Genomic DNA, 144179 nt, shown 5'->3' on the forward strand with positions numbered 1-144179 from the left:
AGCTTGCTCGAATGTCTAAGTTTGCTCAAGAACAACCTTGCTTGAAGAAGTGTAGCTTGCTAGAACTAACACTTAGAAGACTTCAAAAAGATAACCTTGCTCGTAAAGCAAGATACCTTGCTTGAGTAAGTTTAAGCTTGCTCGAATGTCTAAGTTTGCTCGGTTTCCATACTTAGCCATTTTCCAAGGAGGTTGAGAAGATTCTAATCTTCCTTAGTCATTTTCTTGTCCCAACAATCTCCCCCTAGATTGGAACAAACTCAGCTGGATCAAAACATTTGTTGGTTACATACACTTTTCAAAATTACACATCAAATTTCTAAAAGCAAAATTACATTACTTAAAGAAAAAATTACATAAGTGAATTCTGTCTCATAGAAATTACATATCAAATTTAAACAGAAAAGAAAAAGGTCTGGCCATTTCTTCCAACTGTTGTCCAACAAATCTTTGTCTGTCTTGATAATCATAAAGATTTAGTTTGGCCTTTTCTTCCAGCTGTTCCTTCTTTTACTCTTGAAAGTCATCCTTGAAAATAATATTCTTCAATGCACCATTGGACATAATTACTTTTATGGTTTTTGTCCTTGAATCAAAATATAATTTCTTTGGTAGGTCCACATATGAGGGTGGCCTTTGTTATCATTGAAGAGTTGATCTTGTTGTTGGTATTGGTACATGTTGGGTTTTAGCAAGATTATCAAAGTCCAAAATAACCATTTATTAAGGAAAACGCAGCGGAAATAAAGTTTTAAATCTTGTTAACCATTACACATAAACCCGTTTATGCTAAACCCAATCCCGGATCCATACACGAATATGCATGATATCAAAACCAACCATAGAGTGTTAACATATATATACCTCCAAGTCTACGGATTTGAAGGAGATGAATGAGTGAATGACGAGCTTCCAATGGAGGAAACCTCAAGCTTGTATACCCGAACAAGCTCCAACAAACACCTTGGTTGCTAGGGTCCTAACACTTGATGCAAGAACAAAACCCTTTTGTCCTTCTTCTTCCTCGTGTTCACGGCTCCAAGGAGAGAAAAGAGAGAAGAGATGTGTGTGAGAGAAGGTGTAAATTATTATTCATCCAATAATAATGATCCTCCAATGTCTTCTCTTGCATGTCTTGAAAGGAATAAAAGGAGGAGAGAGAAGAGGGAAAAGGTTTTCCCACCCAAAATTCAAATCCCCTTTTAATTACTTACAATTTATTTACTAATAATGTTTATGTTATAAACATAACATAAGTAACATGCAATATGTCATTAACTAATTTAAATAACATCTCACAAAATATAAATTATCCATATAATTTACTTAACACACAAATGCAAATATTTAGAAAACCATTTTCCAAATATTATAAGTGTTGATATTTATTAACTAGATCATATCTAATAATAAATATCGTGGCGTTTGTCTAGCTTGTTATTGGGTATGACCCTACTTGGATCAATACGTACTAGCCACATCAACTCTAATATGTGTCTTGGGCAGATCGATTCCAACAGTACACTTATAGTGGAGACCGTTGGAGTGTAATATCTTTTGGCTTCGGGTCTTCTCACATGCCCGGTTTGTTCAAAGAGATTCACAATATGAGCCTTTGTCATCATAACCAGCTTTAGATAATCTCACCCTTCTTTAGCTAAAGTTGTAATCATTTTCATTGTTTCTTTATCAAATTGCTCAGTTGGGGTTGATTTATATGTCTGAATTGGTTCCCCTCTAGGTCCACATTGGAAGGATGGTAATTTTCTTTGTTCTTCTTCCAGCCTCTCCTAATGTACATTTTCAGTATAAACTAACTCTTTCACTTTTGCCTTGCCAAGGTTTTTAAATACATTTTCAGCCATTCCCTTGCTCATCATCTTTCCTTTCAAAGTTTTGATTCTGTTCTCATCTTCCCATGGTATTAAGTTCACTTTTGCACTTGTTTCAGCCAGTTATTCTTTCACAGCTACCAGAGGAGGAGCCATAGTTGGTTTTGATTTGACTATTAACTCCTCAATGTATTTCTCTAATTCAGACTCATACAAGTTAATCTTTTCAACTAGAATATAAATTTTTAACTTTCTCCCCTTCTCCCATTCTCCTATAGCAATCATCAATCTCTACAACAAGATTTCTCTCTCGTCTGCCCATTTCTTCTTCTCTTTCTCAGCCAAACTTATTAGTTTGATTTCCTCTAACAGAACCAGAACCAGTTTGTATTTTCTTGGAAATTTTCTTGAAATTATCTTCCACTTCCTTTTTGCTCATTGCATCAACAATCTCATAGTTAAATCCATGATCACTCAGAAACCCGCACTTCCCTCCAAATCTTTTATATAATTCATTGGTTCGATGCTGATCATCAGCAAACTTTCTTTTCAACCTCTCCTTCTCCCTTTCTGTAGCCTATTCTTTTGTATACTTATACATGTTTTCCAAATCTTAAAAGTTCATGTGACTCAGTTGATTGTCAAAGAAGTTGTTCATCCTGAGATATTTGAGATTCGCCTGTTTCTTTTCTCTTTTGTTTTCTTATTTCTTCTCTTTTCTTTTCAAACACAGACTCTAGCTCTTCATCAGTAAACAAAGCCAATTTGTCAAACTTAAAACCATGTCCCATCAAATGAATGATCCTGGGACCTGTCCTTTTTATTTCATCAAATATAGCTTGGATATTTTCTCTATGAGTTTCAGTCATATGCACATGAGGAGAGTTATGCTCTTCTTCTTCTTCTTCTTCTTCTTCTTCTTCTTCTTCTTCTTCTTCTTCTTCTTTATTTTTATCATCCATTTCATCATCATCATCATCATCATCATCATCATCATCATCATCATCATCATCCTCATCATCAGTTAGATCATTAAGTGCATCAATTTGTGGTTCATTCACAAGTCATTTGGCTTCACTGCTTGTAGAGGTACATCATGAATAGGCTTTTTATTCTTTTTCGGCATAGCCTCTTTTGGAATATTATCAACACCAAATCTTTTCCTTCTCCTGGTGTATCTCAACAAGTGAGCAGGCCAGCTTTTCTCATCTTTATTGATTTCCTCAACCATTTTATCAAATGTTTTTATTCTGGATTTCTTTAATATTTCATCTTGTGTTTTCTTCCCATCAATACCAACAACAAGTTGCCTATCAACATTTTCCTTTTCATGCTTATTAGTGGTAGTGGGAATGATCAATTTTTGGTCAGGGGATTTAGGTTTTGCTTCAAGGGTTTTAGGTTGCTAGAATTTAAAGATAACAATGGCTAGAGAGTTGTCAGCATGCTCAGCCCGCTGCAACCTCAACAACCCTTCAATCACATCTTGGTTAAGTTCCCCTTTTTCTTCATCAAGTTTCTTCCTCAACTCAAACTCCTCCAACATAATCCTCTGCTCCTCTACTTCTTTATTAGATAAAAATCTGTTAATCATTTCCCTCTGCATCCACTCTCCAACAATATGATCGTGTCTTTTAATGGCTTCATCATTTGACTCATCAATGAATAGGACCTCATCACTTGACTGAATCTTTTTAAGTCTTAAGGGTTGCAGCTGGCCTTCATGTTCAGCCACCGCCTTCCCCTTAATCCTCCTTTTTTCATCATCAACAGATTCAGGTCTAAATGGGCCTACTTCCCTCACCACTGTGGGTGGGAAGTCTTCAGGGAATTTATCTATTTCATCAAACAAATCATTCAATTCATTGTCCACTCCCTTTTCCTTAGATGTCACCTCATTGTTTTCATCAATTAGTTCTTCAGTTTTATCAGTTAGGGCAGTGTCACCTGAGATCACCATCTCCTTAGTGACATTGTCAGCCTCAACTGTTTTATCTGTTTGCACCTCAGTCAAGACATCATCCATCTCTTTCTCACCCTCATCTCCAACCATGTTCTCATCCGCATTCATAACTTCTTCCTCATCATCTACATCATTTATATTAACAACAGTCTCATTGTCATTATCCTCCCTCTCAGCCTCATTTACCATGATATTTTCAACCACTATGTCATCATTATCATTTAAATTATAGTCCTGAACAATCTCCTCAGACACATCTGCCTCATGCCCTCCATCATCATCTCTTCTCTCTTCCTCCTCATCACTGCCATATAATTCTCCTAATGATTTTTACTATATCATCATTTTCAGCACTGCCAACAGGTGAATTCTCCCCTGTTTGGTGCAGCTGAGGTCTACTCAACCTCACTGACAAGGGTTTGAATTCTTAGCAGGGCCTGTTCCAACTGGGATTCCAAATCTGAATTTTTCTTCTTCAACTTCTCATTCTCCCTCCTCAAGTCACAATTTTCAATAAGCGCATTCATGTGCCTATCCAATAATCTTTTTCTGGCATCAAGGGAAGGTGAGTTTATGGGTGAGATAGGAAATGGATCAGGGATTTGAGATGGTTAAGTGTCATGGGTTGGGCTTTCTATGATATTTTCACGGGTGCTTGGTAATGGTTTCTGGTTTGTATTGTAGGTGTATGTGTATGTATGATATTGAAAGTTGGTATATGTGGTTGTTCAGAGGTTTGTGAATGTGTTGGTGATTGGAAAGGTGTGTTAGGTTGGTTTATAAGGTGGGCTAGAATGTATTCTGGTATGTATGCTTCATGTTCAGGTTGGTATTGGGTTTGGTTTTGGTTTTGGTTTTGGTTTGGGTTTGTGGTGAAGTTGGTGGGGATGGAATATATGGGTCTTGGGTATGTTATTGGGGTGGTGAGTGTTGTTGTGGTGAGGCGGGTGGTGTAGGAATAAGGTTTTCACATGTGATATCTCCCCCTGAACTTGAGCTACTACACCAGTCACAACATTTTTAACATTCACCATCTCCTCCTCCTGTTCAACATCTTGGTTAACCACAAGATCATCACCTCCACCATCATTATCATCATCAGACATCTCATCATCATCCTCACTATCACAATCATCTTCATCACTAGTCACCTTTGGTTACTCTGGCACATCCATAATATCCATTTTTTTTTGTCAATCAGCCACGAGAGAATATCATACTCCACTCCTGGATTAAAATTGCTTGTGGCACCCAACCTTGAAACTCTTCTTTAAACGTTTGGGTCTTGCTGGACATGAGTGACACCCAAAGTTGGAAGATCTGGGTAGAGAATTTTGAAAACTATCTGCAAGAATCTGGGATACATCAAAAATCTGTCTTCTTCCTTCTTGCGTAAATTTATCACCAGGCCTTCAAAAATAAGTCTTGAAAAATTGAATGGCCAATTGTATACAATAGCAACAGTAGCAGTAGAGATTTCTCTGCTCATGAGGGTCCAAGTACCCCTCCTTGGTATAAAACCTTATACGATGTGGTGTACAAGAAATAGGTATAAAATAGGGAACATGCCCTTATTTTACATTCCCTTGGTACCCCATTGTTTCTTGGAAAATCCTCAACAGTCGCTGGGTAGAAAGGATAATCGAACATCCAAATTACCATACAATTGGAGACTCGACCATATCAAATTTTCAGTAATTTCGATCTCATGTCTAGCCACATTGGCCTTGATTCTTCTTCCATTGAAATCCTCCTCCAACTGAGCAGTATTCCAGAAATCCAAGTGGTGATTTTTGTATATTATAGGGCTTTCCGTAAGAACAAATCAGAGATTCAAACTAAGAATCCACTGAATAATTAACTCCACTGGCCTGTTCTTCTCTGTGACTTGAAGAAAGGCGCACATGTTTTTCTTTATCTCGAAAGAGTACGTCATATCTGCTCAATTACAGACAAAGATACATTCAAATAAAAAGTTAGTTATTAAAGTTTATTACTTTATCATGTGTCAAATTATATTTGAAGAAGAGATAAAAGGATAATCTTTATGAACCTGTTCTTCGACAAATTTATAAGCTACATAGAAAACAAAGATGTCAGTAAACATGAAATTGAAACCCTAAACTCATATAATGAATGTTGGAAATCATTTAATTGAAGCTTACCAAGTCAGAATTAGATGGATGACCAATTTAGGTTAGGAATTTTTAGCGAACGATTGAGATTCTGGGTGACAAGCAAGTTGAAAATAATGCAAGAGAGAAAGAGGGAAAAGGCTAAATGAAAAATTTTCTAAGTCCCCCTTTTATAGTGCATGCTAGGTACATTTTCTAAGTTCCCCCTTTTTTGGAATTGAAACTGATTCCTTTGTTGGTTGTTGTTTTGGAATTGTCTTGGCTGGTTGAACTCTCTTGCAAAGTGTCCTGGTTGTTGACAGTTATAGCAAATTACTTTTGACTTGTCAAAACCCATTCTGTCGTCTGGACCACAAACCAAAGACCTTCCAGTTCTGCTGAACAGTCTTTTACTCCTCAAAGCTAACATTGCAGCTTGCCACTTAAAATCCATGTCTTCCAAATCATCAGTATCAATCTGTTCAAGAGCTTCTTGCACTACACTTGTGTGAATTAGATTCTTTGCCATAAATGCATTATAAAACTCAGTGAAGATAGAGAAGAAATCTTGATAATCATTTCCATGGTTCATATTTCCAGCAACATATGGAGCATGTCTACTAGCCATTGATGATGTATCACTATCATCCATCAATTGAACATTGACTCTTGACTGCCCACCATGATTTCTTGACTGACCAGCAACAAACACCCTTGGTGTTTCAACACCATACTCAGTTGGTTCTTCAATTATGGGGACTTCTTGTTGCTTCTTGGTTGATAGATTCCCCATATGTGAAATTAGAGCATTAGCCACTTGAAAGCTTGGCTTGTCTTTCTTAATAATATTATTCTCAATCATTTCATGCTCAGCGGCTTTCAAAAAGCAAATAACATCATGAAGCTTGAAAGTTGGGAAATTAGCCTTTTCTTTGATGAACTTGCTTGCAGTGTACCATTCTCCAGACAAAGATGATAAAACCTTCTTGTTTAGATCAAAATATGTTATTGCAAGGTCAGTGGTTTTGATTTAATTGAAAATTGCAAAAAACCTCTGCAAAACAGATTTCAACCTTTCTCCTTCCTTGAACTCAATCTATCTAGCTGTTGCTTCAGTCTGTCCTTCTTGATGTCTTTAATTTCAGTGTTTACCTAAAAAATTTCACAATGGAATCAAACATTGCCTTTGTTGTAGTGTGATGAGCCACACTAGTCAAAATTTTCAGAGATAGACCAAGTTTCAGCATAGACAGTGCTCTATCATCTTTCTATTTCATCTGTCTTACAACAGTTCGATTGTTGTTTGTGCCATCAGAGACATATGGTTCATTTTTGATTGAGTTTCACATTTCCACGTCATTATAGCATATATCATCCTCACACACAACCTTCCACTTAATATAGTTTTCGTGTCCTAACAATCTTGGAAAATTGTTAGTTGACACCTCTTGTTCCTCCACAATATTGTAACCAACACAAACGTGTCGATAAGGCGGTTACGAATTCTCCTATTTGTTGGGGTTTAACAAGATTATCAAAGTGATAAAATCCTTATTTTACCAAAAACGCAGTGGATATAATTTTTAAATCTTGTTAGTTTTAGTGTATAGAACCAATTCAATACATGCAAAACCCAAACCCGGATCCAAATACGAATTACACACTATCAAACACATGCATGTCACTATAAGTTCATTCATGTTAAACTACCTTTCAAGTAACCAAAGAAGTGTGAAAAGGATGATGATTGAAAGGCAAGAACTTGAATATGGAAGCTCCTCTAGCTAGTATACCCAAGCTCCAACAAGACACCACTTCTAGCTAGGATTTGAACACTTGATAACCCTTTCTTCCTTGCCTTTCTTCCTTGGCCGAAAATCCAAGAGGAAAAGAGAAGAGAGAAACCTTTGTTACTTGTGTATAATTAATTATGTGTTGTGAAAGAAGGAAAGAGAAAGACTTGGTTTTATTCAAAAGCATCTTTCTCTCCACCAATGATATCCATTGCATGTCTCCACTACCTCAACTTTAATAATAAAATAATATCAAGTGTAAGAGATTCCTTTACATTATTAATATTATTAATTTTGTTTTATAACATAAATATATATCCATATATATATTTATAAGATATAACAAAACTTGTTACATGTTGGGTGACATGCTTAGTAACCATTATTCACATATTGTTATTTAACCAACTTAATTAACAACATGTAATGTTCTCTCATAAAACATAAATCATTCATATGATTTGTTTATTACACAAGTACATTTTTATTTTGAAACCCTTTTTCCAAATAACTCAAGTGTCAATATTCATTTACTTATGATCATATCATACATAAACAAATATTCTCGGTGTTTGTCTAGCTTGTTATTGGATATGACCCGACTTGGATCAATACGTACTAGCCACATCAACTCTAATATGTGTCTTGGGCAGATCAATTCCAACACTATTTGTGAAGAACCAATGAATATTAAAGGCATAATCAATAATATTCAAATTATTGCTTAACGGACAGAACTGTATCAAACACACAAAGTAACTCAAAAGATTTCCATTAATATTGTGAAGGATACAATGAAAATCTATTAGGGTTTTTAGGTGAAATGTATGTATTTGTGGTAGCATTTCCGTACAAAGATATTCTTTTCAGGAAAGAGACAGCTGTCAAATCACAATATTCGCTCTGTGTTCTGTCATAGACGTACCCTAAAGTCTCCTTAAACAGGTCTGCCCTGACACTTTCTAGAAATCCTAATGATTAATTCTAAACATATTCAAACATATTACAAGTGTAAACAGGTCTTCAAGTAAGATTGTAAGCTTTTGTACTTGTTGAGAAAACCTGGTAACTACAAGTTTGCTTGGAACAGTTCTCCAAGTAAGCTTTACTTTGGATATTTTCCATAGAAAATATCTTTCAAGCATACTTCAATCTTCATGATAATATAAAACTTTTCTCGATATGTATCCTACAAGCAAACTTTATCTTCTTGGATCCCTTCAACCTTTTGTCTTTAACTTATTTGAACAAGTTCAAGTGTGCTGGTGATACTGTAGCTTGCTCGAGGCTGAACCTTGCTTGATAAAAGTCCTTAGGATAATTTCTTCTATAACTTTCTTCAAGTGTTCTTGGACCACTGTTTATTAGTAATAAACCTTGCTCGATCCACCAAAATACTTGGTTTTAGCTTGGTTAAGTCAGGAGTTTGCTCTGAAACAAACCTTGCTTGACTTGAAGAACAACCTTGCTTAAAGAAGTGTAGCTTGCTCGAACTAACACTTGCTCGTAAAGCATAATACCTTGCTTGACTAAGTTTAAGCTTGTTTGAATGTCTAAGTTTTCTTGGTTTCCATACTTAGCCATTTTCCAAGGAGGTTGAGAAGATTCCAATCTTCCTTAGTCATTTTCTTGTCCCAACATGAATGTTGGTGAGAATACATAAGTATTAGTTTTATATATATAGATAGGTAAATCACAATTCATATGTAATGGTGAGCATTACAAATATTATGAATATGTAAAAAACTGAATAGATGTAGACCCGTTCCTGCTGATACAAAGTCAATGTGATACAAAATCAATGTGTCAAGATCCAAGAACTGTTCAATACCTGCAACTATCTGGATGAACTTCTCTGGTACATCATTTAGCAATTTCTGAACCATTTTCTTCTCTTCAAACGGCTCATCCGAATCACTAGCCTTCGATGAAATCGCCGTCATTTTAGAAGAGAAATCATCAATACTAACACCATCATTCATTCTTAAGGACTCAAATTCATTCTTTAGGGTTGCTAAACGGGCTTTCATTACCCTATCTGCACCAATGAATCTGACCTTAATTGTTGCACAGATTTCTCTTGCTGTTGTGAAATTAGCCACTTGCAGAACCATCTCCTCAGGTAGTGATTGGAACATATAGCAATCCCTGCGTTGTTCTTTTTCACATCAGGGTTCACCGTAGCCGAATCTGTGGGCTCGATCACATCCCACAATCCAAGAAGGTTGAATATGGCTTTCATTCTTACTGCCCAAATTGTGTAATTCGTGGTAGTAAGAACATGACATTGAAGCAGGATCAACATGTAGTTATCTATTGAAGGTGGTTGAGGGGTTCCCATTGAAGATCTTCGTGCGTACTTCTATTGAAATCGGTTCTTCAGGTACCGCTCTGATACCAATTGAACTAGGTACCGCTCCAAATTGTGTATAGAACCGCTCTGATACCAATTGAACCAGGTACCAAGAAATTAACAAAGAAATTGAATGGAATAGATGAACAAGAAAGATGAACAGGGAATTAGGGTTTCTATTGTTAACAAACTAACTAACAACTCGACTGATTAGTCTGTTCTTATACAAGTCAAAAACAGAAAAATTGCAAGTTCAGTCCCTGTACTATTCTATACTAACAAAAACATCTTAACTTTCCTGGAATTACAAGTTGATCCCTCAGCAAAACTAACTTTCATAAAGACAAATCCACCAAAAGACTAAAAGTAACATCCGAAAAAACAAAAAAAAAACATTCCAAACCATAAGTTCATCTAAACAAAGTTTAATATTTTGATTTTACATATATTAAAACTTGCAGATAAACTTCAAACAATCAAGAAAAGTTTTACAATCAAACCCCATTTTTGGATTAACATCAAACTAATCTTAGCCAAAATTTCACATTCTGAAACATAATTAATAAAAAATTTCAAAACACATTTTGAAACATATTTGATAAATTTGATGACTTGATTTACAAAACGGATATCTACACACTCCTTAAAAAATAAGTAATTATAAATCCTAACTTCGCATTTCAACAAACACCTTATGTGCATCACATCAGCAACTAAGAAACCTAATTCTAGTTTGTAATTTGATCAGATCATCCAAAAGTTACACTAAATTCAAAATGAAAAACAAATTAACCTAACGATTGATACACAATAGAAATAGGACTACCTTGTTGTTAGCAGGATTAACCTACGATTCAACAAAACCACTTGCCTTCTAGACACCGTTTACATAAATAACGAGATTCCGAGGCTCAATTCCAATTTCTGTCAAATACTCGTACTATTTAGCGATACTCATATATGTATAAAACCGAATCAATCACAGAAACATGAAATCAGTAGCAAAAAGAAAAAAGTTAAAGACATAAATCATTAAACTCTAATTGTTGATATGAGTATAAAATCGTATTACTCTAATTTGGAGAATATAAGCCCTAATTGTGAAGAAGAGGGGCTGAATAATACGAAGGTTTGTCAATATTATTAACCCGTTGATAATAAAAACCCTAAATAATAGATGGGGGGAAATAAATATATGGGTGATTACTAAAGTGACATCTGTCCCATATTTGATTAAGGCGCACTAATGGGTAATACCCATGCGCTGGTCAACCATGTACTGCCACCTCATTTCTACCTTTAATTACCCACAAACCACAAAGTTACTAGCAACACCTACCCACAAGTACCCTAGAACTTTATTAATTCATTTTAATTCTTAAATGGTAAAAATTGAATCAATTTTGTGTGGCAAACCTTTGCCATGAAATGAAGCCATACACCTTATGTTAAATGAGCAACACTTGTGAGCTAAAGGGTGGTTCAGTTTGATCTCAAAGGAGTGGTTTGGAGGAGATCATAACTTAAGGGACTTAAAAGAAAACTAAGTCATACTTGGTGGCTAAGTTTCCTTAATGGATAAGTCTTTTTAGTATCCATAATGGATAAGCCTTTTTAGTAGGGATAAGTGTTGCTAATATCCATAATGGATAGGTCTTTTTAGTATCCATAATGGATAAGTCTTTTTATAGATAAGTCTAGATAGTAGATAAGTTTACTTATTTCAATAGGATAAGGATTGGTGTAAGTTTCAAAGTCTTACTAGATAAGTTTCCTTACTCCTTATGTATTTGTTTGCCTATATAAGACTTGTAAGGTTTAGTTGTAAATATATATCAAGCGTGTCTTGTATTGAGTATAAGTTTGTCTTATATCTCTTTTCTTGTTTTCAAATAATAAGAAAACGCTCGAGTGATTGAGCAAATATTGTTCGATCGTGTATTGGGTCTTGGATTTGTTTACTATTCCACTTGTTTAAAACGTAACAAGTGGTATCAAAGCCAACCCATTAAACATGGCCGATTTTCAAGTTGTTGGAGGCATGAAGAAATTGAATAATCAAAATTATAACACGTGGTCTACATGTATGGGTTCGTATCTACAAGGTCAGGATCTGTGGGAAGTTGTTCAAGGGTCAGACACCACCCAACCGAGAATCGACACCAATGGGGCGATCAACAAGTGGAAAGTAAAGGTCGGAAAAGCTATGTTCGTGTTGAAATCAACGATCGAGGAAGAGCTTTTGGATCACATCCAAGACCTAGAAACACCAAAAGAAGCATGGGATGCTTTGGCGGCACTTTTCTCCAAGAAAAATGACGGGAAGCTTCAGCTTCTTGAAAACGAGCTTATGTCAATCTCTCAAAAAGATCTCACGATTCCGCAATATTTTCACAAGGTTAAGACCTTGTGTCGTGAGATTGGGGAGCTTGATCCGGAAGCAAGAGTTTAGAGATGCTAGAATGAAACGAATCTTAATACACGGTTTATGAACCGAGTATCGAAGTTTCGTAGTTGTGGTTCAAGGATGGCCGAAACAACCATCTTTGGTCGAATTCGAGAATCTTCTCGCGAGCCAAGAAGACTTGACTAAACAGATCGGTGACATCTCGATTTCAAGCCCGAAGACCGAGACCGAAGCCTTGTATGCCAATCGGGGGAAGGGAAAATTTCTACCAAGCGGGAATCAAGGACGAAAGTGGAACGACCGATACAAGAAGTCGGATAACTACAAATTCGGGCAAAGCTCAAATCAGCGGGAAACGATGAACGACAAGAAGTCGGGAAAATCCGGTAAGCGGTTTCCATATAAGTGTTATAATTGTGGAAAACGTGGACGCATGTCCAAAGATTTCCTGGGGAAGTCGGCTAATGAGGGGAATGCCGCCACAGTTCGAGAAGAAGTGGCTTGGGATGCCGAAGCCAATTTTACAGTCGAAGAACATGTAATGGCCTTAACCGCGAACAACGAAACCGAAGACAATCCTTTGGATGATTGGATTGTTGATTCCTGGTGTTCAAACCACATGACCGGAGAAAAGATGAAGCTAAGAAACCATGTCAAATATGAAGGTATTGGATGATTGTAATAACCGAAAAATCGAAACACAAAATCGCACACGTTGGTGACATACGATTCAAACCAAATAAACAAGGTGAGTTTGTATTAAATGATGTATACCATGTCCCGAGTGTGAAAAAGAATCTACTATCGGTCCCTCAGATTACGTCTACGGGTCGGTACGTCCTATTTGGTCCAAATGATGTCAAGGTGTTCGATAAGTTCGAAACCTCGTCCAAAGCCATAATGCAAGGAAGGAAAAATAAGACAGTGTACGTTCATTCCGCAGGAACGGCTTATGTGGAGAAAACTAAGACGGTCTAAAGTATTAATCTTTGGCACCAACGTCTCGGTCACGTTGGGTACGAGGCTTATCTTAATGATCGAACAGTCTCTTGTAGCCGGAATACCGAAGATGGATGTCCGGACAGGTGTGGTGTGCGCCGGTTGTCAATTCGGTAAGGCTCACGCACAACCGTTTGAAAGCTCAAGTTATCGAGCCACGAAACCCATGGAGCTAATTCATACCGATGTGTTTGGTCCGATGAAACAAGCTTCAATAACGGGTATGAAGTATATGATTACGTTCATTGATGATTTTTCTAGATACCTTTGGGTATATTTTATGAAAGAAAAATCAGAAGCTTTTATGAAATTTAAAGAATATAAAAGCGTGGCGGAAAGGGAGACCAAGATCAATATCGAGTGCCTCCGATCTGACAACGGTGGTGAGCATACATCGAAGGAGTTCGATGAATATCTCAAAGAGTGCAAGATTAAACGCCAATTAACTTTCTCAAATACTCCGCAACAAAATGGAGTTTCGAAAGAAAGTATCGAACCTTAACCGAGCTCTCAGGTAGCATGATTCACGAAAAAAATGTACTGGGTCGGTTTTGGGCTAAGGCCATGCGAACCGCAGCCTATATATCTAATCGCTTACCACAACAAAACATGAAGAATAAATCACCGTTTGAAAAGTTGTTCAAACTTAAACCGGAGGTTAGCCATATGGAGGTGTGTGTGTGCTACGTATTCATACCGAGACATCTTAGACACAAGATGGAAAGGAAAGCAACAAGGTGCATCTTTGTTGGGTATGATCCGGAACGAAAAGGCTGGCGTTGTTGCAACCCAGATACGTGGAGAGTATATGTTTCTCGACACATTGTTTTTGACGAGATGTCGTCATGGTGGTCCCGAAATCGAGAAGTGTTACCAGATTCTGAAAAATTGAAAGAGAATCTTGAAACCGAAGTAACTTTCAATCTTGGAGAAGTGGAATATTGATGTGTTGTAAAACACGCCTATTTTCCGCACCTTTTTATCATCTCCTAAGTGCTTAATTATATAATAATTGATGATTTTAACTCGTTTTAAATCGACCTTACAAAGCTTAATACTTGGTGTAGGTTATGAGTTTTACAAGAGAAAAAGTATGGGTTTTGGAAGAGAAAAGAGGCCTCTTTGATCAATTTTGAAGACTAAAACTCAAGGCCCGACCCAAGCCCACAAGATCAAAGCCTTACATGATATTATATAAGATTATTAACAAAAAAAACCCTAACCAGCTGTAAGTCCCGAATCTGGATCACTACAATTATGAAATCAATAAACCAAGTATTGGTGCGGAAATCCAATACTCGGTGATTCAAGAACACAATGAACACAAACACGTAACACACAAATTGCTTCAAAACACACGTATTATTATATACGTTGGATGCTTAAGCACAAATACAACCTCTTCTATGAAGTACTAGACGGCCAAACAAAACAACTAAACGAACAACCTTAAACCCTATACAATATAAGCTATTTATAGGGAACCAACTACACAAGCCCAATACTAACCAAAAGCCCACCAAGATCCATGATCTCGGTTTACATTCTTAGCCCAAGCCCATATTACATGCTTAATCCAAACACAAATAGACTTAGTACAAACCACTCTAATCTAGGCCCAACAATCTCCCCCTTGGTTTGTAGCTTGGTCTTCAATCATGCTCAATGTAGTCAACATCAGCATCTTTCAACGCGCCAGCCCAAAACTTGCACCTGATAATAGAGGCCGCCATGCTTGTATATTCTTTTGCAGCCGCTTCAAAGATTGGGTCAGCTATTATCTGGAACGAGCTGAGAGTCTTGATATCCCTTTCTCCAAACTTTAACAAATCCCTTGGATCAACAAATCTATATTGCCCTTTACCCTTCTCTAATTTGACAACAACTATGGCAGTTACACTATCATACATCCAGAACCTGATGTTGTCCAAAGTGCCATCTGGAATCGCTTCAGGTACAAGAATATGAGTGGCCTTGTCTGTAGCAGGCCACATAACGTTGACCACTGTTTTTCCTGTCTTTGGATCCTTGACTCGCTTTGTTATTCAGAAAGAAATTGTCATATTTAGAAAGCCTCTATCAACTGACTTCTCAGAAAATTCCAAAAATCTATACCACGTTTATCATTAGTTGGGTTGGTGAAGGGATAATTTATCAGGTCACTAAGATCTACTTTAATCAACGATCCAAAATCTTTCATCTTCTTATAGTACTCAGTGGTCCCGGACTTCCTCTTAATCCGCCACATGTTCTTTTCAGTATCAAAACCCCATGACACAACTCTCGAACGATCACCATATTTATCTGAGAAGACTTTAGGAAAGGTGACAATGAATCTGTCTGGATGATCTGATAATTCGTCATTTTGATTTGAGTTATTCTTCACCAGCAACTTTCTCTGAACTCTATCAAATTTTTCTTCGAAGATAGGTGGTGCATCCATATACTATTTCAATGTCATAGACTCATCTATGTTCTCTACTGGGCGAATAGTAGAGCTACCACCTTGATTAACGTTGGACACCTTAACAGTACTGCTTCTGAACTCATCTCCAAACTTTTGAACAAGTTTGTGGAGATCTAGATAGTTAGTAGTTAGTTCTCCCATGCTAGATTGAAGCTCTTTAATGTTGGAATCTTAATCAGTGTTGCTAGCTTCCAACTCTTGAATATGTACATCTTTAACAACAGAATCTTGTTCGAGCTCAAAAACTCGGCGTTGGAGAGCTTGTACGTGAACCGGAGCATCTTCTAGTACAATTCCCTTGCCTTTGTTCTGGATAAATTTTTCTTGCATGGCAAGAATATGGGCAACCTTTTCAGGAACATTAGAACTTGACTGACCTTGATATTCTGGGCCTGATGAGCTAGATGGAGCAACATTGAATGGTATATCAGCCTCATCCGTGTGTGGAATATCTGACTCACATTCAAAATCACGAGCAAATTCATCAAACACCTGATCTTGAATCAGTGGCTTTGCAGTGGATGTACTTGGTTCAACTTGAGTCTCTGGAGCATGTGACTCAGGTTGGTGAGCTTGTTGTTGTAGGCTATTGGTTGCAGTTGTTGTTGTTGGCGTTGTGGTTGTTTCATGTTCACTGACCAGCACGCCAAGCCTTGGATCTTTCTTCCTTCATTTGCGTGGAATGAGGTCGACGGTTGGCTCTTCAATCAAATCTTCTTCAATGTTTTCAGCAACTGTCTGAGGAGGCTTCAGAGTAGTTGACTTAAGTCGTTCTTTGAACCTTTCAAAATCTTCTAAATCCTGGGCACTCGGAGCGGTCTCCAAGTTACGATGTTCTGTCTCTTCATCTTCATCATCAGAAATTTCAAAAGCTGCAGCACGCGGTTGAGCTGGTGCCACATGCTCATCCGCAACTTGAGCTGTAACTTGAAAAGCTTCAGTTTCAGCAAATCTGCCAAATTTTTCCGAGGCATGAAGGCCCTAATAGAAAATCTTGGAGCTTTTCTGGATTGTTTCATAAACCCGAAGGATTTGGGTCCGATAGACTTCATATCTAACGTATCAACCGATCTGACAAGATCAGTGTAGTGTGAGTCAAAAATCATTTGCAGAAATCTTGGATACATTAGGAACATCTCTTTCTTCTTCCCTTTCAAATTGCTCATCATCTCATTGAAGACAAACATAGAATAGTTGTAATTCCAATACATGATCAGAGTAGTAACAGCTGACATCTGAGTATGGCTTATCTCGTCAAACCCCCCCCCCCCCTTTCAAACCGACACACATGTGAAAAACGTGTTTGTCAAAAACCTCCAGTAAGGGTGAAATAATTTCTTGATGTCGGAGGATAAGTACCCTCGTAACCCATCCTGGTGAGGATCTCAGTAACAGTTGCAGTAGAATATCCTGTCGGGTAATCTGGTTGATCACCAAACAACAACACCTCTCTGATGATATTCTCTGTGATACTGACTGGCTTCTTCTGAACTTTGGAGTCTATCGACACAACTCCATCTTGCCCTTGTTCGTTGATTGAGGCATTATTCCAAAACTCCGTCACCATCTTCTTGCATATCACCGGATTTTCTCGTAGTGAGTGAGAAATCCTGCAAGTGTTGAGGCCGACGATCATAGATTTGAATTCCTTATGAGCCAGTGGTGGATCAAATAAGTGTCCAGCTATATTATGTGTATACATAAATTTTAACGGAGTATGATCAGCCATTACTGCACCAAACGAGTCAAGTTAGTAAATATAAATTCATTAGAATTGAGCCCAGCAACTCATCAGCTAGCCCATAAGAATACAGTAATAATATTGATTAAGCCCAACATTTAGTTTTAAGTCCACAAGGGGGATCTCGGTCAAAGGACGAGTTCTCTGTCAATATTTAACAGAGAACAAGGGTTCTCGGTTAAGTCCAGTGTTTTCGGTCAACAAGAGTCAACCAACAACAGGAGTTTCGGTCAACATCTAACCGAGAGCGGGAGTTCTTGGTCAAGGCAAGGGGTTCTCGGTCAACGAAAGTCAACCGAGAAATCCTTGACAATTGTTTGACAGAGAACCCCTTGGGCTTCTTCTTGGAATGTGTATCATCTTCTCCAAATCAATGAAGTCTCCATTAAACCTGCAACAGTTCCACTTTGATTTACGGATTAACAACCGAAAAAATCTATTAAACCCTAAAATATCAACCGAGATCCCTAAATCCTTATAACCCATGAATTAACTTAGTCCATAATATTCGGCTGTTCATGTGTCTATTTCTTTAAGAACATATGTTTCAGAGAGATTAGATTTGAGCCTATGCTCATTTACCTGTGAAACAACAAACACAAATCAATATCGCAACTCAATATGTTTAGATTAAGCAAGAAGGGGTTCTCGGCAGAGAAGTTGATTTGAGAAATAGAAAGGATTTTTGAATGAATGAAAGCCAATAATGGAGGATGAGAGGTATTTATACCTCAGCACTCATGGGTGGAGAACCCTAAATGGGCTCAGACCAGTCAAACAACCCAAAGATAACAAGCTGCCCAAATCATATTAGGCTCAAATTGGAAATAACCCAGTTAAAAACAAATGTTTCGAGGAGAGTAGTTTCGAGATACAACAAGTAAAGTAAAATAAAATGAACTGAATAAAAAATACAAAAATTAACATACAAAAGAACTCCCTTGAACTTTGTAAAATCGGGATATTTCATTTTCTGTAAAAAATGCCGTCCTTTTATGAAAAGATCCGAAGATAGAGTCATATCGTTTAAGAGGCTGTCACTAGGATTCATGTTCAATGATATTATGACATAAAGAGACAGGTTGATAGCAGGTATATCATACTTAGCACGATTTTCATTGTATCAGTGATATGATTAAGGTTCAGTTTGGCATAAAGCTTAGATGGACATCACTCATAGACCTGTGATGCCTCCTATCTCTTCTCAAAGCGTATTTGGCTTTCCCCAGATCACCTCAATTTTACTCCAACCCCCTAGTGTTTGATCAAAAGATATATAAGAGTTTAAGCTTTAAGGTTGAACGTTGGACTTACAAGCCAGTGAACTGACAAGCCTTTCATTCAAGACATGACAGGACTTACTTGTATTCCACCATCTCTGTAGTTCTAGTTTGACCCTATAAGATTTTAAAACATAGACTTTAATAAGATAACGAAAACTCTTTTTTTTTAAACAATAGCTTAATAACACAATATTTTTGGTGATCAAGACACTAGCGGGCTCGTGTATGACTGGGTAATTGCTTTTCTGCCTATCATTCGGAGAGATGTATATGAAGACATGCACATTTCTTCAAAATGACTCTCCACAGTAAGTTTAGCAAATTTAGTTTATATCGCTTCAACTTTTACGCATCATGGAAAGCTACGTTACAAATCAATGACTGTTCTAGAGCCTTTTAAGCTTAATAACTTCACCTGTTAGGCACACAAAAACAATTTATCTATCATTTTCCAAAGGTTGGATCAATTTTCATTTGAAAATATTTTGAAGCTTCTAAAAGGCTGTTAACTGAATAATAATATCACTTCCCAGGGAGTTACATAAAACACACGTGTTAAGAATTCAGTCACCTCGGTCACTTTTAAGCATTTAGATAAATGGCTATCATGTATGACCATAAGTTGTTAACCGGACCAAACATGTATGAAGATACATGTCCTTCCAGCTCAGAGTTACCGACATAGTTTTAAGTGAAAGAATATAAAACACAAAACACATCATAATCGCCCCGGGTGCTTCCCGTCGTTGGGTAAATGGCTATCCTGTGAAACTACAAGTAGAACACCGGACCAACCATATACAACTATATGTCCTTCAAACTTGAGCAACCGACATAATTTTAAGCGAGAATGAATCTTGAAAAAACAAGTTTTTTTAATAAAAAAAAACGCACACACACGATTTTTGACTTGTTGAATTTTCTCCCCCTAAATTTGTGCAAATTAAACGAATATGTAAAAATTTATTCCCAAAAAGACTCAATCCACAAAACAAAGAATTTTAAGAAAACTCACAAGCACATTAAATTTGGCTATTCCAACCGGTTTTGTAAATAAGTCCGCCACATTGTTTTTAGTGTGAACTTGTTCAAGGTGAATCAATTTTCGATCGAAACAGTCACGAATAAAATAAATTTTAATATCGATGTGCTTGGTTTAGAGTGCTGAACAAGATTTTTCACAATTGCAATTGCATCATCATTATCACAAAAAATAGGAGTATCAAGAAATTCCAAACGTAATCCAGCAGTTGGTTTTGCATCCAGATAACCTTAGAACAGCAAGATGATGCGGCAACATACTCTGCTTCGGCGGTCAAGGTAGACACCGTCTGTTGTTTCTTATAGTGCCATGAAATGAGACGATCTCCTAAGAATTGGCATCCAGCTGATGTGGATTTCCTGTCAACGTCATCTCCACCATCATTGCTATCAGCAAAAGCATACAGATCAACTGATTGTTTGGGATACCAAAGACCTAACTTCGGTTATCCCTTCAGATATTTGAAAATACATTTAACAGCAATTAAATGAAAGAGCTTAGGATTAGCCTGGAAACGAGCACATTGACAGACTACAAACATGATGTCAGGATGACTGGCTGTGAGGTACATCAGAGACCCAATCATTGATCGATAGTACGTTTGATCTACGGTACTCCCTTCAGGATCAGATGACAGTAGAGGCCTTTCTGCCGTGAGAGTGTTGGCACTCTTGGAATCTAGAAGTTCAAACTTTGCCATCATGTCCTCAACAAACTTCCCTTGATGCAGTAAAATTCCTGCCGAGCTTTGGCGAACCTGTAACCCAGAAAATTTATCATTTCACCCAACGAACTCATTCAAATCTTTTCTTCATTACACCTTCAAATTCTGTGCACAACTCAGCGCTGGTGGATCCAAAAATAATGTCATCTACATAGATCTGGACCAGAATCAAATATTTTCCAACAGTTTTCCGGAACAAGGTTTGATCAATGGTTCCTCGCTTGTAGCCATGATCTATAAGTAGTATACCACGCCCGAGAGGCCTGATGTAACCCGTATAACGCCCTGTCTAGTCTGTAAACATGACTCGGTTTCTTGGAATTGACAAAACCCGGTGGTTGATCCCCGTAGATCTCTTCTTTGACTTCCCTATACAGAAAAGCGGTCTTGACATCCATCTGATACACTGTGAACCCCATGAATGATGCGTAGGCTAGAAAAATCCTAATAGCCTCAAGTCTGGCCACTGGGGCATAGACTTCGGTGTAGTCTAGTCCCTCAACCTGACAAAAACCACGAACTACCAACCGTGCCTTATTTCGAACAGTAACCCCGGTGTCGTCTTGTTTTTTCCGGAAAACCCATCTTGTATCAAGAGCTTTCTTTCCTTCCGGCAGCTCAACCAATCTCCAAACCTTCAACTTATCAAACGGTTTCAACTCTTTGTGCATAGCATCAACCCAACCGGGTTCATGTAGTGCCATTTCTATCGTCTTTGGCTCAATTTGAGAAATGAAACAAGAGAACAGATAGCTATTTATGTGTCCAGTATGACTTCTGGTGGACACACCCATTTCAAGAGGACCTATGAATTTTTCAATTGGATGATTTATCTGAATTCTTGATGGAATTAACTGATCAGAAACATCACCGGTAGATTGTAAGTTAGATAAGTTCTCATTAACATCAACAAGAGGATTCTTCCATCCAGATGTCGCCGTACTGTGAGAGTACGAAGTGCTGGCGACATATTCATTTGGAATGGCATCGGGAAACAGTGTGCTCCCGAAGATCTGACGGATGGAACTCTCCCCCTCAACTGTAGCATCATCTTCAGACGAATTCGGCGAGCTTTAGGTTTATGTAGTTTCTTTTGCTTGAGCTTGGTTGCAGGTGAGTCATTACTTAATTCAGTGACATCATCATACAGAAATGGATACACATTAAATGGTTTGAAGAGTTCATTATAATCAAATAACAAGTCCGGACCGACACAAGCATCAGTCTCATTTTCTTCCAGCCAACGAACCTCATAGGACTCTAGAATCTGCTTGGTTGACTTGTTGTAGACCCTGTTAGCTGTATTGCCTGCATAACCAACAAAATAACACTCGTCAGCTGTGGCCGCAAATTTTGGAGTGGACTCGAGATTCAATAGTGTGCAGGGACACCCAGTAGCTCTGAAATATGCAACAGTTGGTTTGTGACCATAAACAAACTCATATGGAGTTTTCATCTTGGATTTGTTAATCATCACTCGATTCTGAACATAACAGGCCGTATTAATAGCTTGTGCCCAGAAGAACAATGGCAGTATAGAATCGCACAACATAGTCCTTGCCGCCTCGATAAGAGTTCTGTTTCTTCGTTCAGCTACACCATTTTGTTGTGGTGTTCTTACGGCACTGTACTGATGTAGCACGCCCCCTTTCTGACATAAATGATTCAATGATGCATTCTTGAACTCTGTTCCATTATCACAACGAATTCCCTTCAGCTTCAATTTAAGTTGGTTTCCCATGAGCACTATAAATTTCATGATTAAATATGCAGGTTTCACTCTTATTTGAAAAGAAAAACACTTAAGTAAAACGTGAGTAGTCATCAATAATAATAAGACAATAAGAGCTACGAGATAGACTCAAAAGATAGACTAGTACAAAAAGGTCCATATGGAGCAATTGAATAACTTATGAAATGGTATTGATCAACTTCGGCTTGTGAGTTTTTTGATGATGTTTACCCAAAGCACACGCCACACACTTTTAAATAGTAACAAAATCTTTGATGGGTAAACCACGTACCAAATTATTTTTAGCAAGATGATTAAGGTTTTTAGAATTTGCATGACCAAGAAGACGATGCCATAGCATGGCGTTATGTTCTGACACTTTTGAAACAAACATGTTATTTCATCAAGAACATTTTTGTTCATGTCGATCACATAAGCAATATCTTTTCGTTGTGATCGAACAAGAATCCAGTCTTCTGGTATAATTATCCCAGGTTTCAAAATCAGACACTCCTTCTTAGTAAAATGAGTCGAAAGTTCTTTGTCACGGATTTGTGACACACTCAAAAGACGGTGCTTCAATTCTGGAACGAAATTAACATTTTCAAAATTTAGAACACCGTTACTTACAGTACCCTTCTGAGTGATCTTTCCTTTCTCTCCTCCCGTAAAGGACACATACCCACCATTAAATGTCTGAATGTCGTGTAGTTGGGTAATGTCCCCTGTCATGTGCCTGGAATAACCACTATCAACATACCAAGGTCTGATGATATTCCTCCATAGCTGTCCTTGCACAAAGCGCGGGATTAGTTAGATTTTGGTACCCAGTCCATAGTTACACTGGGTGACCCTGACTCATCTAAAGTTGTCACTGGTTGCCATGACATATCCTTTTGATCGTCAAACTTAGATTTTGTAGAGTCTTTTGCCGGGGATTTAGGCAACCATTTATGTATGTATGACTTGGCATTATAAGTACGAATGGTTTTCGTAACCTCCGGTGTTTTGGGTTTGGAAGAAGACGAATTTGTCTTTTCCACCTATTTTGGTTTAGACTTAGTGTTTATATTTGAATTTGAAACACCTTTTCTAACCCTTTCGTGAAACATGTTAGGTTTGGTCTGATGAGGACGAAACCTGCCAGATTTGTTTCGATTCCAATTATCGTCAGAGGGACTAGCCTGATTATGCCTGAATCTTTTCCTGTACGAGTTATGAGGCATATGGGGCATATTCCTCTGATAAAATTCATAATAAAGAACATATGGACGATGAGGACAATTTCTGGCAATATGACCAGGTGTGCCACAGTTAAAACAAGTTTGACGTTTTATGTAAAAATTATTTTGGGTGACTCCTCGTATGGACTGGTTGTGGGGACCAATTTACTTAAAACTGCGAGGACCATTTTTAACATCCTTGAGTTTATCACCTTGTTTGTCATTAGAGCATCCCTCCTTGACAAATTTAAGTGCTACGTAATTTTTGGAAATTTTTGAATTTCCACATTATTCGAATTCAAAGTTTCAACAGAATCAACCACACAAAAATCCTTGCTCTTTAAAACAGAGCCCACACAAATAGTCGGAATAACAGATTTTATAACAGGTAGTTTTAAAGAAACATCAGAAACAATGTCATTATTAAATTCAAAACAAGGTTCGTCATCCTCATCAGTCCATTCATTCATAATTACTTTTTCTGCACATGAAGTAGACACATTAGGATCGTTCATATCTGAAGTGGACGGACCAGCATTCACAGAACTGGTTCCATCACCTTTGTCTTGTTTACCATACTTCATGTCCTTTATCTTTTCTTCCTGTTCTTTAGTAACAAGGGTATGAACATAATTGTGGTTGTAAGATGGGGGAACTTAACTGTATCCTATTCCCTCACCTTCATTTCCTTTCCACCACAATTGATTTTCAATCATTGAGTTGACTACTTTACTGCAACCATCAAATTTCTTAAATCTAGCTCAGCCCTTTCAAATTTACTAGTTAGACTCAAAATTTCAAACTTGGAGGCTTCCAGTTTAGCAGTCAATTCAGCGATTTCATGTTTGGCATCAAGGTGATGACAAGACTTAATACTAAAATCAGATTTAAGCTTAGAAATATCCTTTTGTTGTGCCTCTATTTTATCTTGGAAAGCTTTTTCATTTTTCTTAAGTTTAAAATTTTCAGATTTTATTCTTTCCATATATCTAATTAAGTTGTCATTATGAAGCTTATATAGTTCAATTTTTTCAATACAATCTAAAGAGCATGGCTGAAAACTTACCTCAGATGAATTTGGAGAAGTGAACGCCATATATGCAAATTGAAGTTCCATGATCTTCTCCTCAATAGCATTTTCTTCTCCAGTGTCTTCAACATTGGCAAAGTTAGCGGTATGATTCCAATGTTGAGCGTAGCCATCTGTCCCTCCCAAGAGAATTGTTGAGCAATCATTCCTCTTTCACCATTTCTTGAAATACCTCCAGCCTCACCTCTGGCATTCCCAACTGGAACCAACGCCCTTTCCGTGTTTCCATCCTTTGCTGGGTTAGTACATTCACGAGCAAAGTGACCCGGCTCGTGACAGTTGTAGCATCTAAGAGTGTCTTTGTTAAAACCCACTTTCTAATTATTAGGCATGTTCCAATTATTTCTACCCGTCCTCTTAGTGAACTTCTTTGTTCGAAACACTGCCGTGGCAATTTGCTATGAGATGTCCATTTCTTCAACATCATCATGATGGATCTGATCAAGTTCAGCAGCAACCACAGGTTGAACCAAGTCTCCAGCTAAAAATGCATTATAACAATTCATGAATCCCGCCATTAGAGCTATATTCTCCTGAGTCTCTTTTGGGATGGAAGGAATCTGACTGGAATTCTGACTTGAAGTTACCCCTGAGAATGAGGCTTTTCCATTTCCACTTGAGGATTGACCAGACTTATTAAAGACAACTGGGACTTGTTGGGGGTGGAATGGAGGAAGGTTGGCCTTGAGTGGATGTGAACATTTGAAAGTTTCCTTGAGGTGGTTGTTGAGTAGCCTTGAACATTGAGATATTTTCTTGAGAGATGAGGGCACTGTTGGAAGTAACAATATACCCAGCCGCACTGTAGGAGTTGGCATGATTTATTGCACGTTGCTTATTATACATATCACATGCCTTTTTAGTAGCTATCATCTCAGAGATAGAAATTCTGTTGAGATCTTTAATCTTTTTAATAACTGCAACATTCATATCCCAACTCTTTCGCAATGAGTTCTCCTGCTTGTTGTTTATTTCAGAAGTTGCCAGATAAATACTTGCGGATCTCATTTCAGTCACTAGTGATATGAAACTTTGAAGTTGAGTTTCCAACGTTTCTCCCAGGACATGATTAAACATATTGAACTTCTGTCGCAGCAAATCTTGGTGACTTCTTTTTATATCTTCATTTCCCTCATACACCTTGATCAGTGCATCCCACAACTCTTTAGCAGATTGAAGTTCTCTACATTGAAGAGCAATCTTGGGTGAGAGTGCCATGGTTAGAGCAGAAAGAGCCTTTTCATCTTCATCAGCTTTAGCAAAATCATCATCGTCATACTGTGCAACAGGCTTCACAATAACCTCAGTTGAGTTTTCCCTTTGATAAGTGATTCTTTGAGGCCCCCTAACAATGCTTCTTCAAACTTTGGAATCTTTCATCTTAACATATTTCTCAAAACAAAATTTCCATTCACTAAACCCCTCATGAGACAAGAGACGAGGTATACGAGTGGTGGTCCCAATGATAGAGTCAAGTTCTTGATGGAGTGAGGAGTTTGTTGAACCATTACCATTAGTTAATTGATCCATATTAAGAGTTATTTAAAGTCCAAAAGTCTTATGATCCAGGTAACAAGCCCAAATTAAGACTAGACAGGCCCAAACAGTTTACTGGGCCGAGAACAGGATTCACAGCTTATTGGGCCGAGAACAAATGTCCCACTTGTTGACTGAGATCTGTTGTTGACCGAGAACTTATCTTGACTGAAAACAACAAATATTAACCAAGAACTAGTCTTGACCAAGAACTATTCTTGACCGAGAACCCTGAGTTGACCAAGTTTGACCGAGAACTCAGAACTTTGACCGAAAACCCTGAGTTGACAAGATTTGGCCGAAAACACTGATGATGACCGAGAACTACTGATTTCAGCCGAGATCTGACTTCATTATATTGATATTTGTAACCAACTGAATCCCGTAAATCAAGGGATTCAAATTTCGTTTCCAAAATGATCAAATCTTTACCAAAATTTCTCCTATCTTCTTCTCCGAACAGTGACCCGCCAGAAATCAGCAACACCACCAAACCTTGATATCTTGAATCTGTTGATATCACAATAACGAGCCTGAAAAGGTCTAAGGCTTTGATACCAATTGTATGTCCCGAATCTGGATCACAGAATTATGATATCAATAAACCAAGTGTTGGTGCGGAAATCCAATACCCGGTGATTCAAGAACACAATGAACACAAACACGTAACACACAGATTGCTTCAAAACACACGTATTATTATTATACGTTGGGTGCTTAAGCACAAATACAGCCTCATATATGAAGTACTAGACGGCCAAACAAAACAACTAAACGAACAACCTTAAACCCTATACAATATAAGCTATTTATAGGGAACCAACTACACAAGCCCAATACTAACCAAAAGCCCACTGAGATCCCAAGGGATATCGGTTAACATTCGTAGCCCTAGCCCATATTACATGCTTAACCCAAACAAAAATAGACTAAGTACAAACCACTCTAATCTAGGCCCAACACCAGCCCTAAATCCCGAAATCAACACCCCCTTCACCAAGAAAGAAAGAAAAAAGTTGTGTAGAAGCTTTGTGGTGGCTAGAGGAAGAAGAAGAAGGTTAAGGGAGACTTTGGACAGCAGCTAGGGTTGTTATTAATCAATAAACTCAGCCCCAATTGGTAGTAAACAATCTATAAACTTTACTTTCTTGTTCAAGGTTCATACTTGTTGAATTGATCTTTAAACTTGAGTTGTTTTGCAATTAAATTGAAGATTGAGTTGTTATTGATCTTGATAGATTGTTGAATGATTAATATGGTGTTTATAATAAGATATACTTGCTGTCCAAAAATAATGTTAGGCTAAACTTGTTAGTTCTACCTAGGTTTGATGAATATTGTTAGGTTTTAGTAAGTAATATGGATTGTTTGATCATCATGACCTGATTTGTCAATATAAGTTTGGTTTAATATTGAATTAGGTTGTTTTTATTGGCTGTGATTTTGTTAATTATACTCATATACCCCTTTCTTTGATTAATTGAATTAGTTGTGATTGATTGTTGCTTGTTTGACTCTTTACTTTGTGTCTAGAGATTTTTTGCGGTATGATCAACTGTAGGGTTTAGTTGGGTGTGTTAATTGGTTGAATTCAACGGGTAGGCACCTTCTTAGAGACCGAGAGTTGATAGGAAGTAAACTCGTCTCATAGCTTTTACTTGTTAGGATTAGGATCGCGCGAGAGCGGGTTCGGTTCTTGTCGGGTTTTGGTTTGTGAGCGATTAGTTGATCTAGTTTAAGTAAAACCAAATTGTTCCTCTATCCTTGGTTGCGTAGTATTCGTTTCCATTAGGGACGTGTTTCGGTGAGACCGAGAGGAGAGTCGAAATTAGAACACTTTAGCAATTCGTTTCCCGGTTTGTTCATAAAATCAATTAAGTGTAAGTTAGGGTTTGTTAGTAAGATCAAGAGGTGATCTAGATTTCTTTAGCGAACCTTAGTTGTGTCATCCTTAGATACCGATGTCGTGAGGTTATTAAATCCATTAGCTTGTTAGACCTTCAATAGGATTCTTATCAAGGTAGACGTTTTCTCCAATTGCAGTTAAGTCTCAAAGTTTCGCTAAATCTTTTTAAGTTTAGTCTTTTAATTTGGTTAAAGTAAGTTAGGTTAAGTAGTTTAATAATTAAAAATCCTTCAAAATATTAATCTTAGGAAAGTCTTTTCTAGGGTTAGTAATCATAGACGTTTTCACGGGTCCTCGTGTTCGATACTCAAACTTCCTTAGTTCTATAGTACTTACGATCGGTGCACTTTCCGGTTGTGTATAGTTTTATTAGGAAAATACGTTTTATAAATTTAAAACTTAGTTGTGAGTTCCGTAGAAAGAAACATCCTTTAAACACACATCAAGTTTTTGGCGCCGTTGCCGGGGACATGGTTGAAGCGTATTGAGAACGACTCGAGTTAGGGACTTGCCTATTGTTTTTCGTATTTATATTTAGATTAGATTAGTTATTTTAATTAGTTTAGTTTATTTTAGTTTAGTGTAGTTTAAGTTTAGTTTTATTTTTATTATTATGATTTTTTTGTTATTCTTAACTATTTTATCTATTTTTATCTGGTGCCCGTGATCCGTTTCTTTTGAGTGTTCTTTACAGGAAAAATGTTTAGATTACAAGTTCAAGAAACAAGGTGCAAAGTTTGTGGGAGAAATCACTGGGTGCATGATGCTTATGAGAGGATAAATATAGAAGTAGAGGCACGGAAAGCTCCATGGGAATCACTTTTGGCAAAGCCTCCTCCATACCAATTTACATATGATCAAATGGGGAACTTCTTAGGGTATAAAGATTTGCCAGGGAATATATTAGAACACACCCCAGAATCAGTGGCAATAATGGATGATGTATTGTTTGCTATTAGAAATGATTTGGAATATATTCCACCTTTGAATCCACCTTTCTTTGAAACCATGAGTGAGATTGAAGATACCGAAATGGAGTAGCAGAGAGTAGAGGAGTATGTTCCCTCTTGGGAGGAAGAATTTAAGGATGAGTTTGGTGAAGAGTTGATGGACTTTGCCATTACGGATGAAGGCGAGTTTGACCCACTTGGTGATCTAAAGATGCTTGAATATTTAATATATAACGAGCCAAGTGTGAGGATCGAGAAGGAGCTTTGTAGGAAGAGCCATGAAGTAGTTAGTGATTCGGTCCTTTCGACACTTCACCTCGATTGTGAAAAACCAAAACACGAACCGTACTCAATTTCCATTCGGGACGTGTTAAGGTTTAAAAATTTGGCTAAAAGAATTAGAAGGAGGATTTCTGGGCGAAGAAATCATAGTGTGATAAAGATATTGACTTCCCCGTTTCACTTCATTGAACCATTTTTGGGGGAATTCAAGAGTTGGTGGGCCGAGTTTAATTCATATGGTCGGGCCCATGAGAGTTGTGCAATTGGTTTCTTCCCGACCAATTGTAAAAGGAAAGTGTTGAGGAGCATCGATGGGAAGAGGATAAAGGAGAAGCCTTCTGATTGAGATTTCGGGAGCGAGTCCGGCTGAAGGCTATTCAATAAACTTAGCGCTTACCGGGAGGCAACCCGGTAATATCTTTCCTTCTTATTTTATTTTCATTTTTATTTTTATTTCCGAGTTTTTTCCGGGTTATTTCTTCTCTTACTTGCAGGATATTCCTTGGTTGGTTGATGACGGTTGATGAGCTGGAGTTTTAAACAAATGTGGGGATGCAATTTGCTTAAGGATTGTCGCTTTCGTTCGTTAGTGATAGCTTGATAGAGAGCACTGGACTTTTAAGCTTGCGTTCGAATAGGAGGGCGAGGAACATGATTCATCGCACACTAGCATGATCACATATAACAGGGGAGTCTGTTCCACTTTATTTTTCTTTATGCTTAGTTTTGTCTTTTCCTTGTCTCACATTGAGGACAATGTGAAATTTAAGTGTGGGGAAGGGAACTGACGTATTCGTTTTTAAGAAAAATAAATGAATATTGAAAATCTTGGGAGTTAATATTTAAAAAAATAAATAATAATAGATAAACAAAATTATCTTTTTAGAAAAATGTCCCTTGAAAATTGTTTTTCTTCTACGTTAAGCAGGAAATGATATTATTACCGTTGTGTTAACATGCTCTTGGAACTTTTGATAAATGTAACATCCCCAAAATTTCAATCCAAAAATGACATGTTAGTAAAACTAAAGGGGTTTGAAAATAAAAATCCTGATTTATTGAGCAATCGCGTGGCATAGCCAAAGAGACCATCGCGTATGATGACACATCAACACGTGTCACCCGGAGTAGACACATGAAAGATGTCGCGACACGTGGCAGGCCACGTGTCAACACGTGGCATAACTTGTCTTAGAAAATGACACGTGTCCGCCACGTGGCAACACGTGGCAGAGGGTGCTTAAGAAAGTGACACATGTCCGCCACGTGGAGACACGTGGCACTCTCTGAGTAACATATGTCATCGCGATACGCGATGAACAAAAAGAAAGACGCGATGGGACCACTTTTCAGCTATAAATAGGGGGTGAAATCCCCATTCTCACATCACCCAAATTCCCACACTCTCTCTACCTCGGTTTCCGTGCCACCGACCTGACAATCATCACCTCATAATCCGCACCATATACCGACGACACCTCAAAATTCGTACTGACAAATCCCGACGACCGGTGCACCTCATTTTGCGTGCTGATCTCGCAACGCGTGACGACCTGGTAAACCGTGCCGACCCGAGACAACGCGACATTCTGCCTCGAAGTATGTGCACGACCCAGCGACCCCTTAACGTTGCCTCGATTTGCGTGCCGAGGAGTTGTTGATCAAGATTCTCAAAGTACGTGCAAGCATCGAAGTGCTGCCCGAGAATCTAGAAAATAATAAGTTAAGCAAGGTAGGGGTCTGCCCAAATAAAATATTATTATTCCAAAGGCTCAGACCCTAGTCGGGGGTATAGCCTAGACCTTGTTCAAAGAATTATAAATACAATGAATAAATTAAAATAATGTTTCTTTAAGAAAGATAGAATTTTTAAATGAGGATATGGTTATTACATTATTTCTTCATTATTAAGAAACCTAAGAATTTAACAAAGGATAGAGATAATTGACGTTTCTTCTTGAAGAAGAAACATAAAATATACATTTCTTCTTGAAAAAGAATCATAACACATAGTTAGCAAATATAGAGAAAGATTTCATATCAAAAATATTTCATTCAAACAAAAGATCAATCAAGGTTTAAGTTATCAAAACCAGACTAAATGTCTATAGCAGGATTAAGAGACGATCCGGGCATTTACATAAACCTATTTTATTATAGGTCAATTATTCAATCAATCAATCAATCATTCATTCATTCACAAAGGTTTTCAAACTAGATCACCACATCATTCAGAACAGACAGTCACAGGTGAATACGTTAAACCTTTTTCAATCAGTCAAGATAAACAGGTTGTTTATCTTAAACAAAGATAGTCAAATAAAGATTTATGGGATTACGTGATCCCTATTAAAATACAAGATAAAAAATAAAAGTAACTCAGACCGAGTACACATGTGTCTGGATCCAAACATAATCAATATAGTCTATCAGTCAAGGCTACGTGGCCGCAGACTAGAGGTCATAATAAAAGTTCTCCAAAGGGTATCAACTCCCGGAGAACCCTAATTGTGTGTCTATGGCAGTGGCACAATTTCAGAAATAATAGACGTTTCTGCTGAGGTTGTTTCATGAAAACTATCTTGTCAGTCAAAGAAAGATTTATAAAAATGTTATTAGAGTCAACGATTCACCAGCATATCGCTGACGTATCCCCCCCATGATTACAGGAAATAAAAGTTAGTACAGGTAGCAAGGAATTATAGCCATCCAAGACGATAGATGCTCGCAAGGTAGAGATGGCTCAGTTTTTAAATATTAAAATTTGTAAACAATATTTAAACATGATTTGTAAAAACGAGGTGTGTAAATCAAACACTCGGATATTTATTATCCTAGAAGCTTTTCATTTAAATTAATATTTATTATAAATAAAGGTTTCAAAGTATAAATTAATATTTTATTATAAAGACTTCCGCTAAACTCTTATATATTTTCAAAACAGGTACCAACAATTGGTCACACGCCTAGGCCCTAAGTGCGGGTGTGACAATAAATATAATAATAAAAGAAGAGACGGTTTACATATCTGATTTGGGATGTGTCGGTAGGCCCAACTAGCTTTGATAGTCCTCTTTAGAAGATTTTATATATATAGTAATTTGAAAACGGTGAAACCGAATTTTGATGCTTAGGGAGGATTACCATAACCTGAAAACTTTGAGATGGTAAGAATTAAATGCACTCAAACCCGCACACCACCACATGTCCATCTTTTTACGAGCTTAGAAATAGTTTTATACTTTAGGGTGATATAAAAAAAAATAAAGAAGTATGTTATGAAAGTTACGTGTACTCTAAAAAGTTTTTCAAGAAAAGCAAATGCTTGTGAGAAAGTTTTGTATTGTAAAATGCCAAAGAAGCATTCTTTAAAGTTAGTAAAAGAGGCCGAATATGCACATACTAGACGAGACTTAGAGTTTACATGTTACCAAGGGGATGGTGACTCTGAGGATACACTATTGGGGCTCGAATGTTCTTAGTCAATAAATATCAAATTATGAATTTATAGGACAAAGTCCAATAATATTTAGGAATAGCTCGTATGACCTTCACATGACCATTCATCCATCAAATTTTACCGAGTGCATCTAATTAGTACCATCAACGAGTCCTTGGCTAATGGTGATTTGTCTAACCAGTTTGCTTCGGCTCTAGTTCTTCTAGCTTTCTTTGTTTGAGATGGGTTAGGTGTAACCTTGATTTTTGGACTCAAAACGCTTAATGCAAATGGGGGCTTGATTGGCTAGTGGCCGGGTTTAATTGGACAACAATATCGGCAATCACGGTCAATATGTCGAGCTGTTTCTTGTGCTTTAATAATGATAAATAATCTGGGAGTTTGTTATTTTTCACTTGGTTATGATCCTGTGTAGATTTATTTCACTTGGTTTTTGATGAGATGTCGTCATGGTGGTCCGGAAATCGTGAAGTTTTACCAGATTCTGATAAATTGAAATAGAAGCTTGAAACCAAAGTAACTTTCAATCTTGGAGAAGTGGAATATAAAAACGAGAAAGATGGGCCGGACCATGTCGAGAACGTTGGGCCAGTCAAAACTGAAGACTCGACGAACTCTGCACCAAGCCGGAGTTCAAACCAAGGCCCATGGCAAACTGGCCGAAGTCCCTCGGCCCAACAATTCGAACCGTCGAGTTCCGAAGCGAATGGATTAAGGCTACCGAGTCGTTAAAGAAAACCAAATCCTTGGTATGCTAATGTGGAAACTGTGGAGAATGAAGAGACCGAACAAGAATCTTTCAAAGAGGCAAAAGAAAACCAAAAGTGGATAGTGGCGATGGAAGAAGAAATTAAAGACTTAGTGGCGAACCAAACATGGGAACTAGTTCCCCTAGTAGATAACGTAAACACGGTATCGTGCAAATGGGTGCTCAAAATCAAATGAAAAGCGAAAGGATTAGTCGAGCGATACAAGGCACGTCTTGTAGCTCGCTGGTTTTCACAACAACAAGGGCACGATTATGACAAGAAGTTTAGCTCGGTTGCCAAATTAACCACGGTTCAGGTATTACTTGCAATCGCAGCAAGTAAGGAATGGAGCATGTGGCAAATGGATGTGAGTAATGCTTTTCTGTATGGAAACCTTGATCATGTAATTTATATAGATCAACCGAAAGGTTTTGAGAACAAAGAGCGCTCGGGTTATGTTTGAAAATTGAAGAAAGCATTGTATGGCCTAAAACAGTCACCAAGGGCATGGTTTGGGAAAATAGGAGAGTTCTTATAACACAATGGTTTCGTGTCTACCGTAGCCGATAATAGCCTGTTTGTTCGGTCCGAAGAAGACAAGGTGGCGATTGTCCTAGTGTATGTTGATGACTTGATTATTACGGGAAACTTAATTGTCATGATTGATCAGTTAAAAGAAAATTTGTGTACCCTGTTTCACATGAAAGACTTGGGAAGGTTAAGTCATTTTCTCATATTGGAGTTAAAATATGAACCGAATGGGGTTGTGTTACACCAACACAGTATTCAGTTGAACTTTTAAGTAGGTTTGGATGGCGAGTTGCAAACCGGCGATTACTCAATGGAAACCAATTTACAACTTCGAGCAGAGGAAGGAAAGGAGTTAACGGATACAACTATGTATCGAAAATTGGTGGGAAGTCTTATTTACTTAACACTTACTAGACCGGATATAGCATATGCAGTAAGAGTGTTAAGTCGGTTCATGCAGAATCTGAAGAAACCGTATCTTGATGATGTTAGAAGGGTGTTACAGTACATTAAAGGAACACCAAGCTTCGAAGTCATGTTTAAGAGGGAGTCAAGAATCGAATTGGTTGGGTATTGCGATGTTGATTATGCCCGTGACTTGACTACTAGGAGGTCGACAACATGGTATTTGTTTTTGATTGGGTCAGGAGCTGTAACGTGGAGCAGTAAAAGGCAACCAACAGTTTTGTTATCCACAATCGAAGACGAGTATAGAGCAGCAGCAATGGCTGCTCAATAGTGTGTGGTTGGTGTGTCAGCTCGAGTGTGAAAATTTATTATGATAATATATCATCAATAATGCTAGCCGAAAATCCCACATTTCATGCAAGAACGAAACACATAGAAGTTCACTATCACTTCATTAGAGAAAAGGTACTCAAGGGTGAAATCGAGTTGGAGTGTGTTGATACAAACGATCAAGAAGCCGATATGTTCACTAAACTGTTAACTAATGTAAAGATGGTGAAGTTTTGCAATGATCTCGGGATGACGAACGCAAGTGTTGAGAGGGGGTGTTAAACGAGCAACACTTGTGGGCTAAAGGGTGGTTCGGTTTGATCTCAAAGGGGTGGTTTGGAGGAGATCATAACTAAACGGACTTAAAAGAAAACTAAGTCATACTTGGTGGCCAAGTTTCCTTAATGGATACGTCTTTTTAGTATCCATAATGGATAAAACTTTTCAGTATGGATAAGTCTTGCTAATATCCATAATGGATAAGTCTTTTTAGTATCCATAATGGATAAGTCTTTTTATGGATAAGTCTAGCTAGTAGATATGTTTCCTTATTTCAATAGGATAAGGATAATGATTGGTGTAAGTTTCAAAGTCTTACTAGATAAGTTTATCTATTCCTTAAGTATTTGTTTGCCTATATAAGGCTTGTAAGGTTTAGTTGTAAATATATATCAAGTGTGTCATGTATTGAGTATAAGTTTGTCTTATATCTTTTTTCTTGTTTTCAAATAATAAGAAAACGCTCGTGTGTTTGAGCAAATACAGTTCGATCGTGTATTGGTTCTTGGACTTGCTTACTGTTTCACTTGTTTAAAACGTAACACCTTACCCACATGGTGTGGGGTGGTGTTGCCATGTGGTTTGGAACCCATACACGCTACCCATATAGATGCCCCTTCTTCTCTTTAGAGAGGTTAGATTAATCCATGATGCAACCTGTTCGATGAAATGCCTCAGAGAAGACAAATGTAAAAAAAATTATTTATTTTTATTTTTTACTAATTACATGCTTATAAAATCCCCATGTAAGCAACTTGTTGGATCAAATGCCTCTCCGAACAAAAATCTTTTGTTTTTTTATTAATTACATGGTTATTAATCCATTTATGCAACCTGTTAGATGAAATGCCCCTGAGAGAAATTGTTTTGTTTTATTTCTTTTAACTAATTACATGCTTATTGAACCTCAAGTAAGCAACCTGTTTGAATTTCGATGAAATGCCTCTGAGATTTTGGTGTTTCTTTACCCAATTAGATGCTTATTAATCCAAGTAAGTAACATGTTAGATGAAATGCATCTGTGAAGAAAAAAATTTGTTTTTATTTGTATTTTTTTTAGTTTTTTACTAATTATATGTTTATTGTTGGATTTATTTCTATTCCGGGTCACAAGTCGGTGAACCGGACCTAAGAGGTTTTAACATGTCAGTTAAAGTCTAAGGGGTATTATGAAACATTCCATATGCTTGGTGACCAAGTTCACCTTGTTGGCCAAGTTGACCTTGTTGCCCAAGTTCACCTTGGTGGCCAAGTTGAGTGGTGACCACATATTATGCTTGGTGACCAAGTTGGGTTACTAGTATAAAAACATGTACAAAGTTAGTGTTAGACACACAACACAACAACAAACTCAACAATCATCACCATCACTACCAAAGTTATTGTAATTAGTTTTTTGAGTTATATTTTATGGTTATAATATAAGTCGGTTATTTCTAAGTTGTGCGTTAATTATCACTTATCATTCTTGAATTGGTATCAGAGCTCGGTTCAAGAACGCGATAATTAACGGCCAACAAAGAAGGTGTTTCGATCAAACAAGTTGGTTTGATTTCCCAATGAAGTTGTTGACATGGTTGATCGAACAAGTTGGTTTGATCTCCCAAAGAAGTTGTTGTCATTATCGATCACATAGTTAGTGAAGTTGTTACTTTATTCAAACAAGTTGGGTTTGAGTAGCCATGGGTGACACGACTCCACCGCCGCCGCCAAAGGGGAAAGAGAACGGGCCATCCTCCGTTCAATGTCCAATGTTAACTGCAACGAACTATACCGTGTGGGCTATGAGGATGAAAGTAATCCTAAGAATTCACAAAGTTTGGGACACCATCAACTTGGGTGTCTCTGATGAATACAAAAATGACATGGCTATGGCCATGTTGTTTCAATCCATACCCGAAACCTTGATCATGCAAATTGGAGATCAAGAAACTGCTAAAGCCACGTGGGATTCAATTAAAACCCGACACTTAGGTGCCGAACGGGTTAGAGAAGCACGTCTCCAAACCTTGTCAATGGAATTTGACAATATGAAGATGAACGATTCAGATTCCATATATAACTTTGCAGGCAAGTTATCGGGCATTGCCTCGAAATCAGCGGCTCTCGGCGAAGTTATAGATGAAGCAAGGTTGGTAAAGAAGTTTCTCAAAAGTCTCCCAAGATCGAAGTATATTCAAAGGGTTTCTTCGCTTGAGCAAATGTTGGATCTCAAAAAACGGGATTTGAATATGTTGTAGGCCGACTCCGAGCCTATGAGGAGCGAATCCGAGAAGAAGAAATTCAATGGGGTGACCAAGGTAAACTTTTATTCGGAAAATATGATTCATCAAGTCATAGAAGTTTTGAATCTAATGGGGGACGAGGACGAGGAGGTTCGAGGTCGCGGTTGCGGTCGAGTCTGTTTCAATGGCCAATACCGAACCCCTAGCACCGAACAAGGGTCATCAAGTCGGGGAAAAGTAAGGGTGAAGAAAGATTGGTCAAAGATTTTATGTTACCGATGTGACCAGTTTGGTCACTTTGCATCTGGTTGCCCAGACCGAGTTCAAAAGGGTCAAGAAGCAAACAAAACCGAAGCCCGTGAAAATTTTGATGACGCGGCGTATATGCATCAAGTTGTGTTCTTAAATGCACAAAACCTAATACCAAAGAAATACGAGACCGAGCGGGTTGAAGATGATGTATGGTATTTGGATAATGGGGCAAGTAATCATATGACGGGAAACCGGTCGTATTTTTTAGAGTTAAATGAGAACATAACCGGGAGGGTTAAGTTCGGAGATGGGTCATTTGTTCAAATCAAGGGAGAAGGCTCAATTATTTTCCAAGGAAAATCGGGTGACCAAGACTTGCTAACCGAGATTTATTACATCCCGGAGTTAAAAAGTAATATAATAAGTCTCGGTCAAGCAACGGAGTCCGGATGTGACATTCGGATGAAACACGATCTTCTGACCATGTACGATGAGAACGGGAGGTTACTCATGAGGGTCAAGATATCCGAAAACCGACTTTACAAAATACGAATGAGAATTGGAGCTCCCGTGTGTTTGCAATCAAAGATTGAAGATGATGCATGGCGTTGGCACGCAAGAGTTGGGCACATCAATTTCGAGTTAATGAAATCGATGGCTAAGAAGGAACTTGTACAAGGTTTACCACATGTTGAACACGAAAATCAGTTGTGTGAATCGTGTTTGGTGGGTAAACAAACGAGGAGTTCATTTCCGGCTACATCCTCGTTTAGAGCATCCCAACCTTTGGAGTTAGTTCATGGTGATTTGTGCGGTCCAATAACCCCATCCACTATCTCGGGTAATAGGTATGTCTTTGTTATTATAGACGATTACTCACGATATATGTGGAAGTTTTTATTGAAAGAAAAAGGTGAAGTGTTTGAAAGTTTTAAGAGGTTTAAAGCCCTAATCGAGACGGAGGCGGGTTTACCAATGAAAACCCTTCGAACCGATAGGGGAAGAGAATTCACTTCACGTGATTTCAATCGGTTCTGCGATGAAAGTGGAGTTATTTGGCATTTAACCGCCCCGTACACGCCGCAACAAAATGGCGTGGTAGAAAGGCGAAACATAACTTTAATGGGGATGGTGCGGAGTATTCTAAAGGCAATGCAGGTACCAAATTATATGTGGGGAGAAGCGGTCCAACATTCAACCTTTTTAATCAATCGGGTCCCAACCCGGGCCTTGGTTGTTCAAACTCCATATTAACGGTTCAAGAAAAAGAAACCGATTATTGAACACGTTCGAGTATTTGGGTGCATGGCGTATGCTAAAGTTGATAGTGTACATCTAAAGAAACTTGATGATAGGTCAAGACAACTTGTTTATCTCGGGTCGGAGATGGGTTCAAAAGCATACCGTCTCTTCGATCCGAACACCCGGAAAATTGTTGTTAGTCGAGATGTTGTGTTTGACGAAAACAAAGGGTGGAATTGGGTAAAGAAAGTCGAGAAGAATGACTACGAGCCGGGTATGTTTTCTATTGTTTGGGGGGTGCAGTTGACAATGGAACTGGTCAAATCGAACCCACTATTAAAGAAACGTCTAGAAGCAACCCGGGTAGCCCAAGCTCTGAACCTACATCACCAGTTCAACCCGAGTCCAACGACTCAGCCGAACCAAGTCATATCGGGCCTAATTCCTCAACTCTCTCTCAAGTTCAGCTGATGGGTAATGGGTCACAAGTCCATTCGGGTGAAAATGAGGCCCAGACGGGCCTAAGACGTTCAACCCGAGTCTCGGTTTTACTAAGAAGATTACAAGTAGATTATGTGTTACATGTTGGCTCTGACTATGAGCAGTTGCTTCTTGCATCAAGTGGTGAACCGAGTAGCTATTTTGAGGATAAGTCGAACCAAGAATGGGTTCATGCTATGAATACCGAGATCGATTCGATAAATAAGAATGAAACATGGAAGTTAGTCGAACTTCCAAAGGGTGCAAAATGTATCGGGTTGAAGTGGGTGTTCAAAATTAAACGAAATGTGGATGGAACGATAAACAAGTACAAAGCTCGGTTGGTTGCAAAGGGTTACGTGCAACAACCTGGGATTGACTTTGATGATGTTTTCGCTCCGGTAGCCCGAATCGAGACTATTCGGCTACTAATCGCATTGGCAACATCAAACGGGTGGGAAATCCACCATCTTGATGCAAAAACGGCTTTTCTACATGGTGAATTGAAAGAAGTTGTGTTCGTTTCACAATCCGAAGGATACGAGAAAAAGGGCGAGGAGCCAAAAGTTTACAAGTTGTCAAAGGCCTTGTACGGTTAAGGCAAGCTCCCCGAGCTTGGAACACAAAGCTCGATAACATCCTACGAGACATGAAGTTTCAAAAATGTTCCAAGGAACAATCGGTATACCAAAAGACGGATGGGAAACATTTTTTGATCGTAGCCGTGTATGTGGATGCTTTATTTGTGATAGATACAAGGTCGAGTATTATTTCCGATTTAAAAAGGGTATGGCGACCAAGTTTGAGATGTCGGATCTCGGGAAGTTGACCTACTATCTCGGAATCGAAGTATTCCAACAAGAGGACGGGATAGTAATTACACAAGAAGGATACGCCAAAAGGATTCTAAAGGAGACCGGTATGCAAAACTGTAATCCGTCTCAAGTCCCGATGGATCATGGTGTGAAATACTCAAAAGCCGAGAATGAAGTCGAACTCGATGCAACCGAGTATCGAAAGGTAGTGGGTTGCTTAAAGTATTTATTACACACTCGTCCGGATATGGCGTACTCCGTGGGTATTGTTAGTCGATATATGCAAAGCCCACGAGAATCTCATGGTATGGCAATACGACACCTATTGAGATATTTGAAGAAAACGACGAGTTACGGGATCAAGTATGGGAAGAACGGGTCCAAAAGACTTGTAGGTTATAGTGATAGTAGTCACAACATAGATGAGGATGATGGTAGAAGTACCACGAGGCACGTGTTTTATTACTGGCAATCTCCAATTACATGGTGCTCACAAAAGCAAGCGACAGTTGCACTCTCATCGTGTGAAGCCGAGTACATGGCGGCTTCAGCAGCCGCATGAATCAAGTTCACGGAGATGCGCGAGTTACTTGGAGTTTAAGACCTTTCTAATCCGAATCAGAAATTAGGGGGGTGAATGTTGGATTAACTTCTATTCCAGGTCACAAGTCGGTGAACCGGGCCTAAGAGGTTTTAACAAGTCGGTTAAAGTCTAAGGGGTATTATGAAACATTCCATATGCTTGGTGACCAAGTTCACCTTGTTGGCCAAGTTGACCTTGTTGCCCAAGTTCACCGTGGTGGCCAAGTTGAGTGGTGACCACATATTATGCTTGGTGATCAAGTTGGGTTACTAGTATAAATACATGTACAAAGTTAGTGTTAGACACATAACACAACAACAAACACAACAATCACTACCAAAGTTATTGTAATCAGTTTTTTGAGTTATATTTTCTGGTTATAATATAAGTCGGTTATTTCTAAGTTGTGCGTTAATTATCGTTTATCATTCTTGACTTATTATCCAAAGTAAGGAACCTGGTTAATTACATGCTAATTATTATTGGTTTACTATTTGGTGTTGAAGAAACAAGAGCTCCAAAGAAGAGCAATGAAGCTGTGTTAAAGGACTGGTCAAAGAAGTCAAATCTTAAAACTGAAAGGATTAATTACACAGCTGATATTATGGTGGATTCTGAGTTTGGGATCCCAGGAGCAATAACCATCACTAATAAGCACCAAAAAGAGTTCTTTTTGGAAAGTATTACCATTGAAGGATTTGCATGTGGCCCGGCTCATTTCCCTTGTAATTCGTGGGTTCAATCTAGTAAAGATCATTCTAAACCTAGAGTTTTCTTCTCTAATAAGGTAATTTTCCACATATTTTTCGGTCAATTCTTGAAATTTTGTTTGCCTAACAGTCCAAATTAAATAAAGAAAGACAAAATTTGAACTTTAAGTCAAAGATTATAGTTTGAATATTCATGGTCTTGAATCCTGATTCCTAAAGTTGAAGCAGCCATACATGATATGTATTCCAAGTCATTTTCTTGCGTGATATTTTGTAGCAAGATTCGTTTTAACCAACATATACGGTTACTTGCAGCCTACCTACCTAATGAGACTCCAGCAGGGCTGAAATACTTGAGACCAAGAACTTAAAGATTTAAGAGGTGATGGTAAAGGAGTAACAAAATTATCAGATCGAGTGTATGATTATGATGTCTATAATTATTTGGGTAATCCCGATAGAGGAAATGAATTTGCTAGACCTTCACTTGGCGGTGATAAGATACCAAATCCAAAAAGATGTCGAACCGGACGTGTACCTAATGATACTGGTATGTATCTCTATATATGTCAGGGGGTTTCAATCTATGTTCAGTTATGTTTGTTTATTTACGTCCTTGAACGTTCGTTTATATTGTTAACATAGGAACATACAAAACACGAATATGTTCAATTTTTTTAACGAATGAGCACGAATAAGAAAACCTCGTTCGTTTAGTTCGTATTCGATCGCTTATTCAGTTATAGTTAAATGAAAATATAAAGAAATTAAATTTTAGTTATAAAAATTTATGTCGAATCTCTTGTAAAAAATATGTAAATGGTTTTATTCATGACATCTTCTTTGAGTCTAAAAACCGTAACTAACAGTTGGCTAATGGTTTGACCTAACGTTTTTTTTTGTTAATTTTCAACTTAGGTTGTGGGACGCAAACATAAATACATGGAGGCGGATTTCGATGCAGTTGAGAAGATTGGTTGGCGTATACGCCATAGTTTATATTTCGTTAGTGATATGTATTATATTAAATATTAACAGATACTTTTGTTAACTTGTGGATTATATGTAATATTTTGATTCGTAATGGAATGTATAGTTTAGCTGCTATATTTTGAGTCATTAATTTAAATATTATTAATTATGCAAAACAAAAAAAATAAAAAAAATTAAAAGTTACACGATGACATGCATAAATGAATGTCGTTAATTGGTGTCGTAAACACCTGTATTGAAAAGCGCGTCATAAATCATGTGTCACAAATGTGTGTCATCAAATATGACACACGCGAAGCGTGTCATATTCAATTTATGACATGGGCTTCCATGACACACATTTGCGTGTCATAAAGGCCCTTTAATGACAGGTAATGTGTGTCATTGAAGACCTTTTTTCTAGTAGTCCAATTACTATACGAATCATAAAAACCAAGTTTATATAACCGAAACTCATTTTGCTTAGCATTTTGACTTGAACCAAATCTATCATGGTAGTCACGCTTATTGGGGAAGTCTTTTGAAACTTTCATGCACGACCAAAGATTTAATGTTCACCCATAGGCAAAATTGATATTTCCTTTAAATGACCCAAATTCGTTTTGCATATAATTATTATGACGCAAACCAAAACCTATTTTTTTTAAATGAATCGAACTCATTATGCTTATAACATGCTTTAACTAGAATAAAAGTTGACAGTTTATTTTGATGTCCTAAACTCATTTTACTTATTATCTATCTTAATCTGAATAAAACTTTATTTTTTTATAATGACCTAAACCCATTTGGTTTACATCCCATTATAACTCGAACGAATTTAACATATCAAAGTCCTCGATCGTTAACTCGAAAAATACAAATATTAAAAATATGATCGAAACTCATTTTACTAGGCATTTTGACCTGAACCAAATCTACTATGTTAGTCACGGTTATTTGGGAGTCTTTTGAAACCTTTGTAAACGACCAAAGATTTAATGTCCACCCAAAGCCAAAATTGATATTTCTTTACAAAGTCTGGATTCATTTTGCATATAATTGTTTTGATGCAAACCAAAACCATTTTTTTAAGATGACTCGAACTCATTATGCTTATAACATGTTTTAACCAGAACTAACATTGACAATTTTGTTTTCTTAAATGACTCAAAATCTATTTACTTATCGCCTCTTTTGGCCTAAACAAGATTTAATTTTTTTTTATAATGACCTAAACTCATTTGGCTTATATCCAGTTATAACTCGAAGGCGTTTTAACCTGTCAAAGTTATCAATCATTGACCCGAAACAATAAAAGTATTTTAAAGAAAATGATCAAAACTCATTTTGATGGCATTTTGACTTGAAACAAAAATGATATTTTTTTTAAATGACACGAAATCATTTTGGTTATAAGTTTATAACATGGGCACCAATATTTTTACATTGGAACGTCGACAAAAATAAACACGTCGTGATTGTATGTTTAAAATTTATTAGAATGTAGTATATTCAAATATATAAATGAAAATTAAAGAAAAAGAATATAGATGATTATATGGGTAAACTTAAAGGGATGTAAGAGTATTTGTTAATTAAATTTACAAATGTTGAGTATAATTGAAGGATTCAGTTTGTAATTATATTTTAGGTTCATAATTGCATATTTGAGTTGTACTCTTATGCTTAATTGACTTGTACATTATAATCAACACCTCAAAATGAAACAAGATTTACATTGAAACGTCAACAAAAATAAGCATATTGCAATAGTAAATTCGTTTTTGTTTAAAACACAATATAATAAAATATATTGAAGAAATAAAAAAGTTAAATGAATTTTTCAATTAAATGGGTAAAGATAGAGGGTTTATGTGTAATTACTACAAATAAACAAAATTGTATTGAAGTTGAAGGATTATTTTTAAACTATGTTCTAAAGTATACATTCTTAACCGTACATCAATTTCTCAAAATTTAATGCATTAGTAATTTTACATCTTAAAATTTAATAGGTCATTCACTCATGTTATATATATATATATATTTAATAGGTCATTCACTCATGTTATATATATATATATATATATATATATATATATATATATATATATAGATATAGATAAACATTCTAACTTTTCATTTTCATTTGTTCGATACATATATAAGAAATGATATAAACTACCCACTAAGTAGTAACTAATGACTCCACTAACCTATTTAGGGGATGTTTGGTTCATTCAGCTCTGAATAAGCATATGTCCCATTCAGCAACAACAATAAATCTGAATGATTCAGACCTAATTTTAACCATTTAGATGTTTTTATGTTTGGAACCAAAACAGTCTGAAGTCTGAATGAATCTGATGTAAACATCTGAATGGTTCCATTCAAATATAAACAAGCAGTCCCTTAGTTGGAAAGAAGAAAGGTAAAAAAAACATAATAAAAACAACGTGCATGAAAGAAAAAAAATAACCAATAATTTAAAATTTTTACATGGAAACAAATATGGATCCCTTTTCTTTTTAACGGGTCCACGTGTCGAACGTTCCTAAAAGTCTCCCGGTTGCACGGGCGGTCCACTACCCCTCAAAAAATATAATGTTATCTCTGCTATTTAAAGCCCAACCAAATTAAAAGTTCAAAATAAATAAAGATGAACCAAAGTTCAAAGCCTAAACCAACAAACCCATTGACCCATTAACCATTTTTTTGTTCATTGTTTAGTTTAAAGTTTAAAACTTATTTTCTTTTACCGTCTTTCATACAATGTAAGAGTATTCACAGGTCATCCTTCATCTCCATTTCTATAATTATAGCAAAAATCACTACATTTTTCTCTCATTTTCAATTAAGTAGTTTTTTTTTTGTATCTATATCATTGCAGTTTTTCCCTCCTCTACTTACAACCAATTTTAACAAATATGTAAAAATAAATTAGGGCAAACAAACTTTCTCCAAATTTTTAAAAAAAAAAAAACAAAAAAACTAACTTTTCTATCTTCCATACAACAATTCACAACCCTACCCTATAATTTGCAAAACTCTCTCACATATTTTTAGGCGATGGATTGAGAATAAACAAAAAAAAACATGATAATAAATAAATTTAAACACATGAGGTGCATAATTCTCATATTGGGATTTGAAAGCTTGAGATCAAGTTATCACAACCTCTTCTTTTCCCTCATCAAACGTGCCTCTTCCGACCGAGCAAGTTAGAACATTGTTCAAATACTCATATCCAATGCGATTTCACAAACCCGTCTTGATAAGCTTCATTTAAGAAAAAAACCCTTTAACGGTTGCAAGCGTAAAACCGACGCTAGCTACAATATTCGATAAACTATAAGGAAAAATGGCATGCTTTTCGGTGTACCAACATTGAAGATAAAGTTGGTTTTATCGGTGGCAACCGCAATCATTGAAAGGTGTTTTTTTTAAATAAAGCTTGTGAAAACGAATTTGTGTAATCGATGAGAGCTGAGTATTTGAACAATACTTTAATTTGTACGGTCGAAAGAGAAACACTTAATAATGTAATAGAAGATTAAGTAATGTCTCGATTTCAAACCTTCAAAAACCGGAGAGGAGAATTCTGTAACCCATGTGTTTAAATTTATTTATTATTGTGTTTCTATATTTGTTTTGTTTACATAAACACGATAAAAAAAATTTAAAACTTTACCCCTGAGATTTTGTTCTAAATCCGCTGGTGTAACTCCACTAACCTATTTAGTTGGAAAGAAAAAAAGGTCAAAAAAACATAATAAAAACAACTTGCATGAAAGAAAAACTACAACTAATAATTTAAAAATTTTACATGGAAACAAATATGGATCTCTTTTCTTTTTAACGGGTCCACCTGGTCGAACGGTCCTAAACGTCTCCCGGTTGCACAAATCCGTTTTTTGTTCTGCTTATCATTAACGACTTGGATCCATTGACACAGGTAGTGTCTATCATTCTCCTCGTATTCGAGAAAGTTTGTCGTCAAACTTTGTAGGTCCCGTGACCGGATCAAAAAACAAACCAACTAAGTACTAGTCATCTTGGATCAACCTATCAACTAGTTGGCGGAAACAACTAGCTAGGACCGAGATCTTGGATCTTGTGGTGGTGTTAAATGAGCCGAAATATGAAGATGGAGGGAGAGAGAGTTTGTAGGTTAACAAGTATATTATGGCAAAAAGGTTATATTGTGTATGTTATACACACACTTTATATAGTGTGTGTATTATCATACACTTTTTCATTATAATTAGCCCAATGGGCTCTAAGTACAATAAGGCATCGAGCCCAAACATACATAATCAAGTAAACTAACGACATAAACGATACTAATTACAAATACGAAATACTAATACCAAAACGGGTCTTACAATCTACCTCTAGTCTTTGGTATTTGCTTATTTTCTTCCTTTACCACTCGCACTCGGACTCGTAGTCGAAGACACCGTCTGGATCTTCAGCAAATGGTTGCTTTTCAACAAGTAATCTGACAAAGTTGTTGAACTTTCTGCGATAGCTTCCGTGTTGTCACGACGGATGTCTTCAACTGCACAGAGGGGTGACTCAACTAGATTCTTGAGGTCCCTGAGTCCAAAGCCTGCCGGTTCATGCTCATCAAAGAACCGCAGCTCGTGACTGCGAGTGCAGTGAATGATGACCTCGCCGTGCACGTTGTCGAATTCCCATGCTATGAAGTCATGGAGAAAGTCGTCCTAGAATGGCATCCCATGGCAGATCGGCTAGCCATGATCATCAGGAATCCTGTATACTCTTTCCTTGGACGGATTTTTGGAGAAGGGGTTGATCTTCTTTATCTTGAATGATCTACCCGGATTGACTGCGAACGTCGGGTAGTCAGCTCTCCATTCTCTTCTCAAAAACTTGTTCTTGAACCATGATTCGATAGTGTCTTTTCTATCATCTCGAGCTATCATCTTTCGAAAGTAGTTCATGTCAAGATTCGATAGCGAGTGCATATCTCTCATAGTGAGATATGTCAGATCTTCGTTTGCACATCTGATAGCCCAACTTTTGCTATCTTTGTGGTATTTGGCGTACAAAATGAGATCCAAATCATGGTATGGTTTCGACCTCCATCGCAAGCTACCCATCCTGCTCACACTATAATACTTGATTCCCTATCTTGACTTTCTTCGAGTAGGAGCAGTAGCCGGAGTGACAACATGTTTATCAACGGCTGGCTCAACATTCTCCCTAGCTGGTGGTGTGTCGAGGTTGGGAGAATAGTTGATTTCATCATCACTATGTTCTTTATTTTCATCCACGGCTTTCTCAACTGTAGGGACGATACCTGCAAAAGAGCAAACGTTTAGTAAAGAGGCAAGCTCAGCCTCCACCGCAGCATCCGATTCCCTCGTTTTCTCAGCCTCCTTTGGCGGCTCATCATCAGTCGCCTTATATCCGGTAGCATCACCGCTACCACTTCCACTTCCATTACCACTACCACTACCATCACCATTGCCACCACCACGAGTATCATCAAAGCTATCGTGCTCGTGGTCATCGTCCTCATCATCATTTTCCTCATCATCATCCTCGTCTCCACTATCAGACTCATCATCATCATCCCCATCATCACCACCACCTCGAGCTAATCGTTGTGCAACGGGATGAACAATTATAGAAGTGGTGAACACAGCACTTACTTGTGCACTAGTTATTGGTGCAACAAGTGATGAACTTGTAGTACATACCTGCTCAGATGAAATAGCAATAGTAGCTGCAGGTTCAGTGCCGGTAACGGTTCCTACAACAACTTCAGGCTCATTAGAAGCCTTTGAGCCTGAACCTCCTTCACCTCCATCCTTTTTTTGCTCTCCCGTGTAGAGGAAGCCGTGTACACTTCCTAGAGCTCTGACCCTTTTGGCATCAGTGACTAAACGAGAAAGCATAGTTTGTCGCCGGTTGAATTGCTCAACCCTAGACTCCGCTACACGAAGAAACCTTCGAAAGGTCCTCATCAGATGAAACCTCAGGTTCTCAACGTTCTCATCTGTTAACCGCATAACCTCCATTACAAAAAGGTATCGGTTAGCTAGCGACTCATTCACACGCCTCTTTTCGGCGGGTTGATTCTCTAACTCTTCCTCCAACTGCTCAACAAGATTTTGCATTCTCACGCTCTCTCCCATAACCCTGCTCACATCCCTACTTTCACAACCTTCCAACCCGCTCACCCTTGAATTCAAACGTTCAAAGTCTATCCACACTTTATCAAGTGTAGACTCAATCTCCCTTCTGAAGTTATCAGCAAAGTTAGAAGAGGAGGGGAGATAAGTCTCCAAATGTCTAACTCGAGACTTAAGTCTTTCCATGTCAACGTGTTGATCAGAGTTTGCAGAGAGTTCTTGTTGATTAACTGTTGCTGATTGTCAATTATTTTCTGCAACTGATATAGATCCAGTTCTGCTGACTTTCGATTCTGGCTTGATCCAGGTCACGTTTTTCTTGAAGAATAGCCAATTGATTGGCCAAGGCATCATGTTGACGAGTGACATCCTGGTTGATGTCTTGTTGATCTTTTAAGAATTTGATCAACATGAGTTCCCTCTTCCAGTGCCGTGATCCTATCGAGGACATGATCTTTGAACACGAGAGACTTCTTCGATTTCCCACTTGAGATGGGAGTGGTTGTACTCACTGGGCTTCTAAGATTTGAGGTAGGTATGGTGGATATGGTCGGGTGAGGTGTGGCTGGGTTGGGTAAGGTTAGGGACAAGGTTGGGAAGGATGTGGTAATGGCTAAGGGTAGGCCGGTTGTTGTGGTGGTTGTTTCTATGGTGGTTGAGGTGGTTTGGGTTGGGCTAGATGTAATGAATGTGGATGACCAAAATGATGTATCCTAATGGGTGAAGCAAATTGGTATGTGGGTGAGGTGACGGGTATGGTGGTCCTAGGTTGGGTGATTATATGTATGCCCTCAAACATGGAGGGCATTGGTTCGTTTAAGCGGGATGGGGAGGTTTCGGGTGAGGTAACGGGTCGGTTCATCTACGTGGGATGGTTTTTCGATTTTGGGTTTCTTTCTAAGGACAATTCTAAGTCTTGGTTTGGTTGGGGCTTTGGGTGAGATCATTTTGGTTTTGGGTTTGGATTTGGGTGAGATTGGGGTTTGGGTTTTGGTGATTTTGATTTGTTTGTCTTGGAGGGCTTTTAGGGTTTTGGCTAAGGTCCTGGGGGATCCTACATGTGGGTCATGAATGGAAGTTTGAGGTGATGTGGTTTGGATTGCTAAGTAATGTGACAACATCACGGAAATCGAAGGAAAAGTTACCTTGAGTTGAGGCACCTTAGAAGGTGAAGGCTTCTTGGAGTCCTTTATCTTCTTCAACTGTTTTTTAGAGGACGTTCAGGCTCGTCTTCCTCTTCTTCCTCAGCAGTAGCAGCAGATGCTTTCGAGGACTCACCAACTTTCCTCTTTGACTTGTCATGTTTCTTCTTCGATCTGCCCTCTTTAACAATAGAACTTCAAACTCTGTTTCGGACTCATCAACGTGTTCATCAACAGGCCCATCCTCCTGTTCTTCCTCCTGATCATCACCTTCATCCTGACCATCATTATCATTAGGATCATCATCATAATCCTCTTCCTCCTCTCCAACCTCAACTTCATCACTATCTGATCTTTTCTGATACCAATTATAGGTCTTGTGACCGGATCAAACAACAAACAAACTAAGTACTAGTCATCTTGGATCAACCTCTCAACTAGTTGGCGAAAACAACTAGCTAGGACCGAGATATCGAATCTTGTGATGGTGTTAAGGGAGCCGAAATATGAAGATGGAAGGAGAGAGAGTTTGTAGGTTAACAAGTATATTATGGAAAAAGGTTATATTGTGTATGTTATACACACACTTTATATAGTGTGTATATTATCATACGCTCTTTCATTATAATTGACCCAATGGGCTCTAAGTACAATAAGGCCTCGGGCCCAAACATACATAAGCAAGTAAACTAACGACATAAACGATACTAATTACAAATACGAAAGACAAATACCGAAACGGGCCTTACAAACTTGAAGGATCCGTCTGAAGATATGTTGTACTTGTAATCTGGGTATTAAGATGTTGCGAATTTCGAGCAATAATTGAGCCTAGAATTTGTGTTTTAATACCTTGATCTGACCAAACCAATTTGTGAACTAGCTTCGAACAAGGTTCCTTGTTGGATATGTGTTCGCCTGCAAATCCAACCCATAATGTGGGGTTTAGTTTTGGACCCCCTTTGCTGATAAATGTCGGGTCCTTGCATCCAAAGCCAGAAAAACAACCATCCACCATAGCATGACCAACATGAACCTTTGTTATGCCTTCTCTTTTACTCATATTCTCAATTGTACTTCCGTCGTCGTGAACAACCCCACCAAGAGCATTTTGAACATATAAGCACTCTTTGTTATTGGGCTCGGTCATTTTGTCATCATACACGGGCTCTTCATCATGTTGGATATAAGTGAACTCTTAGGAGGCACTTCTATGAGAAAAGTAAGAAACATTATAATTTTTTTTTGGAAACTATAACGAGCCAATATAGATAGTAGTGAACGACAGTGAGTCGAAACAGATCTCTTCGGCTTTGATACCATATGATAGCAATATCACAGGTAACGGGCATGAAAATTGTAATCAAACAAAAAACAGATAGACAACGGTAATTCAAAATACAGAAATGCCACCCGAACTACTCGTAGGGAAATACTAAACAAGTTTTAAGATACATATACACCACTTAATTCAAATTTAGGCTCCAAGAACACCATCCAAACATGCAAGTTTGAACTAGCACAGTAACAATTAATCAACTCATAATCCAATGAGTAAACTAACCGGAGAAAAAACTCAATTTATCAAAATACACATTCTAACTTTTCATTGCCATTTGTTCGATACATATAAAAGAAAAGAAATAAACTATGTTTGGGATTGAGTTTGAAAAATACTTATTGGCTTATTGGTGTTTTCAAAAAGCCAATAAGTATAATTTTGTTTGACAATTACAAAAATATTTTTTGTTTTAACTTTCTGAAAAGATTAAAAAACAGTTTTACAAAACCAATAAGTAGTAACTAATGACTCCACTAACCTATTTTATTGGAAAGAAAAAAAAGGTAAAAAAACATAATAAAAACAACGTGCATTATAGAAAAACAATAACTAGTAATTTAAAAAGTTTGCATGGAATAAACAATTATGGATCCCTTTTCTTTTTAACGGGTCCACCTGGGTGGAACAGTCCTAAACGTCTCCTTGTTGCAACAACCCGTCTTTTGTTTCGTTTATCATTCATGGCTAGGATCCATTGACACGGGAGGTGCCTATCATATGGTAACACCATCACCACGCCATATTGGTAGGTTGCATGATTTCATTCCATGCAAATATTTGTCACAGAAAATTGATTCATTTTTTTTGCATTTATTGTAATTGAATAACAAAAAATTAGACAAAAAGTTTAAGGTACAAATACTTAAAGATAGAAATAAGGTTGTAGTGCATAATTGAATGATGTATAAATAGTACCCATAAGTATCCCTCTCCGTAAACAACTTGAGTAGTTTGGATCTAAATCATTTGGAATAAAGTATCCAGAAACGATAAATAAAAAATAGGGTAACTTAGATTTACAGCACATTATATAAAATAAATCAGATACATTATTTAATAATATCAAGAATGAACACCATCATGTGCTACTCTCTCATTAACTATTTTCTCACCAATATATCGACCTAACATTAAAATAGTTGCCTGAGGATTCGTTCCCGGTGAGTTAAAAAACGTAGAAGCATCCACAACTCGCAAAGAATCGACTCCCATGACTTTTAAACGACCATCAACCACCTTGTTCACTAAACATCCACCATGTGTATGCCAAAATGTAGCCAATGTTTCACGACAGAATTTAGCAATGGACTCCTCATCCGATGAGTCCTCGGGTAACGATGGACCGATATAACTAAAATGGTTAGGACCAAGGATTCCAGGAAACTTATAGTCATCCATAGCCTGAGTATCCAACACTTTTCTAAGTACTTCAATAAGATTTCCGCACTGAAGAATATCTTCAGTGCGCGAGTAATAATTAAACCGGACACTTGGACTAACTGTCACATCAGTAGATGATTTTAAGCTTAGTGAGCCGGTTGATTTTGGTCTAGAGACCTTTCCTCCAACTACCACGACACTTAAGTTTATTGGTGGAATGAAATTTAAGAAAGGTATGAAAGGTAGGATTGATGCAAGTCGTGGGATCGCTGTAGACTCGACGTATGGGCCACTATTTGTAATCCCGGCCACACGAACGCCTACATTATCTAGTCTCACTGGTACTAGAAGATTAACTCCGTTACGAGGATTATCAGCCATAAATTGCCCGATAAACGGATGGTCAAGGATAACTGGAATATTTAGCGATGAAAGCGCCGAACTTGGCCCTAATCCACTTAGTAGCAAAAGCTGTGGACTCCCAATAGCTCCGGCACTCAAAATCACTTCTCCGCCTTTTCTTATATGTACTTCATGTTGAGTACCTTTGGAATCATGGTATGTAACGCCAACCGCGGCTGTATAATATAAAAGTAAAAAAGTTAACATTAGTTAATAGCAATACATGAAAGAAATTGGATCAAGTATATGAGACTGTTAACATTAGTTGCTAGCTATTTGCGATTGATAATGTCGCCGTCAGAATCAATAATCTCATTTGGCGACCGCCCTTTAACTGAGATATAGATTGCGACCAAATTTATGGACCACGTATATAATAACCATAGTGTCTAAAAGAAGATGTAAATGAAGCATTGATGTACACATATACCTAAAGAATTAACGGTGGAGAACATGACTCGATCAACCGTTGCATAAACCACCACGTTTAAATTACGAGGGTTGGCTTTACTTAAAAGTTCGACCGCACCATGTCTCCTCCCGGAATCATCAAACGTCGAACCGCCAATCTTGGTGCCTTGAACATGGTCCAGAATGAACCCATTGTCCGGACCAATTCCAGCTTCTACAAACGCATTATACGTAGAAGCTTGCCCCTTACGTAACCCATCTGTACGAGTGACAATACTATTCTCTACCCACTCGTACGCTCTTTTAACCGCACTCATATCCCATTCAATACCCGAGTTCTCATAAAAGTAATCATCAGCTCGGGAATAAAACCCGAAATTTATCATACTACTACCTCCCAATACTCTACCTCTAGTGTTGAACACACCATCTTCAGAGAAAAAGATTTGAGCGGGGGAATTATCATGGTTCGCAGTTATGAACGAGTTTAAAGATCGATTTTCGTACATAATGTTAGGATCCGATCCGGCTACACCACCTCGCTCGAGTAGTAATACAGAATACTTTTCGGATAAAGTGGCGGCTAGTGGACAACCGGAAGTCCCTCCTCCAACAATGATGTAATCATATTCTTGAGCTGGAGTGAAATCAGTGGCTTTATGTGTGAATCCTAGATAACTTTCATCTGCATAGCATACACAAAAAAAATTGATTTGGTTGCAAATTAAAATCGTGCCGAGGTTTCAAGTGCTCTATGAGTACTTCACGCCTAGGTTGAGTGCTCATTGCAGATTAGGCAAAGTACTTCTGCAACATGTAAAACATGTCAAGATCGAGGATAAGAGAGAAGAGGGGTTAGAGATGCATGCCTGGAAGAGAATTAGGCTGTAAGAAACACTTGACCTTCAAGGAGAAAGTAACGTAGATCAACAAAAAAAGGAGTGCAGCCTCTTGCAAAACTTGATAGTTTGTCTTCTTACTCATATTTTCAAATACACAAAAGAGAGAGAGAGAGGTGTTGATCTTTGACACTAAAAATTTAGTTGACTTTGTCTAGAGCTTGTTGTATGAAATGCATATCGTGTTGATAAAGTATTCAATCACATTATTGGGTAAACTGTTATGCATACACATCAATTCAATTCAAATCTAATTTATAATATCTTCAAGGAAACTAGAAAATGAATCTACAAATGTCATTATCTTGCAATGCCGTAATTGGCAAGGCGCCATGGCATATACTAATGAGAAAATTCCTAAAATAATCCAAATTAGAAGAGAGATTTTCAAAATAGTCCCAAATTTTTTAAAATTCTCAAAATAGTCCATGAAAACCTATCTGCAGCAATACATTGGTAATCGTGGCGTGAGATTTGAATAGTCAATCACAATCCTAATTTGGACTATTTTGAGAATTTTCCCTATAATAATTGAGTTGCTTGGAATCTACAAATATCACGGTTGAACTGGTGGATGAAGATATTTGAAGTCAGAGAAAATATTAAGGTAAATTGTTAGGAACCGATATCACACACACGAACAAACACAAATTAACGAAAGCGAAAAAAAATCATAAGAAATTTACGTGGTTTGATATGGGTATATCCTATATCTACGAGCGGCAACTAAGGTTTACTTTATTGATTGATAAATGTTACTGGTACAAAATAAGATAAATATAAGATAAAACTTAATTAGGGTTAGGGATGAGCTCGATACCGTACCGGTACCGAAAATATCAATCCCGAAAATCGCTAATTCTTGGTACCGGTACCGAAATATTCGGTTCGATACCGGTACCGGGATAGTACCGATACCGAGGGTAAAAATTCAGGAAATACCGGTACCGTACCGTACCGTACCGATCCCGAAACTCAACACTTTGGTACCGATTCGGTACCAACAGTACCTAATCGGTACCGATTCGGGACCAATCGGTACCGGTACCGAATTTGCTCAACCCTAAATGGAGTTAACCCTAGAAAACTTAATCAACAAGTTAACTAGCTGGGACCATTAAGCTAGGGTCGGGGAAACCCTATTACTCTCTGTTGGGAAAAATGACCACATAGCCACAAACGGTATATAAAAAATGAGGAATTAATTTTCGTTTGTCTAAACTTTTTCCCAACTCGAACGAACCAATGAGGATGCAAACAAATAGGGTATACTAAAAGTAAATAGGACACAATAATTTTAGCGTGGAAAAGCTCTCAAGGCGAAAGTAAAAACCACGGGACTAGTAGAGCCGCTTTAAAATCCACTATCACCAATTATAGCAATACAAAGTCTTCTTTAGGTAAAACTAGAGGCATACACAAAACATCATATACCTGGAACAAACAATCTTCAAGTATATGGAATCAAACTAAAAAAGAATACGAGTAAGAGGTAACACCAACGAGAAAATGCCCGGTTTCTAAAACGTCTTTAATCTCTTCACAAAAGACCAAAAACTGCAGCACTAATTTTCTTCCCTTCTTAATCGGTTGTGACAGAAGAGGAATCACCAAAATAATTCTCGATGTTTTTCTTTCTTGTGCGTTGACGGCAACAACATCAACCCTTTATTGCTTGTTGCTTAAATCTTGGTTCCCACGTTAAAACCCATATGCATGGGCCCAAAGCCCAACAAAACCAAAACACCAACTTTTTGGTGTATAAGCCGAGATCAAAGAACATGTATATATACATTTTCCTATTTTTCTATTTTCTAATTACCTTCACTACTAAATAATAAATAGTAATAAACCCATGTAGGATGAAATTGTTGGGTTTTCTTATGGGCAAAAATACCTCAACAAATCTCCCTCTTTTTTTCTATGAGAAAGAACTCATCACCCCGACGAGTGAGCAACATATCTTCAGTTTCTCCCTTGCTAAAGCTTTGGTTAAAATATCGGAACAATTATCATCGGTGTGAACTTTATCAAGTTCAAATAATTTGTCTTCAATAGTATCTCTATTTCAATGATACCTCATATCAATATGTTTTGTTCTCTTATGAAACATCGAGTTCTTAGCAAGGTGAATAACACTTTGATTATCACAAAGAACCACGTAGTGCTGTTGCATAAAGCCAAGCTCCTGCTTCTTTTCAACCACAATAATTCTTTGCATGCTTCTGTTGCTGCCATATACTCTGTCTCGGTAGTAGACAAAGCAACACACTTTTGCAGTCTTAACTGCCATGACACGGCTCCCCCTGCAAATAACATCAAATATCTAGAAGTGGATTTTATGTTGTCCTTATTTCCTGTCATATCAGAATCTGTGTAACCAACAAGCATCGGCTCCCCATTTCCAAATGTTATACCAAACTTAGAAGTTGATGTGCGAAAATATATATAAATAATAAACACGAATCACAACTAAGCTTTAAAAACCAAACAATCTATCATAGTTCACACAAATGGCAAATGTACCGGTCGCACATAGCAAAGAAAATGGAAGTCTGGATATCGAACTCGAAGACACATGAGGAACGGCTCAGATTATAAACCCTAATCCAAGTCCTACCTAATAATATATAATATATTTTAATTTAATTTTATTTTATTTAAAAATAACTTAACTTAGCTTAACTTAATGAAACTAACTTGAAAACTTAACGTCACTAACGGGGTTTCAACGAATATGGAGAAACGACTACCTAGGCATGAATCCTATTGACATTTCAACGGCTAACGGAATTAACTAATCACGTGACACCGGGATCTTAAAATAATCAACTAAGGCTAATTAAAGTTCGCTAGATCACCACTTGGTCTCACCAACTAACCCTCATAAATCTAAAAAGATTGAATAAATGCACCAGGAAAAAGATTACTAATGTACCCTAATGATGCATCTCCTCTCGGACTCAACGACACAAAACCCGCTAAAAATTCGTACTAGCAATTATAGGGATAAAGGGGTAACAATATCTAACTCAATCTAAGACACATACTTGCACGCAAAACTAACCGGATAAGACCAAAACTCGCTCTCTCGCACTTCTAACCTAACCGAATAAAGACACCAGACAAACCGACTCCCTATTACCTCTTGGTCACAAGGAAGGTGAACCTATTGAATTTTAATAATTAATCGCACTTAAGATTCCTATGGTAGTACTAACCACAACGAGATCAAAAACACCAAGTCTATGACCTAAACGTAGAACCCTAACCGAACGACACACAATCAATCAATCAAAGTAATACGCGGAATCATAATAAATAATTATATAAAAACAATATTTTAACACACCAAAGATCGAATTATATAAAGCCTTTCAATAATAATACGTCATGAAACTAGTCAAAACCCAATAAACCACTAAACAATGTCAATATTCATCTCAACCTAGGTAGTGCAATTAGTTTAGCTACTCATAATAATAATAGAAAGCGAAACAATTTTAGTAGCAAAACGCATGACTAACAATTATGGAATAAAGAATTCACGATCAAAGATTGAAACTGAATGATTAACAAACCGACGAATGCTCCAATCTTGTCGTCTCAAATCTGTTTGTGAGTTCCTTTATTGTTGTCTGACCCAACGCCACTGTTGTTGTATGCCTCCAAAATTCCCCTATTGCGTTGACTTTCTTGCTGCTTCCAACCAATATAGGATATATCTTATGATGTATTAAACCCCAAGTCCAATATATCCAGCCGTCAAAAACAAAACCAAACCCCTGCTTCAAATATTAAATTCTTCCACCCTCATGGTTGTAGGGTTCTTGTTCCTTTTATTGCCAAAACCACAACCGACTTCACCTTTCTAGGTTATTTTTCTTTAATAGGCCAGTAATACAACACCGTAGACCAAACCCACCTAATTGTATAATCAGGCCATGATCTTTTAAATATCTTCTTGGCCTTTCACTTTTTCCAAATAACTTGTGGCCCAACCTTACATGAATTTTTATGCTGATGTACTGCAAAATGTAAATAAGTTCATGCAAATATGTAGTCCTCCATAAATTGACATATCATCATATAAAATTAATATTACTTCTTATTTAAAAACAAGTTACGATCAAGTTAAGATAATAACTTTATTAACATTGATGTAAATCATAGAAAAGACCGACAATAATAGTAATATTAATAACAATATAGTTCACAAATTCAGTCGGTTACAAATTTTGCAAAAACATTCTATTTTAGCTCGTTGTCTCGTAAAGCTTTGAAATCCCACATATGAACCAATTTAGAACAATATTCAATAAAAACCTGGCTCAATTATACTTAAAAGTGTAGGAATTATATATTGAATTTATATATAATTTAGACCACATCAAAAGTACCTCGTAGATATCTAAGAATCCACTTAACTTCTTTCCAAAGGCTTCTTACCCGGATTTGACAAGAACCGACTAACAACACTAACTGCATGGACAATATCAGGCCGTGTACATACCATTGCATACATCAAGCTTCCAACTACTGATGCATATGGAACACCATCCATCTCTTCAATCTCTTTCTTAGAAGAAGGAAAATCTTTTTCAGTTAACTTAAAGTTGAGAGTAAGAGGTGTACTAACCACATTAACTTTAGACATCTTAAATTTGCTAAGCACCTTTTCAATGTATTGCTCTTGTGACATGTGTATCTTCTTTGAAGCTCTATCTCTAGAAATCCTACTGCCAAGATTATTCTTAGCTGGCCCCAAGTCTTTCATAGAAAACGACTTGCTTAACTCTTTCTTCAGCTGGACAATTCTTTCTACATTCTTGCCAACAATCAACATATCATCAACATAAAGCAATAAAATGATGAAATCATCATCACTAAACCTCTTAAAGAAAACATAGTGATCAGACGCAGTCTTTCGGTAGCCTTGCTTCCCCATAACTGACTCAAATTTCTTATGCCACTGTCTCGGTGCTTGCTACAACCCATAAAGACTTTTCTAAAGTTTACAAACATAATATTCTTTACCTTTAACCTGAAAACCTTCAGGTTGCTCCATATAGATTTCTTTATTTAGATCACCATAAAGGAATGTTGTCTTGACATCCATTTGCTCATCCTCGAGATCAAGACTAGCAGCTAAACCAAGGGTCACCCTGATGGAACTCATCTTCACAATTGGAGATAAAATCTCATAAAAATCAATACATTTTCTTTGACTGAACCCTTTGACCACCAATCTTGCCTTGTACCTAGGCCGTGAGGTGTGTTCTTCAGTCTTCAATTTGTAGACCCACTTGTTTTTCAAAGCTCTTTTGCCTTTAGGCAATTTCATCAACTCAAAGGTATTGTTCTCATACAAGGATTTTATCTCATCTTGCATGGCTTCAAACAACTCTCTTTTATGCTTATGTTCCATGGCCTATTTATAATACTCGGGCTCTCCCCCATCAGTGAGTAAGACGTACTCACCAGTCGAATAACGTGTAGAAGGTTCACGATCTCTCGAAGACCGCCTGAGTGGGACAATTGAGGCATATCTACTGGTAATTCTTGATGAATATCCTCATCCAACTCTATGTGCTCTTAATTATCAACAATATCGGTACCATGTTTTTCGTCATTTTGAATACCATCTTCGTGATGTGGCTCAGATTGCTGAATAAGGATAGGATCCAACTCAATGAGATCATCAGTGTACTGAGGAACTACTTGTGTCTTCTCAATGTCTTTCAAACTCTGATCTTCCATAAACACAACATCACGACTTCTAACAAGCTTCTTTGAAACCAGATCATATAGCCTGTATCCAAACTCATCTTGCCCATAACCAAAGAATATACACTGTCTGGACTTCACATCAAGCTTTGATCTTTCATCTTTGGGAATATGCACAAATGCTTTGCATCCAAAGAACCGCAAATGACGATACGAAACATCTTTGCCACTCTAAACCCTGTCTGGAACATCTTTATGCAAAGGTATACAAGGAGTAAGATTAATGACATGTACCACTATATTTAAAGCTTCTCCCCAAAAAGAATTAGGCAACCCAACATGTGAGAGCAAACACTTAAACATTTCAACCAAAGTTCTGTTCATCCATTATGCTAAACCATTCAACTGTGGTGTCTTACGAGGTGGCCTTTGGTGTCGAATACCCTTCTCTCTACATTAATCATTAAAAGGACCAATGTATTCACCTCCATTATCTGTACAGGTACACTTGAGCTTCTTCCTAGTCTGTCTCTCAACTAGGGCATGAAACTGCTTAAACACATTAAATACTTGATCTTTAGACTTTAACGTATAAACCCATACATTCCTCGAATGATCATCTATAAATGTGACAAAATATAAGCAGCCCCCAAGTGTTCTAGTCTTCATAGGACCACATACGTCTGAATGTACCAAGTCAAGTATACTTTCTTTTCTATGAGGCGGATGACTATGAAAAGAAACTCTCTTTTTCTTACCATTCATACAATGAGAACACTTCTTCAAATGAACATCTTTCACACCGGACAAGGTTACTTCAATAAAATAGACATCCCCTTTTCACTCATGTGAGCAAGTCTCTTATGCCACATATCAGTCACATCAGAATTTGTCAATGAATAAACCGAGTCTCTGAAATCTTTGGATGTGCCATGTATAACTTTGAAGTTCTTTCACCTCTTGCCACGATCAACGAACCACGAGTGAGTTTCCAAATTCTACCACCAAAGGTACTGTGGAAACCATCATCATCTAATGTGCATGCGGAGATCAAATTATGTCTAATATCCGGAACATGTTTCACATTGTGTAAAACCAAATCCATCCCAGTATCAAACTTCAAACAAACATCCCCACCACCAACGATCTTTGATAGCCCATTATTACCCATCTTGACATTCCCAAAATCACTAGGAGTATAAGACGAATAAAAATCCCTTTGTGATGTCACATGACAAGTAGCACCACTGTCAACAACCCAACTCGAATCATCACGTGTAATGTTCACCCTATCATAATCACAACAAATATGAAACTCTTCGGTGGCAGTGTTAGTTTCAGAAGTACTTTCATTACCGTCGTCTTTCTTGTGGTTGTTCTTTTTATTGTTGTAATTAGCCTTCTTGTTCTCCTTTTTCAATTGTCTGCAATATTTAAATGTGTGCCATTTTCACCATAATGATGACACTCATAATCTTCAAACTTCCCTCTAGACTTACTGTGGTGCTTTGCTTTATTACTCGGACCTCTGCTATGGCTTCTCCCCCTACATTCGGTAATCAAGGCATCTGAATGTGAAGAGGAACCTTGAGACTTTCTTCTCATCTTTTCATTTATAATACTACCTTTAGCCAATTCCATAGTAATAATACCGTTAGCTGCGGAGTTGGACAACGATGTCCTAAAAGTCTCCCAACAATCCGGTAAAGTACCAAGAAGCCACAAACCTTGTATCTCGTCTTTAAACTTAATACCCATACTTGCAAGCTGATTAATAACATCCTGAAAAACATTCAAATGATCAGTAACAGGAGTTTCATCACAGTATTTCAAGTTTATCAACTGTTTAATCAAGAACAACGTATTGTTCCAGGTCTTCCGAGCATACAACTCTTCAAGCTTGGTCCACAAAGTACGAGCATGTCTCTCCCCCCTAATATGGTTCAAAACATTATCATCAACCTATTACCGAATATACCCACAAACCTTTCTACGCAAAATATTCCACAATTCAACAGTTTTATCTTCAGGTTTATCGGTACTAAAAACAGGCAAATAATAATCATTTACATAAAGAAGATCTTCCATCTTGTCTTTCCAAACATGACAATTAGAACCATTCAAATTCACCATCCTACCTGTATGAGCTTCCATCGTTCAAACAAGTCTTAACCCAAGAACAAGAACCGAAGCTCTGACACCACTTCTGTCAGGAAAAACGACCACCTAGCCACAAACGGCATACAAAAAATGGGAATTAATCTTCGTTTGTCTAAACTTTTTACCGACCCCAACAAACCAATGAGGATGCAAACAAATAGGGAAGACTAAAATTAAATAGGATACAATAATTTTAGCGGGGAAAACCTCTCAAGGCAAGAGTAAAAACCACGGGACTACTAGAGCCGCTTCAAATCCAATATCATCAATTATAGCAATACAAAGTCTTCTCTAGGTAAAACTAGAGGCATACAGAAAACATCATATACTTGGAACAAACAATCTTCAAGTATATGGAATCAAACTACAAAAGAATACGAGTAAAAGGTAACACAAACGAGAAAATACTCGGTCTCTAAAACCTCTCTTATCTCTTCACAAAAGACCAAAATCTAGAGCACTAATTTTCTTCTCTTCTTAATCGATTGTGACAGAAGAGGGATCACCAAAAAAAATTCTCGATGTTTTTCTTTTATGTGCGTTGACGGCAACAACATCTACCCATTATTGCTTGATGCTTAATCTTGTTCTCACGTTAAAACCTATATGCATGGGCCCAAAGCCCAACAAAACCAAAACACCAACTTTTTGGTGTATATGTCGTGATCAAAGGACATGTATATATATATTTTCCTTTTTTTTTCTTTTTTAATTACTTTCATTACTAAATAATAAATAATAGTAATAAACCCATACAAGATAAAATTATTGGATTTTATCATAAGCAAAAATATCCCAACACTCTCCTCCCAATTAACTTGGCCCAAAGTGGGCCGAACCGACAAACCCAACAAATTGTGTATGCAAAAATTGTGACTTCATTAAGAAGGTAGATACACTAATTTTCAGCTTCTATTTTTGCATCAAATCCGTGTAACTACTAGGATAGTTAGCAATTTCTAAATCACCATTTCTTTCTTCCTTTATATATATATATATATATGGTAAAGATTCTAAGAGAACTCTTTGAAAATTGAGAACTTTGAGAATCATTTTGGACCAAAAAAAACATTTAAAAAATATTTAAACAAATTATAAAACAAAAAATTTAAAAAAGTATAAAACCAAAATTCTTATATTTCATTCCGATTTCATGAAAAAAAAAACTTCGTATTATAAACATGTGTATAGTTTCATTTAAGATCTAGTTACGTAATGTACATATATGTATATTATCATTTACCTTAAATTGTACATATGTGTATAAAAAAAACATATATGTACATATATGTAAATATTATACATATATGTATAATTTAGCCACACCGAGACGTTTTTTTTGTTAAAATCCGGGATGATAAATAAGAATTTAGTTTTTTTATTTTTTTTTATTTTTGCGTTTATTTTAGTTTTATAATTTTTTTTATTTTTGGATTTTTTGTGATCCACAATGGTTCTCAAAGTTATTAATTTTAAAATAGTTCTCACATAATCCTAATTATATATGAATTTTTACATATTTCTCCTTGCTAAATACCCTTAATTACATATATCCCCAACCCCAAAAATCAATTACATATTCCCCTTTTTATGTGTTAGGAAGGGGAAATATGTAATTAAGGATGTTAGGAAGGGGAGATATGTAAATGTCCCATTATATATATATATATATATATATATATATATATATATATATATATATATATATATATATATATATATATATATATATATACAGGGCCGTTCCCGAAAATCCTTAAGAACTCAAGGGCCCTGGGCAAATGAAAAATTGGGCCCTGAAAATAACAAATTAATAACTTATATATAAAAGGTCAATATTACAACGATATTTATGATAAAATTAACAAAATAAGGTTATTGTAACATTGATCTAATTATAACTTGTATACTTAAACAAATCGTGAGTGTCTTCTAACGTTTTTTATATTAAACGAAAAGTAATTTTGGTTTTTAAATACAAAAAATAAAATAATATGATAAAAAAAACATTAACAATATATAAGACACAATGACTAGATAAAAAAGGGGGTATATTAAATTAACTAACAAGCATCATAATTAAGCCCCCAAATTTAAGTGAGGCCTGTTTTTTCTAAAAAATAAAATTATAGAAACTATAACATGCAAGAATTGAACCTTAGCAAGCCATGTGATAGAAAGACACCCTACCAGTTGAACTTAATCAATTTATGAACGGTTTGTTTTTATATTATATAAAATAGCAAAAAAAAATATTTGAGCCCTAAAAGATGTTGGGCCTTGGACTATTGCCCTCCCTGCCCACCCTATGGGCCAGGCCTGTATATATATATATAGAGAGAGAGAGAGAGAAAATAGGAACCTACACACCTTCAAAAGCTTGTCTGTTTACACGTCGACCACGTCATTATACTTCAATATCAAGGGATATAAAAAAAATGAATATCCTTTCCACTTGACCTTCAATGCTTTTCAACCTCATTCGAGACAATAATGTTCTCCAAAAGCGAATATAACATTCATTACTAAATTGTTATGTTCTCGAATAAGCCGATTACTTCATCATTACATCCCATTGAAGTTCCTTATTTTCATGTAAGCTAGGGTGACTAATCATATTTCATTTGGTGATATTTAAACCCTTTGTCAAAATAAATAATTTATTTAGCCTTGTGGTGATTCCCTAATATTAACATCCTAACTAGCCACTTATATATTGTCGTCACACTCAAATTTGTTACCACAAGAGAGCTAGATATATTAAATTAACAAAGTTGTAAGATATTAAACAAGAAAAATACATGTTACACTCATCTATATAACCTACATTCAATTTCGAGGACAAAAATTTTATAATTTGGGAAGACTGTAACAACCCTAAAAATAGGGCTAGATTTTTTTTTTAAGAAAACTTTTCATGAGATAGCGAGTGCAATGTTGGTCGAATAGTCGAAGTGACTCGAACTCGATGGGCTTGGTAGGAACCATCGAGATAATAAATAATGGGCGCGACCCGATGATTATATAGAACCCAATAGAGATAGGGATGAAGCGAATAATAAAATCAAATTTTAAAACATGGGCTCCGCCCCAAATTAATAAAATTGAAACCGAGGCTCGTAATCCGAACGGATAACTGCAAAATTATATGAGTTAATTCAGACATATTAAATCTTACGGGACATCCAAAACATATAACTTAAACATCGAATGGTTCCTTATATTACCTTCCGGCCACCCAACCAAACAAAACGAAGAACCAATAAACACGATTTGTGACACACCGGTTATTATTTAAATTTTCTAAACCTATGTTCTTTTTTATTTAACCAACCCCAAAGTAATTGATTAGTTAACAGAAGTTTATAAAAATGACAAAGATACTATAGATATTATAAAAAATTCCCAAAATCAAATCCAAATCCCTCTGCCCAATTACATCGATCCTCCTCTGCCCTATCAAAATTGATGAACAGACTCTTCACCATTAACAGTTGATCAGACCTGCTGTCCCAATCAGTTTTCATGCATTTCACAACTCGTGGAGATTATAACTGTTTTTGGAACTTAAACATCACACTGTGTGTCGCCCGAAAACCGTGGGAAAAATTTTGACCATTCGCTAACTCGTTTACATGTAAACTAGTTTGAAAATAAACCTGATATGTGACCATATTAACATCTGGATATTTAACATAATATACTAAAGTTAAAACATGTCTATTTAGGTCTCCAAACTTAGCAAAGAGCAGCCCCAAAAGTTAATATTAAGCCGAGTAACAAAAACCATGCGAACCGACATTTTGGTGACCAGCTTGATAAGAAATAAGCCATGCAACCAAAGTAATAATATGGCATCTTTTTACAACATTAAATATAATATATTGGTGGTACATAATCTGACCCGGAACCATTTTACACGACTCTTCACTTTAAAACCGAACTAGAACCCGAACGGGCCGAAACCGGACCACTACTTGTAACAGCAGCCCTAAATCAACTTTTTAAAACCCATTAATTGTTAAATCAACTTATTTTTATGTACTATAACAGGTCCAATGATGTTTGAAATCCAGAAACGAGTTTTGTCAAAAAATGAACATAAAGATGCTAACGGGCCTAAACCGACCGAAGCCATTTTTTGGGTTCCGAGCACCCAATTATCAATACAAAACTTTTAATAAGTCATTACTATGTATCATAACATGTCCAAAGCTGTTTTGTGATAAAAAAAAACCATATTTGAATCAATAAACGTGGCTGAGGGTATTTTTGGAACAAAAGAGAAACCAGTTACTTCTTAAAAACTGAAAATGCAAGAATACGCCTTTAGAACAGAAAAGTTTGAGTTAAAATGGCCATAAATTTGTTACAAAATGTTATGGATAGGTGCATTTAGAAAAGGGGGCCTGTTTACAAGCCTAAACTCGTTATTTCGTTAAAACCGACGAACGGACCGCCTGTTAAAGACTAAAATATTTCAAAAATATAAAATGATTATTTTTTCCAGAAAGTATATCAAAAAAGTAATACTTTATTATAGTGTTGTAAACCATTTTCAATATATACAACACCACTTTCGTAAAGATTTAGAGTTTAAACGCGAATTACGGTTTAACCGACATAAACCGAACGATCTTTTTGAAAAGTACAGATATATGAGTTTTCTGATTTTCAACAGAAAGTATAAGTTAATAAAACCATAAATTGAGTTTTTACTTATTTTACAAAAACTAGTTAAGTCTTTACCCCGATTTTTGCCGAAACGAACGTTAAAGGAAAGCACGGGGACTAAAATTATACAACACCAACTTACTGAAATATTAAACCTGGAAATAAATTGTATTTATAATATATATACCTCTGGAAAGTTTGAAGTTTAAATTACATGGGCATTCGATTATATAACTATCGTTTCGAGACATATCATTAAAAACCGACAACACTGGTGATAACCGGTATTGTTAACTTTTGTAATCCCGTGATCTGATGTATGAAACAAATATCATTATGCTACTAATATAAATAAGTTATATTAATTTTCTGGTCATACGTTAACCCGAAACCCAACCGAAGGCCCGTACTTTCCAAAAGTAGAAACTTTATCGAAACTTGACCAAGTGAATTGAGGTAACTAAAACTCTCATACATATACCTAAACACATAATGCCAATATTATAAAACTATTTAAGTGTAAACTATTCCTAAAATGAAACTTTATTAACGGGACACCCAAACACTTTGGATAACACAAAGAATCCACTAGCGCACAATATCCGTAACGAATTACATTGTTGTCCAATAACTTATTGTTGATTAATATATATTCTAGGTGTACTTGGTGGTTCCTAGCGTAGATGCAAGCTCATAGATTTCCTTTCATATACAAATTGCATACGAACCGAGTTGAGTTTCGTGCTGCCCTTTTTACTTAAACTTTTTGGGTTGGATACATGTTGGTTTTACTTATGGTGTGATATTTATCAAGAAGTGTTTTACTGCTAAATTTTGTCCCAACTTTTACACAATCATTAGCCCGATGGAATGGGCCAGAGGCTTGTATGGGTAGTACTATTTGGAAGACCCCCACGCACAGTGACCCTATGTTGGGTAAACCACACTGAGATATAACCTACGTTTTTTATTATTGCATTTAGCATGGTCATAGTCCGGGACGGTTTAAATTCTAGTATGAGTTGGGGATACTTATGCTAGTTGCATGTTTCATTGTGGATTTGATTGATTTGCACCATGCTTTATACTTACATACACGCAAACTTGCGCGCTTTTATAAATCAAGTCTTTAATGTGTATGTGAGATAAACTCATGAACTCACCAACTTTTTAGTTGACGCATTTTAGCATGTATTCAGGTACGTCAAGGATAGCAACTTTGGATTAGCATTGCAATGAGTTTAACTAAGAAGATTAGTAGAATCTAACACGGGATTGGAGCAGTGTCATAGATGATATAGTTTTGTAGTTACACATTGTCTTAAATACATAGTGTAAACATTGTAACTTATTTTTATCAATAATATTTCGCTGCTTGCATTTGGTACCAATTTGTCCATTAAACTCCCAGACCCCATGGTAGGGTGTGACATATATATATATATATATATATATATATATATATATATATATATATATATGGAAATGATCAAGAGAGAACTCCTCCTTAGAGAGAGAACTAGAGAAATAATAATAAAGTATTTTTAATTTAATTAAAAAATATTTTTAATTTTTTTTTCTTTCATCCTTCTTATATGATGTTATTATTCACCACAAAAAATATAAAAATTAAAAAAATTACAAAAAAAACTCATTGTAATGCATATATGCAATACATCGACTTTTTCTTAATGCATATGTGCACTAGTGTGTATTTTTATATGTGCAATAGTGTTGATTAGCATATACACAATTGTTTGTATTGTATATGAGCAATATTGTTATATTAGATACAAAATTAAAAAAAATATCGATAAAGTGTATATGTGCATTAGTGTTGTATTATGTAAGGCCCCTGTCCCGGTGCCCTACTTTGGCGTTGGATTTACTCATAAACACATTTCTAAATATTAGAGTTAATTAAAACTTTTCGCGGAATATAAAAACATCAAACATATTTTACAAAATCATAACATTCTTGTTTAAAACATTCAAATTGTCTTAAGATAAAACATCATAACTTTCCTTCACTAGATGCCAGTTAGCTCAGTCCATGTCATGTGTCCCCCTTAAGCCAGCTCCTTCATCCTATTTGCATGCATACTAAAAGTCAGATACGCTGAGTGAGTTATAGTTAATAGGCAACATACAATACATACACATACTTACTTATGAATACGTATCCGGAGATACATATCATATTCTTAACTTGTTACCTTTCTTTATACATACTTCCATTCTTTCTTTCATACTTTCATTCTTTTAGCCTGTGCGTTTCATACATAACTAACTAACTATTCGTTTAAAGAACATTTCGCCCTATAATCTTCGCGAATATTATTAAGGTCAGCAACCCTTTAACCTTCGCAGAGTTTAGAAGAGTCTGTAACCCTTTAACATTCGCACATATTATTAGAGTTTGCAACCCTTTAACCTTCTAAGAGTTTAAGAGGGTCTGCAACCCTTTAACCTTCGCATATATTATTAGGGTCTGCAACCCTTTATCATTCGCAGATATTATTAGGGTCTGCAACCCTTTAACCTTCGCAGATATTATTAGAGTCTGCAACCCTTTAACCATACATTCAATCCATCCTTTAATCATACATACCTTTTCCTTATATAACATACTTTCGTGCACACTCATTTCATTACTTACCTTCATACATACATATTTCATACTAGACATACTACACATTACTTTCCCTGACGATACGTGCAATATCCGAAGATTGTTCACGCACCGACAATTATTCATTCATAGCATTCATACATACTATCACATCAATAATCATAGCATACACTTACCATTTAAGGTAAGTGCATTAACATTCACATCGAATATGCACACAACCCCGAAAACATAACAATGAAATGGGACTAGAAACTCACCTGGATCTCGTTACGGTCGCTGTTAACAATTATCCCTTTCTTTAACTGAGCTCTGCTAACTGTACATTAATTACATGCATCAATACTGTCCCTAATCACATTTCTTAGGTTTCAGCAAAAATGGCTAAGTCTGGTCTATTCTAATTGAGTGTCCCCAACCAGTTAAAATACATTTGCATCCAATTACACATTGTATTCGATTGTTATTGTATTCTAAGGAACTTGTATTCGAATGCAACCGTGTATTCGAATGGACTCATTGTATTCGAGTGTATTTGTGTACACCCTTCTTCCTATCTTTCACTTGTATTCGTTTAGTCACATGCTTAGAATACAATTTATATCCAACACATCAATGTATTCAAATCATGGTTGCAAAAGTCGCTAGGCGGACCCTAGGCGGCTGACTGAGGAGTTGAGTGTACTCGGAATACTCGGGGAGTACTCGAAGAGTACTCGGCCATGGTAAATATAAAGAAAATTAATTTTTGAATATTATGTATATGTCAAATATAATAAGTTTACTAATATTTATAATAAAATAGGTGAATATCAATATAAATAAAAGGAATACATTTTTAAATAATATATATTCTAAAAATTACTAATCATTAATTAAAAAAAATGATATTTGTTCGTTAACATTATTGAAATACGAATTTTGTTTTATTGTTTTGAGTAAAAATTGGTCCAAGTTCATCGATAAGATGTGGTTCTGGCTGAGGTTAACCACATTTGATCGATTCTTAGTAACTAGGCGGTTTTACAGAAACTCGTCTCGGCGACATACCTTGTAGCGAGTACTCGGAGAGTACTACGCCTTGTAATCCTACTTTTACAACATTGATTCAAATAGCTTTAAGTTAGAATACAAATTACATTCAAACTGTAATGTATTCGAATACATTTGTATTCGAATACAGTTGTATTCGAATGGCCATATGTTAGAATACAATTTATGTCCCAACGCTAATGTATGTGAATGTCCAGATGTTAGAATACAATTGTATTCGAATGGACATATTCTATGTGAATCATCAATGTAGTCGACTATATACATTGTATGCGAATCCATCAGTGTATTCGAATGTATACATTGTATGCGAATCTTTCATTGTATTCGAATTTATACATTGTATTTGACTGTAGCTTGTATTCGAGTAGTCCATTGGTTAGAATACAAAATTGCATTCGATCATACCGTATATTCGAATAGAAAACGTATGTTCGTCCACTGTTGGGTATTACACCCTTTATTATTCATTTATTTTTAACATCTAAACCCTTATCAAGACACCACATTGCTCCTTGAACCTTTCCATTACCATTTTGGCTAAGATCTAGATCGTTTATCAATAAAGTTCCAACCTTTCTTGGTTACAAACCCGTTTTAACTAGATCTAGGGCTTCTAAGTGAACCGTATATACTCACGAGTTCATTTAGTCCACTTTAATAATCAAGTTTACATTTTTATTACATAATAAGGTTCGATTTACTATCCTACTAAGTTTCATGCAAAACCGACTTCGTTTACCCGTTCTTTTCTCAAACCAAACGCTACTCGTTTTACCCGAAATGAACCAAATAACCCGTTTACTATCAAGTTCATTACTTTATAAATAATCATGACCCGATCTATCATCCTACCAAGTTTCATGAAAATCCGTGCACGAAAAGTAAGCTTTTTAACAAAAACGTACGTTTGAAGTTTTTGTCTGAAATCACTCGAGAAGCCCAAAACCATATCAAACGAACTCTGATTTGAGTGATTCAAGCGGCCACGGAATCTTCTCGCTCCGATCTACAAACCCATTAGCTCGCCTTCGCCAGAAACAGCCGCTACAGTCGCCGGAACAGCTGAATAGTTTTCGGAATCTTCACTTTTAAGCTACTATGGTTTTGCTGATAAAAACCGGATTTCTCTACCTCTGATCGAAGTCTAATCGATGGAAATATTCATTTGTATACCATGAACACTCAGTTAAAATTTGCGACCGATCCGACGGTTAGATCTTCGGAAATCTTTGTGTCTTTGTGGGTGGGTTTCTCAAAAATGGGATTAGAGAAGTGTGTGTTTTTTATGGTGTAGGCTATGGTGTAGAGATGTATGAAAATGGAAAGGATTATGGTTTTAAGGGGTATTTATACTTTTTTAAGCCCATAGAACTTAGGCACATCTTTTCTATTTTGTCCATAATTAATTACATCTAATTAGCCTAATTATCCTTCAATCTTTATTATTTTATTATTTCTCTACTAACTCAAGTAAACTTTTTCACCATAATTAAATAATATATTTAATATTATTCTTAGATATATACGATAGTGTGTATTGCATAACGCAATTATTGCATACAATTATTAGTGTTGTGTGTGCATATATTCAATAGTGTGTATTGTATAACGCAATTGTGTTGTATTATATGCAATAAAACACTATTGTATGTATGCAATAGGAATTAGTGCACATATGCACTACACCGACAAGTTTTTTTTAGGTAACAGTTTCATCTTATTAGAAGAAAGAAAAAAATCACAAAATTTTTTTTAAATAGTTAAAAATAATTATTTACTAGTTCTCTCTAGGTCTCACCCATATATATATATATATATATATATATATATATATATATATATATATATATATATATATATATATGAGAATCCTAATAAAACTTTTTTAAAATTGAGAGCTTTGATAAACATTTTAAGCCACAAGCAAACTTTTAAAAAATTATAAAACGAAAATCTTTTAAAAAATAAAAAACAATTTTTTTTAATTTTATCCCATTTTCATAAAAAAATAATTTTACAAATATGTATATTTGTATTTATTCTCGATTTACATAATCTACACATATGTACATTATCAATTATCTTAATTGTACATATGTGTATAATTTGTTAAACCGATATTTTTTATTTTTTTATAAAATCAGGATGAAAGATAAAAATTTTTGTTCTTTTACTTTTTTTATTTTCACGTTTTTCTTTGTTTTATAAATGTTATTTTGTTTTTAAAAGGAGTTTTTATGTTTCAAAATGGTAACCAATTTCAAAATATTTCTCACATGATCCTAATCCTATATATATATATATATATATAGGGGAGGAATATTTTGAGAACCTTGATGAGTTGTAAGAACTTTAAGAACTCAATATGAACCACACATTTTTTTTAACGACCAACAAATATAATTAAAAACACTAGCAAGAAGCTAGCAAACCCAAGAAACATACGCCAATTCACCAAGAGCAACAAAACCAAGCATAGACAAGCGCAAACAAAAACTATTTGGCTAACCACCCAACTAACCCGTTACAATCGAAAAGCACACCAATCTTCCCACGAGAGACTCCGTTTTCGTCCCCTATTTTTGATCCATAAAAACCCCATCACTTTTATTTCCTCCACCAAATTCGTGATATGTATCAGAGTTCCCGAACAGACTAACGCGTTTCTCCTTTTCCACAAACTCCATGCCGCGATCAAACAAATGGCTTGGAAAACTTTTGCTTTCTCCTTTGGTAACAACGAATGCTTGTGAAGTTCCAAAACATCCCGGAAGCTAAACATAAGGAAGGTAGGCAGCTTACACCATTGTATGAACCACACATTTAATTAAATAAGTATGAAATATGTGGCTGAGAATAAATCTGATTAAAAAAATAATCAGGAGAGAGGATAAGTATTTTTAATGATTACACAAGTTTAAATGTTAGTTACACATGTGTAATAAGTCGATTCGGTATGTAAAAAAATACTGTCATTTTTTGTACATCACTTACACTTACGTATTACACATGTGTAAAAAAAATTCAAAAAAAAATTATTACGTTGAGTTCTTAAAACTCAAAGCGGTTCTCAAAAGAAATCAATCATATATATTGTGATCTAGAGATAACTCCTCTTAAAAAGAGAACTAAATAACTAACAAAAAATTATTTGTAATTTTCTTTTAAAAAATATTTCGGAATTTTTTTTTCTTTCAGCCTTCTAATAAGTTGATATTCTTCTCAAAAAAAAAATTGTAGATGTAGTGCATATGTGAAATAGTGTGTATTTCATATATACAATAGTTTTTTATTACTTATAATACAACAAAATTGTATTATACAATACATATAATTAAATATATGCAAATACAACATTATCGCTTGTATGCAATTGTTTTGGAGCAAGTGGGTTCCGGCTAAGTGTAATATACATGCTTGGAGAGCGGAGATGAATAGAATTTCGACGAAGACGGCGCTCGAAAGAAGAAACATTCCCGTGGAAGATAATTGATGCCCTCTATGCGATTTGGGACGCAAGTCGGCTGATCATATCACTACGGGTTGTATCGTGGAGGCGGTTGTGTGGGATCACATAAGTCGTTGGTGCAAAGTTCATCCAATATTCGGGTTCACGGTTAGAGATTTGTTAGACCTTCATAAGTCTATTGATTTGGGCAAAATTGAGAAGGAAGTTTTTCATAAGATTGTTATTATTACTTGTTGGAATATCTGGAAGGCGAGAAATGAGAAAGTCTTTGAAGGCAAACATGTCAAAATCGAAAAGATTATAGAGGAAATTAAGTCGAAGGGGTGTCTTTGGTATAAGTATAGAACAAAAAATAGGCATATAGTTTGGACGAATTGGCCGGTGTAAATTTTCGTTAATGTAATTTTCCTTGTTGGTAGCTTCTCTCCAAGTGTGGAGAAAGTGGTTTCCGGTGTTTGTTGATTGTTTATAAAAGTTTACCATTCAAAAAACAAATGGGATACTAAAAGCATAATATAACTGTATCCATCACCATGATAACGTCAAAGCAATACAGCTCAGATCATACGTTTAAAACCTGTTAACATAAATTGATGACATCTACCTTCAAAGTATTATCACACAAATCTTGCATGCCTATTTGTTTTATATTTGCAGTGAGGCTCATAGAGCTTAGTGCAATTTGCCACTTTAATTAGAAAAACAAAGCCGTATAAAAATTGAACACACACGACAGAACTCCTAATAAGAAAATATAATAAGATAAACTTTAAACATGCACCTCTATGTCGGTACTTTAATATAGAGCAACTCACATGTGATGATTTTCCATACGATCTGCTCGGTTTCCGATTTACGCAACACTCTATATTAAAATAATTTTAAAAATGTTATAAATCTAAGTGTGTAATAAAGTTAAATTTTAATATTAATTAGGGTTTTACCCGGCGCAATGCTCCGAGGCAGATAAGTAAACCCAGACGGTGGTAAAACCCAAGTGTTGTTACTTGTTAGTCTCAAACGTTGAGGCGGTAGGTCGACACAAGTCTGGCCGGTTTTGTTACGTGCGTTATTGTATCGGAACTAAAACTAAGATAAAAAAAAATTATAAAAACCGAGGTAGACCAATGGGGTAGCATCGGTAGGTAAATATCGAGCGTTGGTAAAACCCGACCGTTGTTGATCCCGTGCATTGAATCTACACAAATTTGGTTAGTTTCCGTCATGTTTGTTACGGTACCGGAACTAAAAAATATGCGTTGAGTTTGCGCGAATTCGATCGGTTTCCGTTATGTTTGTTGTGATACCGGAATTATAACAAAAAATAAAGTGGTATTCGCCAGTTTTTATACCGTTCATTACTAACCATAATTAAAACAAAAAACAGAACCCTTGCTTCAATAGGGTAAAGTTAAAATACAAAGGACAATAAGAAGGGTAAGAAGGAATCCAGTCCATTGATCGTAGATTTGAATGACTGAGATTAATTTAATAAATAAAAATTGATGGAAAGGGCATGAAGGTAATAACCCACCTTTGTTGACTTTCTCTCTCCACATGCAAAGCACATGCCAATTCCCCCATCATTTAAAAATGTCCATAACTTTTTCATACGACGTTATTTTTTTTTTAAAAAAATCACCATAATAATAAGCGTTTTTTATCTTTAACATGAGTATCATATTGTTATATATATAAAAAAATTAATGGGTTTTTTAATTGTGTTTTTTTGTTGTTCATTGTGTCATTGTGTAATATGTTGTATCCATTATGTTTTACATTTCAAGTCATTGTGCTATATATATTCACCATTGTGTCTTACGTTTTAGGCCATTGTGTTATACGTATTCACCATTGTGTCTTACGTTTTAGGCCATTGTGTTATACGTATTCACCATTGTGTCTTACGTTTTAGGTCATTGTGTTATACGTATACACCATTGTGTTTTACGTTTCAAGTTATTGTGTAACATGTATTAATCATTGTGTTTTATGTATTAGATAATTTGTTGTTATTTTATCATTATCTTTACACCCTTGGCGCGAGGCCTGTGGGTCTATGAGTATTCCACCCTTGGCGCGAGGCCTGTGGGTTTATGAGTATTCCACCCTTGGCGCGAGGCCTGTGGGTTTATGAGTATTCCACCCTTGGCGCGAGGCCTGTGGGTCTGAGTATTCCACCCTTGGCGCGAGGCCTGTGGGTCTATGTATTCCACCCTTGGCGCGAGGCCTGTGGGTCTATGAGTATTCCACCCTTGGCGCGAGGCCTGTGGGTTTATGAGAATTCCACCCTTGGCGCGAGGCCTGTGGGTTTATGAGTATTCCACCCTTGGCGCGAGGCCTGTGGGTTTATGAGTATTCCACCCTTGGCGCGAAGCCTGTGGGTCTAAGTATTCCACCCTTGGCGCGAGGCCTGTGGGTCTATGTATTCCACCCTTGGCGCGAGGCCTGTGGGTTTATGTATTCCACCCTTGGCGCGAGGCCTGTGGGTTTATGAGTATTCCGCCCTTGGCGCGAGGCCTGTGGGTTTAAGAGGATTCCCAACTTTTAAGTTTGAGCTAAGGCTCATATTTTTGGGCTAAGGCCCTGACGTTTTAGAGTTAAGACTCGTCAACGCGTTTGAGCTTGAAGCTCGCGCATGTATGTTTTACTTCGTTTTATTTTTAGTTTGATGTCAATATAATGTTGTCATATTGCTCAGATTAATAAAAGGAAGTGTGAAACATGTATGCAAAAACATGTATGCGGTGGCGTGAATGCAAACCGCTGTGGCGAAGAGTGGTCGCCGGGAGCGCGCATGCGGAATCCGAAGTTGATCCGCGGTGGCGCGCATGATCTAGAGATTTTGAATGCGTGAGCATCTGTGATGTGTGAGCATGCGTGATGCGTGAGCATGCTTGATGTGTGAGCGAACCCAGATCTGATTCAGCACAGATATGAGGGTTTTCCCCAAAATATCGGGTATTTCTTCCTGTGTATTTCCAGATCATTGTTCAGATCCGATAGTATTTCTTCCTGTGTATTTCTTCCAACAGATCTGATAGTATTTCCAGATCTGGAAATATTTTTTAGATCTACGGAAGAACATATCTGAGAGAAGAAATCGTAGATCTGAGATATCGATGAACAGATCTGGAATATTGATGAACAGATCTGAGATATTGATGAACAGATCTGAAATATTGATGAACAGATCTGGAATATTGATCCGTATATCTGAGATCTTGATGAACAGATCTGTAGATCTTGATGAACAGATCCGTAGATCTGATGAACAGATCCGTAGATCTGAGATGCTGATGGACAGATCGGAGGGCCGAAACGAGAAGCGAAGTGTGGTTCATTGCCCTCCCACGGATGGCGCCAATGTCGAAGCACGAAATGAATCTAACCTGATCCATGACGATGTTTCCACGGATTTTCGAGATGAACGAACCACGTCTTGCTCTTCTTCATCAGCAGCGGCGGACCTGCGACGGCTTTTGGGAGCGTGGAGGTGACTGCTAAGATATCCAGAGGATTTCTTGTTTACAGACACAAAAAAATGGTGGTGGCTCTTATTGAGCATGACCCCTGAATAAGGAGGTGGAGACCTCCTTATATATAGAGTCTCATGGCCACCATCATGATACCCTAATGGGCCTAGCCCAATTAGGGTTACCTCCACAAAACCCCCTCAGCCCAATAACATTGTATTAGTCCATATAATAAAATAAGCCAAACATAGTAAATTTAGGATCGTAAAACCGGGTTTAGTACCATACCCCTACAGTTGCTAATTGATGTGGCAATTGAATCACTCCGATAACATATATGTTGATTGTATTGATCCCATAACTGTTCATTGTTCAATCAATTTGAAGCATTTTAGGCGTTATTTTGCAATCAGACACTCAATAAATTGAACAATTGAATAGTTTGAAACAAGTTGTTGAGAAGCCCTAGCTAAGCCGTTAACAATTGCAGTTAATAATAATTGAAACTGATTGTGGAGAAACCCTTAATTATTGCTCTGATAAACCCTTACAAAATTGGAGAAGCTTCATCAACTTGTAAAAAAAACGTTAAAAAGGGGCAGAGGTATGACAAAATTACCTTTTTATTCAATTGTGAAATTTCGTTTATGTCCTAATCCTTTAATTTTGAAATTACAATTGATGTTTGTCACTCCTCCTTAATAATATAATAATTGTGAAATTACCATTAATGTCTGTCACTTCCCCTTAATAATATATTATAGATAATGATCTTTAGTACTTTCCAATGTGGTGTAGTGGTTGGAAGTATGGGTTTCACAATGGAGACCCAAGTTGAAACCCATTACATCACTTTGGGGGTCATGGGTGGCTCAAAGAACGATTATTGGTATCTTTATGACATATAGTTCGATCCTGAGGGCGTCCGGTTTTTACTACCAGTGGGCCTTCAGACAGGTGGGTTTTTCTTAAAACTGGAGATAATTTGGAGGTGCTTAAGGGCTCTGTATGGCGGGGGTGGTCAGCTGGAGTTGACTATTCGGCATTGAGTCATCCCGTATGAAGTACCTATGCATTATATGTTTGTTAGCCGTTCAAAATAAAATATATTGATTTTTAAAAAAAGGAAAATAAAAATTATTATAAAACAAATATAATAAGAAACCATCATTGAAATATGTGTGGGTACGTGAGTATTATGATATATTAATATTCAGGGGCGAAAGAAACACATAGATAGTTAAAGAAAAGATAGGTCTAGACTAGTTTTATGGGTAGGCATTTATTATTTTCTGTAAGTCATCTTCTTTATTATCTTCTTACTTTTAAGGTGGAGAGGGGGTGATTCTACTTTCATCACCCACCACATTTAATGGTGATGTGTTATGTCACAAACTTCAAATCCATCACATGTGATGAAATTTGGTAGGGGTGGTGGTGTGATGTGATAGATATTTTTTTGTTTTCTTTTGTTTTGTTTTTGTTTTTTTCTGCAACTTAAAAAATAAAAACAATATTTTACTAGAACATAAAAAATAAAAACAATATTTTACTAGAACATAATACAACTTAAAAATTAGAATTAAAAAATAAAAGGTACAATAAACGTCTACTCCTCGTCTGAATCCGGAAATTTCAAACCTAAAGAACCTGTAACTTCAACTAGATCCCATCTCAACCGATGGTGAATATTTTCATCCCGCAAGTCTAATTGCACATCATCGGGAACGGGAACTTGAGTAGGAGTATCCGGTACCCAATCTGAAGAAATTGCATGTCCATCTTATTTTATTAACATATTGTGTGATACATGCATACACGTAGCTAGAGATCGTGGGTTTTTTCATTGAACGAACCGGTCGACTAGGTATGCACCATCTACCCTTTAAAACACCGAAAGCTCTCTAGACATCTTTTATTGCTGATTCTTGCAACTTCTTGAACGCTTTTTCATTTTCCTCGATAGGAAACGAAAAGGCTTTCACAAAAACAGACTATTGCGGGTAGATACCATCGACAAGATATTAGCCACGTCTGTAATGTCTCCCGTTGACAAAATACGGACATAAAAGTGCGGTACCATTTGTTACGCTCTGAAACAACGGTGATGTGTACAGAACAATGATGTCGTTATTTGAGCCGGGAACACCAAAATAAGAATGCCAAAACCATAAATCATTTGACGCAACCGCTTCAAGTGAGATGGTCGGTCGTTTGATATCACCCCTAACATACGCCCCTCGAAACTCCCGTGGACAGTTCCTCCATTTGATATGTGTACAATCGATGCTACCGAGCATCCCTGGAATCCATCTAGCCTCGTGCGCGGCGAGAACATGTAATGTCGTGTCTTGTTGGTTTTCGTAGAAACTCTTTGCCATATAATTTAATAATCGCGTTACAAAAGAATTGTAGATATTCACGTGAAGTTCTCTCAGACATTTGTAAGTATTCATCGAATTGGTGGGGTGGGTTACTTGTCGCTAATTGTCGAATAGCGAATGTGCATTTTTGAAGCGCCGTAAAACTTCGTTTGCCCCTCGCGTCGTAAGATTCTTGAAACCATTCTCTGTTTGCTTCGACTTCGGCTACAATCTTTAAAAATATAGATTTCGGCAAACGAAAGCGTTCCCTAAACGTCTCGTCATTGTATTTCGGCTCCTCCACAAAATAGTCGTTCATTAGCACTTCGAGGGCATGTATACGATCACGATCCACCATTTTTTTCTTTGAACGGCTCGGACCTTCAAGTTCGTTATATAACAACGGGAACCATTCGAGAATGTCATCGTCCAAAGACGAAGAGCTATCGGTGTCTAAGGGAACCAAGTCTTTCGGAAATTCCATATTTTTTGTTGTGAAAGAAGGGGAAGATTGAGAGTGTTTTGAGTTGGATTTGGTTTTGAGTTTGATTGAAATGGTTGTTTATGTTTTATTTATATCGGTTATTTTTTTATTTAAATCCACCTAACGGTCAAAACCCTCCCCTCCAACGTTCCATTTTTCTCGATTCCCCCCCTCACAGCGTGATAGCCATCACGCATCACACCCCATAACGCTAGATGGGGCACCAGCAGTGGTGTGCGTGAGGCCATCACGCGTGATGGCGGCTCACCACGCTCAACCCCGGGTAACCTAATAGTCAAAAACTTATTTCAGTATTTCTTCATTATATTATTTCTTTTATGTTTTCTCTTTTCACTCAAGTCCTCTGTGTCTTTCCGTCTACACGGGATGGGTGGGGGTGGGGGTGGGGGAGCTGGGGTTTTCAAAATTTCATGGGACAGTTGAAATAAATTGTGTGTGTATATATATATAAAGATAAAATTTTAATATGGATGTGACCTTCTACACACAGTGGGTCCACCATTTTCTGCAGACAGACACTTGACAATCTTCTTGAGGTTCATATTGGATCCATTTTGAGTATCATTTTAAATAACGAAAGGTAACAACGAAAAATAAAAACCAAATGATGTTGTATACATATAAGTATTAAGTTGTAAGATTTAACTAGAAAAAAAAATACGTTAAATATGTTAGAAGTCATCTTAGTTGATTTTCATGAAAAAGTTATAAATAGCTTTACTAAGCAAACATAAGATAACATATAAATATCTTTACTAATAAACATAAGATTGTTGTGATTATGTATATTATTATATTCACATACTTTTTTTTTTATTTTGTTTTATTATCATCTCGTATACTACACAATTTTTAACATGACAAGCCATATATAGGCGAACAACTTTAAAAGAACAAGAAAACTAGCATTTAGGAAACACGATAGAACTCTAGATATAATTACGTCTTACTTGAAAATAATATACTTTGTAGCAAATATTTAGCAAATACACCCTTATCGCCAAGTGTTGCACCCATTGTATAATATATAATCAGGTGAGTGACGGAGGGGATGAAAATACAGATAGTAAACATTAATTGCCAAAATAGTCTTTTTGACACATTAATATAATAAAATAAACAATAACTTTTAGACCATCATGTATAATGGGACACTTCCCACTTTCAAGACGTCTCACAGCGTCAGGAACACCACCCCTTGGGCACTCTAGGTAAGGGTGTTCAAAACCGAATATCCAAAGTTTCGAATATAAGATTAAATATATAATTATATATATTTATATATGTTCATTACAATCACTTATATTATAATAGATCAAAATATTAATTATACCTTATTATATATTAGTTTGGTAATTGTTGATGACCCATATTACCCTTACTAATTAATAAAAGGTTTCCCCTTACGTGTGTATATATAGAGAGATAAATATTAACATCATAACCTAATCACGCACACACAACAATTTTGTGTGCCTCCTCTCTCCTAAACCGGGTTCCTCTCAAGAATCCTAACACCATCCTTAACTATACATCCTAAAGGGGAACTCGATCAAGATGACAAACATGTTGACTACATCATACTCTGTTGCGGTTACTACTCTCTCTGCTGTAACAGGTTCATAGGTTTAATATTTATCATGTTTTCTATAACTTACATGAAGAACTAATCAACATGTGGTATCAATAGCGATGTTGTTTAATCGGTTCTTCATGGTTTTCTATTAAATTTGGATTTAAACCGGAAGACTTGAATCTAAAGTTTGATAAAACCTAATTTTGATTTTTTTATGTTTGTGCTCATTGAAATCGGTTTATAAATAAACTGTTTAAATCTTTAGAACCCAATTTCACATTAAAAACCTGTAAGAAATTTATGATTTTTCGGTGATGTTCTTCGTGTTCATCATAGGTTTTTTTTAAAAAAATACATATTTTAGTTAAAATTTAGATTATAATTGTGTTTTTTCCTAAAATAATTGAAAAATAAATCTCCAAAGATTTTTTGAAATCTGATTAATTATTAAAAATATAAATTTCAAAATTAAACAAACTTTGGAGATAAAATTAATCTCTAACAATTTGAACCAAAATATTATTACCTTAATGAAAATTTTGGATTTTAATGGTTACCAAATCTCGGTCAAACTGAGATTTTATCGAAACCGAATCTCATTAAAACCGAGATCCCATTTAAAACCGAAAACTTATTAAAAACCAAAAACCCAATAAAAACCGAGAACTCATAATTTGACCGAGAACTTATTACTAGAATCGAGAACTCATTACAAAATCGAAAACCAAAACTTTTCTAAACTAAACAGGTTATTGTTAACTAATTAAATGTTTTGTAAAAACATTTTACAAAACATAAAAGCTTTACTTGAATGAATTTTGATGTGCCACTTCTGCCCAAAGGTGATGTGTTACATCTACTCCTCATTTAAGTCTAATTACAAAGCTTTGTTAATTTTACTTACATGATTTAAATGTCTTATTTTTGCCCAAAGGTGATGTGTTACATTTATATCCAGTAAAGTTAACTCGTGGATAATTAAAATAATTGTTTCACTTCTGCTCAAAGGTGATGTGTTACAATTGTTTTGCACACATATACTTAAATAAATTTTAGTTATGCCCAAATGTGATTTATTTTTTGTTTAAGTAGAACTTTTAATTATAATCTATTAGTTTGATGTTAATAATAGACATATCACATCTACAATAAAATATAATGATCCTCACATTAATGATCATTCATTAATCTAATGATCATAAATTTTAATATGTATTATTTTAATATCCTATAACATTACTCACTATAATTTTCTTCTATAAATAATTATCTCATTCAAATCATCCACTCTAATCTCAAATCCAAATATGTTTTGCTTCATAAAGAGTTTCATTAACTTTTAGCTCTTCTCATTTTTTGATTATCCTCAAGACATGAGCATTTCGTTGCTCCTTAGTAATAAAGAAGAAACCTAGAGCATGAAAAATGGGATGAGTCAAACAGAATGTCTCTTATGCTATCAAGTAGAGTTATTCTGGATTTAGTTTTTCCTAAACTAATCTAATATCTATTAAATAATTAAAATAACTCATAAGATGCATGTGTTCCTTGAAAATTCTAACTATAAGGTTAAATGGCATTAGCAAATACATCATAATGTACAGTATCATGACCCATAAGGTTAAGGGCTCACACATGAAAATAAGTACACTTTTCTTATGCATTACATACTAAAATTTTCTATTATTACAATTTGTTGCCTTAAAATCAACTATAACACTCACAAGTACAAAAGGAAAACGAGTATGTTGATTAGCAACACATGTAAACGAAAAGAATATGGCAGTGGAACATAAGATGTTATTCAACTCACCACCACTACAACCATAAAGAGAATAATTCTAATGTTCATTGACAAAATACAAGTATTACTTCCAGCTTTAAGTTCTCTAAGGAGAAGTCTCATTGTAAAAATATGTCATTATATTAGGCATAAGTTACAAGACTATCCATAATTTAAAAGAACAACTGGCTAAAACTGATAGTTGTATAAATGATATTTAAGTCCGCTAATCCTAATATTCTAATCAACACATGATTGGTTGAGTCTAGTTCTATATGTTTACCCCAAATCAACAAATAACTAACATGAGTGTTAGTGACAAATTTAAATGTTAAGGTTATTAGAACCATGATAAACTGTCTTTAATTACACTTTATGATACATTAAATATTCTGAAGATTAATCAGAATTTAGTATCAATACTTAAGTTACATTATGACAGTTATGAGGTTTGCATAGCCAACATAAAGTCACTCTTACCTTAAACTCTCATATTATTTGTTATCAATATTTTGATTGAAACATTTATAAACTAGAACTAGATGATACTATATACTTTCACAACTTTTGTTATCATGCAAATAAAAATTTAACAAAAGACAAATGAGACCTATAAAATTCATCCATTAAAACCAAAGTTCTGAGAAATCATGACATGGTTGATAATGATGAATTTTCATCTAAACTCATTCTTAGTGATTTTAATCATGTGTTGGACGCCCTAAACATTACTTGGCTTAAAGGAATAAGTATGGGTCCACCATAAGTTATATTTCACTGACATTCATGGAACTTATTCAAACGGAATATTCAGACATAATTCTTTTATCATTTAAAATGCTATTTACTTGTATCTAATCAGTCTTCTATGGTCCACAGTCTTAAAGAGATCCTTTCATATATACTTAATACGATTTCTTCTAAATATGTCCTTTAAGTTTATTATGACATCTGAACGTTAATGGAATCAAATCAAGTCTAACACATATGACAAATTCCCACGTCATGTACGTCATTGAAACTTCTCTTGTATTTTTCCTAGAGATATTAAAGATCAGTGGGAGCCTTAAGTGTCTCAATCATCACTTACAAGATTTGCAAGAGGTGGGGGAGTGAAAACTTTATATTATCTCAATTACATCTCTTGTACAAGACACTGCTCCATCACTATCAAAACTTATCTCTTTAGAATTTACAATCTCTTACAAAAGTTTCATTGTTGCTTAAAGTGGGCAAATTCGAATTCCTTACTAAACTAATCCTCAACAAGAGAAACTCCAACAACTTATATTATTAACTTGTTTCTCTATTAGAATCTATTGGTCTATAAATATTGACCCTATGCATGCTAATTTCCTAACGGTTTCTAAGGTCAGTGGGAGCAGTAAAAGTCCTTATAATGACTTGGCAGAAGTACAAGAGGCAGGGGGAAGAGAGTCATTAAATTTTACTCCAAATTTAACTCCAATTACACCTCTTGTACACCATACTGTACCAACTCTTACACACTTAGAATCCTGAAAATGATAGCAACCTAACCAAGAGCTAATTCATAAAACTGAAACGTTAAATAAACCCAATAATCAACTTAGGAGGTCATCTAGGTTTTAAAACCTACTAACATTAATGATTATGTAACCTCCCTAACTAAAGTTAAAATGGATGTTGGAAAGCTTACTGATCAGACCTCTTCTAATTAAACCATTAATATCAATCAATCTTTTAAATGGAATAAAGCTATTATTAGAAAAATTGACTCCATAAGTCATAATAACATTTGAGATTTTGTTGAAACACCTAAGGGTGTTCATAACTAAACTAAATCCTAATACAAATGTTAAGACACTAAGAAACATGATTGATTATTAAAAGTTATTTTCAAAAGGGAATAAATCATCAAAGAATCTTCTTACCTGAGGGTCGTCATTGTTCAAGTAGCTTAAAATAGTTTAGAGCTACATTAGATGAACCTTAAACAACTTTCAATAACAATTGGCTTACATATTTATATGTTCATAAAACAACCTAAAAGTTATAAACTAAAGGTCAAAGAACATTTAGTCTATAAGTCAATAAAATTCATATATGGGTTAATGCAAACATCAAAATGTGATGAAATCTTTATTCAATTATTTTCATCAAAAACCAAGTGGATTAATGTACCTACCTCAAGATGAGTGGGAGCAACTAAAAACAAATTTGTCCTTATATAGATGATATCTTCTGACAAGTATATGTTACATAAGTCAAAACATTGTTTGTACATACTTTTATGTTATAGATCTCAGAGATATCCCTTACATAATAGATATCATAACATTCTGAGATAGACCCAAAGGGACGTTAGTTTTGTTCTATAATTTTTATCTTAAATGAGTCTTTATACATGTAACAAACAATATTGCTCTATTTAGAGGATAATAGGATCATTGAGATTATTACTTTATGCTTCATTAAGTAGAAGCCTTATGTAGGTTCAAGTCTATACTCGTTCAGATATTACTCAAAATTGCAACACACTAGATATGTCTAGATTAATGTGAAGCATCTAAAAGATTACTAAGATATCTTTAAAGGAAATGAAAGACTATAATTTAAAAGAAGAAGTGAGAATTCAAATGGTTAGATTACTCTAAACTTTATCATATTCAGATATAAGAAAATGTAATTTTCGGGATATATTCTTATGTTAGCAGATAAATCTATCTCATGGAGGAGTCATAATGAACTGATAACAAAAACCTAAGTCATAACGACATAATATGTTGATTAAATACAATGTTGTTGAATATTTATTAGTGAACTAGGAAGTTTTATTAAACTCCAGATAAATTATATATTGAAGACTAATTGTGATAAAGTCAACTACCATGTTTTCTCAAACAATAACTGTTTGAGAGGTGCTGCATTAAATTTCGATATGAAATTAATTATTCGTTTATGAACGAATTGAGGAATCTAAATTTTCGTATCGAATACATTCATGATATGCTTAAGGATCCGATAAATAAAAGTCTCACCCATAAATATTATGAAAGCGCTTATAATAATGACGGGTTATTGATGACTATGCGCAACTGCATATCATACTATGAATAATTAACTATTAAATTTCCTCATCAGTTTTGATTTTGTACGTCTCTTAATATGTTCTGCATGCATAATGACATATAGACGAATTAATATACAAATCAAACGTTCTGAAGGGCTTACTTGAAAATTTTGATCATAACTACTTTGGTTTTAAATAAGAACTGCAGTATGATTAATGGGGATCTTGAGCTGATGTTCAATTCAAGGACTGTATTTCTCTGCTCCAGTTTAAGTTTATAGCTAAAATGAGTGTTAACTCTTGATCAGGCTTATCTAATACTTATAATAAATGTTTACTCAGCCAAGTGGGAGAATGTAAGATTAAATATATAATTATATATATTTATATATGGTCATTATAATCATTTATATTAATAGATCAAAATATTAATTATACATTAGTATATATTAGTTTGGTAATTGTTGATGGCCCATATTACCCTTACTAACTAATAAAAGGTTTCCCCTTAGGTGTATATATAAAGAGATAAATATTAACATCATAACCTAATCACACACACATAACAATTTTGTGTGCCTCCTCTCTCCTAAACCGGATTCCTCTCAAGAATCCTAACACCATCCTTAACTATACATCCTAAAGGGGAACTCGATGAAGATGACAAACATGTTGACTACATCATACTCTTTTGCGGTTACTACTCTCTCTGCTGTAACAGGTTCATAGGTTTAATATTTTTCATGTTTTCTATAACTTACATGAAGAACTGATCAACATCGGATATCCGGACCTTTTGGATAGTGAATTTCACTATCCGAATCCGAATCCGAAACTTCGGATATCCGATCAGATATTGATTCCGAATTCCGAAAGAAATATGGAAAAAAGAACACATAATTTTGTTTTAATCCAACACCAAGCTTTTCCATTCCAAAAACCTAAACAAGAATATAACATCTAGGTTTTCCAACCCAAGAAAATAACATCAACATCAGGTACAAAATACAAACAAACAATGATATTTTGAACAATCCATTGGAGCCATGGTGGGCTGGTGGTGATGCATTGATGGATTTGATGCATATGAAACCGTGAAAACGGCGGACGGAGGTTGTGACTGGTGATGGAAGAGCGCCGGAGGATGGAACCGGAGGTTCCACCGGAGCCGTGGTGTTGGTTCAGATCTGCAGATTGATTGGAAAGAGAGCAACGATGGATGGAGATGAGTGTGGGAAGGAAGGAAGGCTGAATGAAAGAATGAAAGGGGGTGTTTGTTTCCAAGTTGGGGTTACATAACTATCTAAGTTTTAAAATAAAAATAAAAATAAAAAATATTTATATTTCGGATAGTTCGGATTTATCCAAAAAATCCAAAAATTGTTATCCGAATCCAAATCCAAATTTTCGGATATCCGAATTTTCGGATAGTTCGGATTCGGATACGGATTCGGATTCAAATATTTTTGAACACCCATAGCTCTGGGCGCCTTGGTAAGGGTGGGGCGCTTCCCACACAACGCTGGAAGGGGGAACAAAGTGGAAGATGATTGGTTGTTTCTTTCTTTCTTTATTTAATATTTTGATAAATAAAGAAAATGGTTTCAAGAAAAGAAGAATAAAGATGAACCGGATAAATGCACCCCATGCTTTTCGGCGAGATTGAAGAAGAAAAGTGGTTGCAAAACCCTAGTGTTTGTTTAACGATCAGTTGAGTAGGTATAGTAAAATGGGCATTATACCATTCATTTTGTAGTAGATTTGGGTTAGAGAATTAGCCTATGTATTTCAAAATTCATACCAGAAGATTAAATTCAATCTTTTATTTATTTTATTTAACAAAATTGTATTTGTTTCTATTCCTATTAAAAAATGATAAATAATAATAATAATAATATGTAATAGCTAAGAGGGGCTCCATCAACTACAATTTTAGTCATAAATCCCCTATGGTGACATGACGCCACATGACGCATAACGTGTCATACCCCGAAAATCTTAATTAAGATAGCTGAAGAATTTGATCAAGTCTTTCGGGTGGTGACAAACGCCGTTTCAGCCAATCACATTTATGTATACATTTATAATGAAAGTTGAACTTTATTTATCCATCAGAGTCGTTACACGTGTCATATTACACGATTATTATTCAAACTACAAGTTCAACATAAAGTAAATATTTTTCATTCAAACACACGCCACTATTTTCATGCGCTCTTCACGAAGATTCAGTACTTCATTCAATTACCTGAAAAGCATATTAAAATAAACGTCAACACGAACGTTGGTGAGTTCTCTTTATTCAAAAATAATTAATATATATATATATATATATATATATATTTACATATATATATATATATATATATATATATATATATATATATATATATATTACTATGAAAGTATGACAGTCGAAATTTCAATTCAAATCATCATAAAAATCAATAATAGACAATAATATATCGAGAAACATAGTAAACGAGTACTTATATATCTCACCATACAATGATTCAACGACCATTCTTTTCATAATCCATTACCATAAGCAACGGTGGTGGCCTCTCCTACCGTTCTTTTAACATGATAATTATATCTTCTAAAATTCTCAATAATCGAAATTGCCATTAAAAACGAAGCATTTTTATCTTTTAAACAAATCGTATTATTGTAGACGAGCAAAGAATACAACAGGTATATGAGACTAACAAAATTTTTAACTCGATACATACCATACTCAAAATATTCCCACTTTTAACCCAACGCGATTGAAAGTGGGGGCGTCACCCCGATATATCTACCAATATTTCTGTGCCCTTATTAATTCGGTTAACAGTTATTTAACCAATTGCTGACTCGTCTCACTTTTTACACGGTTTGTAAAATAAAATGCTTTATAAAAACCTTCAATAAAAATCAATAAAGAATATGCTTTTCCCCCAAAACACAATAAAAACATTTCAAAAACGAGCGGTCGATAGAGAAACTCACCTTTGGTAGGTACAACGTCAATTATATCCCAACACATCGTGTCCTATTATTATAGTACACATGTTTAATAATATATACATTTTAAGTTGTTTGCTCAACTGTAAATATTTCACACAAATGTTTTAGGTTTCTTTTAACGTTTGTTTTTGTCTTTTTATTAGTTCAAGTTCGAATGATCAGTTGACGACTTTTAGTCTGTTTAAGTCCAATTTTCGTTTTCACACAAGCACGCAAGACCCTAACTTATATATACTTATCTTAATTAGCATCTAGCAAATATACACGTATACAAGTAAACACCAAATATTAACGAATATCATCCTTTTATATTATTCTAGCAAACTATTATATTCTTTAATATTATATGTAAATTTATATAAATATGTTTTAGTTGCTGGAATATTATAAAATTATAAGTTCTATTCTTATTGTGATTATGGAGTCGCTTTGTCGATTTTGGTCGGTTTTGCTGGTTTCGCAATTTAACGGCGAACCGGCTAACTTTACATGAAAACTTTGAGTTTTAAATTGTTAAAAATACTTTTTATATGGTTTTAATCGAGTTGTATTAGTTTTTCAATAAAAACGTTCCGTTTTTTATTTTAATTACCGTTTTCTTAAAAACATCAAATTTAACGTTTTCGTGTCGGTTTTCGCGCACGAACCGTGTAGGTTCAAGCTTTGCTATTTTGACCTTATTATATGCATTTACTTAGGAAATGTATATTTATTTAATGATTTTAGGGGCTGTTCTAAACCAATCCCGAAAATCCCGTGTCGGTTTACTTTAGCAGTCGAACTTTTCTTTTGTTTAAACTATCGACATGCAATTTAATCCCAACGAAATACGCTTAAAAATTTTTATGGATCAAATACATTCCACTCTATTCATGTGTCCATATATTCAAGTAACACATCCATATTCAATCAACGAGCTTTTAAATTGTTTATCAAATAAAGTTTCTATTAATAGGAATTTACGCTATGTTAATTATTTGCCTAACATTATTCAAATTAAAAGCAAGATATCATTTCTAGTTATCCCATGCAATCATTTAACTAACTTATACAAGGTTTCTCTTTCATTTTAGCATCATCAAACTAGCACTTAATTAGAGATTTCTCATTTCTTCTTTCTATCTTTAGCAAGTTAACGTATTAATTTACCCATTGTTCATATCCATTCATGTTAAACTACTAACAACTATCATTGTCATTTTTCAATTGTCCAATATGTTTAAACAATCTAGCATGAACCTAGTGAATCAAATAATAAGCATTTCAAGGATTCATAATTAAGTATCATATTTATACCAAAACCCATTTCGATAGTTCAAGTTTTCCAGCTAACATTCATTCTAATCAAGTATCATTTTAAGAAACTAAAGCAAAATAAGCCGCACAGATGTATGTAGGTGGGTTCAGCACCCCCCCCCCCCATACATACACACGGTTATATGCACACAACTTATTTTCTTTTACTTTTAGATTCAAATTCTTGATTATTGTGCGAAATGTCAAGTATTAAAGCTAATCTATTGAGACTTTGGAGTTGGGTTTTTACCTTAGGCTTCTAGGTCAAAGAAAGAGAGAGTGTGTTGGTTTGCTTTATTATTTAAAGTCTTGATATGTAAAGTCTTTATTTTTTTGCATTTTAGGTGAGTTTGGTTGGGTGATTATAGAAGCTCTTTAATAAAAATCAAGTTGGAAGAGTAGGGTGGTGACGGTTACGATTTATAGAAGAAGAAAGAGAAATGGGTTGTGTGTAGTAAGAATGATAGTGATGATCTTATAACAAGAGTTGTGCAACACTTGTCATAATATGACATCAAATGTCACTTGTTGAGTTCGTATGTTAACAACACAACATATTATCATTCCTAGTGAGCTAGAGGGAGGGGGGCCGATTGGGGTTGGGTGAAATGGAGGTGGGTTTTGAGTTTTGAAGGTAATTAAACAAAGTCTTAAACTTTCTAGTTTACGTGTTACGATCTTTAACTAATCAATCGAACTCCGTTTCTAATGATATTTGACAGGTTTGATCCGATATTGAATTTTTGATAATACGAGCTACAAAAACTAATTTTTGGAAATAGATTCTTTCAGGCTCATAGGGTGTTCTACGTTGGAGTTTATTCACTTATTTTATAAATTTCGTGATTCGAATCTTCTAAAAATAACTTTATATATTATCGGTACCATTTTCATAAGAATTTTAATTTTTCGAGTTGTTCTTGAGATGTTTGGACTTCTTTCAATTTATAAGTTGTTGCCAACGGTCATTTCGCGTAGTGTTCGCTACGCGACAAATTTAAACTTTTTCGAACATTTAGTGATATTTTTCTCATAACTTTGCAAATTTGGACTTTAAACAAAGATACTTTTATTTATATAATTATTTCATTACATAATCACGGTTACATTAGTTGCTAATTTTTTCCGATTGTCACATTCTCCCTTTCCTTAAGAAATTTCATCCCGAAATTTTGGAAGGTAGTACTCGAGTTTGCTCCTACCAGAGATAGATGAATGTATATTCTTTCAATTTAATTTAAATGTTCCAAAGTGAATTCATGACCAAGTCTTGAATTCCACCTGACTTTGACCAACTTGATTTAATTTCTCCAAAGCTTTTGAATCTTCTTATTCATAACTTATGCAGGTTCTCCTATGAATCGAAACATGATGTCCACACGGACTCTTGTTAATAGGAATGATTAGTGATAGGCGTCTCAATTATACTTCTAACTGTTGATGGTAATTCGAGCCTATACACAATAGGACCAGCTCGATTGGAGATTTCGAAGAAGTCCAATATAATAAAGACTCAATTTTCCTCTAGCTTAGCTTAGTAATTTGATGATTGACGAATTTTATTTCCGTATAAGGCTCCCAATGATGGGATTGTAACACTGGAAGATAATTGCTTAAATAAAATAAGCCAATGGTAGGCGAGTATTTCATAGATTCTTGGAGAGTTAACCCAATCCTTGACATGAAAACCATATTAGAATTCAAATGCACATGTAAATTCACAATTATGTTCTAGAACCATAATTGTCAATTTACCTTACAAGACTCTAGCATTCTTTTCGCCAGGAATCCATTATTTTATCCATCTTATCTTTTTTCCTAATGGGTAGAGAAGGAATGAATCGATATACAGTTACTCAGAGAGTGGCGTGCTTACTTAGGTGTTTGTGGGAATTCTTTTATGAAATCTATGATGAATTAAGCATTTAAACTTATGCGTTCATCTAATACTAATTCACATAAATCTTCCTATCGAGGCATCTAAACTCTATTCAATCAGTTTAGATTTCTCTTTCTTCAGTGCCTTGAACATTTAAAATCTAAGTTGTAAGGCATGAGTTAATCCCAACGTACATATATAGAAGGCTTTTCTTTTCTACTCAATCATTAGCTACAATATTCATTTTACCAACGTGGTAACATATATCGCAATTGTAATCATTGAGTAGTTCTACTTCAATGGGCTTCCCCATTTTGAGTTCCATTTGATCTACAACACATAGGAAACACTTATGGTTGGTGTATGCTTTGTTCTATAAAGGGGTTTCTTCAAGTCTTAAGAGTAAAAACGTCATCTCCTAGCTCAAAAATGTGAGTTGTATAATGCTTCTTATGCACATTGAGTTATCATGATGCATAGACTATCATCTTTTGTCTTTCTGCATAAGCATGCATACAAGACATAAGGGCAAAACATCACAATCACTACAAATATATGTGCTCCTTCTGGGAGGGGCAAGATAGTTGTCACACCCTCAATTTTCGACTAACAGGGTTTTACCGTGAGGCGCGTGACATACCAGGATCTAGCCATGTGTCGTAGCGAACAACCAATTTATAATGGAAAATATTTAAATATTATTGCTCATCATAAATGAGGTAAGTACATTTACAATTATGTTTTTACATTTGCGGAAGCGTATAATTTATGAAAACACTTAAAAACCCAGAGTGCGTGTCAAGACGCACAGACATAACATTTCATTAAAGACTCCCAACATAATTCGATGCTTAGTGGGATTCATGCATCCTAGACTCATTTCAACTTTGCACGTGCACCTTAAACACCTGAGAAAGACATGCTAAAACGGTTCAACACAACGGTTGGTGAGTTCACAGGTTTGAGTTTAAGAACAAATTTGTCAAACAAACCCTTTAGTAAGTAAACAATGTAAATAATAAAGCATGGATATTGTATGCATTAGTAATAACGCTAGTTAATTAGGCTAGCAATCATGTTACATTAGTGTAAGTTCCATTGCGACCCACGGAATCTAATATAAGACTAGTGTGTTTCTAGTAAATGAGACGCCATGCGACTCCCTCAACCGAGAGCCCCGAGGGGGTTTGCCAAACCCAGTAGTACTACCTTTCATTACCGTGCCAATGTACAATTGTTAACGGTCCAATGTGCATGGGGGACTTCAGTTTAAGTTCACTATGTACACATGAGGTATTAAAAAGTCTACAATTATCCAAAAAGTTTGTATATTGCATGCTTTCCCCCCAAAAGGAGTAAGTAAAAAGTGGGGTAGTGAAACTCACCTCGAATGCGGTTCAAATTGGTTGCACATTTCACTTCCTGATTTTGACATTAGCTGTTTCTCTAATAAAGACACCGCCCCCCTAAAGCCCAACATGCTTTGGCGAGTGCCCTTTATAGTGGAATCATCAAGAGTTTGGAAATGAAGTTTGATTTATCCCCTCGTCAGAAAGCGGTATTTGAGTGTCTTCGGGCACCTCGGGCTCAAGATTTCTTACGTGTTCTCCCAATTGAAGGATTGGGCCAACATATGTCGGCTTTGGAGTACCGGGCCATCCTGAAGTATCGGTTAATGATCCCTTTTTTCCGGTTGATGAGCCGTGCCCGGTTTGCCGTAAGGTTTGTTTGGATTCTTTTGGCGAGCATGCGGTTCATTGCAAAGAGTTGCCTGGGTTTAAGTACAGGCATGATTTGGTGACGGATGTTCTATGCGATGTTCTTAAACGAGCCAGAATTTCGGCTAAAAAGGAAGCCTTCGTAAACTTTCTTACGGATCCTCAAGAAGGAAGATCTACATTACGACCGGCCGATATTCTTGTTTTTGGGTGGATAGGGGGAAAACACGCTTGTGTTGACCTCACAGGAGTGTCCCCTCTTGTTGGGATTAAGGACACTAGGTTTGTAGCAGGCCAGGTAGCATTGAAGGCGACATCGGGCAAGGTTGCTAAACACGAGAGAGCTTGTTTGGAGAATCAACACGTGTTTATCCCCTTCGCCTTTGACACTTTTGGTTTCTTAGCTCCGGATGCCGTGGACCTTTTGAATAGGGTTCAGAAAGTTGTGTATAGTAACGTATCAGCCCATAAGAATCGAAACTTTGTTTTTAGTCTGATTGGGTTTGCAATCCAAAAGGGGGTTGCGGCGCAGCTTGTTGCCCGCTTACCTGCCACTTCATTGTAAATCGTTTGGATGTTTCTATGAAAAAAAAAACTATAAAAAAAAAATAAAATTGAAAGTCAACTTCTTAAGTCAAAGTTGTTCTAGTGCTTAAATCATACAAACACTATAAGTATTTGCTAAGCGATTCCAAGAACCCTTAGTATCCAAACAATTCCCTTGTTCATTTGAAGTTTGACCAAAGTTTGACTTTTTGTTGACTTTGACAAGCATTTATCTTTGGTTGACTTTGACCAAAGTTTGACTTTTCGTTTGACTTTTGACCAAAAGATCCAAGTTGTTGACCGTTGACTAAAAAGTCCAAGTCTCGATAACCGAAGACTAAAAATTGAATTCTGTTGACCGTTGACCTGTAACATTGTGAAAATTTCGAGTTCAATATGTCAAATTCCAAATTTAAGGGATCAAAAATGTCAAAACCCAAACCTGAGAGTTTAATTTGAAAATTCTGATTTTCCTGACCCATCGCGATACGCGATGGATCAGAAGAGAGACCCATCGCATATCGCGTTGGGTTGTCTGACAACGAGGCACGTGGCGTGCCACGTGGCCACACATGGCACGTCGTCCGCCATTTGTCAACACGTGGCACACCGTCTACCACATGGCGCCACGTGGCAGACCTATATGGTGACTGGCCAAGCATACATCGCGATACGCCATGGGCTTAGCCAGAGGGCCATAGCTTATCGCGATGGGGCCCATAAATTTTCCTATAAATAGCAACATCCGGGTTTGATCATTCCATATCCCAAAATCAGCTTTGTTTTCTCTCTCTAACATCTATCTAAAATATCACAACTATTCCATCGATCCACCTCGAAAAGCGTGCCCAGATTCCTTGAATTCCGTGCCCATTTCCTCATTTTTTGTACCAAATTCCACCGACGTATCAACCAAGAAAGAGTTTTCCATCCTCGACATCATGATGATTATCCTCGTGAAGCGTGCCAACGAGTGGTGAAGTATTGGTGTTCGTTGATTTGCTTGCCAAAGAAGAAGTGACGATAAGAAGAATTGATCAAAAAGATAAAGAAGGTGAAACGATGTTGAGGTGCTGCTAGAGTAATTAGGGTTTGTGTAAGCTGCGTAATGGTAGGCATAATGCCCGAATTAAATAATAATAAAACATTATAAAGGCTTAAACATTAAAGTCGAGGTTATACTCGATACCCCGATAAATAAAAGAAAATATATTACAAAGAAAAGTAAAAGAAAGAAATTATGAATATTAATAAAGATATATATATATATATGTGATTATATATATACTTGATTCTTAGTTATAGAAATACTATTTAAGGGATAAATAACTATTCTTAAATAATAAATAATAGAAAAGAATACGTTTCTTAGAGAAGAAGAAAGGTAGGGTTCTATAAATAAACTAAAGGTTTATAATTTTACTTTAACTAAACGTTTTAAAGTAAAAGAGATTTTGAACTAAAGGTTCATCGAGGTAAAGTTTATTAAATATGACTAAAGGTCTTAAGCCGGATTGTATATCCAACTAGCAAATGGTTTTACTCGTACTATATGTGCGAGATAGCAATGGGAAAGACCCTCGGACGGTGTTTGAAGCCGATCCTAATCAAAAGGTGAAAACGCCCCAACTTTTACAAACTTGTTTTCAAACGAGTCAAACATGTTGAATGAAAAGGTTTACATGAGACTAAGTGTCTCTAAAATATTTATAAACAAGAGTATAAACACTGGTCTCAGGCTATCATGTACGTTTGTCTGGATCCTTACATATGTGATGGGCACATCACACTTGGTCACAATTACGCTCTCCTGCGGGGAGTATGACCTTGTGTATGCGTAAAGGCACTCAACTAGTCGAACGCTGCGGTGTTTGCTGGGGGAACCGAGTGTAGAGACTTGAGTTTATGATTTGTGTTATTTTAACATGGTTATTCCTAAGCCACGATGGGCCGAGACCTACGTAGTCTCGAGGGGTGATCAAGTAAAGAAAATATTTTTTTAGCGTCAGCATATTCACCAGCATTCTTTGCTGATGTATTTTCTTAAAATTTTGCAGGTGATCAAGGATAGAGCTTGAAGTAACGAAGTGCTCAAGATATCCGATGGCTCGGATCTTTTTGTTTAAACTTATTATAAAACGAATGGTGGTTTTGTAAAACTTAAACAAGTAATCTTTCAAACATTAAACGAGAAACTTTTAAACTGTGACATCTTTTGTATGTAAATATTTATATTTTAATTCCACATGTTTCTAAAGACTTCCGCTTTTAAACGTAACTCTGATTTATTTACAAATATGGTACCAACATATGTGTCATACACCTAGGCCGTAGTTTGGGGTGTGACAAGTGTTGGTATCAGAGCTAGGTTCTTAACGAATTAGGCATTACAAGATAATACCTAAGCTTCGATCCAAGTATAGGAAAAATATTCTCATTACTTGTTTATTTGAAATAGGGATAAGATAGGCTGGTAAACCTTTTCTTTCCCTCCTCACTTTAAACCACCCAATGTATTAGATGTATTTCAGGAAAATGATGAATTTCTATGAAAGAAAAGCAAAGGAGGCTGGAATTGCCGAACCTCTACCCAAGGATAACATGAGCGAAGATTATTATGAAGCATTTTTCGATCAAGATGTGGAACACGACCTAACCAAACCATTTCAATTTCCAGGTATTAAACAAAGTCCTATTAGCCTACCCGACGATACACCATGGCAAGGATATCAAGCGCCAAGGCATTCAAGCTACCACCCGACAAGCATACCCATGTACCATCCATCCGAAGTTCCAACGTATCATCCTTCCAAGATTCCTACATATCAACCATCCGAAGTTCCGCCGTACTACCCATCTGGTGTTCCGACATACCTACCACCAAATCCTCACCCATCATATGCTTTCCTCTCCAACCAACCGATCAAGGAGGAACCAAGATCTCCCTCATCTGACTGGATGCAATGCCATTCTGACCAACGTAGATGGCACACTGGAAGCTCTGCCTTTGACTCTGTTGACTCCCGTCCCAACAATGGTGAAGGACCATCCCGCAAGCCCAATATGAGAGTAATGATGCCCTACGAAAGTTTCCGAATGTCCCCATGTGTAAAGGAGACTGCTCAACTTATGGAAGAAGAGGAACCTAAAGAAGAAAAGGATCCGGAAGAAATATCTGAAGAAGATCCGGAAGATGAATACCCTGAGAATCCTAATGAGGTGTCAACACCTATGGAGGAACCATCTAACAATGATAGTCCGCATGGACAAGGATGTGCACAGCCATTCATCCATCAAAACCCAAGCTATGGCTCTGTTGATCCTTATGTACAATATCTTGAAGAACTCCGAAACAAAGCATCATCAAGCTTTCCACCTTACCAAGGCACAATCCCGATGGAGGAGGAACAAGCGGACGAAATTCGCCAAAAATTGTGAAGGACCATCCCGCAAGCCCAAGATGAGAGTAATGATGCCCTACGAAAGTTTTCGAATGTCCCCAATTGTAAAGGAGACTGCTCAACTTATGGAAGAAGAGGAACCTGAAGAAGAAGAGGATCCGGAAGAAAAATCTGAAGAAGATCCGGAAGAGAAATACCCTGAGAATCCTAATGAGGTGTCAACACCTATGGAGGAACCATCTGACAATGATAGTCCGCATGGACAAGGAAGTGCACAACCATTCATCCATCAAAACCCAAGCTATGGCTCTGTTGATCCTTATGTACAATATCTTGAAGAACTCCGAAAAAAAGCATCATCAAGCTTTCCACCTTACCAAGGCACGATCCCGATGGAGGAGGAACAAGCGGACGAAATTCGTCAACAAAATGAAGCTGCCGAGTCATTCTTCAACTACTCAGCTGATGTAACCGCATCTCCATATCCGGACCCGAAGAATCATATTGATGTAGTAATGATGGGTTACCGAGACCCTCCATCAAGATACGGATATCCCAATGAGATCCCTCAATCGCAAGAAGAGCACCTGGACTGAGCTTTGCATGAGACTGATGACTTGAGAAAGATAATAGCTGTGAATGAGAAGAAAAAGAAGAAGATAGGAGAGACGCTTCTTAAAAAATGTAACAAGCTGACCAAGGTGGTGAACAGGTTTATGAAAGATTGAAGATGAAAGATGGAAAAAAAGTTTGTGTGTTAATGTAACTCTTCTTGTGTTATGTGAATGCATGGATAAGAATAAATATATATATACATCAAGTATAAATATATATATATATATGTGTGATGTAATAAACCATGTATATATCATATATGATATATACATATGTTATATAAATAAAATAACGTATGTGTTTGATAAAATAAATTTTGTTAAAATTTTAGAAAAAAAGAAAAGTTGAAAAGATAAAATGTCTCAACAAAGTAACAATATAGAGAATGCACGAAAAGATGATGAAATAAGGAAAGAAAAAGGGAAAGATCCTGAAAATAAACAAGATGAACCAATTCATGACAAATACATGAAACAAATACTATATATGATTAACGAAGAAGTTAGGGAAGAATCTATGGTTAGATCTCAATCGAAACACTCTAAACATTCTCAATTTGTTGAACCCTCCCGAAAATCTGTTAAATCCCGTCCGAAACCATCTCATGTTGAGGAGAGTGTTCATGGATCAAATGCTGATGGATCAAATATTGGAGGTTGCTCGTTCAAAGATTTTAAATATTTTGGGCCGAAAGAATTTCATGGAGATAAGGGAGCTATCACAACTGTTAGATGGCTCGAGGAGATGGAATTGATTGTTATTATAAGCAAGTGTTCGAATCAAGAAATGATACAATACTCCGTGCAAATTTTCAATGGTGAGGCGTTGGAATGGTGGAACACTTTGATATTGAGCAAAGGACATCAAGTACTGTACAATTTATCATGGGAAGAATTCAAGGCGATGCTGATAGCGAAATTTTGTCCGATGCACGAAACCAGACAAATCCAAACTAAGTTTCTTAATCATAAGTTCGTAGGGACAAACCTCCGAGAGTACAACACAAAGTTCCATGAGTACTGTCACGTTGTTCCCCAGCTGGTTAACCTTGAGTCCAGCAAAGTCACACGATATATATGGGGATTGCCACGGGAAATCCGCGATATGGTGAGGTCTCATCTTCCTCAAATGGCCGACTCCGCGATGGAGTTAGCTGAATATCTGATGGGAGGACTTGTCCGCAATAAAGAGGAAGACAAGAAGGTGACAACGATCAACAATCAAGGAAGAACTGGTGGAAGCACCCACTTCAAAGGCAAGGGTGAAAATCAAAGCCGAACCGGATTTAATTCAAATGCACCATTTTGTAAGATTTGCAGAAAGCGCCACCGAGGGCAATGCCGACACGTTTCATCAACCATCTGTGAATCTTGTCAAAGACCTGGCCACGCAACTGCTGATTGCTGGAAGAAGAAAATGACATGTTATAATTGCAAGGAGATGGGGCATATGAGCTTCGACTGGTGGTGCAGGTGGAAGTGGCCAAAACAAAAAGGGAAACGCAAGAGTCTTTGTCCTTGACACGAAAAAGACCGCTGACATGCCGGAAACTATCACCGGTACGTTTTCAGTCAACGACACCTATGCTAGAGTTTTGTTTGATTCGGGTGCCAATTTAAGTTTTATGATTATAGCTTTTTTATTCTATTAAACGAACCTTTAAAAAAACTAAATAAAATTCTAAGCATCGAGACTACTAGCGGCGAAGTAGTCAAAATCTCCGAAGCCCTTGAATACGGAAAAATTCTCTTAGCTGGTTATATTCTGCCCATCCAACTTTTACCAATGACTCTTGCTGGTTTTGACATTGTACTTGGTATGGATTGGTTATCTGATAACCATGCCCGTATTATTTGCAATAGCAAAACTGTTGAAATTCGAGCCCTTGATAAATGAACCATTCGAATTGAAGGGGATAAAGACGCTAGCCGAGTTAGCCTAATCTCCATGATAAGGGCTAACGAATGTTTGAATCAAGGATGCTTAGCATTCATGGCCTACGTTACCGAAGAATCAAAACCCAAAGAACTCAAAATGTACCAATTGTTTCCGATTATTCTGATGTTTTTCCTGATGAACTTCCTGGAATTCCTCTCGATCGTGAAGTAGAGTTTATGATCGATCTTATTCCCGGGACTGCTCTGATCGCAAAGGCATCATATCTTCTTGCTCCGAACGAAATGAAGGAATTAAAGAAACAACTCGACGAACTTCTCGAGAAAGGCTTCATACGACCGATTTCATCGCCATGGGGAGTGCCGATACTTTTCGTCAAGAAGAAGGATGGATCCATGCGTATGTGTATTGATTATCGAGCGTTGAACAAAGTTACAATCAAGAATCCCTATCCACTTCCTCGAATCGATGATCTTTTTGACCAACTTCAAGGTGCGAGTTTTTTTCCAAAATCGATCTTCGTTCTGGTGACCATCAACTCAAAGTCCAATCCAAGTACATTCCAAAACCCGTATTCCGAACAAGGTATGGCCATTATCAGTTCACCGTTATGCCATTTGGACTTACTAATGCGCCAGCCGCGTTCATGGATATGATGAATCGAATATGCAATCCCTACTTGGATAAATTTGTTATCGTATTCATTGACGACATACTTATTTATTCTAAGTCTAAGGATGATCATGAAAATCATCTTCCAACCTTACTTGAAATACTTATAACCGAGAAGTTGTACGCCAAGTCCCCAAAATGCGAGTTCTGGTTGCACGAATTGCAATTTCTTGGACATGTAATAAATGTAATCGGTATTCAAGCCGATCCCGCTAAAATCGAAGCCATCTCGAAGTGGGAAATTCCAAAGTCGCCAACCGAAATCCGAAGTTTCTTAGGCTTGGCTGGCTTTATCGAAGGTTCATTAATAATTTCTCTCGTATAGCCGTTCCCTTAACTTCTTTGACTCGTAAAAATATCAAATATTAGTGGGGAACAAAACAACAAGAAGCGTTTGATATACTTAAACAAAAGCTTACCCAAGCACCTATACTGGCCTTGCCAGTAGGTACTGAGGATTTTGTTGTATTCAGTGGCGCGTCTCATTCCGGCTTGGGATGTGTACTGGTGCAACGAAAGAAAGTAACTGCTTATGCCTCTCGTCAACTCAAGGTGCACGAAAAGAACTACACAACTCACGATCTAGAGTTAGGCGCCATAATATTTTCACTTAAGATATGGAGGCACTATCTCTATGGAGTAAGATTTATTGTGTATACCGATCATAAAAGCTTAAAGCATATCTTCGATCAAAAGGAGCTTAACATGCGCCAACGATGCTGGATGAAAACTCTCAACGACTACGACTGCGAGATCGTTTATCACGAAGGCAAAGCCAACGTTGTGGCTGACGTCTTGAGTCGTAAAGAGCATGAAAAGCCAAAAAGAGTCCGAGCGTTAAGGCTAGAACTTCAAGTCGATCTTTTCGAACAAATCAAATCCACTTAAATTCAAGCGATCAATGAAAACTAAATCTCCGATGAAAAACGTAACGGCACCATTGACTTGCTAGTTAAGGGTGACGATGGTATCCTTAGACTCAGTAATAGGATTTGGGTACCAATCATTGGAGACTTGCGTGAGAAAGTCATGAACGAAGCTCATAAGTCCAAGTACATGATGCACCCCGGTAGTGACACAATGTACCAAAATCCTAGACCAAACTACTGGTGGAATGGGATGAAAAAGGACATCGCTTCGCATGTTGCGAAATGTCTAACATGTTTGAAGGTCAAGGCTGAACACCAAAAGCCTTCAGGATTGCTTCAGCAACCCAAACTTCCCGTATGGAAGTGGGATTTAATCACTATGGATTTCATTACTAAACTCCCAAAAACGACTTGACAACATAATGCTATCTGGGTTATCGTGGATCGGTTAACAAAATCCGCACAACTTATACCCATCAATGAATCGTACTCAAAGGATAGATTAGCGCGTATTTATGTGAACAACATCGTTGCTTTGCATGGAGTACCGCTGTCTATATTTTCTGATCGAGACAGTCGTATTACGTCTCACTTTTGGAAAAGCTTCCAACAAGCCTTAGGCACAAAGCTAAACCTTAGCACCGCCTATCATCCACAAACTGATGGGCAAAATGAAAGGACAATTCAAATGTTGGAAGACATGCTCCGAGATTGTGTGTTTGACTTAAGTGGAAGTTGGGATGATCACCTACCCCTAATGGAATTCTCATATAACAATAGCTATCACACAAGTATTCAAGCCGCACCATTCGAGGCGTTATATGGTCGTAAATGTAGAACGCCCGTGTGCTGGTCTGGGACCGGAGATAATCAATTATCTGGACCCGAGATAGTCCAAGAAATCACCGACAAGATTCTCCAATTCCGAGAACGACTTAAGACGGCACTTGATCGCCAAGAGAGTTACGCCGACGTCCGTCGTAAGCCGTTGGAATTTAATGTTGATGAAAAAGTTCTTTTGAAAGTCTCGCCCTGTAGAGGCGTTGTTCGCTTCAGAAAGAAAGGAAAGCTAAGTCCTCGATTCGTTGGACCCTTCGAGGTACTTAAAAGAATTGGTACTGTCGCATGCCGTTTGCGATTGCCCGAGGAAATGCAAGGGATACACGACGTATTCCAAATCTCGATTCTGCGAAAATTTTTGGCCAACGAATCTCTATCGATACCCTTAAAAGATGTTAAAATAAATGAAAACTTAAAATTTGTTGAAAAGCCAATTCAAATAGAAGATTCGAAAACAAAGAAATTAAAAAGACGAACATTGAAAATTGTTAAGGTCAAATGGGACTCACGAAGAGGCCCCGAGTATACATGGGAACTCGAATCTGAAATGACGAAGAAATACCCCCATCTATTCTAAAGAAGCAATCTCGAGGACGAGATTTATTTCAAGGTGGGGAGGATGTAACATTGTGAAAATTTCGAGTTCAAAATGTGAAATTCCAAAGTTAAGGTATCAAAAATGTCAAAATCCAAACCTGAGGGTTTTGAAAATTCTGATTTTCCTGACCCATCGCGATACGCGATGAATCTGAAGAGAGACCCATCGCGTATCGCGATGGGTTGTCTGACAGCGAGGAACGTGGCGTGCCACGTGGCACACCGTTCGCCACGTGTCCCGCCACGTGGCCACACGTGGCACGTCGTCCGCCATGTGTCAACACGTGGCACACCGTCTACCACGTGGAACCACGTGGCAGACCTATATGGGGACGGGCCAAGCCTACATCGAGATACGCGATGGGCTTAGCCTGAGGGCCATCGCGTATCGCGATGGGGCCTAGAAATTTGCCTATAAATAGCAACATCCGGGTTTGATCATTCCACATCCCAAAATCAGCTTTTTTTTCTCTCTCTAACGTCTCTCTAAAATATCACAACTATTCCATCGATCCACCTCGAAAAGCGTGCCCCGGTTCCTCGATTTTCGTGCCCATTTCCTCGTTATTTATACCACATTCCACCGACGTATCAACCAAGGAGTTTGCCATCCTCGACATTAGATGATTAGCCTCGTGAAGCGTGCCAACGAGTGGTGAAGTATTGGTGTTCGTTGATTTGCGTGCCAAAGAAGAAGTGACGAGAAGAAGAATTTATAAAAAAAGATAAAGAAGGTGAAACGATGTTGAGGTGTTGCTCGAGTAATTAGGGTTTGTGTAAGCCGAGCAAAGGTAGGCATGATGCCCGAATTATATAATAATACAACATTATAAAGACTTAAACTTTAAAGTCGAAATTATACTTCATACCTCGATAAAATAAAAAAATATATATAACAAAGAAAAGTAAAAGAAAGAAATTATGAATATTAATATATATATATATATATATATATAAATATATGATTATATATATACTTGATTCTTTGTCATAGAAATATTATTTAAGGGATAAATAACTATTCTTAAATAATAAATAAAAGAAAAGAATACGTTTCTTAGAGAAGAAGAAACGTGGGATTTTATAAATAAACTAAAGTAATTTTACTTTTAACTAAATGTTTTAAAGTAAAAGAGATTTTGAACTAAAGGTTCATCGAGGTAAATTTCATAAAATAAGACTAAAGGTCTTAAGCCGAATTGTATATCCGACTAACAAATGGTTATACTCGTACTATAGGTGCGAGATAGCAACGGGAAAAACCCTCGGACGATGTTTCAAGCCGAGATTAATCAAAAGGTGAATACGCCCTAACTTTTACAAACTTGTTTTCAAACGAGTCAAACGTGTTATATGAAAAGGTTTACATGAGACTAAGTGTCTCTAAAACATTTATAAATAAGAGTTTAAACACTGGCTTTAGGCTATTGTTTACGTTTTTCTGGATCCTTACATATGTGATGGGCACATAACACTTGGTCAAAATTACGCTCTCCTGCGGGGAGTATGATCTTGTGTATACGTATAGGCACTCAACTAGTCGAACGCTGCGGTGTTTGCTGGGGGAACCGAGTGTAGAGACTTGAGTTTATGAATTGTGTTATTTTAACTTGGTTATTCCTAAGCCATGATGGGCCGAGACCTACGTAGTCTTGAGGGGTGATCAAGTAAAGAAAATATTTTTTTAGCGTCAACATATTCACCAGCATTCGTTGCTGACGTATTTTCTTAACATTTTGGAGGTGATTAAGGTTTGAGCTTTGAGTAACGAAGTGCTCAAGATATCCGATGGATCGGATCTTTTTGTTCAAACTTATTATAAAATGATGGTGGTTTTGTAAAACTTAAACAAGCAATCTTTAAAACATTAAACGGGAAACTTTTAAATCCCGTCTTTTGTATGTAAATATTTATATTTTAAATCCACATGTTTCTAAAGACTTTCGCTTTTAAACGTAACTCTCATTTATTTACAAATGTGGTACCAACAAATGTCATACACCTAGGCCGTAGTTTAGGGTGTGACATGACCAAAATGTTGACCTTTGACCAAAATGTTGACCGACGGTCCAAAATCTTGGACGACGGCCCGTTGGTGACTTTTTACCAATAGTCTAGACTTAGAATGATTACATTATGTTCCTAATCACAAAAATCAAGTAATGTACACTTAGCCAATTTTCATACAATCTTATGGCTAAGTCTAGCTTCTACCACTTTCAACACCTCACAAGTAAGACTAACCACTTAGTCAAATAGTTCTAAGTTGACCCATAAAGTCAAAATTCAGTTTATCACAATCAATCTATTACAAATTACAATTATTTTCACTAACCAATATGTTGATCATCCTTAGCAAGTTTTCAATCATCAAAACTGATTTTTCCAACCAACAAAACTTGTGATTAAATTACCAAATAATTCACACATATTCTTTCAAGTATTTGGTATAACACATATTTTTCTTATAATTTTCCAATTCACACAAATATACAGAATATTCACACTCTACAACAACCTAATTTCAGTCTCTATTTTAACACTACAGTACACAAATATTTGCCAAAAAATCTATATTTGTACAATTGATGAAAGACTAATTGGATTATATTCCTACTTTAATTAATAACATTCTAGAAGTGGAATAATACCCATATCTATTTTCAATCTCAAGTTATACAATTTCTATTTCAATCAGGATTGCAACCCGATTTTGTAAATTAATAAAAACTAGTCAAACAAAGTCCAAAAATTATGATTCTTGACTTTTTGAAAACCATATTCAATGTACTTAATCATAGTATCACAAATCAATCAGAAAAACCAATGTATCATCAAGTTATACAATCTACAATCTAAAACACAGAATCTGTCAACAAGCATATTCAAACCAAAAGTCACAAAAATCATGATCATTATATCCTTATAATCTTAAATCATCAAGGAACATTTTTATATAATAAAATCTCATGTCTTCCATTATCATACTAATTTATAAAATAATTTTTATGTACAAAGGATTTCCATTTTTTTTCGTTTATGACAAGACACACAATTTCTTTTAAAACCATCAAACTCGATCATCTCTTTATTTCTTATGATTTCATGTGTTTGGTTAATCAATCCCACAATCCCAAATAAAATAAACATAAACAAAATATATTAAACATGCTTACTTACTTTCTTGATCAATGCTATATTACTACTTGATCCAAGAATCACCAATTTGATTATGATATTTTGAGAGAGTTTTTGGAAAAACAAAAGTGTGTGTGGGTGTGTGAAGTGGACGGCCAAAAGGAGAGAAAGGAAAAGCTATAACCTATATTGTTATTTACTCATCATTAACACAATCATTAAGGCATAATCAATTTTATTAAACTTTAGGTTATGTCATTTTTTTATTACATGTGACATGTTACATTCTATTATAAACATTTACTAGTAATCACATGTTGTGTACCAGTCTTTTTGTTACTTGTCATGTAATATATCATATGTTATGTTATTTTAATTATTCACTTCTCTTACAACATATAAGTATACAACAACTAATCATGTAGCATGTAACACAATTACACCCATCACATAACATGTAACATATCACGTGTGACAAATTTATTATAACCTATCATATATTATAGCATGTGTGACAAGTTTATTATTCTAGTTATCAATAACTAGTTACTCTCACTTAGGTCACCTACGACACCACTGACTCAATGTATGCATACATGACACTATATGAATGTGAGTTCATTAACTTAGTTAACAGAACTAGCTGGGTTTACTGATACAATCAACAGGATTTATATGGGTTTAGTTAACGGAGTTAACCTGAAAATGCCGGGTGTCACATCATCCCCTTGTTGAAAGAATTTTCGTCCCGAAAATTGATATGCTACTAAGTACACCAGTCGACTTTCGTCTATATGTTTGGTCTTAGTAAATTCACTAGACTTCATGTCTATATGTTTGTTCACTGTACATTCAGTACGTCAGTAGAATTTCATTATATATGCTTGTGCCACTAATATTTGGGCCGAGTTACTCGTATTTAAGAAAAATTTTCCATTTGTCACATCATCCCTTGTTGAAAGAAATTTCGTACTCGAAATTTTGATTATGATATACGGAAACTATAACCATAGTTTCTTGATTGGGAAAGAGACTGAACGCTTGATAGTATAAGTAAATAAGAAGTGCTAAGATTAACGATTTTTAATGTTATTGGGAACCAAATGAGATTCAAGTATTCACATGATTAGAGATATAAAGATAAAATAAATCGAGAGGTTTGTCATACGAATATCCGATCAGTGTTTGTAAAAGTCGATGCATTCAAGTATGACTTTTTAAGAGTTTAGGGAAGCCATTATAATATACGCATCCATTCATATAAAGAAATTGCAAATTTTCAAAAGTAGTAAAGGAGTTGAGTCTCGACAGTTCAATCTCATTTCCAAATAAGCTTAGTAATAGGTACGGCTACCATTGCGGAAGTGATACACATGTTAAGGATTTAGAAAATAAGGCTTCTATAGCTCAAGGAGATGGTGGTTCATAAAGATGAATTTGTATATAAGAGTTTCATTTACCGATCAAGTCCGACTATCGAGCGAAGAATACTAATACGTCTTGTTTCCTATTTTGGTCAATATGGTAATTTGAGTTCATGGAACTCAATAATGAGGAAGCTTGTAACAGGTTACAACATCCCAAATATGTTCATAAGATTCGGATCACTATTAGGTTGATTAGCCAAGGTTGAGTTTCCTCTATTCCACACGAGGAACCATTAGAAATATATACTACGTGCCCAATTGAACTATGATTTAGAAGTCCTTTGGCTTATGCTTAAACTATGGAAGCTAGCGCTCTTTTAATCAGGGAGGTATGGTTTATTGGATTGGATCGTTACTCAAAATAGTTAAGGTAGTATAGTTTCGTGAAATGATTGTGTTCAACTTAAATTTTGAGGTTGATGGCGTGGACACGAAGGACATGTGTCCCGAAATAAAGTGTTGATGAAACTGCTCGTACCAGAATTTCTATGAAAGTAATTTGGTGAAAGTCAAAATTTCTCCATTTCTAAGATAACGTGATTTGGAGATACCAAGGGAGTTACTTTAAGTGATCGAAGAGAGAAAAGAAAAAAAATCCAAGGTGAGTGTTGAATACATTCGTTGATAATTGATGCTTTATCAAGGTTCATAAACGGGACGAGCTCTTCCACTACTAAACAGTGGAGTTAACCTTCCGGAAGGGATAAAATGTCATTTGAACCAAAGAAGTCGGTGTTATAATCATTTTAACAGAATGAAGTCCAAAATTAGGTATCGTTTTGAATATTCAGGAAATATCAAAGACTTGCCATATTAGGAATTGAAAGGAATGGTCAAAGGTTCGTTTCTTTCCTCTTTATTGTTAATACCCATGATTAGAGAGGATTGTGCATTTCCATTCAAACAAATTATGATTACCCCAAATGGTGTTGCATCCGATAGGAGTTCTGGATAAATTAATAATGAAGATCATGGAAATTAGCTCCCATCTTCAATAAGGTGTTCTGATTGTGTGAAACAAGTCAGACGTCTTCTTATGTTTGTATTTGTCTGGCCTCAAGGGACATGATATGGTTTTAGCCTAAGAGTTTTTCGCTATCACTGAGAATGAGAGACGTTGTTCTACGTTAACGACGTTTAACCAAATTCAGAATGCATATCCAATGGGTTATTTAATTGAGACTGGCCTTAACTAGTTCCAGGTATCTAAGGAAAAGACATCATCAGCTAGCTCGGTCAGCAGGTATATTCATTAGGTAGGATGGGCATCTAATGCATCTTATGTAGGAATACTAATCATCTGTCACAATGACACGATTTCCCATGCCCTCCGCTCTAGCGGGCATTTTGGTTCAAGTCCAACATCGAACAAGGCATATTTCGAAAATATCTCTCCTAACTTGAGCGGATTGTTTCTAGGTCGTAAGGTAGCTCTTGCCTCCACCACTTTGGTGCGAATACCGATTCTGGTTAAAGCGTATATAACTATGCTCAAGGTAGGAAAGTCGGTTAGTGATATCCCCAACATCAACATACCGTTAGCGTTTATATATAGGGTGTACCGCAGCTAACTCACCACACTAATAGCACATATTCGGTGGTTCTCATTACCAATCCTAACCAAATTGTATCAACCTAGTGTCAAGTGTAACTGGTAAATTTCTCTTCTCCACTTTATGCAAGAAAAAATGAGTATATGTTTTCCATCTAAGATAGACCAATATGAATCCATATAAATACATGGATGGATGGTTAATCATTGTTCCTTGTGAGTTACGGATCTGAGGAGGGTTTTGATGATGAATGATCGTTCACCAACTGACATGACTTATCACGTTAACTATTTGGTCCTCAGTCGTGCGGTATAGGGTACCCTGGTAATAGAAATGCGTTGTTTCTTAAACTTTGTTCCTAGGGGAAATAGAAGTCATAATGATGAGACAGTTATTTGGGTTTCATTCAAATTAAGGTTCATCACAGGAAAAGTCATTATCGTAGGTTGATCGTCTATTGGATAGTATATCCATCACTTTGCTGTTTGTTTACTAGAAGAAAAGTTCAACCATATGTCTTGTCAAGGTCACACTCGCTGTTCTATTGAAGTTTAGGTTTGGTATTTATCACTTCGTTATGTACGTGCAAATTGATGGCATTAGCGGGTTCGAGCTTGTACTGAAGTCAAATGGGAAGAAATCAATTTAGTTTCCTTCACGAGGGCATTCAATAATACTTATTCGGGGTTTGACTCAAACTAGGGTGAGTCAGTGCTGAGGTCTATATCAAAAACCTGTTCGTTGTTACTATAGGCACATAAGATGAGTTACACCATCAGCCTTCACATACGATCAAGGCATTACTTTAGACAATTAAGATACATTGCTCTAGGGCTAAAAACTTTCTAGGAAAATTTGCATAGGGAATTCCCCAATCCTTAGGGAGGTGTCTTTAGAGCTATGGGCCGAGAGGAAGATTCAACGCTTTTTGAAAGGTTACATAAATAAATTACCGATTTCCATGATAATTGAGGTAGGACCATACTAGTAGCTAGTTCACGGGGTCAAGATGAGGCGAGTGATTAAAATTGATTTTGAGAATGTTAGCCAAAGAGGGGTGTTAAAGAAGATATTTCTAAAAGAGTTTTGTTTTAGGGTTACGGTTCCATCCGTGCATAAGGTATTTTAATTCATCGCATTCTAGTGGAGGTTCGATGGTTTAAATTATGTTTTCCAATGTCCTTGAGAAAATGAGATTATCTTATGGAATGGTCTTATTATAGAGTTTGTCATGGCCGGGAAAAAAATTCAAGCTAAAATGGGAGTTAACAATTGGTCAGGGTATGTATATCAACATGGACTTTTAGCTAGGTTTCACAAACATGGTGTTGGTTTACAAGAGGTTCTTAAAAATTCGTATATACACTAGGGTTAGAGGTCTTGCCACGAAACGCTAGAGAGGTTTTGAATTCATATTGTTTTCATAACAAGGTTTGGAAAAGATATCTTAAGCTTGCCAAAATAACTTGCATATTGGTAACTAAAACATCAAATTTTATGAGGATCTATCTTCAATCGGCTAGTCGCTTCTACCAGTTATAGAATATATTATACAATTTCTTCTAGTGTTGGACGAGCTATGAGAGCTTCCAGCAGTGATGGAAACTTAGTTTTGAGATTCATGGACTATGACCACACTATAGGATTCATCAGGATTCACATGTACCATAAATTATTATTAAGTGTGCACCCAAAAAAATAATTCGGTTTACATGATCAGCCCAATTCCTCCCACCATGTGTCAAGTTGTCCCTTAGTTTGGATTGCCGAGTACAAAGTGATACTAATCATGAAAAGGTCAGCAAAAAGACTTTTTATTGATCGTACATAGATTAGTTCAGAGTTTCACCCAAAACTTGGTTGGGAATAGATTATCCGAGTATTCACTCGAGTCGAACACACTAAGAGTTCAGCTTCACAGATGGCAGAAGAATACATGTTCATGAAGCAAACACGCAATCGAAGTATGACTTAGACATAAGCTAGAAATAAAGTGAAGTAAGCATTTTTTCCCTTTAAGTCAGAATAGACTTTGAGTGTACCATAAGCAAGATGTTTTCAGTTGCGCAGTCAATCTACTCTTCCAGCAACATCGACTAATGAAATGAGCGCGTGGCTCAGGAATGAAAATTATGGCATCTCAATGCCGATGAATTTCTATAAAAAAATGCCTTCAAGGGTCTGCCTCAAAGAGGTGTGTCACACCCGAGACTCAAGTTTTTAGTTTTGAGTGGAGTATGGCTAGCAATTTTAAGATACTTAAGATGGTAGATAGATAAGAGACTCACTTCCGACATACCCAACTCTTGAAGAGGTTATACTCGTTTGGTGTTGCCCGTGCATGGGCCTGAGATGACTCATAATTCTAGAAGATGTCGTTGCTATATTCATGCCGGTATTTCCTCGGCTCCAATGATGTGAGAATGGGTGAAGGTTCCGATGTGACAACAAGAATGGCATGCTCCTTATCCAAGGATAATGTTGTGGATGTTTTCGACATACCCATATGGCATTGTAGAGTTAAGTGGTTATGTACTAATATACTACGTACCACAAGTACAGAATAAACGTGTATGCAAATGCATGATTAATATGCTTGTCATAAATGAGTATAGAAGCTAAGTGTGAAATCAATGCGGTGCGAATACGACGCGTACACTATGTAGTGCATGCATGAATGAAATGTATGTCTGGGTTTGTAAGTATTAAAACTGACAGAAAGCTTTGAAAACGGTTATAGACTGGTTTTTTGAAAACAAACCTAGTTCACTATAACCAATTGCTCTGATACCAATCTGTCACACCCTCAATTTTCGACTAACGGGGTTTTACCGTGAGGCGCGTGACATACCAAGATCTAGCCATGTGTCGTAACGAATAACCAATTTATAATGGAAAATATTTAAAAATTATTGCTCATTATAAATGAGGTAAGTACATTTACAATAAAGTTTTTACATTTACGGAAGCGTATAATTAATGAAAACACTTAAAATCCCAGAGTGCGTGTCAAGACGCCCAGACATAACATTTCATTGAAGACTCCCAGCATAATTCGATGCTTAGTGGGATTCATGCATCCTAGACTCATTTCAACTTCGCACGTGCACCTTAAACACCTGAGAAAGACATGTAAAACGGGTCAACACAACGGTTGGTGAGTTCACAGGTTTAGTTTAAAAATAAGTTTGTCAAACAAACCCTTTAGTAAGTAAATAACATAAATAATAAAGCATGGATATTGTATGCATTAGTAATACCGCTAGTTAATTAGGCTAGCAATCATGTTACATTAGTGTAAGTTCCATTGTGACCGAGGCTGACTTGTTAGTTTGTTGCCACCCACTGAATCTAATATAAGACTAGTGTGTTTCTAGTAAATGAGACGATAGGCGACTCCCTCAACCGAGAGCCCCGAGGGGGTTCGTCAAACCCAGTAGTACTACCTTTCATTACCGAGCCAATGTACAATTGTTAACGGTCCAATGTGCATGGGGGACTTCAGTTTAAGTTCACTATGTACACATGAGGTATTAAAAAGTCTACAATTATCCAAAAAGTTTGTATGTTGCATGCTTTCCCCCCAAAAGGAGTAAGTAAAAAGTGGGGTAGTGAAACTCACCTCGAATGCGGATCAAATTGAAAGTCAACTGCTTAAGTTAAAGTTGTTCTAGTGTCTAAATCATACAAACACTATAAGTATTTGCTAAGCGATTCCTAGAACCCTTAGTATCCAAAAAATTCCCTTGTTTATTTGAAGTTTGACCAAAGTTTGACTTTTTGTTGACTTTGACCATCGTTTGTCTTTTGTTGATTTTGACCAAAGCTTGACATTTCATTTGACTTTTGACCAAAAGGTCCAAGTTGTTGACTGTTGACTAAAAAGTCCAAGTCTCGATGACCGAAGACTAAAAATTGAGTTTTGTTGACCGTTGTCCAAAATGTTGACCTTTGACCAAAATGTTGACTGACGGCCCGTTGGTGACTTTTGACCAATAGTCTAGACTTAGAATGATTACATTATGTTCTTAATCACAAAAATCAAGTAATGTGCAGTTAGCGAATTTTCATATAATCTATGGCTAAGTCTAGCTTCTACCACTTTCAACACCTCACAAGTAAGACTAACCACTTAGTCAAATAGTTCTAAGTTGACACATAAAGTCAAAATTCAATTTACCATAATCAATCTATTACAAATTACAATTATTTTCACTAACCAATATGTTGATCATCTTTAGCAAGTTTTCAATCATTAAAACTGATTTTACCAACCAACAAAACTTGTGATTAAATTACCAAATAATTCACACATATTCTTTCAAGTATTAGGTATAACCTATATTTTTCTTATAATTTTCCAATTAACAAAAATATACAGAATATTCACACTTTACAACAACCTAATTTCAGTCTCTATTTTAACACAACAGTACACAAATATTTTGCCAAAAAATCTATATTTGTCCAATTGGTGCAAGACCAATTGAATTCGATTCTTACTTCAATTTATAACATTCTAGAAGTGGAATTACACCCATATCTATTTTAAATCTCAATTTATACAATTTACAAGACAGCTCAGAAATTTCTTTTTCAATCAGGATTGCAACCCGATTTTGTAAATAAATAAAAACTAGCCAAACAAAGTCCAAATATTATGATTCTTGACTTTTTGAAAGCTAGATTCAAAGTACTTAATAATAGTATCAAAAATCAATCGGAAACACCAACTTATCATCAAGTTATACAATCTACAATTTAAAACACAAAATCTGTCAATAAGCAGATTCAAACCAAAAGTCACAAAAATCATGATCCTTATATCCTTATAATCTTAAATCATCAAGGAACATTTTTATATAATAAAGTCTCATGTCTTCCATTATCATACTAATTTATAAAATAATATTCATGTACAAAGGATTACCATTTTTTTTTGTTTATGACAAGACACACAATTTCTTTTAAAACCATCAAACTTGATCATCTATTTATTTCTTATGATTTCATGTGTTTGGATACTCAATCCCACAATCCCAAATAAAAGAAACATAAACAAATTATATTAAACATGCTTAATTACTTGCTTGATCAATGCTATATTACTACTTGATCCAAGAATCACCAATTTGATTATGATATTTTGAGAGAGTTTTTGGATAAACAAAAGTGTGTGTGGGTGTGTGAAGTGGACGGCCAAAAGGAGAGAAAGGAAAAGCTATAACCTTTATTATTATTTACTCATCATTAACACAATCATTAAGGCATAATCAATTTTATTAAACTTTAGGTTATGTCATTTTTTTTATTACATGTGACATGTTACATTCTATTATAAACATTTTCTAGTAATCATATGTTGTGTACTAGTCTTTTTGTTACTTGTCATGTAATATATCATATGTTATGTTATTTTAATTATTCACTTCTTTTACAACATATTATAAGTATACAACAACTAATCATGTAGCATGTAACACAATTACACCCATTACATAACATGTAACATATCACGTGTGACAAATTTATTATAACCTATCATATATTATAACATGTGTGACAAGTTTATTATTCTAGTTATCAATAACTAGTTACTCTCACTTAGGTCACCAACGACACCACTAACGCAATGTATGCATACATGACACTATATGCATGGGAGTTCATTAACTTAGTTAACAGAACTAACTGGGTTTACTGACACAGTCAACAGGATTTAACTGGGTTTAGTTAACGGAGTTAACCTGAAAATGTCGGGTGTCACAATAGTGCATTAAATTTTTTTTTCTTAGTGATTGAGAAGCTTCCTCTTATCTTATTGTTTCAGGCATATTCCTTACCCTTTTGCGTTTATGTTTCAGGCCTAAAAATTGTTGCACTTCGGTAGGAGACCTTGGTGTTTCCAAATCCTCAATTTCTTCAATCTTTCATGTATACCTTTCTTACTGATTATGTGTCAAGACAATGAATTTCCCAAATTAAAAATCATACTTAGTCTTGTTCATGAATTTTATTGGTTTGTGAATAAATATGCTTACATTATCCAGGTAGGATTTGCATATCCTATTCATGTGATTCAGGAACATTACGACTTATCTGTCACTCTGACCGGTATGACTTACAAGCTTATAATAGCCCTATCATATTTCTAAAATATCTTTAAAAAGTCTTCTTCTATTGATATCTAATTGGTAAATCGATATTCAGGTATAGATCAGGTCCACCTTGAAACTGACAAATAGGTCATCAATTCTCGATAATGGGTATTGAATTTTAATGTTATGTTTGTTCAGTTCTTAGAGTTGTTTGTTTAGAGTTCTAGATATCGGTGCGTCATCTTGTACAAGATTAGGTCTAAACTTGATCTGTCTTTACGGAAATTATCCAGGTAAATCTATGGGTAAAAATTTTAGATAAATCTTGACTTGTAGATATAGCTCAAGGCATAAGGTATGTGTCTTGATAACAATCATCAATTCGGTATCACACTAATCACAATGGGTTGCTAGAGTTTTGTAAGGCCCCGTTACCGATGCCTTACTTTAGTGTTGGATTTACTCATAAACACAGTTCAACAAATCAGAGTTCATTAAAACTTTCGCGGAAACGTTAACTTTAATCTTTCTTTACAAAATAGTAAATCTTTTCTTTGATACCATAACACAAAACATAATATTTAAAACATCATTTCTTCCATCTTCAGACGCCAGCCATTCAATTCACGCCATGTGCCATCCTCATGCTAACTCTGTAATTAGCTCACCTGCGTGCATACTAAAAGTCAGCTACGCTGAGTGAGTTCTAGTTAATCAAGCAACTTATCATACAACCACTACATGCATTATATACGTATCCGAAGACACATAGCCCCCTATCTAACCTGATCACCTTACCACTTAACCTCTTATTTACCCCTACCGCTTAGCCACTTTAATAACGAGTAACGTTATGCCACTTTTCCACTTTAATAACGAATAACGTTATGACACTTTGCCACTTTAATAACGAATAACGTTATGCCACTTTGCCACTTTAACACTATTACTAGACCCCTTTCCACTTCAATCTCACACTACCTCTACTTTCCTACAACACACTTTATATCATTACATCATTTACATAGTAACCAAGTTACATCATAACGTTTACACATACTAATAACCACTTGGAGATCATACTCATTGGCGGTACGCGCAATATCCGAAGATCGTTCGCACACCGACAAATGTTACTTTCCCTGTCTACACGTGCAATATCCGAAGATCGTTCACGCATCGAAAGACATCCATTTATAACATCTATAAATATATATCATATCAAACATTATAGCATACACTTAACATTTATGGTATGTGTATTCACACTTCACATCGAGTATGCACACAGCCCCGAAAACATATTCAAGGAAGTGGGGCTAGAAACTCACCTGAATCCTGTTTCTCTCTCCGTTAATAGTTAAATCTTTTCTTTAGTTGAGCTCTGCTAGCTGTATATAAGTTACACGTATCAATACTCGTCAGATCTAATCTAGTGGCCTAGTATTAGCTAACTTTTACTTAGCATTTTTATGGTTTTGCTTTATTTTAACCTTTTTTATTTTATCTCTTTAGGTCCTTACAATGCATACCATCATGTGTATACACGTATATACATACATATACGGGTCACCATATATCGAATTCTCAATGTAAGCGAACTTAGATATATAAGCGAACTTGGTAGCATGCGAACTTAACAATCAGCGAACTTATATGGCGAACATGCTGCACGCGAACTTAGCTGCAGCAAACTTAGCAACTTGCTGCAGCAAACTTAGCTGCAGCGAACTTAGCTACTTGCTACAGCGAACTTAGCTGCGAGCGAAGTTACCAAACAGCAGCTACGGTTCGTTCTTAACCCCCCCCCCATAATCATCTTCGTTCCAACGTGTAATCCTTGGATATGATGTTAACCAAACCCGTGAGCATTCCCATGATCTTTTTCGGGTAAAACCCGGCCCGGAAAAGGATAAAGTTTGGACCTTTAAGCTAAAAACGTTCAGTATTAGATCTAAGGTTTATTTTAAACGTGCCGTTCATGGTTACAAGCCTGTTAAGTTCGTCTTTGTCATCAAGTTTTCTACTTTAGGTTTCGATCATACCCGATCTACTCTATATTCAAGTTTCAAGGTTAAACGTTTATAAAAACATAAACTTTAAGATCAAAAACATACCTTTACGTGTTTGTTTGGTCTTGGTTAGCTTGTTTATGAACTCTAAATCTTGTATATGGCTCGTATAGTAAAGATCTACCAAAAACCAATGTTTGTTCGATCTCGTTTTCCCTCTTTCTCTATCGGCCGTAAGGTGTCTATGTGTGTGTGGAGTGTGTAGGCAAATATGGAAAGATGGAATGAGGATTAGGGTTTTAGGATGGTTTAAGGGGGTATTTATATCCCTTAAAGCCCATGGACCTAAGGCCCATTACCCTTTAATCCACCTTGATTAATCCAAGTCCATGGTCCTTTCTTTATTTAATACTATATAATCATTAACACACGGCAACCAAACACAAGTTTCTTTATTTGATACTTTAACTTTTAGGATGTTACAAGTTTAATCACCGGCGAGTGGTAAACGTACCAGCCTTTCCAAACCCACGATCTTAGCATGATTTTCAGATAATTAGTCTATGCCTATATTAAGGTTTTCTAATTTGATAGGTATGTAGATCATTACAGAGGTTATGGGTTTCTATTGGATGATTACAGTCACATATGACTATAGCTATTTTTCATAAATAAACTTAATTACTTTCTATCTAAATTTATTGTTCTTCTGGCAAGATATAACCCTAATCGTTTAGAAACTTAACTCGACTCTAGTATAGATAAGTATAAAAACATAATGGTTATTCAGTGATAACTCAGTGAATCCTTACGGGTTTTGTAAACACGTTAATACCAACCTCAGATCTCAGATCTGATATATATATAGTTAATACAATTACGGATCTAGTTCATGATTACACTTGATTATAAGTTATACGTTATATTAATTGTATGTATGTGTATGTATAATATTAGATTGAAGCTTGAGAGAGTAATTCGGCAGCGGTTCGATAATATAAACTCAAAAACTTAAATTAAACAGTGGACTAACCCACTATATATAGAAGACAGGTCTAGTTCGTTACACATTCCGTAACGAACTAGACACCTGCTTCGTTACATTACATAAAATAAGATTTAACTTAACGAATCACCCCCTGATTCGTTAAAATCCTTAACGAATCAAGAGGGAACTTAACTTAAGTCTAGTTCGTTAAACATCCTTAACGAACTAGATAATAAACATAACAAACTAAAGAAATAACTTAATATTTATTACATAAATAAAACGAAAAATACAAAGAATCGAGACGCAAAACCGTGTACTAACAGACACCCCCTCGTCTTGAGCTCTTTGTCTTTTACCTTACTTGAAGCGCTTGGACTGCCAATATCTGCAACTATGAATCCCATTCTCATAACATACACACACGACACGTTGGAACTACATAGCCAGATCATAGTCTTCATTGCGCTCGAACAATATCTTATTCTTATGTAGCACGTCGTTGTCGGTCTCAGTTAAGTTAACGAGCCACATTGGATGGATGATCTTGATCAGCTCTGTATTTAAACCTTTACCCAAGACAATGACGGCCTCGCCAGTTCGGTTATCATAATACTAGCGGTTGAATGATAAAAACATATGTTGATTCAATGTCTTCACTGGCACACGCTTCATGGTCTTTGGCGGCTTTACTTTAAGAACCAATTTTCTCCGACCCGTCCTCGAATCAATCTCATTAATACACTTACGAATAGGGACCTGTGGCTTAAGAAACTTAAATCCATGGTTGACTTCGAATAACAGATGCTGATGGAACCAATATGCTATCCGATCAGCCCCACGGTTGATAAATGGACGACATGCGAGGGTTCGAACATCCCAACGTGGTAGTGTGAGAACATCCATTATCTTCTCATAATATTTGATCCCTTTCTCCCATTTAAAAATACATACTTTCAAATTAGAATCAAATAACCAAGAGATAATATCACCTTGAACCTTTGACACGTTCTTGAATGAAGTTTCTTGATTTGCTTTGGCACGAGCAGCAGCTTCTTCCTTCTGCTCCTGATCCACATACCGATAAGCCTTAATAATTTTACGAGCTTTCTTACTTCGATAGCCAAACCACCTTGCAATATCAGCATCAGTCGGGTTTTCAATCGAATTGAATCTCGTATCAACCACACTTCTACCCTTTGATAACTTATCCAAATTATCCTCAGCTGCTTTAAACGTTTCCTCATTAAATATTGGAGCACCCTGATCAACATTGGCGTGTTGAAACAGATCAGGATACTCCTCAGCTGTAACATCTTCAACCTCAACCTCCTCATCTTCATAAATAAAATTCATATTCATCTGAATGGTTAGATCATTTAAGATCTCTTCATCGTTCTCGACCTCGACATCGGGCTCAGCTTCTAACACGGTCAATTTATCATCATTCAATCCAAGCAATAACAAAATCTGCTCTCGTGTTATGGACCTTTCCACAAACCGCCCCTCTTCAATCTCATCCCAATTCACAACACTTCTAAACAATCCCGATCCATCCACAAAGATGACAGTATTAGATTCAATCATCTCAATTGGTTTGGCAGCTGTATAGTCATGATACACAATAATTTGCTTGCCAGATTCATCACCAATACTAGTACCTGCACCTGAGGATGAACCATGAGATTGTTTAGGCTCACCACCTGCCCCAGACTCATCCAGATCTTCTTCATCATTCTTGATCTTTTTAAGTGCATCATCCTTGCATGTTAACTGAAAGATGAGATCCTCCTTTTCTTTTATCTTCACCCCCTGAGACTTAACAATCTCACGAAGATCCTTAGTTTCCTTCTAACAATAAGAGATGAGATATATCCCATTAGCCTTCGTTTATTATCCATTATTCGTTCTTGAGTCATACGGTCAGCAGACATTTGATTTTCATATAGCGTCATGGCAAGAAACGAAGATGGGATAGGCTGAACAGGACCTTGAGGTCGGTTGAGCCTCAAAAGTGAGAAGTCCATTGGTTGTGGAGGCAGCATAGTCGGTGTAGGAGAAACCACCGATATAGCGGTTGTAGGCCTTGGTATAGGAGATAAAAAAGTTTGAGGAATCATACCAAACCTAGGATCGGACGTAAGCGTGGTCATCGAAGTGAGTTCCGGGGTGCTAGTAGTAAGCGGCACCACCGGTCTTTGAGAAGCGAGCGACCTTGGAGGCTGAACTCCAACCAAAATGCCAGCACCAGCTGACACCCGTCGCTTAGACGATCCTTCAGTAGCCAACTCTTTACCCTTTCTCTTGCGTTGAGCGTCAATTGTAGCAGCTAAAGCCGCTTCGACCGCAACTTGTTGTTCAAATATAGCAGCATCTCCATCACCACCATTACCACCATCATCACCACCATCACCACCATCATTACCACCATCATTCCCATCAGTCCCATCTGGTCCCTCCTCACGCTCAGAATCCGAATCGTCATGGATCCAATGATCATTGTCACGGCATACATAATCCGGACTCACCAGATGACCAACCAAGCGTTTGGTCAGAGGAGGATCCTTCCTGTAAACTTTCATTCTTTGAACAGTATCAGCCGTCATGCTCAAGCGCATCACGTCGTTCACAATGGCTTGATCTATGACCAGATTTTGAATCAAGTGTTCAATAATTAATTGGAGGAATCGAGGATACATAAGAAACTTCTTTCTTTGAACTGTTTGGAGGTACTGTTCCTTAAATAAATTAAGTATTTATATAAATTAAAGAATTAAATAATGAAATTTTAACTTAAAATGAATTACCGAGGACCTTTATCTCGATAATCGAATACCTTATATCGTTTCACGTTTTGAAACTTATAACTTAAAAGAATTTAAATATCTTGAAAAAAAATAATTTGCTTATTAAAAAGTAAAAATATTTACAAACGAAATATCAGAAAATGAAAGACATAGAAAAGAAAATATTTTTGTGTTTTATGATTTTTTCAAAAACAGTAAATATTTTTGAATTTTTGTTGAGTTTGAGCAGAGAATCATATTGACTGAATTGCCCTTCCATCTCAGTTTTATATTTCAGCGACATTATGACAGGCGTTAAGTCGGTCATTGATATTGTTGTCCACTTAAATCTTATAACAAGCCTTCAAGAATTTTTGTGATATGATTAATGGGTCAATTAGCGCACAGAATATCAAAATCTATCAGCCTCTAATCTCGGTTCAAGCTTAATTTGATTTTTGCCAAATCACCCCGACTTGACTTAAACCATTATAGCGTCGATCAAAATTTTGAAGATTTTAGAACTTTTGAGCAATGCATCAAGTTTCCTTTACTGTGAGTGAGTATGCACGAGTCCATCTATCGGCTTACATACATTGTATCCCCTGGGGTCCGTTTCTTATTGGTAATGAGACGCGCGCAAGGGAGGAACAAATGTATGACTAACAACGGATTTTTGTTATCAAGTTAGTAATTTGGATTGTACAAAGTACAGTAGTGATCAAGTTTAATGACTTTGGGTTTGTTCTAAAAGCGAGTGAAATATTCATGCTTATGAATACCCAGATGATTAAGACGCATAAAGACTCAGTGCCCAGAATCCTAACGCTTTTTATTTGTTTTATTATATTTTTGGGTGATCAATAGCTATAAGGCTTGAGTATGACCGGTTATTACATTTCTGCCATCCTCACCGAGATTTTTTCTAGAGACTAACACCTTTTTCAATTTGGCTTTTCACATATTATACACTAACAACTTGTTTAAGACCTATCAATGCACCAATGATTAAGAACTTTAGTCTTTTAAGCTTATTTCTTGCTGGATTTGGGGTCAAACAATCAATGTACTATTATTTTCTCTTTTTGCTTCAAAAACAAAAAATTTTGAGGAGCATAAAGCAAAAAGAATTTAGTCGCCCCAGTTACTTTTAGTCTATAGGTTAATGGCTATCCTATCAATCTACAAGTAGATAATAGGACCAAAACATGCAAGCATGCTCCACAAACTTTAAATAACCGACATAATTTTCAACGAGAAAATAACATAAAGTGAATAACGAATACCCCAATTACTTTCCAATGTCAGGTAAATGGCTATCCCGAATATTTACAATAAATTATCAGGGCCAAACATATATAAATACATGTCCTTCAAATAGGAGTAAGTGACGTATTTTTCAGCAAACGTAAGCAAAAATCTTTTTGGTTTTTCTCTTTACATACTTAAAACACAATCTTTTTGTCTCTTTAGGATTTTTTTAAAAATATTTTAAAGAAAAACATTAAGAACAGGAAATGTCACACCCTCAAAATCCACTAACGAAGTTTTACCGTCAGAGGGTGTGAACTAACAGGATCGGAATCATTAGTTATAATCAAACCGTAAAGAAAGCTTTCAAACCACGAAAACAGTTAAGTGTAAATAAGTGCGGAAGCGTAAAACCATAAGACAAAAGTTGCGTCACGCAGGGCGACTTAAAAACTCAGTTGATAACAGTTTAAGACAAGTTTGCATGATCAATAACGTTCAAAACAATGCATGATCCTATACCGCGCGCCCGCCTCGGCTACCTGAGAATAACATACTAAAAGTGTCAACATGAAGTTAGTGAGTTCACAAGTTTATATAAAATAAAGCGTTTAGCGTTCTGCGTTTAGCGTTTTGCGTTACCAGATAGTGTTAAATCAATTATATATCGATAGGTAGCTAGCCTATACAACAAGTATTACTAAGTGTTCGACACCGAAACTGACTGTTTATCATGTGCCTTGCCACCAGGTCTATCCCGACCATGGTAATGTGTTTAGCCAAGATTACACCCACTCGACCTCCAGTCGAGCTTAGCGTTGGGTGGGGTTTGTCAAACCCTGTAGTACTACTCAACAATGACTCGCTATTTTACAATACTAAACGGTTCGATGTGTGAAGGACTTCAATTATTTCGTTTGCCACTTAGCCTTTACAAGTGATATATAATCTACTAACAAAATCTAAAAGCGTTTTCGGAGTATGTTATCTCCCCCAAGTGAAAAGCGTTTAAAGAGTTTAAAAGGGGAAAGTGAAACTCACTGTTTGCGACGAATTCCCAAAAACAAGTCACCCAAGTGATGCGCGTCGCAGAAAACTCTCACTAGCGTTCTATAACAACAAGGAGATTTTCTAAGAGTCGGAACTATTATCGAGTCTCTAGACCCGGCACATAATTCCTATGCACAAGATACGTTTCGTGTTTCGTTTGTGACTCGCGTGTGACTTAACAAGCACATTAGTGATACGTTACGTGTGTGAACAACTATTTACGTGTCAAGTGTTAATGGTGTACATTACTAGCAATTACTCCCCGCAAGGGCAAATTGGTCAAAACATAACAATTACCTAGCAATTAGCACGTTTCATGTATTTTCACAAAGTTCAGCAGCTAGTTTCATCAAGACAGAATTCTACTTGAGAGATTACTCTATTCAACAGATCATAGCATCTCAATTAATTCACCAAAAATCGTCACAAAAGCATACATGAATTAGGTTTCCAGAACATATTTTATTGTATTTTTATTCTACATATATTTCTCACAATGATCAAAAAATTACAGCAAGCTCACAGCAATCAAAATCATGCGCAACAGAATGTTATTTGTTATTTCCGTTAAATGAAAAATACAACTAATGCAAGACTAATTGAGTTAGGTTCTTAACTCAACAAGTTAACTTCTAGAAGTGGAACCAACCCATTTGGTCTCGTAGTTCATGAGATATGATATTTATAAAACAACTTAACAGCAGGTCTCACAACTCAGATTTGCACTTCAGTTTTGTAAAATCATAAAGATTAACTTTTACTCGTCCAAAAATTACAAACTTGGACTTTATAGAAACTAGACTCAACATATCACCCTGTAGTGTTAACAACCTCTACCAATTTCCACATTAACAATTAGTTACAGTTGTCTAAACATAACTTACAATCTGTCCAGTACCAGTTTTGACCTTTAATCACATTTAAATCGTTTGACCAACCAAAACACCTCCAAATTAGGCGTGGTTGGACTTTATGAAAACTACACTCAGAGTACTACCTTGTAGACTCATAATTAGCTCAGTTTGATTTTATATTAAACAAGTTACATGTCGTTCAAGTTTAACAATTACTGCTGTCAAAACCCAGCAAGCATAAACAATCATCTAACATGCATCCTAAGCATACGACATAACTCAAAACATGTAATACACATAATTAATCATAGAAATCAGTAGCAACCCTCTAGGGTTTACAAACAATCAATGATTCAATGATCTTTCACCGTTCAAAACCATATATGATCATCAATATCAATCACTAACACATAATCAATCATCCTCTAGCAATAATCAATCATAAACACTTAATACATGATATTCAATAGTTAGGGTTTCATGTTTATACCTTAAAAACACAGAAATAACCAAGGGAAACGTGAGAGGTGCTTAGAAACGAGTGTAGGATGCTCCGATTATGAAGAACAAGATCAAAACAAGGTGATATGTGTGTGTGTTGTGGCTGCCGATCGCAAAGAGAGGGAGAGAGAGAGCTGTCGGGTTTGAGGGAGAGGGAAGAGAGAGTTAGGGTTTGTTAATATTAATTAATAATAATATATTACACATAGGTCCCTCAACTTTTAAATGTTACTTTTCTAGCTCAGTTTAACTTGTTTGCATCTTGAGTTAACGTTCCATACAATGTTATCACATAACACATAAGTCTAACACATAATTATCACATAATTATTATTTTGATGTTTTTCGTTTATTCACCAATGGTTTTCGTCAACTCGTTTGCGTTTCGGTGCAATCCCGTAAGACTACACATGTAGTAATTGTCAAGCGTCATTTAAAACCTTAGTTTAAATGTAATGATATGTGCGTTATAGATCCAGTGATCTTAAGTTTGAATTGACAGAGTTTGAGTTAACGGAGTTAACCTGAAATTGACGAGTGTCACAGGAAAACACAATATTTTTGTAAATTTTAAAAATTTTCATATGTTTTTGGATTTTATCTATACAAACAAAAAGCACAATATTTTTGTATTTTCTATTTTTCACCCCCTAAAATCCAAAATCAAAAGAAAATTAAAGACAAAAATAAACTAAAAATAAAGACAGTTATTCTAATTTCAGAATATCAGCAAGGGTCTTTAAGCCATTTAAACAAGCAAAAATTGAAAACGCGTTTTATCAAATGCCTTGGTAAATTAATCGTGTTAGTGCACGGTTTTGCGTCTTGAGTCTTTGTATTTATCGTTTATGTATTTGTCGTTTATTTATGTAATAAAATATTAATCTATTAAAGTAGTTCGTTAATGTAATGCCTAGTTCGTTAAGAATGTCTAACGAGCTAGAGCTAAGTTATTTATACCTACTGATTTGTTAAGGATGTTTAATGAATCAGGGGGTGTTTCGCTAAGTTAGTTTATTTAAAGTGTATGTAACGAAGTGGATGCTAGTTCGTTACAGAATGTGTAACGAACTAGATCCATCTTCTATATATAGTGGTTTCAGTCCACATTTAATTTAAGTTTTGAGTTTAACTTTAACGAATTGCTCTTCAATTCTCTCTCAAGCTTCATCTTCATACTAATATTATTAATCACCTACATACATACAACTAATATATATATATATATATAACATACAATCAAGTGTAACAATGAACTAGATCCGTATGAGTTAATTACTATACATAGATCAAATCTGTGTTAGGATTGATTCAGAGTTCAAACAATTGGTATCAGAGCTTTCGATGCTCTCATTTATGCTTGATTTGGTTGTTAATTGATGTTATTAGATCCATAATTGATAGTTTTGATGTTACGTTTCTGTTTAAGTTGAATTTGGATCGAATTGAGGTATAATTGGATGAATTATGGACTGTTTGGATTGGATTTGAATGTGTTAAGGTATTGGTAAGTTTTGGTTAATTGGAATTGGATTTTGGATTGTGGTTAGATTGAATTGGATTAGATCTGGATTTAGCCGAGAACAGAGGATGGTTTTTGGTTAAATTGGATACGTGTTAAGTATTATTGTGTTACGGGATAATGCGAGATGGATTCGCGATTGATTTATGAGTAATTTGTTAGTTTAAGTGTGCTATTTGGTTGAGTTTTGGTGAAGTATTACGAATTTGTTTTCTGGGTTTGTGTTCTTGAGATTTCCAGAAATCAGGAAAAATATGTTTAAAGGTTTGATGATTTGAAGATTCAAATCAATTCGTTAACGTTTAAGTCCAATTCGTTAATCTTTCAGCTTAATTCGTTTATATCTTAAGGTAATTTGTTATGAGTTTTGGTTGATTCGTGAACAAATTCGTTATATAATCTGATTCGTGTCTACTGATTCGTGTGACACGTGTCTCATCTCGGGAACTGTTTTATAACAACTTTTGCCATGTGGCATTTGTTGTCAGAGGTTTGTTACAACCATTGTAACTACCTCATTCGTTATCAGTTTGATTCGTTATCAACTGTAGACGATTCGTTACTTAATTCGCTAAGGCTTCACTTAGTGATTTGTTAAAGACAATTATCTGATTCGTTGAACCAGTTCGTTATAAACCATTTCTAATTCGTCAAAGTTACTATTTTCAATTCATTACTTGATCAGTCTTAACTTCGTTAAGGTGTGATTCGTTACTATTGTTCACAGTTCATTAATCAAATTTTCAACTTTAACCCCTAGAGTTTGAAATCTTTGTCATTTTTCTTATTTTAATTCATTAAAGTTTGAAACTTGTCAAAAATGGATGGTATGTATGCAATAGCTTCTCAAAACCTGTTGATGCAACAAATGTTACAACTGGACACCGAGATCGGTTCACATTCAAAGTGTCCACGTTTGATGAAATTTAGCGATTTTGCTAAGTGGGAACCCCGTTTCCGTGCTCATCTAGGGTCAATTCACCCTGATTGTTCGTACTGTTTGGATGAGGTTTACATTGTTCCAATGATTGGAGATGAAACTATTGGTTTTACACCTAAAGCTATTTCACAATACTCGGTTGAAGAGAAGAAAGCTTCGGAAATAGAGACTAAAGCTTATTATACTCTTACTATGGCTTTACCTAAAAACATATTTCACCAAGTAGGGAGTATAAAGATTTGTGCTTCATTATTTCAACATATTAGTATGAGAAGTATGGGTAACACCGCTGAAAGCAAAAAGGTTATGCTCAAGTTTCAATTCAAAAACTTTAATCTGCTTAAGGGTGAGACTGTTGAGGAAATGACAACAAGGTTTAATCATTTGATAGCTGAGATGGACAAAATGAAGTTGGAAACTTCTGAGATTGATAAAATTGACACCATTAAAAGTGCACTACCGAGTTCCTACTCAACTTTCTTGATGGTTCTGAAAGAGAATAATTATTTCAACAATGAAGATTTGTCTGCATCCGAATTTATGCAAAATATTGAGGCACGAGAATACGATCTTAAATGTCAAAAGTCTTCAAAGGATAGTCAAGATCCTGCATTTTATGGTGGGAGAATGCCATTAAGTTCAACCATTTCACCTATCACTGCATTTCTAACACAAAATACAAGTGAGAATGCAATAACTATGTATAGTGATCCACGTGCTTGTTTCTACACAACTGGAAATACTGGATCTTCTGGTGTTTCTGGTTCATCTGGAGGATCTGGAACTTCATCACCCATAAACCAATTCTCGTCTCAAACAAATGTAAACATGAGAGAGGCTGAACAAAACTTTGCCTTTTTATCAGCCTTCATGACTTCTTACGAGAATCTGGTTAGTAGCAAGATTGCAACGAGTGATTTGAACGATGAAGGTTATGATCAAATTGATCCTGATGATCTAGAACTTATGGACTTAAAGTGGAATATGGCTATGATAGTCAGGAAGGTGAAAAGGTTTATGCAAAGAACCGGTAAAGATCTTTTTTCATCGAACAAGAAATTGGGGTTTGATAAGTTAAAGGTCAAGTGCTACAACTGTCAAGAGTTTGAGCATTTTTCAAAAGAATGTGATAAGCCAAAGAAGGAATACACTAGTCCTAGAAAGCAAGATCAGAATTCATTAGGTAAAAATGGGAGTGATGTGGGAAATTCTTCTGGTACAAAACCTTCATCTTCTGGAGCTCAAGCACTGTTGTCTAATTTGGATGGGGATGATTGGTCACAAAGATTGCTGTGTATAACAATCAAGCAAATCTGGCATTGTTTGGATTTACTGGGAATTTTCAAGATGCAAGTGGAAGTGAGCTGTCTTCTGATGCTGATACTGAGTCTGATTCAGATGATTCAAGTGAAAAGCTTCCAACCACTTTTGCATGTATGGCTAAGATCAGTGATTCAACCACGTCGGCTTACATGGCTAAACAAAATGAGGTTAGTACTTCTACTTCAAAATTTTCTGTTAATGTTTCATGTGCCGATTGTGAAATCAACAAGCCTAAGATAGACTCCTTGAAACTTCAAAATGATAATTTGTTAAAAGAGATAGTTTTTTAAAAGGACACTTATAGGCAATCCTTAACTTCTCAAATGAATTCAAGAGAGAAAATTGAGGCCTTAACTATAAGTAATCATGATCTTAAGGCTGAGTTATCGGTTAAAATGACTATCAATGATCAAAAGTTTCAAGAAATTTTGAAACATAGAACAAAGATAACCGAGCTTGAAAATGAGGTTTTGGAGTTAAAGAACAAATTGGGAAAATTCAGAAACTCTTCATTTTTTTTAAATGAGATAATTGATGTCTCAGGTAAGCAAAAAGATTCCAAGAAAGGAATAGGTTTTGTCGAAATTCCTCCACCCTTTCATGATGATTACAAACCAAACCCTTTTGGTAGAAAGGAAGTGGATGTGATTGTTAAAGAATCTGTGATTTCTGAAAAGGCAAAACCAGTAAAACCTGAAACTGTTAAAGCCCAATCTACAATTCAAAAACCTCATGTTCAAAGCAACAAAGTATTTGTTGAAAATGTTGACAAAGTCATCATTGAGGATGTGTTCGAACCTGAAATCTTACATAATAACAAGAGCATTCCAAGTTCTAATCACATATTGTGTGAACCTCATGAATTTAAAGAGGATGTGTATGGTTCGCACACAACTCAGGCGAAACAAAATACTCATATCAATGTCAAACCAGTTAAGGCTAAGAAACCTGAGAAATCCAAAATTTCTGATGAGGATTTTATGCGTTTCATCAATCCAAATGTTTCCAAGTCATCTACTGATAGAGTATTTAAATTAAAAGGGATTGGCACGATGTTCACTGAAAAAGACATTCCAATAAGTATCATTAAACCGGAACTTATTGAGAGTGTATTTCACAATGAAACTTCAAAGATTCAAGACCTTGAACGTCGGTATGCTCAAGCTAAAACATCAGCTTCATCTGATCCTTTGACTAAAGCTAAGCAAGTTTTAAAACATGCTAAGAAAGTCCAATTTGTAAAGTCAACTAGAACAGATACTTTGAATAGTTTTTCGAATAATTCTAACTTAGATTTCTATCTGAAAAAGAAATCTGATTTATCTGATGATATAGCTAAGAGTTTTACAAAGAACGTGAGTCATCATCAACCTTCTGTATCATATGTTACTGCCAATTTTCAAACCAAACACGTGGACATGCGAAGCTATTTCCTTTGCGGTCAGCATGGACATGTGCTGAGAAATTGCAATCAGAAGAGTTCTCAGAATCTCCACCCATTTATCAAAGATCATCAAGACCAGTTCTTTGATAAAAGAAATTCTGAAACGACCGGTGTCGTACGATGATGATACTCACATTATGTTCTCAATCGTGAATCCTCGAAAAGTTGTTCATGTGAATGAAACTCATGGTTCTGTTAAACCAAAGTATGTTCCGATTGAACCGTTGTGTAAAAATGTGAACTCATCTGTAGTTCAAGCTGCTTGTCTAAGACGAAAGTCTGAGAAGCCTGTAACTTATTCTCAAGTTGCTGAACAACAGTTGAATTCAGCTAAGTTTAACATTTCTCAAGGAAACCAAAAGGTGCCCAAGACTGAGGCCTGGGCTGCCTTTTTGAACTATTCATTTTTGTTTGTGTGTAGGGTACATCAAAGACCATTTATGGTGAAAACTGGATTATGGATAGCGGATGTTCTCGTCATATAACTGGAAATCTCAACCTCTTAACAAATGTGAGAAATATTCAAGGGGGTTATGTGGCATTTGCTGGGAATTTTGGGGGTATGGTTACACAGGAAGGTGATGTTTGGAATGGCATATTACTTTTGAAAAAGTTAACTATTGTGACAAGGTAGACCATAATTTATTGAGTGTGTCACAAATCTGTGACAAGCAATACACTACAGTATTTACTGACAAAGAATGTCTGATTTTGAAACCGGGTTATGTGATTCCCAAGGACATGGTTGTCATGAGATCACCTCGATCGAATGATATTTATGTCTTAAATATGAGTTCTAATATATCAACATCTATCGAAACATGCTTTGTCTCGAAAGCAACCGAGAAAGACTCTATTCCATGGCATCGTAGAATGGGTCACATTCATGTTCGTAAGATGAACTATCTAATGGCAAATGACCTAGTTGAAGGAGTGTCTCTGAAAAACTTTAAATTATCCGATCACTGTATTGCTTGCAAAAAGGGCAAACAGAAGAAAAAGGCGCATCCTTCTAAGTTATTAAATTCCATTGATACTCCACTTGAGCGACTTCATATGGATCTTTTCGGTCTCGTGAATGGTGCGAGTATTTCTGGAGATTGGTATTGACTGGTTGTTACTGATGATTATTCAAGATACCCATGGGTTTTATTTATGAGTTCGAAAGATCAAACACCGGTTCTTGTTCAAAATTTGATCACTAAGATCGAATCACTATACAAACAGAATGTGAGGAGAATTCGAAGTGACAATGGTACTGAATTCAAAAATACTGTATTGGATTTCTTTTGTTTACAAAAGGGAATTCATCGAGAATACAGTGCCCCATACGTAGCACAACAAAACGGTGTAGCTGAACGAAAGAACAGAACATTGATTGAAGCTGCTAGAACTATGCTTGCTGATTCAAAGCTTCCTATTCATTTTTGGAATGAGGCGGTGAATACTGCATGTTATACACTCAATCCGGTTCTTACTGTTAAGCGACTCAAGAAGACAAGTTATGAGCTGTTGAATAATGGTAAACCTAATTTAAAGTACTTGGAACCATTTGGGTGTCCTTGTACGATGTTGAAAAAGGATGTAGGAAAATTTTATGAAAAAGCCATTGAAGGATATTTCTTGGGATATGCTTCTCCTAAGAAACGAGTATTTAACTTCACGTCTGTTTTTTGTTGAGGAATGGTACCATATGGACTATCAAAAGTACACCACACCTCCTCAAGGGAAAGGTCCCGACTAGATGTTTGACTATGATGGCTTATTTAATTCTTTTGCTTGGTTTAAATGTATTGAAGACCCTTGCTGATATCCTGAAACAAGGATAACTATCTTTATTTTCGGTTTAATTTTTCTTTTAAATTTTATTTTGGTTTTGGATTTTAGGGGGTGAAAAATAGAAAATTCAAAAATATTGTGCCTTCAGTTTGTATAGATAAAACCTAAAAACATTGACAAATTTGAAAAATCAAAAATATTATGTTTTCTTGTTTTTAATGTCTTTAAAATATTTTGAAAATCCAAAAACAGTTTAGAATCTTGAAAAACCAAAAATATTTTGTTTTCAGTTTGTATAGAAAAATCCGAAAATCCAAAAAGATTGTGAAGTTTTTATGTTTATAAGAAAATTGATAAGGATAAAAAGATTGTGTTTTATGTATGTCAATTACTCATATTTGAAGGACATATAATTGCATATGTTTGGTCCTGAGATTTACTCGTAAATGTTCGGGTTAGCCATTTACCTGACAATGGAAAGTAGTTGGGGCGTTTGTTATGCGTTTTACTTTATTTTCTCGCTGAAAATTATGTCGGTTATTTAAGTTTCTGGAGCATACTTGCATGTCTTGGTCCTATTATTCTCTTGTGAATTGATAGGATAGCTATTAATCTATAGACTAAATGTATCTGGGGTGATTAAATTCATTTTGTTTTATGCTCCTCAAAATTTTGAGTTTTTGAAGCAAAAAGAGAAAATGATAGTACATTGATTATTTGACCCCAAATCCGGTAAGAAATAAGCTTAAAAGACCGTGTGCTTAATTATTGGTGCATTGATAGGTCTTAAACAAGTTGTTAGAGTAAAGTAAGTGATATAAACATAAAGAAAAGCCAAATTGAAAGAGGTGTTAGTCTCTAGCAAAAATCTCGGTGAGGATGGCAGAAATGTAATAACCGGTCATACTTAAGCCTTATAGCTGTTGATCACCTAAAAATATAATAAAGAAAATAACAAGAGTTAGGGTTCTTGACACTGTGAGTCTTTATGCGGCTTAATCATCTGGGTATTCATAAACATGAATATTTCACTCGCTTCTAGAGCAAACCCAAAGTCATTAAACTTGATCACTGCTATACTTCGTACCATTTAAACTACTGACTTGATCAAAATCCGTTGTTAGTCATACAATTGTTCCTCCCTTATGCGCGTCTCAATACCAATAAGAAACGAACCCCAGGGGATACAATGTATGTAAGCCGACAGATGGACTCGTGCATACTCACTCACAGTAAAGGAAACTTGATGCATTGCTCAAAAGTTATAAAACTCTCAAAATTTTGATCAACACTATAATGGTTTAAGTCAAGTTGGGGTGATTTGGCAAAAATCAAATTAAGCTTGAACCGAGATTAGAGGCTGATAATTTCTGATATTCTGTGCGCTAATTGAACCATTAATCATATCACAATGCTTGAAGACTTGTTATAAGATTTAAGTGGACAACAATATCAATGACCGACTTAACGCTAGTCAGAATATCGCTGAAATATAAAATTGAGATAGAAGGGCAATTTAGTCAATATGATTCTCTGCTCAAACTTAACAAAAATCCAAAAATATGTACTGCTTTTGAAAAAACATACAAAAACATAAAACGATTTTCTATTCTACATTTTTAGTTTCGGATATAAAACATTTTCTATTCTACATTTTTAGTTTCGGATATTTCTTGTGTAAATATTTTTAATCAAAAGATCAAAATACAAAAAGATTTTGCATTTTCATTTTTATATATTATTTAATTCTTTTAAGTTATCGGTTTCAAAACGTGAAACGATTTAAAGTATTTGATTATCGAATCATGAGATCTCTGTAATCCTTTGAATTAAAGTGTATTTAATGAATTATTTATTTAATTCATTTATTTATTTGTTTATTCATTTAAAATTAAATAAAAGGTGACTCGTTAATTATGAATAACGAATTAGATTGTTTTAACGAACTATCTCTTAGTTCGTTAATCTTATTCGCTTCCGCACTCTGTAACGAATGACTTCAATTCGTTATCCATATATTAATGAATTAGACAATAAATCAAAATCTGATTCGCCATAGCACGTGTTAAATAAATCAAACGAATCAGTCGATTCGTTAATTCAAATTTCAAACCAATCATCTGATTTGTTACATTGGGAAACGTATAATGTCAGACTATATAGGGAACTGTGAGGGTGGTTCGTGTCACTATTCACCTTCATCTTCCTTATTTGCAAAGTTACTCTGCTCAAATTTTTCAGAATATTTGATTTTCTGTTTTCTGTGTTTTGATCATAGATTAGTGATCGTAAGGTAATACTGATCACAACGTAATCATTTTCGTAAAATCTTATAAGGGTTTTATGGGTTAATTATAAGTTTTTGTTATCAGGTGTTTGAGGTCTCTTTGAAACTTGATTTATATACAATAATGGACCATGAATCGGTTACCTTTTTCATCGGAATGGGTTTCTGAGTTCAATGGTGCCCTTTGATTATATTTTGATTACTGATTGATGGGTGGGTTATGAGTGGTCATTATTGGGGTTTTATATTCCGGTTAAAACCCTAACTTAAGTAACTTATTTCATGTTTTGGATTCTCAAATCAATATCATTTGAGTCGTATTGGATTTCCGAGTTCTTTCTTGTTATCTGTTCGAATATCCATCGACGATTATGGGGAAATTGACATCAGATTTGTAATTTTGACTTCTGGTGTTCTTGGTTAAATTTTGACTTTGACTAAAATTAAGTCAAAGATTAAGCTATAATGGCCATTCATTATAGTTAGCGAATTGGAACTCCTTCGTGTCCAATTCGTTAAGTAAATCATACGAACTAGAATAGTGAATCAGTTTTCTAGCGAATCAGATGGGTAATATATAACTTATAACGAACTAGTTATTAATTCGTTATTTTTAAATAGTAATTCGTTATTTCTACTTCGTCACATATTTACTTGATAGCAAATCAGGCAATTCGTTTAACGAATTAGCCTGATTATTTCACGAATGACATATTAAATTTAACTTACGTATTTAATTTAAATTTCTCTTATTATTATTTTTAATGGATACCTTTAAATATTATACAAATTTTTAATTTTATGATTATTGAATTTTACTGATTCTCGATGTTATTTATCTTAGACTTATGGCTGAGAACATGGAACAAGATCAACCAGTTGCTGACCAACAACAATAGCAACAACAGCAAAATCTGCCTGTGCTCCCTTATGTCAAAAAGCACAATATTTGTGCCTTCGTTTGTACAAATTTTGCAGATAAAGACATCTTTGGGGGTTTGTTGGAGTTTCTTCGTCGTTCGCGTATTCACTACTCTATCACTGCTAATCCTGAAGTCCGTTTCAGTATCGTTCGTCAATTTTGGAATACGACGAGATACGTTGATACTGTTGATACTGATGTAATTCGACGTGTGCTTCACTTTGACGATACTATTGATCATCCTTGTGAATTTGACAAGGAATTGATCAAAGGCTTGTTTAGTCGTGTATTTTATGGAGGTGACATCGGAGAGTCTATGTACAACAAGAATGGATTGTGTCCTACTTATAAGTATCTTCAACACGTGTTGATCCATTGCTTGGGAGGACGTAAAGGAGGATTTGATGAATGACGTATTATGTTGCAGTCGGCTTTTGTGGCACTTGTTCTTAACAAACAGTTCAACTTCTCAGAGATGATTTTTTATCATCTTAAAGAACAGTGTCTGCAAACGATTCAGAAGAAGAAATTCTTGATGTATCCTCACTTTCTTCAGTTAATTATTCAAGACTTGATTCCAAACTTGGTCATCGATCAAACATTGGTGGATGACGTGTTGGAATTAGAGCACATGAAGGCTGACACGGTACGACGAATGAAGATCTATCGTAAGGAGAAACCTAGGACCAATCGATTGATTGGTCATCTGGTGAATCCTGATTATGTATGTCCTCCCGAGGATCGCTGGATCCATGATGATTCGGACTCCGATCGTGAGGGAGGAGAAGGTGGGAACGATAATGGTAGTGATGGTAACGTAGCTATTCTTGAACAACAAGCTGCGGTTAAAGCTGCGTTAGCTGCTACAATTTCAGCTCAACGAAAGAGGAAGGGAAAAGAGCTAGCTTCTGAAGTCTCTTCGAAACGTCGAGTGTCGGCTGGTTCTGGCATTTCGTTTGGAGTTCAGCCTCCAAGGTCGTCCACTCCTCAACGCTCGGAGGTGCCGCTTACTACTAGCACTCCGGAGCTTAAATTGACGACGACAATGTTTGCTCACGACAGGCTTGGTATGATTCCTCAAACCGCTTTAGCTGAGATACCAAGGCCTCCTATTACCTCTTCAACTGTTCCTCCAACACCGTCAATGATGCCTCCTCAACCTCGTCCTGTTCCATTTATGAGGATTACACGACCTCAGGGACCAATTCAGCCAGTACATCCATCTCTTTATGCCCTGCTAGCACATCATCAAACTGACATGCTTTTGAATCTCCTTCATCTGTATGAAAATCAAATGGTTGTTGATCGCCAAGATCACGAACAGTTGATGGAGAATCAACGGAAGTTGATGGGTTATGTTGCTTATTTCCAGAAAGAAACGAAAGCCCTTCGTGAGATTGTCACGTCTCAGGGGGTGAAGCTGAAAGAACAAGAAGATCTCATTTTGCAACTCACGTGTAAAGACGATGAATTAAAGAAGTTGAAAAATGTTGATGAAGACCCTGATGCTTCAGGTGCTGGAGGAAGTGAGCCGAATCAATCTCATGGCTCTTCCTCTGGTGCAGGTACTAGTGGAGTTGGTGACTAGGACAAGCAGATCACTGTTTATCATGATTCGATTGCTGCTCAACCGATTGAGATGATTGAAGCTGATACAATAATATTTGTGGATAGATCGGGGGTGGTCAGGAGTGTGGTGAATAGGGATGAGATCGAGGTTGGTCAGTTTTTGAAAGGTCTCTAACACGAGAGCAAATTTCCATACTGCTTGGTTTGAACGACGATGAGTTGACCGTGTTAGAAGCTGAGCCCGAAGTTGAGGTTGAGAATGATGAGGAGATCTTGAATGATCCGTCCATTCAGATGAATACAGATTTTATTTATGAAGATGAGGAAGTTGAGGTTGAAGGCGTTACTGCTAAGGAGTATCCTGACTTGCTTTAACACACAAACGTTGATCAAGGTGCTCCTGTATTTGATGAGCAAACGTTTAAAGCTGATGAGGATAACTTGGATAAGTTATAAAAGGGTAAACGTGTGGTCGATACGAGTTTGTTTCAATTAATAACCTAACCGATGCTGATATTGCAAAGTAGTTCAGCCACAAGAAAGTGGGTAAAATTATTGAGACGTATCGGTATGTTGATCAGGAGCAGAAGAAAGAAGCTGCTGCACGAGACAAAGCAAACCAAGTGACTTCATTAAAGACCCTGTCAAAGGTTTAAGGTGATATCGTCTCTTGGTTATTTGATTCTGACCTTAAGGTATGTATTGTTAAATGGGAAAAGGTGACTCAATATTATGAGAAGATAATGGATGTTCTCACTTTACCGTGATGGGATGTTCGTACCCTCGCGTGTCTTCCATTTATCAACCGAGGGGGTGACCGAATAGCAGATTGGTTCCATCAACAATTGCTGTTCGAAGTCAACTCGGGTTTCAAATTTCTCAAACCTCAAGTTCCAACCCGAAATCGAATTAATGAAATAGATCCAAAGACAGGTTAGAGAAAGTTGATTATCAAGGTTAAGCCGCCAAAGACCATGAAGCGGGTGCCAGTGAAGACGATGAATCAACACATATATCTGTCGTTAAACCGCTGGTATTATGACAACCGTACTGGCGAGGCCGTCATTGTCCTGGGTAAAGGTTTAAAGACCGAGCTGATCAAGATCATTGATCCGATGTGGCTGGTTAATTTAACAGAGACTGACAATGATGTGCTATACACGAATAAGATATTGATTGAGCACAATGAAGACTACGATCTGGCTATGCGGTTCCAATGCATGGTGCGTGTATGTTTTGAGAACGGGATTCATAGTTGCAGAGATTGGCAGTCCAAACATTTCAAGTAAAAGCCAAAGACAAAGAGCTCAAGACGAGGAGATGTCTGTTAGTGCACGGTTTTGCATCTTGAGTCTTTGTATTATCGTTTATGTATTTGTCGTTTATTTATGTAATAAAGTATTAATCTATTAAAGTAGTTCGTTAATGTAATGCCTAGTTCGTTAAGAATGTCTAACGAACTAGAGCTAAGTTATTTATACCTACTGATTCGTTAAGGATGTTTAACGAATCAGGGGGTGTTTCGCTAAGTTAGTTTATTTAAAGTGTATGTAACGAAGTGGATGCTAGTTCGTTACAGAATGTGTAACGAACTAGATCCATCTTCTATATATAGTGGTTTCAGTCCACATTTAATTTAAGTTTTGAGTTTAACTTTAACGAATTGTTGTTCAATTCTCTCTCAAGCTTCATCTTCATACTAATATTATTAATCACCTACATACATACAACTAATATATATATAACATACAATCAAGTGTAACAATGAACTAGATCCGTATGAGTTAATTACTATACATAGATCAGATCTGTGTTAGGATTGATTCAGAGTTCAAACAAGTGGTATCGGTATGTACTTTCTCAAGGTCAATTAATTTCTTTTCAAAGCAATCCCGTATGAAATGATATCGAATTTTGATATGTTTCATTTTAGAGTGTTGTACGGGATTTTTGGTGATGCTAATGGCAGGAGAATTATCAATTAAAATGGGAGTAGTAAGAAACTTTCAAACCGTAGTCGCGAAGATGTTGTTGTATCCACAAAACCTGGGAATAGCAACTCGAGGCTGCAACATACTCAGCTTCGGCGGTTGAAGTGGAGACCGTTGTCTTCTTCTTACACTGCCATGAAACAAGTCGGCTCCTAAGAATTGATATCCTGCTGGGGTAGACTTGAAATTAATCTTGCATCCTCCATAGTCTGAGTCAGAATAAGCGGTAAGATCAAAAGTATCGTCCTTGGGGTACCATAACCCGGTGTGAGGACTGCCCCTCAGATATTGAAGAATACGCTTGACCACTGCCAAGTGAGTCACTCGGGGACTAGCTTGGTACCTAGCACATAAACAAACATGAAACATCATGTCGGGTCGAGAAGCAGTAAGATACATCAAAGAACCAATCATAGCTCGATAGAGAGTAGGATCGACAATATCCCCCAATTCATCCGGTGATAAATTGTGACTCACAGGGAGAGGAGTTGAAGGGGTTTTTCCGGCAGTAATCTTGAATCGGCTCAAGACGTCGTTCACATACTGAATTTGGTGAATAAAGATTCCTTTCACAGACTCATGAACCTGCAACACTAAAAAGAAGTTCATCTCTCCTATCGAACTCATCTCGAACTTGGTTTGCATTGATTTCTCGAATTCCTTACACAACGCGTCGTTTGTTGACCCAAAGATTATGTCATCTACATAAATTTGAACGAGGAGAAGATCATCCCCAATGTTTTTGTAAAATAAAGTGCAGTCAACAGTCCCACGTTTGAAACCATTATCCGTCAGATGGTCGGCGAGCGTGCCATACCAAGCTCTCGGGGCTTGATGTAGACCATATAATGCCTTGTTTAAACGATAAACTCGGTCGGGATAATCAGGGTCTTTAAAACCTGGAGGCTGTAACATAAACACTTCCTCATGTAGTTACCCATTGAGAAAAGCACTTTTAACATCCATTGATAGACTTTTATGTTCTTGTAAGCTGCATAGGCTAGAAAGATTCTTATAGACTCCAATCTTGCAACCGGAGCATATACTTCAGTGTACTCAATACCCTCTTGCTGATGAAAACCTTGCACCACTAACCGTGCCTTCTTTCTCACAATCACCCCACGATCGTCTTTCTTACACTTATATACCCACTAAAGAGGTAGGTCCCCGTAAAGCCCAGTTGGACCCGCAAGACACCTTGAAGAGGTACGTCTGCGCAAAGACCAGCTGGTTCCGCAGGACCCACCATACTCATAGAGAAGACCTTACACGCAGTAAGCCAGCTGTTCCCGCAGGAAAGCCTCCCTTGGTACAGTACCCTGCCTGTTCCCGCAGCTATGGGTACAAGCCAAGAAGGAAGGCTACCCGCACTAACAGTAAGGCTACACGCATAAGGCACTAACTCTTCAGTAATGTCACCTGAAGAAGGAATGAGCAGGGCGGGAATATTCCCGCCCAAAAGAGCCAGTCCGTACGCTTCTGGAAGATCTTTTGTACTATACCTGCCAAGGTATGGACAAAATAGACAAGATCTGACCAAAGCAGCCCATGAATCAATCACAGGGAGACAGCTCACCGACAATAGTACGAGGAGGGGCACGCTCCAGTACAAAATGTCACTATCAGCCGCTGCCTACCCACCAACTCCCATCGTGGCACGTACATAGCCTGTAGTTGGTGGAAAAGGAATATTATACAGCTGGCCGTACCTGCTTGGAAACCTACCTTCGGCTATAAATACTCCAACACCTTGGAACGGTATGATCATCTCATATTATCTTATCTTCTCTCTAGCTATTTCTCTCAATATATACTTATATTCAGAGCAATCTAGTCTGATTCTCACGCCGGAGGGTGGTCACAAGGAGGAACCCCCCTTCTCAGTGACGAGCTCACGGTGTCTGTTTTGCAGGTCGAGAAGTGTAACACCCCGTAACCGCAGCGGAAACGTACACGGATGCAACAGACACATCTGATATCAACAGCATTACTATAAAGAAAATACCACTACATTAATTTATAATATATTACATTGTTGCGAGTTTCATTACTGTCTAGGTGTTACACACATATTTTACCGATAAGACATTAATAAATTCATTACAAAACAAAGAGCAGCAAGCTTCCAACAGGTAGCACAGATAGTTAAGCAAACATCAATCAATCCAACTTGGGCATACCTAGAAAACATGTAAAGAAAACGGGTCAACTACGAATAGTTGGTGAGTTTCACTAATTTGAATAAACACTGACAAATCATTTTAATAATCATTTATTAACAATATAATCATGCTGGGAACTATGTTACCCCAGAACATTTCCAATAACTTTCTGGGAACTATGTTACCCCAGAACAATAACAACCCCTGGGAACTATGTTACCCCAGAATAATAATAACCCCTGGGAACTATGTTACCCCAGAATAATAACAACCCCTGGGAACTATGTTACCCCAGAACAATAATAATAACCCCTGGGAACTATGTTACCCCAGAATAATAACAACCCCTGGGAACTATGTTACCCCAGAACAATAACAACCCCTGGGAACTATGTTACCCCAGAACAATAATAACCCCTGGGAACTATGTTACCCCAGAACAATATAACCCCTGGGAACTATGTTACCCCAGAACAATAACACATTATAAACATTTTATATATTCTATGCATCAGCCCATATATATATAAATGTACAAGTATTTCCATACGATCGGTATGTACTTAAATACTTTAAATCAGACATGTTTCCGCCCCGGGAAAATATAATTAAAACAATTCATTAAAAGGGGCTCGTGAAAACTCACCTTTTTGGGAGTCGGGGTAATATGAGGAACAGCTACGTGCTGGGATCTGTAATAGGATATCTAAGTCGTACTATATAATTCCCACAAATTAAATCTATGTAAACTGTACATCGGGGAACACTGATAACCTAGTTAAGGTGATGAAATTATAGCTCGGTTTGACACCCCGTTTGGCCGCGGGGCCCGTTTCCGGTATTTCGGTGCCGGAAACGGTAAAAATCGGGTAAAATTACCCAAATCATCCGAATTATTTTCGGATGATTTATTTTTTACTTAATTTACTTAGGTTTATGAAAATAGTCTATTTTTAAAGTTTTCGTGTACCAGTCAGCTCGCTTATGCGAGTTTTGCCGGTTTACACGTTTTAAGCTTTAAAAAAAACTTGTTTTTATGTTCATTTTAGCACAAATAATTACCCGTTTAGTCTCGGGTCTTGAAATTTTGCACAAAACTCAATTTGACAGTAAGAACATTTTATAAAATTTTCCAGATTTATTTTCCTATATTTGCATTTATTTACCTATTTTTAAATCTCATTAAAACACTAAAAATATAAAAAATACCAAAATACTTTAGAAAAATCCAAGTTTTTCTGGAATGATCCTTGTCATTCTCATAACTCTCTGGAATTTTTCCAGATTTATTTTTGTAAATTTACATATATTTATCTATTTTTAAATCTTATTAAAATACTAAATATATCAAAAATACCAAAACACTTTAGAAAAATACCAATTTTTCTGGGATGATCCTTGTCATCCTCATAACTTTCTGGAATTTTTCCAGATTTATTTTTGTAAATTTACATATTTTTACCTATTTTTAAATCTTTATAGAATACTAAATATGTCAAAAATATCAAAATACTTTAGAAAAATACCAAATTTTTCTGGGATGATCCTTGTCATCCTCATAACTTTCTGGAGTTTTTCCAGATTTTAAAGACTCATATTTCAAGCCCTTTTTACCCAAAACCGAGCTAAAAGCCCTAGAACTCGTTTCACCGAAAAGCCTACTTAGACTTTTCCAACTGAGCTCAAATTTTGTGGGTGACTTTTATATGTGATAAAAAGCTTATCTTAAATTTTCCAGAATTTTTCATCATGTTTTGCTAATTTTCACTATTTTTGGCCAAAACCGAGCATTAAATTCACCAAATATTCATCTTTTATCCAAAAATTACCAAAAATTCACAGATCTCATATTTTCATGTGTAGATCATCTCTGTGAAATTTCGTGACCCGACTCTAAGCACACGAAAATCTGTCCAACTTTCTCATACACACGAAAACCGAACTATCTTGTGTTTTCTAGCTTTAGATCACAAGGATCTCGGTTTCTAGCCTTTGCTAGCCGCTAGATACAACACTTACAAGCACAACAACACCACACCAAGCAAACTATACCAACAATCAAGCCATCTCTTTCAAAATGTCGGTTTTTAAGTAAAACTAAAGATTTTAACCGTAAAATTTTATTCTAAACACTTTTAACTAATTACTTGGATCAAGATCCTTTGTATAACTTGTATACATCCCTTGATCGTGCAAGGATTGGTTCCATCTCGGGTTTTCACCCATATGTCACTTGGAACCCTTTTGTTCTTGCAAAAATAACTCAAACTAAAGAAATCAACACCAAAGATCATGTATTATAACATGTTTATACCTTGTGTTCTTGATTAGGGAGGATGGATTTGATGAATGCTTGAAAAGTTGGGAGAGTTTTGAGAGAGTTTGAGTAGTTTTTGGTGGTAAAAAAAAGAAAATGAAAGATAATATGATAATGGGGGGTGGCCGGCCCTTTGTGGGTGTGTGTGGGGGCCCCACATCTCCAATATTGTCCACATATCTAGATTACGCAATCTGGATAATGTTGTGGATAATCTGGTTCAGTTCGTTTCTCGTTT

General features: G+C 36.1%; 1 protein-coding gene across 1 annotated transcript; it reads right to left on the reverse strand.

The window, feature by feature from the left end:
* Nucleotides 1–52158: 52158 nt before the first annotated feature.
* LOC143572283 (sinalpyl alcohol oxidase Nec3-like) lies at nt 52159–54422 on the reverse strand. The gene is made up of 3 exons (XM_077057483.1): nt 54187–54422; nt 53337–54002; nt 52159–53082 (listed from the first exon to the last, which is right to left on the reverse strand). The coding sequence occupies exons 1-3, from the start codon at nt 54299–54301 to the stop codon at nt 52187–52189; spliced, it is 1677 nt and encodes a 558-aa protein (XP_076913598.1). The 5' UTR covers nt 54302–54422; the 3' UTR covers nt 52159–52186.
* Nucleotides 54423–144179: the final 89757 nt, after the last annotated feature.

The sequence above is a fragment of the Bidens hawaiensis genome, unplaced genomic scaffold (genome assembly GCF_021521415.1).
Source record: "Bidens hawaiensis isolate Kalapana, Puna unplaced genomic scaffold, B.hawaiensis_p1.1 tig00025792_1, whole genome shotgun sequence".
Classification (NCBI taxonomy): Eukaryota; Viridiplantae; Streptophyta; class Magnoliopsida; order Asterales; family Asteraceae; genus Bidens; species Bidens hawaiensis.

Excerpts from the sequence above, each read along its gene's own strand:
- LOC143572283 (XM_077057483.1), bottom strand. The coding sequence starts at position 54,301 with ATGAGTAAGAAGACAAACTATCAAGTTTTGCAAGAGGCTGCACTCCTT. Across the intron at positions 54,003-54,186 it reads ACAGCCTAATTCTCTTCCAG|ATGAAAGTTATCTAGGATTC; the intron begins GCATGCATCTCT and ends TATGCTATGCAG. Across the intron at positions 53,083-53,336 it reads CTCCACCGTTAATTCTTTAG|CCGCGGTTGGCGTTACATAC; the intron begins GTATATGTGTAC and ends TATATTATACAG.